The sequence below is a fragment of the Oryx dammah genome, unplaced genomic scaffold, assembly GCF_014754425.2.
Source record: "Oryx dammah isolate SB20612 unplaced genomic scaffold, SCBI_Odam_1.1 HiC_scaffold_5, whole genome shotgun sequence".
NCBI lineage: Eukaryota > Metazoa > Chordata > Mammalia > Artiodactyla > Bovidae > Oryx > Oryx dammah.
Genome location: NW_024070189.1, coordinates 47,981,777 through 48,123,997, shown reverse-complemented (window position 1 = coordinate 48,123,997; position 142,221 = coordinate 47,981,777). Strand labels below are relative to the sequence as shown.

Sequence of the window (142,221 nt, the reverse complement as noted above, 5' to 3'; positions counted from 1 at the left end):
ACATAATCCTGCCATTTGCACATGGATGGACCTAGAGATTATAGCTAGTGATATAAGTCAGACAGGAAATGACAAATATCACTTAGATGCAAAATACAAAACATTGGTGCAAATGAACTTATTCACAAACAAGAAACAGAATCACAGATATAGAAAACAAACCTATAATCACCAGAGGGGAAAGTGAGAGGTGTCCGGGGCAGATAAATTAGGAGACTGGAATCAACATACACACACTACTCTATGTATAATAGATAATAAGGCCCTACCATACAGCGCAAGGGAACTCCTATTCAGTATTCTGCTTTAACCCCATGTGAAAAAGATCTTAAACAGGGTGGATATAAGTATATGTATAACAGATGTACTTTAATGAATGCCAGAAAGTAATCCAACATTGAACACCAGCTATACTCTAGTAAAAAGTAGGAAATAATGTGAAATATTTCAGATTTAATGAAAGAGGTGAAACAAATACTTCTACCCTGAAAACTCTAAAAAATTGCTTAAAGAGGACCTAAATACATGGAAAACAATCCATGTTTAAAGATTAAAACACTTAATATTGTTCAAATAACAATACTATCTAGAACAATATACAGATTCAATTCAATCTCTATTCAATCTCAAAGTCTCCTTTTTTCTTGATGTTTTTTGAATTGGGAAAAATTCTAATATTCAAACGAATTTCCAAGAGATGCTGAATGGTGGAAATAATCTTACAAAAGTGTATCACTGCATTAGCATAGACATACAGACCATAAGACAGACTTGGAACCTAGAAACAAACCCTCAAGCGAAGCAAAGAATTACAGACAGAAATACAGATGCACATTTCCATGACCTTGATTTTAGTTATGGTTCCTAAAATATGATGCAAAAGGCATAGAAAACAATGAAAGTTAGAGGCACTGGACCTCAAAAAAAATGAAAAACTTTCATGCATCACAGGATATTCTCACAGAAGTGAAAAGACAAGTTAGAGAATGGCAGAAAACATTTGCAAACCATAGGCCTGCTTTGGGTTTAAAGTCCAGAATATGTAAAGGATGCCAATGAAACAATTCAAAAATGGTCCAAGGGGCTTCTCAAGTGGTACCAGTGGTAAAGAACCCACTAGCCAATGCAAAGCTGGTCCAAGGCTTCCCAGTGGTAAAGAATCTGTTTGTTGGTGCAAAAGACACAGGTTCAATTCCTGATCTAGGAAGATCCCACGTGCTGCAGGTCAACTAAGCCTGAGGGCCACAACTGATGAGCCTGTGCTCTCCAGTCGGGGAAGTACAACTACCTGGACCCAGATGTCACAACTACTGAAGCCCACTTGCCCTAGAACCTGCGCTTAGCAACCAGAGAAGCCACTGCAGTGAGAAGGCCACGTGCCACAACTAGAGAGTAGCCAGCCCCTGATGGTCACAACAAGAGAAAACCTACCGCATCAACAAAGACCTAGCACAGCGAAAAAATAAGTTAATTAAAAAAGAATTTTTTAATGATACACAAACCTGAGCAGACATTTCTAAGAAGACATACACATGGCCAACAGCACATGAAAAGATGTTCAACATCACTAATGATCAGGAAAATGGAAATCAGAACTACAATGAGATGTCAAGTTACATAGGTTAGCATGGGCTTCATCAAAAATAAAACTACAAAGAATCAGCGCTAAAGAGGATGTGGAGAAAATGGAACTCTCCTATACTATTGGTGGGCATATAAATGGGTACAACCACGGTGGAGAAGCATACGGAGGTTCCTTAAAAAACTGTATGTAGAACTACCAAATACAGGAATAGACTTGAGAACCCAGAAACAAACCCTCACTTCTATTTTCACTGGATTGCTGATAGAAGTGCCAAGACTGGTCACTGGGCCAAGAACAGACCCAACAAATGGCATTGCAGAAGCCTGACCTCATGTGCAAAACCTTGAGGGTGGACCTGACCTCATATCAGGCACAGAAGGTAATGCAAGATGAATCAAGGCCTAATTTTTGGATCTAAGCTGTAGAGGTATAGAAGAAAAAACAGCTGCACATCTCCATGACCTGAATTTGGTTTTGTTTCCTTAAATATGAGACCAGAGGCACAAAAACAATGAAAAATAGATACAGTAGCCTTCAGAAAAAAAAAGAAAAATTTCCAGTCATCACAGAACATTCTTAAGAGAGTGAAAAAATAAACTAGAGAAGAACAGAAAATGTTTGCATACCATAGGCCTGCTGTGGGTTTAATATGCAGAATATGTAAAAGATATCAACAACAGAATTCAAACATGGACCAAAAACCTAAACAGATGGCCAATGGCACATGAAAAGATGCTCAATATCACTCATTATTAGAGAAATGGAAATTAGAACTACAATGAGGTATCACATCATACAGGTCAGAATGACCATCATAAAAAATCTACAAAATATAAATCCTGGAAAGGGTGTGAAGAGGGAACTCTCCTACATTATTAGTGGGAATATAAATGTGCACAACCATGATGAAGAAGAATATGGAGATTCCTTTAAAAAAACTGTATACAGAACTACCATATGATCCCACAAACCCACTCCAAGGCATGCATCTGTAAAAACCAGTATTCAAAAAGATACATTCACCCCAGGGTTCACTGCAGAAGAGTTTACAATAGCTAAGGTAGGGGTCGCAAAGAGTCATACACGAATGAGTGACTGAAATGAACTGAACTGAACTGAAGGCAGGGAAGCCACCTAAATGTCCATCAACAGAGGACTGGATAAAGAAAATCTGATATATCTATACAGTTGAATACTTCTTGGCCATTGAAAAGAAGGAAATAATGCAATTTGCAGCAAAATGGACGAACCTAGAGTTTTGCATACTGAGTGAAGGAAGTCAGAGAAGGAGAAATCTCATATGACCTTCCCTGTATGTGCAATCTCAAAAGAAAGGATACAAGTAAACTTATTTACAACACAGAAAACAGACTTAGAGAATGAACTTATGGTTGCCAGGGGCAAAGGACAGGGAGAAGAGATAGTCAGGGAGGTTGGGATCAACATGTACACACTACTATATTTAAAATGGATAACCAGCAAGGTCCTCCTGTATAGCAGAGGGAACTCTGCTCAATGTTATGTGGTAGCCTGGATGGGAGGGGAGTTTGGGAGAGATGGATACATGTATATGTATGAATGAGTCCCTTTGCTGTCCACCTGAAACTATGACAATATTGTTAATCAACTATGCTCCAATATAAAATAAAAAGGTTAAAAGTAAATACAAATGAATAAATCACTGAAATGCTATTCGCCGTAAATGGATGGGCTAGAGATTCTCATACAAAGGAATGTTAAGTCAGATAAAAAGAGAATCATTTGATATCTCTTATGTGAAGAATCTAAAAAGATGATTCCAATGAACTTCTTGAGAAAATATAGTTACTAAAGGGGAAAGTGAGAGGGTGGCGGAGAGGAATAAATTAGGAGGTTAGGATCAACATATATATACTACTATACATATAATAGATAACTAATAAGGACTTAGCTTGCAGCCCAGAGAACTCTACTCAATATTCTGTATTAACCTATATGGGAAAAGATCCAAAACAGAGTAGATCTATGTATATGTATTGCTCAGTGGGTGAAGAATCTGCCTGCAGTGCAGGAGACACAAGAGACACCGGTTCCATCCCTGGGTCAGGAAGATCCCCTGGAGGAGGGCACGGCAACCCACTCCAGTATTCTTGCCTGGAGAATCCCATGGACAGAGGAGCCTGGTGGGGCTATAGTCCGTAGGGGTGCAAAGAGTCAGACATGACTGAAGTGACTAAACACATAACTGATTCACTTATCAGTGCTTGTTCACTGATTCTCTTCAGGTGCTATATACCAACTGATATAACATTGTCAATCAACTATTCTCCAGAAAAATTAAAAAATAATACAAGGGCACCTCTCTGGTGGTGCAGTGGGTAAGAATCTGCCTGCCAATGTAGGGGACACGGGTTAGACCCCTGGTCCAGGAAGATTCCACAGGCCGTGGAGCAATTAATCCTGTGCTGCGCAATTACTGAGCCCATGTACGACAACTGCTGGAGCCGTGAGCCTAGAGCCTGGGCCCTGCAACAAGAGAAGCCCCTCAAAGAGAAGCCTGCTCACCACAGCGAAGGGCAGCCCTCCTTGCTGCAACAAGAGGAAGCCTGCCCAGAAGCAAAGACCTAGTGCAACCATAAAAAAATGAAGAGTTTACACATCATGTGCAGCATTTCAGAATTCAGTCAAGGAGGTGAAAGGCTTCTACCCTGAAAACTGTAAATTGTTGCTTAAAGAGGACCTAAATAAATGGAAAACAGTCCATATTTGAAGATTAGAACACTAAACAGTGTTCAAATAACAATAGTACCAAGAAAAATACAGAGATTCAGTTCAATCCTGGAGTTTCCTACTTTGTTGACCAACCTAGACAGCATATTAAAAAGCAGAGACATTACTTTGCCAACAAAGGTCCATCTAGTGAAGGCTATGGTTTTTCCAATAGTCACACATGGATGTGAGAGTTGGACTACAAAGAAAGCTGAGCGCCGAAAAATTGATGCTTTTGAACTATGATGTTGGAGAAGACACTTGAGAATCCCTTGGACTGCAAGGAGATCCAACCAGTCCATCCTAAAGGAAATCAGTCCTGGGTATTCATTGGAAGGACTGATGTTGAAGCTGAAACTCCAATATTTTGGCCACCTGATGCAAAGAGCTGACTCATTGGAAAAGACTGATGTTGGGAAAGATTGAAGGCAGGAGGAGAAGGGGACGACAGAGGATGAGATGGTTAGATGGCATCACCAACTCAATGGACATGAGTTTGGGTGGACTCCGGGAGTTGGTGATGGACAGGGAGGCCTGGCGTGCTGCAGTTCACGGGATCGCAAAGAGTTGGACACAACTGAGTGACTGAACTGAACTGAGAGAGTGGCAGGGAGGAATAAACTAGGAGATTGGAATCAACATATATACACTGCTGCTGCTAATAAGGACCTACTATACAGCACAGGGGCCTCTATTCAATATTTGGTATTAACCTATATTGGAAAAGAATCTAAAACAGAGTGGATGCATGTATATGTATAACTGATTCACTTATCACTCCTTATACACTCACTTCAGGTGCTGTACACATGAAACTGATACAATGTTGTTAATCAACTACACTCCAATAATAATTTTAAAATAATTTTTAAAATCTCAGAATTCAATCACAGAAGTGAAAGGCTTCTACCCTGAAAACTCTAAAACACTACCTAAAGAGGACCTAAATAAATGAAAAACAACCCATGTTTAAAGATTAGAACACTTCAGTTCAGTTCAGTCACTCAGTCGTGTCCGACTCCTTGTGACCCCATGAATCGCAGCACGCCAGGCCTCCCTGTCCATCACCAACTCCCAGAGTTCACTCAAACTCACGTCCATTGAGTCAGTGATGCCATCCAGCCATCTCATGCTCTGTCGTCCCCTTCTCCTCCTGCCCCCAATCCCTCCCAGCATCAGAGTCTTTTCCAATGAGTCAACTCTTCTCATGAGGTGGCCAAAGTACTAGAGTTTCAGCTTTAGCATCATTCCTTCCAAAGAAATCCCAGGGCTGATCTCCTTTAGGATGGACTGATTAGATCTCTTTGCAGTCCAAGGGACTCTCAAGAGTCTGCTCCAACACCACAGTTCAAAAGCATCAGTTCTTTGGCGCTCAGCCTTCTTCACAGTTCAACTCTCACATCCATACATGACCACAGGAAAAACCATAGCCTTGACTAGATGGACCTTAGTCGGCAAAGTAATGTCTCTGATTTTGAATATGCTATCTAGGTTGGTCATAACTTTTCTTCCAAGGAGTAAGCGTCTTTTAATTTCATGGCTGCAATCACCATCTGCAGTGATTTTGGAGCCCACCAAAATAAAGTCTGACACTGTTTCCCCATCTATTAGCAGTGTTCAAATAACAATACTATACAGAACAATGCACAGATTCAGTTTGATCCCTATTCAATTCAGAGTTTTACTTTGTTGTTTTTTGAGTTGAGAAAAAAAAATCTAATATTCATATGAAACTTCAAGAGATGCTGAACAGACAATCTTGCAAAAGTGTGTTACTGCATTAGCATAGATATACAGACCATGGAACAGACTTGGAACCCAGAAACAAATGCTCAAGCTAAGAACTACAAACAAAACCAGACGCACATATCCATGACCTTGGCTTTGCTTATGATTCCTTAAATATGACATCAAAGGCATAGAAAAAAATGAAAATTAGATACACTGGTCCACAGAAAAATGAAAAACTTCCATGGGTCACAGGACATTCTCTGAAGAGTGAAAAGACAACCTAGAGAATGGCAGAAAATGTTTGCAAACCATAGGCCTGCTGTGGGTTTAAGATCTGCAATATGTAAAAGATGCCAAGAACACCATTCAAAAGTGGTCCAAAAACCTGAACAGACATTTCTCCTAAGAAGACATACAAATGGCCAATGGCACATGACAACATGCTCAACATTATTCATTATTAAAAGTGAAATGTTAGCCCCTTCAGTTCAGTTCAGTCTCTCAGTTGTGTCCGACTCCTTGTGACCCCATGAATCACAGCACGCCAGGTCTCCCTGTCCAACACCAACTCCCTGAGTTCACTCAAATTCATGTCCATCGAGTCGGTGATGCCATCCAGCCATCTCATGCTCTGTCGTCCCCCTCTCCTCCTGCCCCCAATCCCTCTCAGCATCAGAGTCTTTTCCAATGAATCAACTCTTCACATGAGGTGGCCAAAGTATTGGAGTTTCAGCTTCAGCATCAGTCCTTCCAATGAAAACCCAGGATTGGTCTCCTTTAGGATGGACTGGCTGGATCTCCTTGCAGTCCAAGGGACTCTCAAGAGTCTTTTCCAACACCACAGTTCAAAAGCATCAATTCTTTGGTGCTCAGCTTTCTTCACAGTCCAACTCTCACATCCATACATGACCACTGGAAAAACCATAGCCTTGACTAGATGGATCTTTGTTGGCAAACTAATGTATCTTCTTTTCAATATGCTATCTAGGTTGGTCATAACTTTTCTTCCAAGGAGTAAGCATCTTTTAATTCCATGGCTGCAATCACCATCTGCAGTGATTTTGGAGCCCCCCAAAATAAAGTCTAACACCGTTTCCACTGTTTCCCCATCTATTTCCCATGAAGTGATGGGACCAGATGCCATGATCTTTGTTTTCTGAATGTTGAGCTTTAAGCCAACTTTTTCACTCTCCACTTTCACTTTCATCAAGAGGCTTTTTAGTTCCTCTTCACTTTCTGCCATAAGGGTGGTGTCATCTGCATATCTGAGGTTACTGATATTTCTCCCAGCAATCTTGATTCCAGCTTGTGCTTCTTCCAGCCCAACATTTCTCATGATGTACTCTGCATTTAAGTTAAATAAGCAGGGTGACAATACACAGCCTTGACGTACTCCTTTTCCTATTTGAAACCAGTCTGTTGTTCCATGTTCAGTTCTAACTGTTGCTTCCTGACCCACACATAGGTTTCTCAAGAGGCAGGTCAGGTGGTCTGGTATTCCCATCCCTTTCAGAATTTTCCACGGTTTATTGTGATCTACACAGTCAAAGGCTTTGGCATAGTCAATAAAGCAGAAATAGGTGTTTTTCTGGAACTCTCTTGCTTTTTCCATGATCCAGCGGATGTTGGCAATTTGATCTCTGGTTCCTCTGCCTTTTCTAAAACCATTTTGAACATCTGGAAGTTCGCAGTTCACATATTGCTGAAGCCTGGCTTGGAGAATTTTGGGCATTACTTTACTAGCGTGTGAGATGAGTGCAGTTGTGCGGTAGTTTGAGCATTCTTTGGCATTGCCTTTCTTTGGGACTGGAATGAAAACTGACTTTTGCCAGTCCTGTAGCCACTGCTGAGTTTTCCAAATTTGCTGGCATATTGAGTGCAGCACTTTCACAGCATCATCTTTCAGGATTTGAAATAGTTCAACTGGAATTCAATCATCTCCACTAGCTTTGTTCGTAGTGATGCTTTCTAAGGCCCACTTGACTTCACATTCCAGGATGTCTGGCTCTAGGTGAGTGATCACACCACCATGATTATCTTGGTTGTGAAGCTCTTTTTTGAACAGTTCTTCTGTGTATTCTTGCCACCACGTCTTAATATCTTCTGCTTCTGTTAGTCCATACCATTTCTGTCCTTTATCGAGCCCATCTTTGCATGAAATGTTCCCTTGTTATCTCTCAGTTTCTTGAAGAGATCTCTAGTCTTTAGCCCCTTAGTTGTGTCCAACTCTTTGCGACCACATGGACTATAGCCCACCAGGCTCCTCTGCCCATGGAATTTTCCAAGCAAGAATACTGGAATGGGTTGCTATTCCTTTCTCCAGAGGATCTTCCCAATCCAGGGATGAAACCCAGGTCTCCCATATCACAGGCAGAGTCTTTACTATCTGAGCCACCAGCAAAGCCCTGATGGGTACAAGCATGATGGATAAAATATGGAGGGTCTTTAAAAAACTATATATAGAATTACCATGTGAGCTAGCAAACCCACTCCAAATCATATATCTGGAAAAACCCATTATTCCAAAAGATACACGCATGCCGGGTTTCACTGCAGCACTGTTTATAATAGCCAAGACAGAGAAGCCACCAAAGTCTACTGATAGACAAATGGGTAAAGAAGAATTGGTACATATATACTAATGGAATGTTTTCCAGCCATAAAAATTAACAAAATACTGCCATTTGCAGCAAAATGAATGGACCTACAGATTCTCATAGCAAGTGATATAAGTCAGACAGAAAATGACAAATATCCTATGATATTGCTTATATGCAAAATCTAAAAAGTTGGTACAAATGAACTTATTTACAAAACTGAAATACAGTCAGAGATATAGAAAACAAATCTATAGTTACCAGACAGTAAAATTAGGGGTGGCCTGGAAGGATAAATTAGAAGACTGGCATCAACATATACACAGTACTATATATATAATAGATTAACTAGTAAGGGCCTACTATATAGCACAAGCAACCCTATTAAGTATTATGCATTAACCCCTATGTGAAAAGACTCTAAAGCAGAGTGGTTACATATATACATCTATGTATATGACTAATCTAATGGTTCATGACCATCACCAGGGCAGATGTTTCCCTTTAATAACCTAGCAGTTAGAGCCACCAGCCTGAAGATTGGAAGAATCACTAGCTGGGGTTGGGGGTGGCGGGCACAAGAGCAGGAGAACAGCCACCTTGAGTGGCTTGACCATACACTCCGCCCCTCTTTACCACGCACAACCTTTACCATCGTAGTCTGCCCCTCTTGTGCTCTGTCCCTGAGCTCAGGTGTGTAGAGGGGCACTGCAACCAAACAACACACATGTAATATAGGCAACTGCAGACAGAGAGTGTCTAGTGTTCAAGAGGTGGGCAAACTTTGGAGCCAGGCACTTATCAGGTCAGTTTTTCTTGGAATTTGAGGACAACAATGGCATCTCAGTGCAGACCCAACAATGAAACTCATTTCACAGTGAGGCCTCCATTGTCCCCCAGGCCCCAAACAGATTCCCCCCTCATTGGACTACTGACTGTAACCAACTGAGCAGGACCAATGGAGCCTTCCTGGCACAGAGATTTCTCCGTGTCTACTTCCTATCTCTTTGTAGAAAAACTTGAGCCTCCAAGGCCTTCCTGAGTTCCAAAGAATAAATTTAACCTGAGAAGATGCAGAAACCGAAACAGTCAAGTAGGACAAAATAATAATTCAACCATTAAACAAAATCAAGGGCCTTTAGCTCATCCTCAAGGGTTATAGATAATATTCTGAACCAAATCCTTTGTTTGCAGATATTGAAACGGATGAAACGTAAGATGTTTAAGAGGTACAATACAGGGAAGGTCATGACCATTAAGCAAAATACAAATAGTAAGAGCATTCTGAGATAACAGCACCCCTGCCTGGGGTTTTGTCCTAGCCTGCGGTACCACACCCTCTGTCCACTCTTCCCACAGCCAGTGCCCAGTACTGGAGAGGCAGTATAATAACAGACAATGGGTTAATATAATGTGAAAGTGTTAGCCGCTCAGTAGTATCCAACTCTTTGGGACCCCATGGACTGTAGCCCATCAGCCTCCTCTGAACACAGAATTTTCCAGGCAAGAATACTGGAGTGAGTAGCCCTTCCCTTCTCCAGGGGATCTACTTGACCAAGGGATCAAACCCAGGTCTCCTGCAAAGCAGGCAGATTCTTTACCATTTGAGCCACCAGGAAAGCCTAAAATATAATTTAATATAATATAAAGAAAGCTGAGCACTGAAGAATTGATGCATTTAAACTGTGGTGTTGGAGAAGACTCTTGAGAGTCCCTTGGATTGCAAGGAGATCAAACTACACCATCCTAAAGGAAATTGATCTTGAATATTCATTGGAAGGACTGATGCTGAAGCTGAAAATCCAATATTTGGGCCATCTGATGTAAGGAACTGACTCATTGGAAAAGACCCTGATGCTGGGAAAGATTGAAGGTAGGAAGAGAAGGGGATAACAGAGGATGACATGGTTGGATGGCATCACTGACTCGATGGACATGAGTTTGAGTCAGCTCTGGGAGTTGGTGAAGGACAGGGAAGCCTGGTGTGCTGCAGCCTATGGGGTCGCAAAGAGTGGAATGTGACTGAGTGACTGAACTGAACTGACTGAATATAATATAATAAATATAATATAATATGTTTTTCTCCAGAGGGGGGCCCAGATTAGTTACTTTGGTAGTCTTAGGTGGGGCCAGGTAGAAGACAGGTGAAATCTGTAAGTCCCTTTCTAATCCTATTCCCCATGAGGTAGCAAACTCAAACCACCAGTAACCTGCAAGTTCCAAGGCCATTTTACAGTGTGTTCCCTTGGGGAAGTGAGTTATTGTCCTGATGAATAGTTGGTAGTGGTCCTCTGGTGATCAAGAGTTGAACTTGGATTGTGTTGACTAGTTGCTGCTTGGTAACAGGGCAGAAGAACTGGGATGTGTCCATGAGTTGAGAAAGCAAGTTTCCTGTCTCTGTAGTTGTTAAAGTCCATTCAGAGCCCAGCAGCAGTGAAACTGCCGTTTGTATCAGCCCGTTCTTAAACTTCATGGTTGGTAAAATGAGTCCCTTGGTTACTACCGATTTCCACGGAGGCCTTATGTCACGCACAGCTGTTCTAGACCCTGAATAGCGGGCTTTTCCCATTTTTCAACTTTTGTAGCATTGTCGATCACATGTGGCTACTCCTTCATCACACTATATCATTGCTCTGCCCCTTTTCTTAGCTGGGACCAGAAGACCAAGCGTACTCATATCATTTTTGCACTGCCACTGACTGCATCCAAATAGTTCCAGGTAACCAATACACAATCCTGTCCCTGAGTTAATATCCCTAAGACTTATGTCTGTAACTACTTAATAGTGTCAGAGGTCTCCTTGTCTTTTTGACCAGTTAACATTCAAGTATTTGATAGATAATCCAGGTCCTTACATTTTGTCTATACCCACTCGCTGTCCTCATGCAGTCAGATGAGCCATCAGCTGCTACTTTTAAACTGAAAAGGCTCTGAGGTTAACAGGATAGCATCAGCTTTACGGAAGAGAAAGACAGTTTTGTGGTAGTCAGCTGCACAGGGCTCCATTCAAGTGGCGGTCACCCTGACTCCCACAGTTTTCCATCCCCTGGCCTTATTTCCTGACATCTCAGTGCTCCCAGGAGTTTCTTGGGCTGGCTTGTCAACTGTTGGGCTGTACCCCAACAAGTGTTGTAGTTGCCCAGCCTCAAGACTAAAGAAAGGCTCTGGAAGTAGTGACAGAGACATCAGTGGTTTATTGGACAGGGGATTTAACACGTCCAAAACAAATGGGTCCGGAGCAACACCCTCATTGTGAGTGGCAGCCGGCAGGCAGGACATGGCAAGTAACCTGAGCTACTATGAGGAAATGGAGGTCACCATTTACAGGGGGAGTTGACGTCAGGTTGGTTCCTCAGTTACCATGGAAACCAGGAGCTGGGGCACCTCAGGTTCATGACCATCACAAGGGCAGATGTTTCCCTTTAATAACCCAGCAGTTGGAGACACTCTAGCCTGAGGATTAGAACAGTCACTAGCTGGGGCAGGGGACAGCAGGCTCATGTGAGTAGGGGTAGGAGATGCAGGGCTGGTGGAGCAGCAGATGTACAGTAACAGAACAGCCAGCTTGAGTGGCCTGACCATAGAAGCAGACACACAAAAGGCCAAACATTGTATGATTCCTCCAAACATCTAGAATGGGAAAATTCACAGGTAAAGTAAACTAGAGGTTATCAGAGGTTGAAAGAAGAGGGAATGGGGAGTTTAATGGTCCAGGGTTCCTGCTTGGGGTGACAGAAAATATTAGAAACAGAGAGATGTTTGCACAACACTGGGAAGGTAATTAATGCTTAAAAGTGGTTAGAATGGAGACTTCCCTGGTAGTCCAGTGGTTAGGACTTCATGCTTCCACTGCAGGGGGCATGGGTTCCATCCCTGGTCAGGGAACTAAAATCTTAAGTGGTTACAATTGCAAATTTTATGCTATATATTTTTTAGCACAATTAAAATACATACATGGCATTAAAGGGAACTCTAAAAAAATGAGATTAAAATTTACATTCCATAAAATAATGCTTTAAAGTATACAACCAGTGGGTTTTAGTATATTCACAAAAATATACTAAATTGGTGTATTTTCAGTCATCACCACTCTAATTCTAGAACATTTAATCACCTCAAAAAAAAAAAATGAAAAGGTTTATATCCATTAGCAGCTGTTCCTCGTTCTTCCTTCTTCCCAGTCTCTGGCACACACTCAATTACTTTGTTTCTCTGGGTCACTTATTCTGAAGATTTCACATAAACAGAATCCTACAATATATGGCCTTTTGTGTCTGGTTTGTTTCACTAAAACATAATGTTTCAAAGTTCATCCACATTGAAGCATGAATCAGTACTTCAAACTGTTTTCCACAGTGACCAAACCAGTTTGCATTCCTGCCAGCAATGTACAAGGGTTCCAGGTTTTCCACATCCTTGCCAAAACTTATTATTTTCCATTTAAAAAAATTGTATCTATCTGAGTGGGTGCAAAGTGGCTTTTGATTTGCGTTTCTCTGATAATTAATGATCTTGAGCATCTTTTCATGCGTTTGTTGGCCATTTGCATGTCTTTGGGGAAATGTCTATTCAAGACTTTTTGCTCATTAAAAAAAAATGTTTTAAAATTTATTATTTATCTTTGTACTTGGCTGCGCTGGTTCTTCATTGCTGCTTGAGGACTTTTTCTGGTTGTGGTGAGCAGGGCCCACTCTCTAGTTGCAGTGCTCAGATTTCACATTGCGGTGACCTCTCTTGTTGTGGAGCACTGGCTCGAGGGCACATGGGCCTCGGTAGTTGCAGCAGAAAGGCCCAGTACTTGCAGCTCTTGGGCTCCAGGGCACAGGCTCAATAACTGGTGCAACAGGCCCAGCCACTCCACAGCAAGTGGATCTTCCAGACCAAGCATTGAACCCATGTCTCCTGTATTGGCGGGTGGATTTTTAACCACTTGACCACCAGGGAAGTCCTGTTCATGTTTGAATTGTCTTTTTTTTTTTCTTGAGTTTTAAGAGTTCTTGATACATTCTGGATAAATGGACCCTTCTCAGATAGGTCATTTAGGTCTTTGACCCATTTTGAGTTGATCTTTGTGTACTGTGTGCAGCTGGGGTCCAGCTTCATTCCTTTGCGTGAGGCTAGCCAGGCACAGAGGAGGATTAAGACTCATGAGTGTCACCCGCACCACGTTCTCTCCACAGACACTGAGAACTCTGAGCCAGCGGTTCCCAAACACCCACCTGTGCCAGTCACAGACACTTATGGCCTCAGAATCAATTGGGCAACTTCCAAAATTCAAATATTCAAACGCCCCAAATTCTGATTCAAGAACTCTAGGAAGGGCCCAAGAATCTGTGTTTTCCAGGTTCCCCAGGGATTCTGTTGTGCATCCAGGTCTGGGGGCTGCTGCGGCTGGCAAGTCTTGATCACTGTAACGCAGTGTGCTTTCTTCCTGACCTCTGCTGTACCAGGCTGTGTGCTTCTAGGGTGGCGTACAGACATGGATCCCTGTCCCAGATGACCCATCCCAAAAGACCCGTAAAATCCCCTCTCTTTCAAGTCTCTTTCCTTCATCTCTTCCCTCCTTTCCTCTGCCTGTCATATTTACAGCCCTTAAATCTCTTTTCTTATAGGTAATCTTCCTGGCTAGCCTCTACATACTCTTTGATCACAGATATTCATAGTCATTTTGAAATTATAGAAAGAGAATTTCTATAAATTATAAAAGGTATGATACAGGACTTCCCTGGTGGTACAGTGGGTGAGAATCTGTCTGCCAATGCAGGGGACAAGGGTTCGATCCCTGGTTCTGGAAGATTCCACATGCCATGGAGCAACCAGGCCCGTGCCCCACAACTACTGAGCCCACACTCTAGAGCCGTGCGCTGCAACCACTGATGCCCCAGAGCGTGTGCTCTGCAACAGGAGAAGCCTCTGCAGTGGAAAGCCTGCACACCTCAGTGAAGAGCAGCCACCACTCCTCACAACCAGAGGAAGACTGTGGTGCGTAGCAACGAAGACCCAGTGCAGCCAAAAACATAAAAATAAAAAATGTTAAAAACCACTTTTATAAAAAACAGTATGATACTATAATTTATAATGAATGGGTTACATTAGAGGTAATATTGTTATAGCATATGTTTATATTATCGTATACATATTTTTTTTTATCATATTACAGACTTTTAATTGCAGGTATTTAGTCCCAGTGCATAGGTGTATGAGTTAAGCATGATGTGGTAGAGCTGAGAAGGCCCATCTAGTCTCTTAGTTCCTCTCTTCTCCATTTTTCAGAAGGGGAAATTGAGGCCAAGGGGCATAGATAATAGGGCTCAAATGACTTTAAGGACCCTTGGTCCCCACACCCCTTGCTCACTTGGCTGTAAGCTCACCCAGGACTCACCCACCCAGTTCTCTAACTGCCTGACTCATAGCAGCCTGTGGCCTAAGTAGGGGAGGCTGAGGCCAGTCCTCAGCGGTCTGCCCAGCCCCCATCCAGCTTCCAGCCTTTACATGAGGGCCAGGGCCATCTACACAGCTGGAGTCAGTTATCCAGATGTTTATGGGTCTTTGCCTCTGGTGTTTATAGTTCCGCCTTTGGGTCTGTTTTGCATCCCACTCTAATTAGAACAATACCTCAGAAGGCAGTATGAGGGGGGAACCACTGGATGGGGAGCCGTGGGCTGGACCTGCGCCCTGGCTTCTGCCTAGCATCCATTTAACAAGGTCTTCGGGCCTCTTTCAAGGACGCAGGAAGGACAGCAAGATGGCGCCAATTAAAAGTGGATGAGAAAACAAGCACACAGAGGAGGAGAAAGGAGAGGCAAGAAAAAGGCTAAAGATGCAGGCTATCATGACTCCGGCACTTCACACAGGCAAAGCCTTGGGCCAAATCTTTCAATAAAATATATTTTTTAATCACAGAAGTTATAGATGTCCATTCTGGAAAACTGAGAACATATAGACAAATCAGAAAAAAACAAAGCTGTCTATACCTATGATTCTGGAATAATCACTGTTAATATTTTAGGACTTTTCCTTTCTGTTGTATAAATTCATTTTGTAGAAATGAGAATATACCAACATTCTATTTTGCTTTTCAATCATAATAAATTGTCAATATCTTTTTGTTGTTGTTTAGTCTCTCAGTTGTGTCCAACTCTTTGCTACCCCATGGACTGTAGCCTGCTAGGCTTTACTGTCCATGGGATTTCCCAGGCAAAAATACTGGAATGGGTTGCCATTCTCTTTTTTAGAGGATCTTCCCAGACTCAGGGATTGAACCCATGTCTCCTGCTTTGACAGGTGAATTCTTTACCACTGAGCCATCAGGAAAACCTCATCAACATCTTTACATGTTATTAAATATTTTCCTACTATTAACATATCAAATTGTCTTATTTCCATTTTAATCAAGATACATGATTGTTGGCGAAAGAATAGCAGTCATCAGTGAAGTGCACAAAATCTAAAGCATAAGAGTCTCTCTTTTCTGGGTCCCTGGGCTAACACTTCTAACTCTTTGGTGGGCTTCCTTCACAAGCTCTCCTATGCACATTATAGAGCTGTATTATAGTTTATTTGAATGATCCCCTTGCGTTGAACACTGAGGTTAGGCACCCGGCTGTGGCTTGAAGCCCATGGGCAGCCAGTATGGTCAGGGAATCTTCCTAGGGCCAAAAGCAAATGAGTTTCTCTCAGAAAATCCCATCAGTGTATCATAATGAATAATGTCCTCAGCACCATACTGGCAGGAACCACAGAAACGAGTTCCGCTGCTCTGTTTCCTTGGGAATTTATGTTTGCTTTTATTTTTCAAATTAATGTAAGTAATACACATTCAATTGCAGGGGAAAAAATGTAAATACAAGCACGCAAACCTAAGAAAACTGAAATGACTCATAATGCACTTTGTTGTCTGTAATCATAAAAGCTAGTGTTTATTGGATGCTTGCTCTGTGCTCGTCACACTGTGCTAAGGGCCTGCACACGTCACAGAGGCGGGATCATTCATCTTGCCGAGCATGCAGCTTGGCTTTGAGGTTTGGTGCCTTGTCCATCATCTCCTGGCTACAGGGTGGCAGTGTCTGCCTTTGGGCCAGGCCTTGTATCTTCCGAATCTACACTCTTACACCATACCTCCTGCTTCCTCTATGTGTCTGCCTGAAGGTTTTCTTCTGCTACCTTTTCTGACCATCTCCTGTATCATTAAATATTCTTGGAATTCAGTTTTTTGTGAATGTCTCACTCTTTAACTGGTGACTGTGTTAAGTCTTTAGTATCATAAACAAAGCCACTTGAACATTTTTGCAGCTTAACCCTTGAGCACATCTGCAGTTATGTCCACAGAGCTGTTTTCTCCAGCTGCCCTCGCTGACCAATCACAGCAACGGGCATGGGGGTGAGGGGGAGGGGGGACACTAGTGAGATGTGAGCACCAGCTGTTGGCTCTGTCAGCTCACCTGGAGGGAGACGTCCTACTCTACGGAGCAGACGAAAGGGGCAGCTCTCCTTAAAACTGTCCTCCAGAAGTGGGTTCTCAGCAGAGCTCAGAGAACCACTGAAAGGCTAAGAGCTAGAAATGACTCCCCTGTAGCCACGTCAATACAGCCCCCTCAGTTCCCCAGATGGCTGAGTCAGAAGAGGAACAGAGAAAACCCATCTAAGGGAGTGGGTGGGCATCTTCAACAGAGGGGAAAGGAAGCTCTCGTTTCTCTGGGGAGACTGATTCGGAGTTTGGAGCCCAGCCCATAGAACAGCTCACAAGGCTCCAGGGCTCTGCTCCCAACCCTCTGGAAAGTGAGGAGGGTGTGTCCCAGAGCCCAGTGGGGCAGATGGGGCATCTGGTCTACCTGGGTGCTTGGCTGAGTCTTGAAGGACTGGTCAACCTGGGTGGAAAAGGAGAGGTTCCAGGCAGGTGAAAACAGGAACGAAGACTGGAGGAGAAGGACAGAGGGCCAAGGGCTGCTGAGGAGCTGAAGGCCTTAGTCTGGAGAGTGGGAGTGGGGGCGGGGGTGAGGGAAGAGGAGTGATGGAGCTGGAGACTTTTGGCAGTTAGGTCCTTGGGGCCTCATCCAAGGTATAAGGAGTCTGCACTTTATCCCGATGGTGGCAGCACTGCCACCCTGGTTTGGTAGAAAGACACAAGGTTTGTGCCTCCCCCTGATACTTCCCCCTCCCCTCTGTTGTCAAATGCCCAGGAGCTGCTCCACCGTGCCAGGTGCTGAGAGAGGGGTGGGGAGGAGGACCTGGGTCCTGGAGCCTCTAGACAGGGCCAGAGACCCTCAGGGAAGGCGCTCTCAGCTCCCATGGCAGGTCATCCCATGCCAGCCGCCCTGTGGCAGGTGGTGTGGCAGCAGGAGCCTGGTCCCTGGAGCCTCGCATCCAGCTCTGCCTCTCCCAGCGGCATGGCTGCAGCCCGGCTGTTTTCCTTTCTGAATGAGTTTTGCTGCATGTAAAATGGAAACATTAATAGGAGGAGGAGGAGAATCAAGTAAGATGCTGCATGTAAGGCACAGAGCGCAGCGCCCAGAAAGTGCTCAATGTGTGTTAGTCGTTCAGTTGTGTCCAACTCTTTGCAACCCTGTCCATGGCTCCACTGTCCATGGGATTCTCCAGGCAAGAATACTGCAATGGGTTGCCATTTCCTTCTCCAGGGGATCTTCCCGACCCAGGGATCGAACCCAGGTCTCCTGCATTGCCAGCAGATTCTCTATCATCTGAGCCACCTGGGAAGCACTACGATCATTATTCCCATCCTGTGCCATAGAGGAGGGAGGCCGGCCACCCCCTGCTTGCCTGCCTCCTTCATGAAGCCGAGGTCTGCTTCTCTAGCTCGCTTGGTGAGGCCTTTTCAAGTGTGAGGGGAGCGGATGGAACCATAGAGGTGGCTGTAGCCCTCCCCTGTTCACAAGGAAAGTCATGATGGAGACCAGTCCCCTTGCTCCAAGCCGGGGCCCTTTCCCTTCCTCATTAAATTGAGTATGTGACTCCCTTGGTCCCCTGACAGGCTGGACTCTAGGAGCAAAGTGCACACCCTGTTCCAGGCCCTTTCTCCATGCTAAGCTCCATCTCACTGAAACCCCTGCAGGCCCGGGAAGGGACTCTGTTACTCCCCTCTACATGGAGGGTGGCTCCCGGCCCAGAGAGCTTCTGTGCATTGCTCAGACTGAGCCTGTGGGTGGCAGGGCCAGGACGCCTCCCTTCTCTGTCTGACCACAGGCCCTGTCTCTTAACAGAGGTACAGCCGGTCCCCCCAGCCCAACCCCCGCCCCGAGGTCCCCTCACACGCCTCCCTCCCCGAGGCTGCCCACCTGGCCTGGCCTGAGCGGAGGTGAGCCCTGCCGGGCTCTCACAAGGCGCCATTCATCCAGGCAGGCTGCTGATGGAAACCATGTGTGGTGCGGCCGGCCAAGGTGGCGGCAGCTCCGGAAGCCGGGCCTGGCCGGGGGCCTGGGGGCCCTGGGAGGGTTGGGGGAGGAGGTCCAGCTGACCCACAGGCTGTCGGGCTGCGGGGAGCTCCTGGCGAGACTGACCTCCCCCTCCTAGGCACACACCAAGGGGACCCTGAGCTGGGGTCCTGACTCCCGCACCCCAACTGGACACGTGGGGGGCAGAGAGGCCCCCTCCAGGTACAGATAGGGAGCACCTTGGGGCCCTTCTAACTGGGCAGGGTTCTGTTACTGAGGATGGTGTGCTCGTGTGTGGCTGTGTGTGTGCTGACACCTAAGGAGGGTGTCCTGAGCCCTCGGGCTCACGAGCACATCAGGCTTTCCATATGCACATTGGTGCAGTGGTTAAGACCATGGGCTCTGAAAGCTCACAGGCCTGGGTCTGAATTCCACCTCTGCTGCTTACTGGCTGTGTGACCGGAGACAAGCTGCCCAGCCTCTCTGATCTCTCCTCTTCATTCGCCAAAGGAGGCCTGGGGGCTGGTCAGAGGGCCGGAGCAAAGACACACTGAGTGGGGCTTGGGGTTGGTTCTGGGCCCTAGCCCCCAGCCTAGGGCTCCTGAAATCATTTTAGCCCTGACCCCTGACCTAACCTGTCTGGGAACTGGGAGGGTGCTAAGTGTGGCTGTCTGGGTCTCTTCTGAGGCCCAAGGTGCCACATAGTGGGGGTGAGTGGGGAGCATTGGATCGCCAGCTGATGTGAAGTGTGGCTGAACTAGCCACCCCCTCCTGGGCCAAGAACAGAGCTGGGCATTGTTCACAGGGCCTCCTCCTTGGCACTGAGGCCCCCACAGGAAGGGGTGGGAGGGCCAGGCCATGGCCAGTGCTGACCGCAGGCTTGGCTGAGCCGGGACCCTTCAGGGCCTTGGTGTCCCAGAAGGCACCCTGGTTTCGCAAGGAATGCACGTTCCACGGGGCGCCTCAGGCCTCGCCCCATCTGAGGTGGGGGGAGACAGACACTTTGAGGGCACTTGGTCCTGGCTGAGCGTCTCTCATGGATACCCTTGAGACATCCCCAAGGATTAGACTTGGCCTGGAATACAGCACCCAGAGATAGGGGTCCCCAGACCCCACCCTCTCCTCCAAAGACAAACCTGGAAGGCCCTGTCCCCACTGACGCAGGAAAATGCTGAGGCCAGGGAGGAGGGGCATCCGTGTCACATGCGCTCAGGGGTGGACGCCCAGCATTTTCCTTTGGGGTGGGGGCTGCGGTGAGGGGGAGTGAGCAGATGGCTGTTGTGAGGAGGAGGACCTGAGCTGATATGGAACATCCTTCCACTTCCTAGCTGAGAGTCTGGCGCAGCCACATACCCTCCTTAAAGCTCCAGTTGCTTCTATAGCAGAGAACAGGATCCACCACACAGGGTTGTACGAGTGCTTTGCTGATGCAGAAGCTGAGAGTGGTGGGACCACGTGCTGGAGGGAGCCTGGGTTCAAGCTCCCAGCTCCTCCTTCCCAGCTGTGTGAGCTTGGGCAAGTCATTTTCTTCTAGAATAAAAGAGTTTGAAAAATCTTCCAAATGGTTTTATTAGAGAAGCAAACTAGCTGACTTGGACTTGGCATTACATCTGGCCCTGGTGGTCAGCTTTATGTGTCAACTAGGCTGGCTGCAGCCCCCTGTTATTCCAGAAGGGTATCTTGTAAATGCAATTAAAGTACATTATCAGTTGAGTTTAAGTAAGGGAGATCAGGGGGTTTCCCAGGTGGCATTAGTGATAAAGAACCCACCTGGCAATGCAGGAGACATAAGAGACGTGGGTTTGATCCCTGGGTCAGAAAGATTTCCTGGAGGAGGGCATGGCAACCCACTCCAGTATTCGTGCTTGGAGAATGCATGGACAGAGGAGCTTGGTGGGCTACAGGGCATAGGGTTGCAAAGAGTTGGACTGAAGCAATTTAGCATGCAGGCAAGGGAGATTATTTTAGATAATCTGGGTGGTCCTGACTGGATCAGTTGGTAAGCCTTAGCAGAGCTAAGGCTTCCTTGAAGAATATATTCTACTTGTGCCTGAGAATTCTAGCTTGCCCTTCCTGACAGACAACCTGTATTACAAAGGGTTCTCCAGAGAAACAGAGCCAATAGAATGTATACATATGGATACCCACAAGTAGTGTTGGTACACTCAGGAGAGGTGATGGTATAGTTCCAGCTTGAGTCTAAAAGCCTGAGAACCAGGAGAGCCAATGTTTCCGTTTGAGCCCAAAGGCAGGAAAAAGCTAACATCTTAGTTCAAAGACTGTCAAGCAGAAAGAATTCTCCCTTACTCACGAGAGCATCAGTCTTTTTAGTCAGACTTTCAACTGATTAGATGAAGCCCACCCACATTAGGGAGGGCCGTCTGCTTGACTTGGCATACTGATAAAAATATCAACTTCATCCAAAACCATCCTCAGAGAAATGCTCAGAATAATGTTTGGCAAAATATCTAGACACCAGATCAAGCTGACATGAAATTAACCATCACCTATGGATGTCATGCTTGCCTAGCCAGCTTCTACAGTTGTGTAAGCCAGTTCCTTGCAATAAATCTCTTTATATGTCCCTCCTACTGGTTCTGTTTCTCTGGTTGAACCCTGACTCTAGCAAATAGGAAATTAAAATAAGAATAGTAGTCATTATCATCAACATCTTTGAGAATTCCCTAGCCATGGGTCTGCATAGTGTAGGCTCTTGGCAAATGCCATGGAGCCCAGTCTTAAAGGAAACATAAGACATGTCAGTTTCTTTCATGGCTCGAAAGGACCCCAAGCACAAAGGACAAGTCCCTTCCCAATCCCCCAGCAATGAGCAGCTTCACAGCCCCATTCCGTAACCGAGCTGGCATCTCTGGGTGCCAACGCCACATACATAGCTCCACCAGGACCTCTACTAAACACTTCACTTATTAACTAATTTAATCCTCATAACAGCCCGGTGAAGCAGCCACTGTAATTCTCCCCATGTTACAGAAGGGAAAACTAAGTCACAGGGAAGCTCATGGTGTACACAAGATCCCAAAGCCAGGAAGTAAAGGATCAGAGGCCCAACCTAAATCACCCTCTTCCCCCGCTGCTTTTATGACAGCGCAGGACCTGCCACCTCTAGAAACTGAAAGAGGTTTTGGAGTGACAGTGTCAGGCTACTTGTATGTCTTCCCTCTTTAAAGATGCTAACATGGGTCTGCTTGAACTTTGACCTCAGTTTCAATCCTAGCTTTGACCCTTCAATGCCTGATTCATCTTTGGATCCTGAGTATTTGACGCAAGAAAATGGCAACCCACTCAAGTATTCTTGCCTAGGAAAGTCTATGGACAGAGGAGCCTGGTGGGCTACAGTCCATGGGGTCACAAAGAGTTGGACACAACTTGAAGCAATGTAGCATGCATATACAGGTGTCCAGTAAATATTAATTATTACTTCTTTTTTCTGGATCTCAGTTTTCTCAGTTATACAGTGAGGTTCCTGATATATTCCTTGAGCTTTTAGGTGTCCGGCTGATTTCCCTCTTTCTCATTTTACATTTGTCACTTACTTATACCACATTATACCACCTGATGTGAAAAGCCAACTCACTGGGAAAGACTGAAGGCAAAAGAAGGGGGTGGCAGAGGATGAGATGGTTAGACGGCATTACCAACTCAACGGACGTGAATGTAAGCAAACTCCAGGACATGAATTTAAGTGAAGGACGGGGAAGCTTGGCATGCTGCAGTCCATGGGGCCACAAAGAGTCAGACACAACTGAGCAACTAAACAAGAACAGCCACCTACTTACACATACATCTCCTGGTACACCTACCCTCACCGCTGATTGGTGGGGGTCGGGGAACAGAGGGAAAGTCAGCCTGAAAAGGAAGGCGAGATGCGGCATACAGAGAAGAGAGGGGTCAAGGCCGGGACGTCTGCTCTGGCCTCTTCTCTCAGCACTGTACTGGAGATTCTGACAGGACAGCCACACAAGAAAGAAATCAAAGGCATCCAGACTGGGGAAGGAAGATGTAAAACATGTCATGCAAATGACACGATCTTGTATCTAGCCTAGCCCCAAGAATCTACTAAAAAACCATTAGAGCTAATGAAAGAGTTCAGCAAGTTTGCAGGACACAAGTCAATCTACCAAAATCAACTGTACTTCTACACATTTGCAATGAAAAATCTGAAAATGAAATTAAGAAAACAATTCCATTCACAATAGCATCTAAAAGAATAAATTTAACAAAAGAAATGTAAAATTTATGTCTGAAATAAAACATTGCTGAAATAAACCCAAGATTTCAAGAAATCGAAAAACATCACATATTTATGGGTTGGGAGATTCCATTAACATTATTAAGATGGCAATACTGGGACTTCCCTTGTGGTCCAGTGGCTAAGACTCTGTGCTCCCAACACAGGGGGCTTGGGTTTGATCCCTCGTCAGGTAACTAGATCCCACATGCTGTAACTAAGACCTAGCTCAGGCAAATATATAAATAAAAATACTTTTAAGAAGATGGCAATACTCCTCAAATTCATCTACAGATTTAATGCAATGCCTATCAGAATCCCAGCTGACTTCTTTGCATGAATTAATAAGTTGATGCTAAAGTTCAAGGGATCCAGAATAACCAAAACAACCCTGAAAAAAAAGAATAAAGCAGGAGGACTCACACTTCCAGATTTCAAAGCTTACTACAGAGCAGTGCTAATCTAGATGGTATGGTATCGGCCCAAGGCTAGACACTCAAAGCAGTGGAATAGAAGTCAGAGTCTCCTCTAGAAATAAATCCATATGTCTAAGTTTAACCGATTTTGACAGGGGTGCCCAAGACCATTCAATGAGGAAAGAGTAGTGTTTTCAAGACTACTTGAAAGAACAAGAAAAGAAAAGGCTTGGTTTGGAGATCAGGCAGCCTCCGCCATTGTCTTACTGTGTGACTGAGCAAGTGAGTTAATCTCTCGGAGCCTGAGTTTTTTCATCTGTTAACATGAAGATAATGAGAAAGTGCCCTTCTCATAGCTACAAACATGCGAGATAACCTTATGTGAAGTGCGTAGCTTAGATCTGGCTCCTTGAGCAAACCCATGGACAGGGTGGAGGACCCAGGGTGAGACAAGCTGGTGAGGGTTAGGGTCTGGCACTTCTCCTAGGCCCCCCTGGGGAACCTCTTTCCCCAGGAAAAGGCAGGGCTGGTGAGGTCTGAATGTGCAGACTGTGCTTGGCAGAGCTCTGCGGGTTGGTAATAAATGGACAGGAAAGGAGATTCCATTACGCAGGAATGTCTGGGGAGGGGGTGGGGAAGGAGCCGGCTCCCTTCCCAGCATCAGCCAGCCCTGCAGCCTTGATTGATGTGCCTTGCATCACAGCAGCGATGGGGCCTGGCGGAAGGAGGCCCCTCCACCACTCACCCCTCCTGGAGCAAGGCCAGCAGCCAGATGTTCCTGGACTTTGGGGAGCTGGGATGGGGGCAGGGAAGGCCGGCCAGGGGGCAGCCACCCAGATGTCGAGCTTCTGCCTCCTTCTCTTTGGCACTTGGACGCAGGTGGTGTTGGCTCTGCTGTTGACCTTTGGCCAATGGCCACATCTCCTCGGGACCTGACTGTTCAGAATTGGGGATGGTGGTCCTCCCCTGCCCTGTTCTTCTGGGAGAGGCACATAACCACCTAGGAAAGGGCTTTAAGCTCCGAAGAGGAAAATGTCCCAAGAGCCTGCCCAAAGCTTTTGTGTTACTCTGCCCAGAGCCACAGAGAGAGGTGTGACTGGGGCCTGAGCCCTCCATGAGGTTGGGGGATCCCAGTGAGGGCCCTGAATTTGTGATTTAGTGAATGGGTCTCAAGGCATATTCTGGGCAAAAAGGTGGTTCCACCAGCACTAAGATAAGACCCAAGACTTATTGCCTCGTGCTCCTCCTGTCAAGCCCTGTGACTGTAGCTAAGACTTACACAGCATCATTTCCAATCTGCTAATGATTCGTAGTATTAAAAATATGATAATTAGAGGAGAACAGGAAAAAACATAAGGAACAACAACAAAAAAAGAGAATGTCACTCCAAGATTCACCATGCAGGATAATTAACTGCTAACATGTTCATATAAATTCTTCTTTTACTTATATTCTAGACCTACTGATATGAATATTTAGTTAGGTATGCACATTTAGGGGCTTCCCTGGTGGTTTAGACTGTAAAGAATCTGCCTGCAGTGCAGGAGACCTGGGTTCGATCCCTGGGTCAGGAAGATCCCCTGGAGCAGGGAATGACAACCCACTCCAGTATTCTTGCCTGGAGAATTCCATGGACAGAGGAGTCTGGTGGGCTACAGTCCATGGGGTCACAAAGAGTCAGACACGACTGAGCGACTGTCCCTTTCACTCTGCACATTTTTCCAAAAAGTGGGATCATCATATACATCAGCTTTGTAACCTGCCTTCCTTCCCAGCAGCATGTGGTGACCACCTGCCCTCTTCCAGGACTGGAGATCCCCATAGCCTTGTTGATGCCTTTCCCTTGTGTAGATACCCCATGTTCTTGGCTCTTGGGTGATATCCAAAATCTCCCCAATCTGGACAATGCAGCCCTGAATCGCTTTGTACCAGTACCTTTGTACACACATGGATGACTTCCTTAGGATAAATTCCAAGAAGTAAAATTGGTCAGTTGAAGAGTACATGATACATGGGGTTTGGGGGACACACCTGATGAAACTGACTTCCTGAAGCTTGAGTCACTCTCACTCGCACACACAGGTCCTGGTTCCCCCAACTTGGCTCACCTGCTTGTTCCCACACCTGCCCTCCATGTCCACTGAGCATGGCCCCCCAACTTTGCAGGAAGGTGGTGGGCAGGGCCCACAGTGGCCAGCCAGGCTCTGTCTGTGGGCCCAGAAACACATCCTTCCCTGTTGTTCTCAGGAAGGCAGCAGGGGTTGGGGAGTCCCAGGTGGGAACTGAGGGGACCTTGGATAAGTCCTGTCTGGTCCTCACTTTGCCTATCTGCAGACTGGAGGAGCTAGTGTCACCGTTCTCTTCCAGCTCACAGGGCCTGTGAACCCACAACATCACTGCAATGCTGCCCAGCTGGCAGGGATGTCTGTGACTCAGGCGGGGGCGGTGGCAGCCACAAGGGCAGGACATTGTCTCCTGAGCACCCAGCCCAGGCCTGGGCCTGTGTGGTGACAGGCCTGCTCGCCCCTGACAGACACGAAGACCAGGCTGGGTGAGCAGCCCAGCCCTCAGGTAAGCCGCCAAGGGAGGCCCCGCTGTCTCTCGGGGTCCTCAGGGAGAGGAGTATATGCCAACTCAGAGGAGCCGTGACCTCTCAGAGAAGCACCAGATGAGGGGGTGGCCTTGGAGGTGACTTCTCCAGGCGTCCTGGAACCCAAGCATCCCATGAACGGCGTGGAACCTGTACCTTTCATGACATACCCATGCACATTCAACATCAATTACTTCTGACAGGATTCCAAGTTTCCTTCATATGTGTACATGAGAGCGAGAATACACCTGTGCACTGAGGCCCACACTCTCATTGTTCCCCACACTCTTGCTCGTGGCTTAGACGTACATTAATGATAATAATATACAGTAACGTTTTTACTAACACAGTGATTGAGCATTGACTATGTGCCAGGCACTTCCCAGGCACTGTCTGATCACCCTTAGAGCAGGCACCACCACTAGTTCCTTTGCATGGCTGAGGTGAATTCACCTGCCTGAGGTCCCAGAGCTGGTAGGCAGAGGAACCCTGCCCTTGGCACGTACACATGCGCATACCTACACACGCGCACACACATGCACACACACACACGGCCCCTCTCCACCAGCTTAGACACACCCAGCCCACTCCTGCTCCCTGCCTGCTGTCTTCCTGCCCAGGCTGGGTCCTGGCCACACAAACCTTTCCGCAAAGCCTCTCCCAGCGCTTGGTACACAGTGAACAGACTCGGTTTGTTCGGATTCAGGCAGCTGGAGGTGCAGTAAATCCAGGCCCTAACCCCCTTCTTGGCATCCTGTGTTTCCCCAGCCCTGAGCTGCGGAACTGGAAAAAGGCCGCACCGCCCCGGCCCAACAGGCCCCTGAGCCCTTTACCTTGCCGCTCCCTGCTCCCCGCTTCTCCTTTTCCCTCCTTCCCTCCTCTCCCCTCTTTTCCCCTCCTCTGCTCTCTCAGGCCAGTCTTGGGGACCTGCTTCCTGTGTGCCTGGCAGTGGGGCTGGGCTGCAGTGGGGAGGGGAGCCCAGGTTCCCCTCCTCAAGGGACTGACAGCTCCTGCAGTCATGAGGCCCAGAGGATGGGCTTGCCCAGGGTCACACAAGGAGGGAGCGGCGGTGGGGCGGAGTGGCGGTGGGGTCAGGCTCGGGCTATTGCAGAGACACAGCCTCTCCCACCAGGAGATCTGAAGGGTGTGTGAGCCCTGCGGGAGATCAGAGCAGCGCAACACTGACTGTAGCTCCAGTGTGTTGGGTGCTGCCGGGCGGCCATTCTTTTTTATGCCTTCTCTACTCCCCTAAAAACCCACCACAGTGGAAACTAACATTACCATCTTGCCCCCATCTTACAGATAAGAAAAGCAAGGCTTACAGCCAGACAGGACTCACACCTAGCAGTGTTGCTCCAGTCTCCAGGTTCTCACTAGGCTGCACTCACAGGCTTGAATGAGGAAGAGACCAGGGCATCAACCAGGTGAAAGCTTTGGGAAGCTGGGATTTGAGCGGCTTTTCAGAGGATAGGAGAAAGGATGGGAGGGGAGAGGGGCGCATTCTAGGAAGTGAGTGTGGCTTGAACCAAACCATGGGGATGGAATGTCCCCGTGAGCCCCGCACCAACGAGGGGACAGATCAGCCCGAGGGGGGCTCGTGGCTAAGGGAGACACACACGGACTTCTGTCATCCCTTGCTTGAAAGAGGGGTGACAGGCAAGCCTGGCCCTGGCATCCTATCTGGAGTGCTCTTGGGGACCCTGCCAGGGTTGGCCTTGAGCTGGGCAGAGGTGTCCCTGGTGTCACTAACCAGGACTCACAGAGGGAGGACCCAGGAGGCCCCTCGTGACTCTGCCACCCCCAGAGAGGGATGCTACCAGGCAGCGCAGGGACCGGGTCCTGAAGTTCCTTGGGACACATCAGCATCAAGCCCCTGGCACAGACCAGTGTTTCAGGCAACACAGCTGAGTGCCAGGCAGAGGCTGGAGATGGAGGAGGGAAAAGGCGAATGGCACCTTGCCAGTTGCTTCCATGTGAACCCTGCAGGAGATCAGGGTGCTGCCCCTAGGGCGGCCCAGCTGAGCCCAGCCCTGTGATGTGCTCAGCCAGATCCCCAAGTCACAGGGGTCAGAGTGGATCACACTGCAGAAGCAGGGAATGATTCAGGCAGAAATCCCCTCAACCCCAGCCTGTGGGGTCACACTCTACTCCTGTTTCCCGTCTCCTAGTTAGCACCTCCTCCTCTTTCAGGCCTCAGCTCAAGCGACCTCTCCTGGGGGAGGCCTGCCTGATACCTGCCTCCAAACCCCACCACACACTGGAGTGCAGCCAAATTCCTTCAGAATAGCACTTACAGAACTGGGGCTTCTCCCAGAATGGTAGGTAATTAAACTCTCATCTGTGGGATTATTTGGTTGATATTGTATTCCTTCTAGCTGCAAGCTCTGGGAGGGCAGGAGATGTGTCTGTTGTGTTCACTGGTGTACCCACCAGCCCTGGAAAATAGTAAAAACCTATATTTGTTGAGTGAATGGGTGGGTGGAGGGGTAGATGAATGTCTGTATGTTTATATGGATGGATGGGTAGATGGGTGGATGGATGGATGGTTGGAGGGATAGATGGATGGATGGGTAGATAGATGGCTGGATAGGTGGATGAATGTGTCCTGGATTGGAAGGTAGATGAATTGGTAGGTGGACAGAAGCACGAGCAGAAAGATGTTTGGGTAGAACTATAAAACTCTAGACTGCTAAACTCAGATGCTTTTTATTTATTATTTCATTAGAATAAAACAGCTCAGCATCATAATTAGAAGGTGCAATTACAGAACTCAATCTCCTCTTACAAGAGATGGACAGGTTCAGAAAGGTGAAGTTTTGTCCGAGATCACCCAGCAAATCTGGTGACCCTAAGTTCGTTTTCTATCATACAAAAACAGCCTCCAAAAATAGGATTAAAACCACTTGTTTCAGTCCTGTCTCTTCTCTGGGTTCTGTGTGATCTAAGACAAGTCACTGGGCCTCCATTTTTCCCTTTAAAAGAAGAGGTTGCAAAATCTAGGGTTTCCTTTGCATTCTTGGGAAGGCCGGTCTTACCACTGGGTTTTGTCAGGCCTGGTACCGATGCCCTCCCACACCTTCCTCAAAGCCTGGTGGGGCTGTCAGGGTGGACTCCAAGGCCCTGGGAGTGTGGTGCATGAGGCCCCAGGTCTGGGGTTGGAGGACCAGCCAGCCTCTCCCTCTTGAGTCGGCCTGGCCATCAGCCGTGTCTCAGCGTACGATTTTCTACTCAGGTGTGCCCCCAGGGGGCTGCAGGTTGTGGAAGGCACCCACCCCTCCATGAGTTTCTGGCTCCACATATCCTGCCTGGAACTTCCTCATGTTCACGGACACCTGCACTCGCAGCCCTAAAGCTGGGGAGCGGGGAGTGTGTTTTGTGGAGGCGAATATCCCTAGAGCCAGCCTTGGGCTGCCTGGCCCAGGCGCAGGCCAAGGTACAGCCCTGGGAAATAGTACAACTGAATGTTTAGTAAAAAATAAACTTTTCTTCTCTGCCTCCAGTTCCCTCCCTAGAAGGCAACGAAGGGGCCTTTTGGACTCAGAGGCACCAAACACAGGACTGTAGGAATAAGGAGGATGGGAGTGTGTGTGTGTGTGCGCGCATGTGTGTGTGTGTGCATGCATGTGCGTGTGTGCGTGTGTGTGCATGTGTCCCTAGACACAGGACATAGGAGTAAGGAGGAGGGGAGTGTGTGTGTGTGCACACGTGCATGCGTGTGTGTGTGCGTGCATGTGTGTGTGTGCATATGTGCATGTGTGTGCATGTGTCCCTAGACACTGGACTGTAAGAGTAAGGGGAGGAGGGGATCGTGTGTGTGTGTGCATGTGTGTGTGCATGCATGTGTGTGCATGTGTGTGTGCGTGTGTGTGCATGTGTCCCTAGACACAGGACTGTAGGAGTAAGGAGGAGGGGAGTGTGTGTACACGTGCATGTGTGTGTGTGCGTGCATGTGCATATGTGCGTGTGTGTGCATGTGTCCCTAGACACAGGACTGTAGGAGTAAGGAGGAGGGGAGTGTGTGTGTGTGTGCACACGTGCATGCATGCATGTGTGTGTGTGCGTGTGTGTGTGTGTGTGTGCCTGTGTCCCCAGATAGGACTATAGGAGTAAGGGGAGGAGGGGATCGTGTGTGTGTGTGTGTGTGTGTGTGTGTGTGTGAGAGAGAGAGAAAGAGGAGACAGCCACATGCCTTGTGGCAGAGGTGTGGGGTGGGATGCAGAGCTGAAAGGGTCTGAGGAGAGAACAGGGGGCTGGAGCGGCTGTCACAGGGGCTCCCGGGGCCATAAAGTCAGGTTGAGGCCTTTGGACTTTATCCCCTAGAGTAAGGAATAATTTTTTTTTAAAGGCTTTCATGTGTTTTTTTGACACTAAAAAAGTTTAAGTTGCACATTCATTGTTAAAAAAAAAGCAAATAGTACAATTAAATGTTAAGTAAAAAATAAAAAATTAAATTAAATTTCTCTTCTCTGACACCAGTTCTCTCCCTAGAAGGCACCCTTACTGCCAGGTCTTTCATATCCTTGAAGAGAGATTCTACGTGACATATGTCCAATGTATCCATCTCTCCTTTTTACACAGTGGAAACCTATCCTACCCATTCTGCTGGGTTGTATGTTTTATACATCATTTCTTAATACAGATCTGAGCACCACGTGCCATCTGGCTACACAGACACTCTGTACTTCGGTAGCTAGTCCCTACTGATGGACAGTGACATGTTGTCTAACCTTTCACTTACACAAATAGTCCCGCAATGAATATATCCTTGTGCCTCCCCCTTTGAGCACATGGGCTGGTTTATGTTGGATGAATTCCTAGCCATGGTACTACTGGGTCAAAGGATACACGCATTCAACACTCAGGACACATCCCCAAGCTGTCTGCTTGAAAGGTCTCAAGAGGGATGACAGCCCTCCACGGTCTGGTCAGTTGCTCCTGACACATTTGACAGGGATGAAAAACGCAAGGTATTGGATTATGAGCCACACAATCTCGAGGTCTGAGGTGGGCTAAAGGATCATCAAATGAGGGTCCACTTGTGAGCTCCCAGCTCTCTGCTATCTGCCGTGCCTTCTGGAGGCTGAGAGAAAGGGGCCCCTGATGACATGTCCCTTTGCTGTAAGGAGGCTTCCAGCCCGGAGGTCGTACACAGGATCCACACCTCCCCCCCCCACCCCGTGGGATGGCTGCAAACAGCCTAGCGTGGAGAGGACAGGCTGCCGGCAGCTGTGAGGGGCGCGAGTTCAGCCAAAGCCCGAGCAGAGGGCTGCCAAAAGCCTTTTCTTTTCATTTTTCCAAGCCTGCACTTTGGGCTGGGCACGCTGTCATCCTCATGTTTCCTATTACTTTACAAGGCTCCGCATCAAAGCGCCAGCGGCGCAGGCCCTTTGATGTCTGGGCCCAGCCTGCCTCCGCCTTTGGGAGAAGCATCTCTGCTGAGGATCAAGAGGGGAGTCAAGCTGAGATGGTCCCCGGCCCTCCCTGGCCAATATGGTCCCCTGGATCCACGGACACTGAGACCGAAGGCTCCTGGGGGAGGGTAGAGGGACCATCACAGCCTGACTGAGGCCCCTGTCATTGAGTCCAGAGGGGACCCAGAGGCCCAGAGAGAGCAAGGGGCTACCCCAGGCCACATAGCCATTTGGTGAAGGTGGATCAGATGCTGGTGGAGGGGATTCCTATTGGATCAGGGGAGCCAGGCAGCCCCTTGGTTGTTGGTCTCTCAATTTCCCACTTTGCTTCCTAGACACTTTCTGGTACTGATACTCTGCAGTTGAGGGAGGTAGCTCAGTGAAGGTGTCTATAGTCACCCTGCCTTGGTTCAAATCCTGGGCTCATTCCTTTCTGCTCTGTTACCTTGGTCAAGTTACTTAACTCCTCTGAGCCTCAACTTTCTCTTCTGTAAAGTGGGATAAAGACGTTTCCTATCTCAGAGGGTCCTTGTGAGGGTGAAATGAGAAGATTTATGAAAGTACTTAGCTCAAATGCCTGACACAGAGTCTCCAAAACATACACACACACACAAAACCTCTTATCACTTGATGAGAAAAAGATCGGGGAAGGGTTTTCTAAGGAGAGGGGGCTAGTGTGAAGCTGACTTGCTAATCCAGGTCCCCAGTCCTGCCCAGTTGTGCTCTGAGGAAGAGCTGGGGCCATCAGTGACATCCAGGGAATTAAGTCCTTCCACACTCCTCTCCCAACTCCCCAGCTCCAACTCAAGGCTCTCTTCCGAGCCTCAGCTAGGGGTGTGGAGGATGGATGGGGACAGGGTGCCAGGCCCAGGGTGGGAGGTCTGGGGAAGGGGTATGTGGGAGGACACAGCCCTACAGCCCCTACTCCCAGCCCCAACTCCAAGAGACAGCCAGAGTGGGGAAGGAGGGGTAGTTTCCTGGCATAGCTGAAAAGGTTTGGATTTGACTTGGAAACACATTGAGAGGTCTCTGGAGGCTGCCTCCACAGAAACAGCCTCTCTGAAGTGGAGCCCGGACTGGGGAGGCTGTTTTGTATAAAGGGGCTCCGGGGACCTCAGTGATGGAAGATGGGCTGAAACCTCTACCCCAGAATTTCGACACAGGCAGACCAAACCTCTGCACTTCCCAAGGGCCTGCCTGGGGGTGGGAGAATTCCATCCTCAAGCCTGTGCCAACAGGGGACCGAGGACTGAGCCCAGGAAGGAGGGTCCCTGCCCCTGGGAGCCCGCAGATGGGGGAGGAGGGAAGACCCTTCTCAGGCAGCCCCAGGACTTATCCCTGAGCTGCCACCTTCCTGGTTTTGGCCATATCTAAGTTTAGCCTGCGATTTTACTTATACAACTTTTTCCCTTTAAATTGACTCACCTTTAAAAAACTTGAATGTATTTCTTTTAAAAAGAACTTCATGTATGCTACCATAAGTGGAAGACCTGTATCACTTGTCATACACAATAACCATATAAATAGAGTACAATAAACAATGTTAAATTTTAGGTAGTGCCTGAGACTTGTTCTTTCTTTGATTAAAAAATAAAAGGGAAGATTAACAAGTATGAGAACTGTGTTAAAAATGGGCTAACGCCCAACAAAGACGTTTTCCTAGATTAGCACTGCCAGATAAAATGCAAGATGCCCAGTTCCATTTAAATTTCAGACAATCACTAGTATTTTTAGTATATCTTAAATATTTTATAGGTCACACTTAGACTAAAAAAATTATTTGCTATTTAACTGCAATTCACATTCAACTGGGCATTATGTATTTTTATTTGCTAAATCTGGCAACCCTATCCTCAATGAACGTAAGATATTCTTTTAAAAGAATAACTTTCTCAATGCTAAGAGATTACATGTTTGTACATGGTGTCCCTATGCCACCAAAAATAATCTTGAGAAGAACTGTTCTGATTCAAGGTGGAATTGGAGTGACAAAACATACTAGTGTGGGAACTTGGAGGTGGGGAAGAGAGTTGCAGCTGGGAGAAATTCTGAAAGGCTCCCAGAGGAGAGGGAGGCATTTGGGCAGTACTCTAGGGGCCAGCAAGGGCATGGCAGCGATCTCGGGGTTCTGAGCACCGCCCCCCCCACACTGGCCCAGGGCTTGAGCGACAGAGGACACTCAGGAATAAAGCCTTGACTCTGCTCTCAGAGGACAGAGGGGCTTGTGTTGGTGTGACTGTGGCTTGTGAGTATGAGTGACTGTGTGTGTTTGCCCAAATCACACCCTCTTGGGGCACAAAAGGTCTTTTGAGGGCCTCTCCTCTCATACCACCCCTAACCCCCACCCAGCCTATGTGGAAATCTGAAACTTGCTTGCATTTCTCCAGTGATGGGGCGCTCGCTACCTCGTAAGGAATCTCTCATCATTGGGCAGGGTTGACTGCAAGAAAGCTCTTCCTTAGCCCAAACAGCAATCTGCCTTCCTGTAGACTCCCTCTGTCCTGTGACAGTCCTTCAGAGGTTTGTCATCCATGATGACAGCCGCTGGAGTCTGAACAGACCCATTTCTTTGACCTGCACCCCTTACGGCTTGGTTTCTGACTTCCTCATTTGCAGGGAAACAGGCTTAGGGCCTGGGACTGGAGACACTGCCTGGACAAGGAGAAGTAAAGAGGTTGTGTGTGGGCAATGCTAGGAACTGAGGCAAGGACACACCAGCACATGGACGGGAATTCCTTTTCTGCAGATTCTCAGCCTTCGGGAGCTGCCCGAGAGCACTGGGCTTTGTGCCCTGTTCAGCCCCCGATTTGCTGTGTGCCTTCAGGCAAGTGTCCTCTCCTTTCTGGGCCTTAGATCTCTGCTTCATGCCCTGTGAATGCACTGTTCTTACAGGTGAAAATATCTGTGTCTGCTCTGATTGACTGGTGCTGTGCTGGCTTGGATTTCTGAGATAAGAAAGATTCTGAGGTAGTGTCTGGGGCCAGAGGGAAATCAAGCCATGCACAGACAGTGCAATGGTGGCCCAGGAGCTGCATATGGCCAGTGGCGGCCTTGAGGGGGCTGCCAGCTCCTGCAGGGCACGACTTGGAAATGACGAAGCAGGACAAGCCGAGGTGCTCGGTGAACTCAGGTATGGGGCAGGGGCTGACCCCGGGGGGAGCAGGGAGGAACCCTGCACAGTTTTGCTGGCCTTGGCCCTGTCTTTGCCCAGCCTACTGTGGACTCTCACACGTGTGCTGGCCCACACCCTGCCACCCAGAGGATCGGAGGACAGAGTTGCTCTGTGGAATCCTGTGAGCGGGCCAAGACTCGTGGCTGGAGGGCCGTGTGGAAGGCGGCAGGGGAGGCTGGCAGGGTGGGGCTCGGGGAGTGCAGATGAGGCTTCTCTGCCTGCGGCAGCTCTTTAGGGAACAGAAACAGGGGTCAGAGCTGGGGCTTGGTTTCTACACAAAGGGGCTTTCTGCCCATCCCTGCCCTGCAGGGCCGGGAGGCTGGAAGAGGGCAAAGCCCAGACTCTGAGTATCTCAGAGGGCTCAAATTGAATTTCCAAGCTGGGTAAAATCTCTTTTTTGTTCTTCAATTGCCAAGTCATGGTCTGACTCTTCATGACCCTATGGACTACAGCACTCCAGGCTTCCCTGTTCCTCACCATCTCCTGGAGTTTGCCCAATGAGTGCAACTGTCTGGTGGGCAAAATCTCTACAGATCAACAAGTCCTCACTCCAGTCTATGAACAGGCTTTCTGGACAGACGGCAACTCTTACTCCAAAGGTGGTAGAAGAAGGGGGTTCCTCCATCTCCCTGTCTCTCTCCTCTTGCCCCTGGTTCATGACAACTTTGTCAAGTTTCTCCCCATTTCTCTGGGCCTGGCTTCCCCCAGTTGTATGAGAAAGGAGGGATGGTCTTTAAAAGGCCTGCCAGGTCTCACATTTACAGACTCCAATTTCTCAGGAATGATGATGATGGTGATGAAGAGCTCTTAGGGTTTACAGAGCACTCCCTCCTTCCCATTTAGTTTCCCTCCTAACAGTGAGGTGGTTAGTGCAGTGAGCATGGTAAGTATTAGTCCCCTAACTTTTTTAAGATGACAAAACTGAGGCTCAGAGAGGGCAAAAGGGTCTTCCAGGGACTTCTCTGGTGGTCCAAAGGATAAGACACCACGCTCCCAATGCAGGGGACCTGGGGTCAATCCCTGGTCAGGCAGCTAGATCCCACATGTCACAACAAAGATCGGGCACAGCCAAATAAATAAAGAAAATAAATAACTAAGGGCCTTCCAAGTTCATACAACAATGTGGTGGCCGAACCAGGACTTCCCTGGCCGTGTCCAGACCTTGATCCATTTGTAACACTGGTTTGCAGGCTCCCCGAGTGGGACAGATGGGGCCTGGGCCAGAAAAGCCACGGTGGCTTCACCTGTCTGTTTTCCATGTAGGAAATATTTTGAGGAGCAAATATTTGTGTCTAAAAAGAAATGAAAGCCTTTTGCTCTTCTGGGATTTCTCAGGTAGGAGCTGGGAAGGACCCACTTCTCAGCTGCACAGACTCTGGGTTGGGTAGCTTCGTCTGGGGTTTAGCTGAGAGCTTCATGTGTCTAATGGAACTGAAAGGGATCTGCACAGTTTTTAGTGTGTGATGGCGTTTGGGTGAAAGCCGGATGTTTTCACAACATAGAGAACCCCGCGGTATGAAAATGTCAGTATCACAAAGTGTTAAAGCTGGAAGGATCTTTAGAACACATCTGGCTCATGCATCCCTCCCCACCCTTTACTGAGGGGAAACTGAGGCCCAAAGAAGGAAAGGGGTTTGGCCCAGGTCACACAGCATCAGAGACAGAGACAGGACGTGGGTACCCTGACTGCCCAGAGATTTTCGGCACAGACCACTTTCTGGGGCAGGGGAAGGGGAAGAAGCCGAGGGGGCTGCAGCCCTGGGACGGTCAGACGAGAGGTATGTGGGACCCAGCCGCCTGCTGATAAGAGAGCCACAATGCCTTTCCAAAGGGATATTTTATCAAGATGTAATTTTTCTCGCCGCAGACACTATTTTCTTTTTTGCAGACCACGCTGGCCTTCGCGATAAGGCGCCCAGACATGTTCACACTGAGGCAGCCAAAACATGAGGCAGGAGGAAAAAAATTCCCTTCTTAATCTACCCCACCCCCCGCCACTGTAGCCCAATACCCCCCCCATTTCCTCTCATTCTCTCCAAGTTCTCGTGCCCGCCGTCCCCAACTCGCCACCCGCACCCCCACGGCTGGCTGGCCTCTTCCTGCCTTCCAGTAAGTCAGCCCGAAGGAGCCAGGAAGGTAAGTGGCCTGAGGAGGTCAAAGGAGAGACAAGGAGGGGTCTCCCCTGGGACAGGAGGCCCAGACCACAGGCTCTCTGGCCGTGTGCAGGGGTGGGTGGTGCGGGGAGGGCTTGCCCTGGAGCCTCTGCCTGCCCTAATCCCCACAGATGCAACACAGAGCTCTCCCTGGTTTGGGGGTTTGAGCTGGAGGTGATCCCCAGATGCTTTACCTCCTGACCCCTACTTCTGACCTAACTCAAGGGTTGATGGGAATTTCTGGGGAAGGGGCCACCCTGCCTACTTCTATGCAAAAGCCCCCAGATTTAGGAGATCTGGGACCCACCAGTCATGGCTGAACCAGTCCCTTCTGTTCTCTAAGCTCTCAAGGCCTCAGTTTCCCCAACTGCTGGCTACAGGAGGCTGGATTCAGATGGCCCTGAAATTCTCCTTCTGAACTTTTCAGAAGATGGAGTTGTATCCCAGGCCTCCCGGGCGCTTGGCAAGTTGGCTGCATGCCCCTGTGTATCAGTACCCCGCCTCTGCTTTGCTCAGGAAGTCCACCCCGCCCTCCACATCTGGATGGAATTTACCCCCCAAAGCAACTCAATTACCGGTGATCTGATCAGGACGGATCATGTGTCAGAGGGGGCCCTGGTGAATGCTGCCAGAGATGAGGGTTCCTAGGCCTGTGATCTACCCCTCAAACAGCCCAAGGGCCCTTCCTGGGGCCCCGAAGACACTGGGCCAGGTGGGCAGTGTTCTGCTGAACAGGAGACTCAGAAGGGGCTGCCACTCCCTTCTCTGTCCTAGGCCCCCTATTCAGTTAAGACCAAATCAGTGCATAAAAGCTTAAAGGGGAAGGAAGGAGCTGTATGAATTTTACATTTTTGATTCAGCCAAGTGTCCACTCAGTGGTGTTTGTGAGGGTAGCAAACCTCGAGCCTTCTCTTTACACTCTGATCCCTAACAGGGCGCCCTGGAAGGTAAAGGATGCCTGCAGCTCACATGCAGAGCTGCAGCAGCAAGGCCTGGGAACCCAGTCCTGGGTCTCGGCATAGCCTGTTTGGGAGAGCCCACTGTATAGCACAGGGGACTCGATGCTCTGTGATAACCTAAATGGGAAAAAAATCTAAAAAAAAGAGGGGATACGTATGTACGTATAGCTGATTCACTTTGCTGTGCAACAGAGAGTACCACAATATTGTAAAGCAACGATACTCAAATATAAAAAAAGCAGGGATTTCCCTGGTGGTCCAGCATCCAGTCGTTAAGAATCCACCTTCTGATGCAAGGGAAGCGGGTTCACTCCCTAGTAGGGGAACTAAGATCCCACATGGCATGTGCTGCAATTAGAAAAAGCCTGCAAACCATGATGAAGAATCCTTGTCGCAACGAGGACCCAGCGCAGCCCAAATAAAATAAAAAATAAAACTTCTGGCTTGAGCAACCAGAAAAAAACGGAAAAGACAATCCCTGCTGTCTTCCTGTGGCTTCTGCTAAATGGGTGAATGAGGGGCAGTGGACTTGGAGGTTTCCTATTGCTTCAGGTTTGCCTTCAAAACCCCTTATTCTGAGCTCAAGAAATGTTTTCCTGGACATGAGGGCTCCCAGCCCCTCAGTGTCCACATGCGAAGCGGGGTTAGTGAGCCCTCCTGTGCCCCAGGCACTAGTGCTCTGTGCCCATCTGTGTCGTGACTTCCCGGGGGCAGGGAGCACCAGGTTGAACAGGCCTGGGTTGAACAGTCCAGTGGGTCAAGACCCTCATGCTCAGCAGCCCCAGGATCACATGTGAGTGCCCACTGCCTTCCAGGTGGCATGGCCCCACCACTCTCCGTGTGGGCTGGGCAGGCCTCGCCAGGCCGGAGAAGCACAGACACGCCACCTTCTTCCATCAGAAAATCAACAGCATCAGCCCAGCCAGTTGAATCACACTGGTTAAGAGCAAAGCACTGAGCTCAATGCTAATGCAGGGAGGCTGAAGAGTCTGAGGCCAAATCTCACTCCTCTGGAGGCCCACAGTATCAGTGGGATGGAAAACACTGACCCAAAGGCAGTGAGGAGCCCAGGCCGGCGCCAGCAGGCCCTGCATGAGTACGACTATGCCCCATGCAGGCAGAGGGCTTCAGGCCAACAGGTTAGCCTCCCTACCTTCCTCTTGCCATTGTTAGGGTGTGAGGAGCGAGCAGATAATGCGTCTGAAACACTAGCGAGTACCTGGCACAGAGTAAGTTCCCCATGAAATACAAGGGCTATTTTATTGTCCATCTTATGACATAACGAGCATCGAGGCAACCACCTCTCACTTGCCTGGAAACCTTCCTACCTAAAAGAACACAGCCAAGAACTCGTTGGAAACTCCCCTTCTAAAAACACCTCTGAGCTGTCACCAATAAAGAGTACCCAGCTTGTGCCCTGAAGTTCATGGACCTTCACATCAGTAAACTGATGTTAGAAGCGGGAGTGATGAGCAGGTGATGGGGGTGCTGATTACTTGGAGAAGGGAAAGCTTTCTGGAGGCCCAAGGATGCCAAGCTGATGTGGGTAGAGTGTCTGGGTTGGGAAGGAGAAGGGAGGCTCAGATTCGGACCAGGTTCCTAAAGGTTATGATTGCCCCTTTAACTCATTGACTGCTGTGGGGTCACTGTGGGGGTGACAAGATGAAGGGGCTTCTTCAGGAAGCTGATTCTGGGGGCTGATGTGGGTTCCAGCAAGGGGTACCTACTGGTAAGGAGGCCAGTCGGGGCATGTTGGAACCTAGACAGGACTGAATGCCAGGATCCATCCATGATGTAAAATTCCAGACAGGGAAATCACCATGTGCATGGTAAATCCCCTCTCACATCCTTTATATCACATGATCTTCATGATTCATCTTCCCTCCTACTTTACAGAGGAGAGAAACTGTGTCCTTAGCGATGGGACCTCACACAGCTATTGGTGGCAGGGCAAGGCCAGGAACCTAGTGCTCCAGCTCCTGCATCAATGCTCCTCTTCTATGGAAGTTCTGGGGGTGCTCTGCCTGCCTGCTCTTATTACCTATACAGATATTTAATAATAACACAGTGATGGACAGTCTTGGGACCAGGACACGGCAAGTGATGAGTGAGCCCCTAGAGGGTAACAAGCATTGATTCTGGAGTCAGGAAATCCTGGTTGGAGGCCCAGCCCCATTACCTACCACCAGCGTGGCCTGGGGAAGCATCTGAACCTCACTGAGTCTCACTTTCTCCCAACGGGGGAGAAGATGTCTGTAAAGGAGGCTCTTTCTCTTCCACAAGCCCTGGGAGGGTGTGGGCTTGTCTCTTGTGCCTGGCATGGGGCTTGGGGCAGGGTAGAAATGCAGCCAATACCATCCTAATAAATTGTTCACTTTTACCACGGGAATTTTTTTCCTGTGTCAAGCATTACATTAATTACTCAAGTAAATGGATGGTTAGATAGTTGGTAAGAAGAGATTGGACTCTAAGAAGAATGGTGGGGGCTAGGGGGTGAATACACATCAGTGGGGGAAAGTGCAGACCAGGAGGAAGGAGCCCTGTCTGGAGGGAGCTGAGGACAGAGTTTGAAGACACAGGTTCAATTTCTCACTCGGTCGTCATCTTGCTGTGTGACCTTGGTCAGGGACTGACCCTCTCTGGGCCTTTGTTTTTTTTTTTTTCTCAAAGGGGACAGATGGAAGGCACAAGGGAGCTGGGAGCCAAGCTGTCAGGGAGGGAGGCTCCCTCACCTGAGGTCTCCAGGCCTGTTGGGATCTGCCAGCCTGAAGGGGATTTCCTGGGGCCGGCCCAGTTTCCAGCCCAACTGACGTCTCCCCTGGATGGGTGCCCAGAACAGCTCTCTAGTGGAAAAGGCAGGCGGGCATTCTCCCAGCCCACACCTCAGCCCTCCCTCTGGGGTCTCCCCACCCCCCAGCCCGACGTGGGGAAGTGGGGGATCCCTCCTGATGAAAGAAGAAGGCACTGCCCCTTGGCTCAAGCTTCTGATTTGCTGTGTGACCTCAGGCAAGTCCCTGCCCTTTTCTGGGGGCCATGAGGAGGGCAAAGATTTCAAAGCTCTGTGGGGACTCTGACACTCTGGGATCCTGCTGGGGGCTGGTGGGGCAGGCTGGGAAAGAGACTTGAGATGGGAGCTGGACCCCAGGGCCTTGCTCTTCTTGCTGCAGAGTGGACGGTGGAAGGAGGGAGTGGGAGGCCCCCAGGTGACTGTGAGAGGGGGCAAGGCGAGCCTGGGGTTTGGGAAACATATTTACTTTTAAGTGTCTGGTGTCACCGGGGGTTTTTTCTTTGGGTTTTGAAATGCTCCAGAAGTCAGCGCTCTTCTTGTGCGTGTTTGCCGAGCAGAATATGGGCTGTATTTATTCATCCTTTAGCCCGAGCCCTTAAAAATATAGACGGCTAATGTCTTCAGTATGTATGAAATATCCCATATGCTCGGAAACAAAAGGGGCTCTGTTATTAAAGTTTCATTTCCACACGCCCCCTCCCCTACCTCCCCCCCCCCCCCCTGACACCCTGTCCTCCTCCCATCCCGCTCAGCCTGCTTGAGACAGAGCGGGAGTGAGGAGGCAGGCGGGCAGCCGTGGCTGGAGCCTGGGCACAGCGGTCCCCACGAGAGAGGGTGCGGATTCGGCTCCAGGTGAGGTGGAGACCATGGAGGACGAGAGCAGGGTCTTCCTGGGGCGAGGGGCCTCTGGGGCTGCTGGGATGGCCAGCGGAGGGATGGGGGCCAAGGTGGCCCCTCTTGTGGGCGCCCTTGGGGCCAGGGCCTGGCAGGGCCCTGATGTCTGGGACGGAAATGCCCGCTCTGCTGCTAACTGAAACCACATGTGTCTCCCAGGCAGCGGGACAGAGAAGCCGCCAGGCCTAGGGCTGGGGACTGGGGGGAGGAGAGATGCAAGCTGGCCCCCACTGTGTGCCCAGGGATGCATGGGGGTCGGGAGGTTTGGGGTCATTTGCATGTGTACAAGAGTGTGCGCGATGCATGAGTTGTGTGTATGTTCACGTTGCATGGGTGGGTGGGCGGTGTGTGTGTGTGTGTGTGTGTGTAAGCATGTCTGCAGGTTGGTGGGGTGTCTGCTCGCAGGACCAAATGAGTCTCCCCCGTGGCCTCCTGTGGCCTGAGTCCTGGGCAGACTCCTACCTAACACTCAGCACCTGGGACCCTGTTGGCTGCCCCCTAGGAGGGTCCTCAGGGGATGAGGAGACACCCTGGCCAAGCTGGTGGTGGTCCTTCTCCACTGTACTCTGTAGCCACCATCCTCCTTCCTTTTGCCTCCAGCCCAGCTCAGTCCCCTCACACCTGTACCATCTCTGCCCATTTCCCAGGGAGAAAGGCTGAGGCATAGAGCAAGGGGCTGACAACAGTCTCTTCTCCCTCGTCCACCTTCATCTTTTTCAGAGTGCTTGCCTCCAGGAACTTGACATCTTCACTGTAGCCCTGGGAAGTGAGGAAACCAAGCCCAAGATAGGGAGAGCTTGCTCATGGCACCAGGAGGACAGAATGGGGCTGCCCCAACCTGCAGGGGTCAGGGGATAACTGGGACAAGGGTTCCTTGGAGAACGGCTGCACCCAGATTCTGTGGCAAATAGGGGCAACCCCCTGCTGGGGGCCCTGTGACCTGAATCTTCTCTTCCAAAAGAGCAAGCCTTGGTGGGAGCTGGGCTCTGGGTTCTGGGGGTGACCCTTGCTCTGAATGTTACATGGGCTTCCTCCTAACTCTGGGCTTCAGTTTCCCCATCCCCCCAGTAGCAAGTGTAGACCAAAATAGTATTTCCCAGAGTGTGGTGTGCTCAGCATTGGCCACTTGGAGATGGTGCCATGGGGACTGCCAGTTTTCATGTTAACAAAGGTTGTGTGTTATTTATGCCCACCCCCCACACACACACACATTAGGGGAAAATATATAAAATCCAAACCAGGGAGTGGATTTAAAGAAAAATATAAACCACCCAAATGAATGAAGACTGAGGATTGCTGGGAGATCCCTGGGGTCCTGTCCATTTTGGCAATAGGCTCTCTTTATGTTTCTACCATTTTTAACATTCATGAGAGTGTGGGTTCTGGTTATCCAGGATCTAAAATGTGATCTGCCAAGTAGATCATTTTTTGGCCTCCACAAATTAGCAGCCCTGAAATTCTGTGATTGGAGTAAAGAGCTCAGGTGTCACCTTGGGGGGCGGTGGCAGGGTGGGGAGGAGAGAGAGTGTGTGTGTGTCGTGTTGTGTTGTGTAGAAAGGGACTGCAAATGGAATTGGAAGATCTAGAGAAAAGATCAGCCCATCTGAGGTTGAGGCTGTGTGCCCAAGGTCAGAGGCAGGGAGTTGGGGAAAGAGATTGTTCCCTGACTGACATTTTCAAGTGCTTTGTCTGGCCTCAGCCTTGCCTTGAATCGTCAGGATGGGTGGGTAGGCAAGGGGCCGCCCTAGCTTCAGCCTTTCCTGCCATTCAGCCCCAGCTCCCCGGCCATTTGGCTGCATTTTATGTGGCAACCCAGGGCTGGCCCAGGAGAGGTGCCCTGGGAGGGTGTGGGGGTGTGGGCAGCCCCTTCCATGGCAGGGCACCACCACCTCTCCAGGCTGGGCTGGCTGGAGCTGGTATCACTGAGGATGTACTCCCTCATCTCCACCCCCAGCCCCCGGAAGGCTCCCTGTTGCTGCTATTGTTACTCATGATGATGCCTCCCTTTCCATGGATTTCCACTGGTGATTTGTCTCATCATAGCCCTCTAGGCTAGCACACAATGCCCTGGTGCAGGAAGCTCACCTCCCCAGACTGCCTGTTGTGTGTCATCCTGCAGTGGGAGGAAGGCATTCAGAGGGCTCGCGGATGTGGACGGCATCCTTGTGGGGATGAATGCATGGCCTCTTCTTGGGGAGGCAGCAGGTGCGGAGGAAGGAGCCCAGGGCAAGCGCCCTGACCATCTGGGGCCTTAGTGTTCCTACTGACCTCAAGAGGCTGAAGTAATTTTCTAGTTCTGCCCAGGGATGGACCAACACCCATCTACCTCTAGAGGGTTCTTGCTCCTCTGCGTGCATGCCTGCATGTGTACGTGCTCAGGCACTTCAGGAACGTCTGACTCTCTGCAACCGCGTGGGCTATAGCCCACCAGGTTCCTCTGTCCATGGGATTTTCTTAGGCAAGAATACTGGAGTGGGTTACCATGCCCTCTTCCAGGGGATCTTCCCAACCCAGGGCCTGAAGCCACATCTCCTGGGTCTCCTGCAAGCAGGTGGATTCTTTACTGCTAAGCCACTGAAGAAGCCTTCTTGTTCCTCTACAAAAGTGCTTTCCCAGGGAAGGTGGGGGACAAACCATGTGAGTTAAGGGAGGAGCTCCCTGAGCAAGGATGGACCACATGTAGTCATCCACACTCCTTGGGCCCAGGTTCCCTTGGGGGCTGGACTAGCTATCTCAAACCCTGGGGAAGCAGCTGGCCGGGGTCATGGCCAAAGTTCCTGCTTGCAGACCTTATCACATTCTAAGTGACTTTCAGTGGCCTTGAGAATGACCAGCAGCTACACCCAAGACCAAGGGCAAACGGAAACCTGGACAGTTTTATGGGCATCATTACAGAGAGATCAACTCGGCCTGGGAGTGGGAGGTGGCCCTGATTAGCAGGGAGGACATGGGCTTAAAGAGCAACTTCTTCCTAAGGAAACATTCTCATCTGGAAAATGAAACTGTTCATATGACCACTGTGTGCTTAGACATATTCCCATGGTGGACTCAGCCATGGATTCAGATGGAGGGAGAGGATTGTAGTTAAACTTGTTGTAGCTTATCTACCCATAGGGATGCCGGAGAGCTCTGCTTCCTTAGATTTCATCTTGTTTTTCCTGGGTTTCCTGCACACAGGGTATGAAGCAGTGACAAAGCAGTCAAACCCAGATCTACTGATAATATTGACAGGAGGCAAAAGAAAGCTGAAATTTGTTCTTGGGTTAGGAAAAAAAGAAAGGGATCAGGTGACCCTGAGCTCTTCTTCGACCACAGCAGTGGGACCTTGCCAGGTCCCTGTATCTCTCTCAGCTCAACTTTCCTGATCTGTAAAATGGGCTGTCAAGAAGAGTCAGGAGGTGATGGCACAGAAGGCCTGGCACACACTGTATCCAGCACTCAATAAATAGCATCTCCAAGGTATCAGGTCTGACCTAGAGAGGGCGTGGCACTGCCACTTCACAGAGGGCAGGGGACATGGGGCGCGAGCAGTGAGACGAGGGAAGAGCATGGGCTCCCCCAGGCCTGGCTCCCTGGCTCTGCACCTTCCAGCACCTTCCTTCACTCTCTATAAAACTGGGCCAGGGATAACACCTACCAACCTCGTGGGACAGCTGTGGCGATTAAACAGGCCAACCTAGAACTCCTAGTGAGTAGCAGGTGCCCAGAGAGCACTGCTCTAGCTGAGTAGGCGCCTGGAGGCCTGAGGCCAGGTCCTGGGCTGACCCCAGGGGTCAGGCCCCTCAAAATCTTCACTTCAAATTGTCCCACTCATGCCTGGTCAGGGCCAAGGCGCCGGGAGTAGGAAGGCCAGGTAGACAGAGGCCCCACAGCCCAGGGAGGGCATCCCCCCAGACTGGTTTCAGAACCTGCCACATACACCACCTCCTGGAGCTCTGACCCGTCCCCAGGAGGAGGGTGGGCAGCAACAGGGCTCCTGTCCCTGCCAGCAGGCCTGTGGGGCAGGCTTCCTACCTGAAGGGTCTCGAGAGAAAGGAGGAAATGGAAAAGTGAGGCTTCGAGAGGGAAAGGGGCCTGTGTGGGGTCCAAGTGGGGCCAAGGCAGGGACCGGAGGGGTGGAGGCGAGAGGGTGGAAACCCTGCGGGGAGAGGGAGGTGGGGAGGCCCCGTGCCGACCCTGCCAGGGCCTCCTTCCAGCTCTGCTCCCTGGAAGCGGGAACCAGTTGAAGGAGAACCGGAAAGGAGAGAAAGAAAGCAAACAGACTCAGAGAAAAGCCTGGAGCTCCGAGAGCGCTGGGGTTGTTTGGTCTGGCGGAGCCACCTCCCGGGCCACTCCCAGCCGTTCTGCAGACAGACTCCAACAACCCCCGCCACACAGGGTGTGTGCACACCCACGCACAAACACACACATACACAGATACAGATATCCAGGCATATAGACACACACATACACACACGTTTGTATGTACAGACACACACACACACTCACACGCACACATACAGACACAGTCACACACACATATTCACAAACACACACACATAGACCCAAGCACAGATACAGGGCACAGAAGGTCCGAGGGTGAGGGTGGGTGCTGGGGACAGAGGGTTTCCATAGCATCTTCCAGCTTAACCACCTCGCTCCTCTCACCCCACAACACACACAGCTCAGCCCCTCGATGCAATTACAGTAACACCTCCCATGCACTTACCCTGAGCTCTAAGCTCCTTACTTGGATAAACTTGTTTAAGCCTCACAGCCAATCCACAAGGCGGGCACTGTAATTAGCCCTGGTGTGCAGATGGGAAAGTGGTCTCGGAGCAGCAGGGCCTGGAACATGGTGCTCCTCACTGACTCTGAGGGCACTAAAGCCCTGGCTCTGTGCCAGGCCCTGAGACCAGCACTCTCACCCCCACGGTCCACACCACGTGACTGGCAACATGCTGCTGCCCTTTTCTCAGGCCCCAGGAAGAGAGGGCACAGGAGAGTGGAGGCTCAGGGCTGGATGTCTGTGTGTGCTGAGCAAGGGTTAGTGGAGAGGAGAGGCAGGGAGTCGGGGCAACACAGACTCTCACACTACACTCAGGCTCCATGCCCTCAGGCCTCTTCTTCCAGCATCTCTGCCACAGCTCCTTCCAGTCACATGCCTGACCCCTGAGACTCAATCTGCTCCTAGACCTTACCATCCCACGTCTCTCACCCTCACATGGTTCAGCCAGCCAGCCACTGCCTCAACAAGTGTGTCCTGAGCTTCTTAATGATAGCTCTAGATGCCTGTTGACAAAACATGTTTCCCTTCCATTATTTTATTTCATTTTTCGTGTGTGTGTGTGTGTGTGTGTGTGTGTGTGTGTGTGTGTGATGGGGGGCTTATTATTTTCTTTCACCTTGGTTCCACCACTGAGAATTCTTTCAGTCGAGAATCAAACTAAAATATATGTATATATATATCAGAGTCCTCCACTGGGCTCAAAATGCCAACTGCACAGGTCCAGGGTACGGGAGATGTGGCAGAAAAATAGCAGCAGCATAGTGATGTCTTTGTGAACCGTATAGACAATATAATCCAGCAGAGATATAGCTGTTGAAGGGGGGAAGTTAATCTGATGTTGTTTGGTTGCCAAGTTATGTCTGGCTCTGCGACCCTATGAACTATAGCCTGCCAGGCTCCTCTGTCCTTCAGTATCTCTTGGAGTTTGCTCAAATTCATGTCCATAGAGTCAGTGATGCTCTCTAACCATCTCATTCTCTACCGTTCCTTTCTCCTGTTAGGCATTAATAAAGATAAAATGCCCAGAATGAAGGAGGTAATGGTCTTGCCATAATCTGTGCTGGTTTGATTTTCCTGGTTTATCATGTTAGTTCTGGGAATCTGACAAATAGGCTGACAGTAGAGGAGGGTCAACAGGATGGAAGGGGTGAGAAATTCTTTCCTGTATGAAATAGTTGAAGGGACTGAAGTTTAGCCTGAGGGAGAGAATAGAAAATATTCAGAGGATGGGGTTAAGCTCAGTAGGATAGAGTGTGGGGAGATTTCACCTCTCTGGAAAAGGGACACTAAAGATGGAATGAATGAGCTGCCCCTCTAGAAAGTGAGGCCTCTGACACTGAAGATGTACAGGCCAAAGCTGGAGGCCTGAGTGAGAGAGGCCAGGATCAGCGTCTCCTGACTCCAGCTCTTTCAGTAGGTTGTGCTGAAGGGAAGGGGTCCCCAGGGAGTCCTGAGCACACCCGCTCCCTTGGTCTCTCCAGGGCCTCAACTCCTGCCCCCGCTCCATGGCCCACCAGGACGAGGACAGAGTCTCAGACAGGGTAATCCACAGGGAGGGAGGAACCCCTGGGCAGCATCCTTTAAGGAGGGGTGGTTGAATGGAGGCAACGGAGGAGAAAGGGTTTGCCCGAAGTCAGTGGCTTGGACAAGGCAGCAGATCATAACCCCAGCTTGAACCCAGACCTCCAGCCCTGGTTCCTGCCTCCCCAGCCTGCGAGGTCATTGGTGAACCGACAGTCTGGTTCTCCCCAGGGAAGGCTCCCAAGCAGAACCAGTCCACTCTTTCCCTCACTCCACAGTGCCTCTCATTTGAGGTCTGCTTAACATGCATTTATTGAGCACCCCCTAGGTGCAGGCATTACACTGGCACCTAGGCGTGCGATAGCAGCTGCACTAGAGCAGGGGTGAACTTCCTCCCTCTGTCATCTACAGATCACTTCTCGTTTTTGAAAATACTTGGTTTATTTATTCATCTGATGGCTTACTGTCTGTCTTCCCTGTGCCACCCTGCCCTGCTCTCAACCTATCCAAGCCCCCACCGTACTCCCAGATTTAACAGCAGTCCAGGCTCATAGGGTGTGTTTAAAAACTGCTTGCCAGGGGCTTCCTTGTCAGTCCCAGTGCTTAGGACTCTGCAGTTCTACTTCAAGGGGAGCGAGTTCAATCCCTGGTCAGGGAACTAGGATTCCCTATGCCTTATGGAGCAGCCAATTAAAAAACAAAAAACCCTGCTTGCTGAATAAATGAATAGGGAGCAAAACTCACACGATGCCAGCCCCTGTGGAGCCAGAGTAACAACCAACACTTCCCGAGCCTGTCCATGTGCCAGGCACAGGGAAAAGTGCTTCTCCTGCATCATCTCATTTCATCCTTACAACAGTGCCTAGAAGGTCGTGCTACCATTGGTCCCATTTTACAGATAGGGAAACTGAGGCTCAGGGAGATTGAGGCCCTCATGACCCTTGTCACCTGCCACCTTGTATTATAGCTGCTCACTTCCCCATCTCATGCCCTTCTGCCCACGCTAGACTCCTGAGTGGCAGGAACCACATTTACTCTCCCTCTGATATCCCCAGTGTCCTGCACAGGGCTGGCTTTTCATGGCACATAAAAGCATTTAGTACATTCAGTTGGGTTGAGTGAAGATTTGTGAAAGGAAAGGAAGACATAGTGAGTAAGAGAGGGTGAACAGAGAGCATCAAGCAAGGGGCATGAGTGTGCGCTCAGTCACCTCCAACTCTTTGCGACTCTGTAGCCTGCCAGGCTCCTTTGTCCGTGAGATTTCGCAGGCAAGGATACTGCAGTGGGTTGCCATTTCCTCCTCCAGGGAAGCAAGGGGCAGACAGCAGCATAATTCAGTGTCAATGCTGGGAATCATCTTCATAGATCTTTTCACCAGTGTCTCTCCTATCCACATTCAGCTTGGGGACTCCATCAAGAGCAGCCTGCCAAGGAGTTTCCAGGCTCTGCTTGTTTACCACCAGTGACAGGGAGCTCAGCACCTATGAGGTAAGAGATGACCCAAGGGTATCACTTAGCCCAGGGTCAGGTAGTCCTCTGACAGCTCATTTCTACTGAGTACTTTCTCTGTGTCAGGCACATTAAATCCACAAGAGGTGGGTACTATTATTATCCTAGTTTGACAGATGGGGAAACCGAGGCATAGAGAGTTGTATAACTTGCCCAAGTTCTCACAGTTGGTAAGTGGTGGAACACAGAATATAATTCAAAGCCCAGGAGTGTGGTCCTAGAGAGCCTGCCCTCCCAACCTGATAGCAGTGCTGTCCATTGAAATAAATGCAAGCACACACGTAATGTTACATTTTCTAAAAGCCACACTAAAAAAGTAAAAAGAAATAGGTGGGGAAAAAGGAACCTGAGAAATTTATCTTAATAATACACCCACTTGAATCCAAAATAGTATCATTTTGACATGTAATAAATCTAAAAAAGTCATCCATGAGATACTTTATGTTCTTCTTTGGGTTCTAAGTCTTGCAAATTTGGTGAATACTAGAGTACAGCTTAATTTAAACTCATCACATTTCAAAAGCTAAGCAGCCCTTGTGGCTAGTGGCCACCATATTGGACCTCACAGTTGAATACTAGACTGCCTTTCAAGGTGCTTGCTGTGCTATATCCTAGAGCACAGGAAGCAGCCAATAAATGTCAGGCACTATGATGATTATTTTTATCATTGGTTGTTGTTGGTGATGGTCCAGGGGGAAGCTGGGGTGAGGCCCCAAGCCCTTGGCATAAGCACTGATGTTTCTATTCTTAATGTGAGTCCTTCCAGCCAGCAGCTTTATGTCTCCCAGGCTATGCCAAGCTGTGTGAGCCCTTGGCCTGTAGGTCGAGAAGAACAAGCCTCATTCACTCTAGGATGGGAGGGAAGATCCAGGCTGAGGTCTCCATCTCCCCAGCTGAGAACCACATGAAGTGAGGCTTCCTTGGGGTTTGTAAGCCTGTGGTCCCTCTGCTGTGGTGTGTGGGGTGGCCAGGCTCACATCTGAAAGGGAGAGTGCGAAGGCCCCTCCTTCTGGGGTCCTTGGAAGGACCACACCTGCTGTAGCACCTCCTGTGTGTCTTAGGCAGACTAGGCCTCTACACAGAACAAACAAACAAATCCCCACCATTTTTAAATTTTTTTTCCATGAGACCCCGTGAGTTAAATGGAACAAGGATAAGGGGTCAGCATGGTCCCCACTCCTCTGAGGTCCCTGGATAGTTGCTGAGTACTGGCAGAGTGGTTCCCAAACCTAAATTTCAAAACATACCAAGCCTCAAAGGTTATCATCAAATTGGCCTAGGGTGTGGCCAGGGCTCTGGGATGTGTAAAAGATCCTATCTGTCTGATCTATCAGGCAGACAAGTTTGGAAACTGTGCTAACCCTTTGGGGCACAAGCTCATCTAATTCTCGCAGTAGCTAGGGTGCAGGTGTGGTTAGAGTTCCCACTTTACAGGTGGAAAGAGGCTCACAGAGGTAAAATAACCAGCCCAAGTTCAGACAGCCAGCAAACAGGCATGAGTAGGGGTTTACTAGCAATGGTCTTAGCCAGCGGTGTGCAGTTAAATGTTTAACAAAATTATGTGGACAGTGACTGCAGCCACGAAACTAAAAGACACTTGCCTCCTTGAAAGAAAAGTTATGGCAAACCTAGACAGTGTATTAAAAAGCAGAGACATTACTTTGCTTACAAAGGTCTGTATAGTCAAAACTATGATTTTTCCAGTAGTCATGTATGGATGTGAGAGTTGGACCATAAAGAAGGCTGAGTGCTGAAAAACTGATGCTTTTGAACTATGGTGTTGGAAGAGACTCTTGAGAGTCTCTTGGACAGCAAAGAGATCAATCCAGTCAATCCTAAGGGAAATTAACCCTGAATACTCATTGGAAGGACTGATGCTGAAGCTCCAATACTTTGGCCACCTGATGTGAAGAGCCAACTTGCTGGAAAAGACCCTGATGCTGGGAAAGATGGAGGGCAGCAGGAGAAGGGGCGACAGAGGATGAGATGGTTGGATGGCATCACCACCCCAACGGGCATGAGTTTGATCAAACTCAGGGAGATGGTGAAGGACAAGGAAGCCGGGCGTGCTGCAGTCCACGGTGTCTAAGTCCATGGGACACAACTTAGAGACTGAACAACAGCTACTCTGGAGGGAAAAAGCCCTGATTCGTAGCATTTGCCTACATCCACGGTGTAATGACTCCCACCACAGCTCACCTCAAGCTACCGAAGTGATGTCACTGAGCACAGAGCTGGGAAATGCTTCACACAACTGACCTCTGTGTGCCCAGGTGCATGGTGAAACGGGAGTCCTGCTGAGTGGGAGGTAGATATGGTAGTAATTTGCTGAATTTTTAGTCATGGAACACTTCCTCAAATGAAACATTTGAAAGCCCCAATATTTCTAACACATAAAAAGCATATGTTATCAAAAGTAGAGATTTATTTTATGAACTTAAATGATAATATCTTGCTCTTGTTAAACTAGATGAGCCCCAGGGCAGGGTGAGGACTTGTGATCCTGGGCAGAGTAGAAGGTGTAAAGAGCAGCTTCTTTTCAGAATCAGGAGCCTTGTGGGCCAGGCCCACTGCTGACCTCACTGTCCGTGTGGCCATGGGCATGTCCTTGCCCCTCTGGGCCTCCATCTTCTTGTGTGTCCGGGAGGAGTCTGGACGGCCCACAGGACCCCTGGGGTGTGGCTTTCCAGGCTGGCATCGGCTCTGCCGCACCCCCTGCCCAACCCCAGCCAGCCTTGCCCTGTATTTATAGCCATGACTTCAGGCTCTCCAGTTCCACTGAAGCTAGTTCCCAGGCCACATATTTAGAAACTCAGCAGGGCAGAAATAGATGTGACACACAGAGAACTTGGCTGACTTGGTGAGCAGGCTGGATTTGGTGTGTCCGATGGAATGGACTCAAGCCCCCAGTATCCTGGGTACCAGGACGCACGGGCAATTCAGAGCTGGAAGGGCACTTGGAGACACCATGCCCAGCCCTGTGTGTGTGTGGCTGGGGGTCACTGAAACCCAGGAGTGTGTCCAGGGGTACAGAGGGCATGGCAGAACCAGGCCCATTATGAAGAGATTTTTGCTTTGTGCAAAATGGCTCTCCTCGAACCCAGGGGGACCTTCCCCCATCAATGACCATACCAGGTAACTTTCAGGTGCCAGCTTGTTTTTTTTCCTGCTCTGGGACCATGAAAAGAGATTATCCTCTCTCAGCCTCTGTTCCCCCATCTGTTAAATGGGAATAGTAGTAGGTACCTATTTTATAAAGTTGTTGTGGGAAATAAACAAGAGCATACTTGATATCACATACCTGGATGGTGCCCAGCACACAGTGTTCAGTTAAATATGGCCCTTCTTCTAATTATATCCTCAGTCACCCCTTAACAAACTTAACAATTATAATGACAGCAGCTGCCTCTTCAAAAGCATCTACTCATGTTAACTTATTCAGTCCTCACCACAGCCATAAGATATCCTGATTATTATCCTCAAAATCATGGAATAACATGTGTTTCACATACAGGAGACCCTCTATCCACTTAATGAACTTGGGAAAGAATTTTCTCAAAGATATAAAGCTAATATGTAAAATGGCATTTTTATATACTGAGTCCTAAATGGTAGACAGGTTCTTAGCAGGACATGAAGGTTCTAAAGTGGTGAATGATTGAATAATCAGAATGTTAGCATAAGACATATCTCAGGGGCTTGTAGGATTTGTGTTCCTGAGTTTTCCATCTAATATGGATTTTATATATTTTTAATTGCATGTGAGAATTCAACATAATAGAGAACTTGAGGGACTTCCCTGGCAGTCCGGTTCAAAACAAAGTAAACTTGAAATACATATGCCATATAAACAGAAGACAGCACTACACGTGTTTGTGTGTGTGTATATACATATTATGATAGCACTACCTATATATGTTTTTGCCACACTGCCACAGTATGTGGGATCTTAGTTTCCCAACTAGGGATCGAAGCCATGCACTCTGCAATGGAACCACAGAGTCTTGACCACTGGGCCGCCAGGGACATTCCAAGATAGCATCATATTAATGCCACTGTTTTTTCTGTCCTAATGATACACACACTCTCCAGTTCCCTTTTCTGCTTAATTATTTTTCCATCACACTTATCACCTTCTGACATATTTATTTATTTTTCGTGAATCCCAACTAACATGTGAGCTTCGCATGGGCAGGGTGTTTCTCTCTCTCTCTCTCTCTCTCTCTCTTGCTCACTGTGTGCTGCCAGGACTTAAAATAGTGGATGGCGCAGAGCAGGCGTTCAGTAAATATGTGTCAAAAGAATGAATGAGTAAGCGACTGTGTGCATCTCCATCCTACAAGAGGGCAACTGGAATTCAGTTCCAGTTCAGAGTGGCTGGCCCCCAGTTACCCAGCTACCATGAAGCTTCACTGGGGCCTGGCTGACACTCCTCTCTCCTGAAACCAGCCAGTGCATCCAGCTCAGGAGTTCTTCCCAGCCCCTCACAGCCACCTCTTGTTAAGGGACGGTTTCCTGATGCTTCTGGAGCTCTCCCACAGGATGCTCACCCAACACTGACTCCTCATGTCCCAGGAGTAGGAGGGGAACCTGGGGAGGAGGGAAATGGGGAGGAAGGAAGAGCAGTCAGAGCAGGCTGGGCAGCCAGAGTGGTGAGGGCTGCAGGTCAAGACAGGAAGAAAGGAGGCCGTGATTGGTCAGTCTGTCCCACAGGTCTGGAGGGACGGGTCAGTAACGTGGAGTCACATTTGCACATCTCTTGGGGACTGACTCTGCCCACTGGAAGAAGCCTGGAGAGCGCACACCCAGTGAGGATTTGGGGACACCTTCAACCTTGCATACTACCATCCCCACCAACCACTCTGCCTTTTTCTGTTGGGAAAACTGAGGCTCATTGAGAGGAAGTTACCCTTCCAGAACACAGAGCAAGATAACTTCAATTTGCGGGCTTCCTCAACCTCACCAGTTCTGGAGGTTGGAGGGGTTTAAGATTCTCCCTTTGGAGTCAGTGGGGAAGAGACTCCACTCCAACCTTGGCTCCCACCCCCTCCTGGAGACAGAAGCACTAAGGCAGGAACATACTCTCAGCTCAGACACCTGCGTCCCACAACAGCTCTCTTCCTAGTGGCAGAGAGAACTCAGCTCTGGACACTCCAGACAGTAACTCCCACCTCAGCCCTAACGTGAGGTGCTGCCAGATGGGCGGGGCAGGTAGCTGCACCCTGAGCCGTCTGGATCAGTACTGGATTAACCCTTTCCCCAGGGTGACTCCATTTTCATCCCTAGGCTGTACAGTTAGTACCTCAGTCACACTCATTACCACACTTGATAAATGTTTATTGAGTGATTCCTGTGTACCAGGCTATGTACCAGGCATTAGAGATAGTCTTTCCCTTCTCCCCCTTCCATCCTCCCATCCTTCCTTCTCATTCATCCATTTGTTTAGTAATTACTTTAACCATTAGAGCAGCACATTCTATGGATATGAGTGATATTTGGAGCTAGACTTTCAGGATATGACCCCTGACTCAGTCACTCACTAGCTGCGTGAGCTTGGCCAGTCACGTAAGTTCAATTTCCTTATCTGCAAAATGGGGATAATAATAGCATCTTCCTTACAGGGCTGTGATGAGGGTAACATGAGTTAACGCACACTAAGTGTCTGGAATAGCACCTGACGTAGTAAACACTTCATAAACTGCAGCTATCATCCTTGTCATTGTTATTATGTGCCTGGCCCTGTGCCAGGTAGAGGAAGTTCTTCCAAAATGCTGCTCTCACAGGGATGCCTGCACGCCAGCTCTAGTTCCAGCCTCCACCTTCTGCTCTGGCCTTGCAGCCTCCAGTTCCACCCCCAGAACAGGGCCTTGCACTGGCTCCCCCAGCCCGACAGGGCTACCGTCTCCATCACCTCTCAAAACAGCAGGAAAGAGTCCAGGCAACTGAAGTCTATCACAGTTTGACCATGTTCTCTCACCTCTCTTGGCCCTGCCACACATGCCTTAGCCTCTACCTATCCAGGCCCTTGCAGTTCTCCAGGTTCATCCTCAAATGGTCCTGCTTTCTGGCCTTCACTGGGTCTTGATGGATGGAGTACTCTCCACTCATCAGAACGCCAAGCACTTCCTGCCAAAGTCCATCAAATTCAACTGAAACATCATCCTTCATCCCCAGGAAGCCCTCCTTCCTTCCCCTCAGCCAAGAATCATGAGATCTGCCTTTGAATCTGCATTTCCCTTTGCTTGCAACTTTTCTTTATCCCATGATCAATGGGGAGCCACAGAAGGTTCCTGAGCGGGTGAGCAGCACACTCAGAGATGCACTTTAGAAGAATGGACCAGATCCTACAAAGGATGGATGGAGACAGGGAGAGTTTGCAGATGGGGAGGCCAGGGATGGTCTTTCAGAGGAATAAGAGTTTAATCTTCCTAGACTCCTTCTCCCCTTTCTGCCTACTCTAGTCTCTTCCTTACAAAACCAGATCCTGTGATTTCCCCAGCATTGACTCAGTAAGTCAGAGGAAAAGCCAAAAGTAGAACCCCAGGCCCGAGCCTGCAATGCATCCACTTAAGCCTTGACCCTCTGCATCCCCTCACTCCGTTTACTTCCTCTGCAGCTGCAAAAGCAGGCTGGGGGCCCTGCAGATGATGGAGAGTCAGAAGAGGCCAGACTGGGCTTTCCATTCACCTAGCCTGTAGCCAAGTATCCCTAGAGCCCCACAGGTGAGCAGCACACAGCCCTGGTCCCTCATCCACTGCCGAGTGAAGAAGGAGCCTGTATTTCCCTCAACAACCCTGGGAGGCTGGCTGTGTTTTAATCTGTTTTACAGAAGGGGAAACCAAAGCTCACAAAGAGTGGGGCAGCCAACAAATGGAGGAGACAGAATTCAAACCCAGATCTGATTCCAAAGCCAGCGCCCTTCCCCCACAACACAAGGAACAGCAGAAGGGACTATGAGGCTCCAAGGCCATGTTCCCTGGGCTCACTCATGGCAGAAGCCATCCACAGAAGGAGCCCGGGGAGATCCCAGCAGCAGACCCTCTACAGCCTCGGACAGGGGCTGTAGAGATCTGATGCTCAGCTAGGCTTCCGGTCCTGGGGGCCCTGCTTGCACTCATGGGAGGTCAGGGGAAGGAGGATGGGACCACTCAGGAGGCAGCAGGGGTTATGTGAGGGGCTGAAAGCAGGTGACTTGACACGGGCTCTAGCACCAAGCCTGCATCTAAACTTTCTCTACGACCTGGGTGATCCCTTCCCTATTCTGGGCTCAGAGCCCCCCTCTCCGAGGTAAGCACTGTGGGTATGCTGGACTGTCGGCTCCATGCTAAGGCTGGATGGCCTAGAACCTCGGCCTGCATCCAGAGCAGGGCTGTGGCTTTTAGGGAAGCTGATATTAGAGGACCTCCTCTTGTGTCTGCTGAGACTGGAGCGGGCTCTCTCCTGCCCATGGTGGAGCCCATACCGACGGTGTACTATGTCTGAGCTCAGCCTCAGGGGCCCTGTGGGGTGTTGCAAATGAGTCGGAATATGTGAGTAAGAAAACAGGGGCCCAGCAGCTCTGCCACTCACTGCCCTGTGACTCTGGATGCTGAAGGTACCTCTACGTGCCTCAGTTTCCCCCTCTGTAGACAGCACTCACGCGGCTGACCCACAGGAGCGTCAGGTCAAAGCCCTGGCCGAGCACCAGCAGATGCTCAGTAAGTGGCGGCTGCCATTATTGTTCTGGGTCCCGACACCCTGCCTTGGCCCCAGGCTCCCGAGTAGGGTGGGGGTTCCAGGGCTTGGGCCCACATGGGGCCTGCCCAGACCCCCCAGCTGGGTTGGGAGTCTTCCCTCCTTGGGAGGGAGACTTGAATTGGAGCGCTCCTGCCAACTCCTCCCCTCCAGCTTGGCAGTGTGAAGACAACGCCGGCCAAAAATATTTGTGTGGGTGGCGGAAAGTTAACTTTTCCGCCTCTCTTTTCTTTCCTGGAAACCGTGGCCACCGTCAAATAGAGCAAAACAGAAGCAGGCATAGAGTGAGGCGAGGCCCCGTGGGGCGTCAGAGGGAGCCCTGCCCCCCCACACCCACTCCCGCCTCCTGCCATCTGGCTCTCTCTCTGGTGGGGTGGTGGCAGTGCTGGTGGGGAGAGCCAAAGGCTTAGAATCATGGCATCCCACGATGCCGGGGTTGGATGGACTCTCCAGCATCATCTGGCTTAAGCCTGCCATGGTGCCTTTGGGCAAAATGACTCCAGAGGACAGAAAGCACCTGCCCAAGGTCACACAGCCAGTTAAGTCTCAGAATTCTCCTGGCCCTGCATGAGATTCTAGATTCTTTGAAACTGTAGTAGCATAAATCTGGCAGCAGCTGGTGAGTGAGAAGGAATTTGGAAATGAATGAGACTCTGGAGCCTCTATTCTCTGGGTCCATCACAGTCAAGGTGCCAGATCTAGGTTCAGAGATCAGCCTTACCAGTTGCTAGCTGTGTGACTTAGGCTGGAAGTCACTTGGCCTCTCTGATCCTCAATTTCCTCACCTCTGAAATGGGATAATAAAAACAGTACCTCCTTCACAGGGTGGCTCTGAGGATCTCTTTCGATAACCTAAGTGAATAACCCAGCGTAGGATAGGGGTTTAATATCATGAGTGCCCATTCTCCTCCAAGCAGAAGGCTGGCTTCTCTGTACTGATTTCCTTGCCACTGAGGCTGCTCTAACAGGTGTCTCTTATCTTTCTGACTGAGGTGCCTGTTGGCCTCCCCCTGGTTGGCACTGATGTGCCGTGGCGCCTGGGAACATGCTTATCTTTCCTCTGGTCTACCACACTCTGCCAGCACAGCTCCAGCCAGAAGCCAAGGCCTTGACCCAGCCTGCTGAGGTGGAGGGTGCCTGGCCCTGCCTGTGGACAAAGGTGTGGCCTCCAGGTCAGCCCAGGCTCTGAGGTTGCCAATGTCCATGGTCTTTCACGATTCTCAGGATTCTCACCATCCATGGGGCTGCAAGGATTCTCCCCTCCCTGTTTTGCAGTAGGATAAGAGAGTTATAGAGAGTTCAGGTTCTCCCAAGTTCACACAGCTAAGCAGTAGTGGAATACGAGATCTGGTAGCCAATATCTGTAAACTTCAAGGTTTCCTCCCAATGCAGCTGGTCATCAACCCTGTCGTAAGCTCTAACTGCCTGTCCTGGGCCATCCGGCCCATCCCTGCCCGGGGCCTTCACAAGTGATTTTCAAATTCTTGTCTCCAAACTGGAACTATCCCCAGCCCTTCAGGCCTCTGTGTGGAGCTGACCGTGTGCATCGCCCCCGGAAATCCCAAACTGAATTCCCTGCTCCCCTGAACACCTGCTCCTTCCCATTTATTCCTGATCTCTATTAACGAAATCACGCTGTCACCAGAGTGACGAACTGGGCTGCATCCTAGCCTCCTCCCTCTTCCTCCACACCCACTCTCCATCTGCCTCCCAGCCCAGCCAATTCTTCCGCCCAAGTTTCTCTCCCATCTCTCCTCCTTGCATCCCTATAGGAAGCCTCCATCCCCTCTCTCCTGGATTATTCTCATTTTTAACATTTCTAAATGATCATACTGTTATTATTATTGGCCCTGTTTGTCATCCACAGCTCCCCCATCCACAGCTTCATGAGTCAGAGTACCATATCTTCTTTATCCCCATTGGGTCGCCAGGACTTTTTATGGTGTCTAAAATGTAAATAGGAGCTCAAATTTTTGTGTGTGTGGAATGAAAAGAATAGTTGATATGTATTAAGTTATGACTCTGAAACAGTCTTAAACCCTCTGCAACACATTTTCCCACTTAATCCTCATTGCAACACTGAGATGGAAATATGACAGTTCCTGTTTTACAGATGGGGATGCTGAGGGTCACAAGGTCATGTGGCTTGTTGCCCACCACACAGGTGGGATTCTAGCTCAAAGCCTGGGCACCACATCCTTGGTGCAGAGCCTCCTCAGGGGGTTGTGCCCCTTGTTTGTACCCTCTGCACCAGCATTCCTGTGATTCCTGTGGCACAGGTACATTTGGGCCACATGAGAGAATTTTTTGTAGGAGGTGCCCACATAAATATTTTTGAATAACTAGATATTTACTTAATGCGTATTAAGGGGGGGAAATGACTTAGCACAACATAATTGTGGTTTTCTGCAATTACTGCTTAAGATAAGTCTAAAATAATACAAGTTATTTAAAGCTGATTTATGGGAAGATAAAAAGCAAATAAAGTGTCAGGTGGCATAAGGGTATAGCAGAAATTGGGGATGTCGAATGACTAAAGCTTGGGACTTTCCTGCAGACACGTGAGACCCAAATCCCAGTCAGTTCTCAGGGTCCCCCTAAAGTGGACTCAGAAATTCTGCCTGTAACACCCAGTGAACCATCTCACGCAGTTTCTTTTCTCCCTTTGCAGATAGATCGTCTTGAAGGGGAGGCCTCACAGACAAGAGACAGGTTAAGAAGGAAGCCCTGGGGGTCCACCACCACCACCCCCCCCCAGCCAGGAAGGCTTCCAATTGGACTCCCTTCCAGCTGTGTGAATTGGCTGAGGAAGGAAGGGCAGCCAAGAGCCAGAGAAGGCCCCAAGAAGAGCAGAGACCAACAATCACTCAAGCGTCTCTGGCCCCAGCCCCAGTGCGGGCGCCAGCTTCTTTGTGTCCGTGAAGAGAGGCTGAACCATGCTGGGCCCCCACCTCCCATCCCTACCACCGGCACCCAGCGAAGGCAGGTCTACCCCCTGCACCTTTGGGATCCCTGATGGCAGCTACAGGTGTCTGGCCTTGGAGGCCGAGGAGAGTGGCGGTGAGGAGGGCCTGCAGGGAGAGGCAGGGCTCACAGACTTGGAGGAAGACCGAGTGGCCAGCAGGAGTGGGGACAAGGCCTGCAGAGCCACCCAAGGGCCATCACAGCTTCCCAGAGCCCTGGGCACCCGGCCACCCAGTTGCTCCAGGGAGGCACGAGGAGTTTCCCAGCTTGACAACAGAGCCAATCAGGCTGGGGACACCATGAAGGTCCGGCAGGTGATGACAGCCAGCCTTAGCCCCAGCCCGGGGCCCAGGGTTGCCCAGAAACCAGGTAAGCTCATGGCCCTTTTCCCCTGAACTGCCAGAGTCATGGAGGACCCCACAGGGGCTCAACATGTACAAACACCTCTGGCCATATTTTTCCATGGTACACAAGAGTCCGTCTGAGTCCCATGGGCCTGCACAGACTAACAGTCGTGGAGACACAGGGGAGGCTGTGCCATCTGTGTCATTCCAGCTGGACCACATCTAAGTGCACTCTTGGCTCTGCCAAAGACGGCACATGAGAAGGCAGCGAGAGAAAGCCACGTTATCATGCTTAGTTAAAAAAAGCCCATCGCTCACTCTTGTCTGCCTGTTAATCGTTTCTGGTAACAAATGACCTTGGGGTGGGAACAACTGATGGGGTGGGACCATCTCGCTGAATGCACTGAGTGCAGCTAGTTGAGGTGCTGGGGACTCAGTACTAGGCCACACAGGTGTGGTCCCTGCCCTGATGGAGCTTTTGAAGTAGAGACTGAGCCTCTGATCTAAACAGACCTCCTGATTTTACAGGTGGGAAACTGAGGCCCAAAGTGAGGAAGAGACAGCTCCTGGTCAGCCTGTGGGTGGTTGACGTGAGCCCATATTCCTCATCCGGGCCTCCGTTTTACATCTGTTAGAGGTGACAGAGGCACGTCACTGGGACTGCAGTGAGGACCCAATGACAGTGTGTAGGGTAGAGCTTGGTGAACGTGGCATGAAGGAAGGAAGGAAGGATGATCAGTTTCCTGTGGTGGCAGGAGACAGCTGAGCAGGGCGGGACAGGGAAACCCACACTGAATCACCTCCACTGCCAGGCCCATGGAAACGCTGAAGTGGGTCCAGATGGGGAGGAAGTGAGCCGGACCACGCTCACTCAGGCGTGAGATGCTGCCAGCAGATCCCGGGGCACAGGGCATGTGGGGGACCCAGGCCTGGGAGGGCTCGTGCGTCAGGAAACTGAAGGAGCACTTCACTTCTGTGCAGGCGTTGCTGATATCCAACCTGGCATCTCACCAGCCTCCCGCCCACTCTCTTTTCTGAAATAATTCTCTCCAGGGTCTGACCAACCCCCATGGCCACCGTTTCCTATTCCCTTACAACAGGGAGCAGGGAGGAGGGGACGTACAACCAAGGAGGAGACTTTGATGCACCTAGCTCAGGAAGGGCGGAGGGTCCCAGGAGGATCCAGCAGCCTTGAACTTGGAGACAGACCTCCAGGTCCCCTAGAGCTGGGAGCCCCAGGATCTGCTCCCTCCCCTCTCATAGACTATGGCTAGGGTCAGGAGACATGGGTGGTCATTCTGGATCCCCTCAAATCCTTTCCCAGTTTCTTCATCCATGAAAATAAGAACATGAGCCCTATCTACCTCACAGAACTATCATGAGTTTGCAGGCTAATTTAGATAAGCATGTAAGGGATGCTGATAGCAACTAAAACAATCATCATCAGCTCAACAATAGCTATTATTTGTTGAGTCCTACGTGCCAATTCCACTGTGCTAAGAGCTTCACACATATCATTTCATTTAATCACAAAACAATTCCCTCAGGGACATACTGTTACCATCTCCATTATACAGATGAGAAGACAGGCCCAGAGACTATAAGTAACTCGTCCAAGACTCCCAGCTAGCAAGCTCCAAGGCCATAATTCAGTCACAGTGTTTGCATGTGGGCTTTGCTCTTGGCTACCACTGTATTCTGGATCTATATGAGAGAGTGCTGGGGAGAGAGTTGTCTGCTGACACCTTGGAGGGGAAGAGACCGTGTATGCAGAGACAACCATTAATGGGTCCTGTTGGCTTCTCACATGGAGCTGGTCCATTTCATGGTATCTCATTCTTGTTGATCTTACTCTGGCCTTTCAAGGTAGGTTTTATTATCCCCATTGTACAGGTGAGGTAATTGAGGCTCAGAGACTTAAGCCCAAGGTCCTAGTCAGCACTGGAGCTGAGACTATGATCTTTTTCTTCTTGCTCACAATCTGGTTCATTCTTCTCTTTAACATCTAGCCAGATGGTTATCTAGTTCTGTCCTGAACATTTCCTAGGACAGAAGAGGCAGGAGTGACCTCAGGAGGATGGAGTAGGCAGGGAAGACTTCTCAGAAGTAGAGACAGAAAGGAAGCTGGGTCTTGCAAGAGAGCAGAAACCCGGGTGGTCTTGGGTCGCAGCCTACACTAGCCTTTCTGCTCCCTTGGGAAAGGGAGTGGCCACAGTCCCTTCTCTCTGCCTGGAGATCCAGAGGGAAGAGGCCTGTGGAGCTGCCAGGTTATTAGTGGATTAGGGCTTCCTTTTAAAGCTTCCTCCCATTACCGCCAAAGGATTATAAGCATCTTCAGACAATTACATCCATCCTTCCACAATTATACCTGCCTCTCTTGAGTGCTCCCTGAAAGTTTTAAGCATGGGCCAAGGCATCTTCTGCATTGGGCATCCAGCACTTGGGGTAGGTGGGATCCAGTGCCATTTCTCTAAGGCCTGGGTACCAACTGAGCAGGGTAGAATGGGGTCCTTAGCAGGCTGGAGGGTCAGGGGATGCAAAGAGATGAAGTGGGCAGTAGACTGCAGCTCAACTTTCTTGCCATCAACTGCTGCCAACCTGAGAGAAGAAACGTGGGAAGGAAAGTTACCTAGGGCTCCTCATCAGCGCTAGTTGGTCTATAGCTCACCAGAGAGCCCCCCGCTGTCCTTTCCACAGAGTCTCAGCTGATCATAACTGGCAGGGCTTACTGAAATTATCCTATAGTTAATCTCATGGAGATTCTAAAGTCCAGAGATGGCAAGTAGCTTGTCCAAGGTCACACAGTAAGCTGGTGGCAAAGCCAGAGCTGGAACCCAGGGTTTCTACCTCCCAGTTCAGCTGCCAGGCCCTGGACTCAATGCTTTGTGTGGGCTATTTCTTCTCATCCTCTAAACAACCCTAAGAAGTGCACGCTTTTCTTAACTGTTTCACAGATGAGGAAACTAAGGCATGTCAAGTTTAAGTGACAAGTCAAAGTCTTAGGCTGGTGGGTGGAGGAGCTGACATTTGAACCCCAGGAGGTCTGGCCCATGCTTTCAACCACTCTCTGTGCTGCGTTGTCTCCATGGAGACAAGGCAGCAGGCTGTGTTTTCCACCCACGGGGCTGAGGAAGGTTGGGCTCTGAGGGATGGTGGGGGATTCTGCCAAGCCATATCCTCTCCTCCCAGGGAGACCAGGGATCCACTGCCAGTCCAACCCCTTCTCTGCCCAGAGCTTTGGGAGACCCACCTTCCGTCCTCTCCAGGCCATTGTTTTTGGGGGCCTGGGGTATCGGGAGGATTTGGAGACCCTTCCAACTCTACTGGACACAGCTCCGAGCCTCTGGGGGGGAGATGGGAGTATGGATCTGGGTTGTCAGGGTAGCCCTGCCCCTGGCCACATCTATCCTGTTGAGGTAGAGGAGTCAGTGTCCATGGTGAGAGCTGACGGTGGTCACTGGGCCAGGGACAAGGCCCCTGCTCCTCAGGCCCGTGGAAGAGAAGCCAGAGGCAAGGGCCCACCTATTCCCCTTCCCTCCCTTCACCAAGGTGACCATAATAGGGGGTGATGGTATAGAGGCAGGGCTCACAGGTTCACATATACTTCACACATGTACCCACACATACATGCTCACACACCCTGCAAACATAGGTACAAGCAAATGATGTCTACACACCATGAAAGTGAAAGTGAAGTTGCTCAGTCGTGTCCGACTCTTTGCGACGCCATGGACTGTAGCCTACCAGGCTCCTCTGTCCATGGGATTTTCCAGGCAATAGTACTGGAGTGGATTGCCATTTCCTTCTCCAAGGGATCTTCCTGATCCAGGGATCAAACCCAGGTCTCCCACATTGTAGACAGACGTTTTATTGTCTGAGCCACATCATGTTCTTGCGCAAGTACTCATGGGTATATATTCACATCTGCACACATGTGCATACACGTACATGCTCTCAGACACCAACACACCCGTGCATAGGGTACGCATTGGCACATACCCTCCCACAGACCTCTGCCTCACTCATGCAGGTCTAACTTTCACCTGTGGGCACATTCATCAAATTTGTATACATAGCAGTCCCATCAGTAAACATACAACCACACACATTCCTTCCCTTAGATACAGGTTCAAAGCATGTTCTTCTCTCCATTTTCCTGTGCGCACACACCTACCCTGTGCAATCTCTCTTGCAGGCACACAAGTTTTTTCTGCAGGCATATCCACTCTGCACACCCACTGTCACACGCCCACATACAGACCGAACCACTTTCTGTCCTTCCTTTTCTCCATCTTTTTCACTTTCATACCCACCCACGCAGTAATCCTAGCCTCCCTCCCTCTCTCTCTCTGTCTCCCACTCAGTTTGTTTCCTGGTTTCTCACAGGCTGGGCTATAGCGTATGCACTCACAGAGCAGGCAATATCCTGCCTGATGCCAATCCCCCAACCCCTTCAGTGCCCGCTCCCCCACCATGCCAACTGGGGCAGCCTTGGGTCAGAGGAACTCTCTGTGGCCAAGAAGCCAAGCAGAGGGTCAGGAGAAGATGGGGAGGGCTTGTCCTGTCTGTCAGCTGACCCCATGCACTCTAAGTCCATCCGCTGAGGAAAGGGGACATCTCAAACCAGGTCACTTGCGGCTCTGCCTTTCACAGAACCTCAGGTGGGTGGGCTTACGTCAGCACATTTCCAACTTCCTCTAGCAGAAATCGAAACACAGAACTCTGATAGAAAAACCATGCAAGTGGAATCATCCTGGTTAGGGGGGTGGGGTACTTGGAACCCAGGGAAACTTTGGTGAAAACCCAGGACAGCGTTTTTCCAAGTGTGGTTTTGTTTCAGAATTGCTGGGGGAATGAAGAGTGCTTATTATTCCAAGCCCACTGCCAGCCCTTCCACCGCTGGGAGGAGGCACCTGACGGTGGAAATCTCAACCTTCCACAGCATCCCTATTTGATTCTGATGCTCAGCGACCCCTGCCATGGGCCTCTGAGCATCACTGCCTCTTGTTGCTGGCCCACCAGTTAAGTCAGGGGACGGCCCCAAACAGCCTGGGAGGTGACAACCTTCCTCACCCCCCCTTTGCCTAAGTCCTTCTTGCGCAGTCCTGCCTGCCCAAGTCCTGAACGGTTATTCTAGTTACTGCTGCTGAGGAGGGAGGGGATGGGCCTGAGAGGGTAGGCATCTGAGGAAACGGGCTGGTGAGATTGGAGGTGCTGTCAGTTATGGGGGACAGGATCACAAAGACAGATTTAAAATGGGGTTAATGGGAAGGACAGAGGAAAGTGGGTGGGGGTGAATAGATGCGAGAGACAAGAAGAAACTGAGTGAAAAAGCGGCAGAATTTAGGGACCGACCAAGAGAGAGAGAAAGTGAGGAAACAGAGACACTCAAGCAACAGAGAGTGAGGCCAGGGAGAGGAAAGAGAGGAGGAGACCCGCGGGGAGGCTGCAGGCTGAGCCCCAGAGGGAGGGAATCTCACCTCCGAGGGCTGGGCGGGGCGCGCGGGGCGGCGCTAGGGCCCCGGGGAGCGGGCGGCTGGAGCTCGGCTCGCCAGCCCGCCCAGCCCTCCCGGCTCCGGGTCCCGCAGCCCGCTAGGCGGTGGTGGAGGGGGCTGTGGCGGAGGCTCCGAGGGGCCAACCGGCGTGGGGTGGGGGCGGCGGCGGGGGGTCTCGCTCAGGGTGGGGCGCGCTGATGGACGCGGCCAGGTGCGCGGAGGTGGCGGCGCTGGTGAGATCTGGGACCAGGAGCCGAGGCTGGAGGTGAGTGAGGGGCGCCGGCCGGGCAGGGGTGTCGGCGCCCAGCAAGCCTCTCCCCTTCCCACCTGTGTCAGTCCGGGCGCCGCCCAGGTGGAGGTGCAATCTGGGCTCCAGTTCCCACAGGCAGGGTGACCTTGGCCAAGTGGCTGCTACACGCTGGGCCTCAGTTTCCCCACCTGTACAGTGGGGCGGCAGAGGAGGGGGGCTGGGGAAATCTTGAAGCCTCGAAGCAGCTCAGCGGTGGAGGAGGGGGTCGCGGGGGAACACCCCCGACGCCTTGCACCTACTCCCCGAGGCTGCGTGGGAGATCCAGCCCTTGAGCCCCAACCCACAAGCAGATCACGGCTGGGACAGCCCCGGGCTCGCAGGTGGGCGACAGCCGGAGGTGTGCGCACCCATACCAGTTCTGGGGAAGGGGTAACGGCTGGACTCGCGAAAGCTGAAAGCGGCGGGTTGGGTTGGGCTCCTTGCTGGGTTGACCAACATGGGCGCCTGTGGGGCAGAGGGAACGGCGTGTGCTGGGCCCGCGCCCCCCCCCCACCCTTCCCGCGGGCAGGGCGCCCACCGCGCTGTGCTGGCTAGGCACGCAGGATCTGGGCCCCGCAAACCGCGCGGGGGGGGCGGAAGGGGGGGGACCTGAGCAAGCCCCACCTGGGGAAATCCAGGCCTCTCCTGAGTGCCTATGGGGCGAGGTGGAACTGCCCTCCAGGCTCTACATCACATTCTCACAGTTCGCCCTGTGTGCCAAGGTGATTGCTGAGGCCGGACAGCTGAAGGGTGGGGCTCCTATCTAACTTAACCACTGCACCACTGCTCCGTCCAGAGCCCTGACAGGACCTTTCTGAGAACTCAGAGGAGAACTTCTCCCTCCTCCCCACCTCCACTCCAGGTTATAAGCTAATTCTGGACGGGTACAGGACTTCCTGTGTTCCCTGGGTCTGGGTTGTTCACAAAGGACAAGAGCCAGTGGGGAAGCATCATGAGAACCGGTCCCCACCCTACCCCGAGTGGCAGGTGGCACAGGAATACAGCATTTTGCTCTCTGATCTTGGGGCAAGCACCCTGCCCTCTCTGACTTCCAGTGAGAGGGTGGGCGGGTGGCCTCTGAGGGGCTACCTGCATTGAAGACAACAGCCACTGGTAGAGGCTTTAGGGGCAGTCAGAGGTTACCCCACCCTTGTCATGGTGCAAGGATTAGGATGAGATAGGATGCTGCTCAGAGGGACTAGGGTAGGCTAGGTAAGGGATTGGAAGCCTTGCAGGTGCCAGCCTGCCTGTCCCCAACCCCAGGCCTGGGCCCCATCCTGTCTTGGGGAACAGCACCACAGACAGACTGATGCCCTCTTCCTCCTCCCAGACCTGTTGTGTTATGTCAGACAGTGGGGTGGCACCTTGAGGGAGATGAAAACACTGTGTCTTCGTGGGGCGGGAACCCCTGCCTCTGTCTCCCAGTGGGATCTTGCACTGGTTCCTCCTCTCTTCCTTATCTGTACAATGAGGGCAATGGACTCAGATCACCCTAGATATTCAGAGAACTTCCCCAAAGTGAATTGTTTGCTGCTGTGTCAACCTTGGCTCCCAATCGCCACTTTGCAGGCTGGCCCTTGGGACCACCCCTTCCCTCCAGTCTAGTACCTAAATGAAACTGTGGTTGAAATCAGGATTTACATGGTTAAAATAAGGCCTTTAACTCCTTCCTTCCCTTGTTATCTGTTACTTTTCCCCTAAGGTGAAAAAAAAAAAAACCTAAATAAATAAAGACAAAAAACCCTGTGGCATTTCTAGCCTGGCCTAATCCCAACTAATCCCTAGTCTCTTCAGTCAGCATTTTATCTAATCTCTCCATTTTAGAGCTGGGGAGACTGAGACCAGGGAGCGGAAGAGACTGGCTCGGGGGGTTCTGTGAGGAGAAGGCAGCAGAGCCCCCTTTCCTTGGGACAGAGTAGCTCCTTGACAAGCAGGAGGGCCAGTGTGGCCAAGGAGCCTCTGGAGAGATGGGAGAAGTGCAAGAAGAGCCCCCTCCACGTCTCCTCTCCAGCCCTAGTCATGCCTCATCTCCCTGGGTGACACTCATCTCCCTGAGCCCACCCCACATCCCTGGGGACTGGGCTGGGCAGGGGTCAGCCCACTTTCTCCACCTGCCAGGACAGCCATGGGCCAGGCTGAACACACCTCCCGGCCTAGGGGCCTGGCCTGGGAGGCACCTTCTCCTTCAGGGCAGCTCCCAGGCTCCCAGACATGAGCTCATCGGAGCTGCTGGTGCCAGGAAGGGAGGGACTGAGGGGAAGCAGGCCACACTGCCCAGACTGGGGCACTGAAGGCCCCAGGGGCAGTGGAGAGGCACAGCGGTCCAGGCCTGGCAGGCTCTGGCCCCACTGTAGTGTGAAGGCAAGGAAAAGACAGGTCAGCAGAGGGTTAGCTGGGGTGGGGATGGGGGCGGGCTTCGTGCTGCGGGGGGCCCAGTGCAGAGGTGCAGGTGCTAGGCTGACCTCTGCCACTTGCCTGCCACATGACCTTGGGTGAATCCCTGTATGGACCTCAGGGTCCCTGTCTAATTAGGGGGTGCAGTGTCCTTAGGCACTGGGGTTACAAGACTGCCCTCAAATTGCATTTTAACTGGAGAGAGAGAGAGAAGAAAAAGGAAAGCAAAGAAATCAGCAGGACAGTTTTAGATAGATAAAAGTAATATGAAAAACAACAAAAAGCTATGCTGCAAATTTGGCGAGCACTTAGAGGGGCTTCTTCGTGCTGGTGGGTAGGGAAGGCCTCTCACCGGAGGTGACACCTGATCGGAAACCTGAATGGTATTTGAAGGTGTGGTCATGGCAGGCTTTGTGGAGTTGGCTTGTCCAGATCTTGGGTCTAGAAGAATGGTAAGAATTTGGTTGGGAGGAAAGGTGTTTCAGAGGATGGTAAATACTCTAAACTAAGAGCTGGGGGTACAGAGTTGGGTGGGCATGGGCTATGGGTTATGAAAATGCCTTCCTCCCTCAGCTCTTCGGGCTGTGAACCCAAAGGAACCCAGGCCCGTGAGGGTCATGAGGTGGCTGGTCTCTGCTGAGTTAGGCCTGTGAGTGTGAGCTCAGAGTCTTTTGTGAACTGTCATTGGACACTGTGGCTCAATTGCTACCCAGTGCGGCCAGAGGAGGAGTCAGTATAGGGACAGCCTCCAAGCCCTGTAACTCCAGAGGTGCACAAAATCCCTCTCTCCGGAATGAAATCTTCACCAACTGGCCGCTGCTTGAAATTCCACCATCCTAGCTTCATCTTTTCCACTCAGTGAGGCAGTATAGTATAGGGGTGTGTTGACCCAACCCTACCCTACCCAGCCCCCTAGGGCTGCTGCAGGTGAAGCAAAATTCTGTCTACTCCTGTGCTAGCCACTTTCTGCATGCCTGATATACAGACCCTGGGGTTGGACCCCTGGACTCACTCTCTGGCTTTCTGGGAGATCTTGAGCGTGTTACATAACCTCTCTCGGCTTATGTTTCCTTGTCTATAAAACAGAAACAATAGCAGACCCTATCCTGTACTGTTGTTCTAAAAATTTAATGTGAAGATAAAAATAACCATTACCTCTTAAATAGTATTATCATGTTTTGATCTCTGTTAAAATAGCAAGCCCTGGAGAAGACGGACACTCGCTCAAGACTCGTATCTCAGTGTATGTTACTTTTTGACATTTAACCAGGAACAGGTTTTGATAGTGGGAGGATGGGCACAGTATAGTGGATAGGGCCTGGATTGAGCTTCAGGAATAGATACTTGAACCCCCTGCCTCAGCTAACAGGCTGGTGGTCTTGGACAAATCATTTGCTCCCTCGGGGGCTCAGGCTTTGGTTCTGAGCTACTATGGAATGGACTAGGAAGGATGGAAGGGGATTGTGAGTGGGAAAGAGCTCGACAGACAGGAAAACCACTGGGCTGGCGGGGGGGGCAGCCACCAGGGTGAGGGAGGAGGGGGCAGGCTAGATGCGCCCCAGAGATAGGAGAGGGGGCTGACGTGAGACTGCATTATGTGAGACTGCATGTAATCCTCTGGAATAAAATCTCTTGGAGACTAAGTGTTTGACAGATAAAAGCCAAAGTTCTTGGGAAATAGTTATCTTTTAGGGTTACTGTGTGCCAGAGTGTTTTAAGTTCTTTACATGTCAGCAACTCTATGAAGTAAGTACTATTATAAGTACTATTATTATCAACAGTTTACAGATGTGAAACAAAGGCACAGAGAGGTTAAGTGAGCTTCCCAAGGTCACACAGCTGGTGACCGGCCACGTTCAAACCCAGGCCTTTGGCCCCAAAGCCTGTGTGTTTAACTCCTGTACAGCATGTTCTCTCCTGCCTTATGGAGTGCCAGAGGCTCAGAGGGGCCAAGCCATGTGCTTGAGAACATACCTCATTCCCCTCTGACCCTCATCATCCCTGCCCCCTAGGTGCTGGAAGGAGGAGCCTCCCTGGGTCTGGGGTTCTGAGGTGCACCCTAGAGCCAACTCAGCCTCTTGTCTTCCCCTCTCTCCCCTCCTCTGGGAGCAGGTTGGGGAGGATCAAGTGCACTGGGAGTGCTGTGGACACGGGAGGCTCTGCCAGGGCCTGATGAGCGGGCGTCCTTAGTGTCGGTCGTGACACCTGAGTGGATCCCAAAGCTGGAGCTGTAATACACGCCCCCCCACGGAGTCTGGTATGACTCCCATCACTGGATGGATGGCAGAAACTGAGGTCAGAGAGTCTAGGGACAGGCCCAAGGCCCCAGGCCCCAGGCCTGAGTCTCCTCTCATGCTTTCCAGGCTGCTCAGGACTCATGGGCTTCATGAGGATGTGGGACTTGGGGACCCTCCCACCGAAGGCCAAGGTAGCCCCTGGTCTCAGCCAGGATGTGATTCCTGACATGGCACCTTTGAGGACGGCACATGAAGTTGGGGGATGGCGAGGGTGCTGATTAAAAAATAGACTGTCACGCGCATGAGGAACAGGACTGCCACCGCCCAGCTCTCCCAGTTGGCTCCCAATGCCCAGCTGCCAGGCCCCACTCAGGGCTCCTCCAGGAGGCCCCGCCTACCCCAGCACTGGCTCTGGGCCTGAGGCTGGATGCTCCTCGCCTCTCCTCCTCCACCCCTGCCCCACCTCCAAGCGGATGGTGCCCTCACTGGGCCTGGGTGGGCCTGTTGGCTTTAAGCTGTGCAGGGGGTATGGGGGTGGGAGTCTGGCATCCCCACACACTGGCTGTGTGGCCTCGAATGCGGCCCTTTGCCACTCTGGCCTCAAACATGGAGGAGCAGTGTTACCAGCTAAAGCTCTTTCCTGCTTCCAGAGCCTTTTCTCAGATTCCCCTGCTCATTTAGACCTGACCACCAGCACTCCTCATTTAGAGAGGTGATGTGCCCTGTGAAGCCCACTCAGCTGGAGTGTAGCAGCGCAGAGGGTTAGAACCACATCATCTTCCAAGTCCTAGTCCCTTACAGCTTCTCCAGGGTAAGAAAAGGCGTTGAGAACCACGGAGGTAGATGTGAGCAGTTTTTATTCATTTATTCCCTCATTCAGTCAGCAAATGTTTATTCAGCCCAACTATGGCCTAGGCCATAAGACTGGAAAAGGTCGATTTTCATTCCAATCTCAAAAAGGCAATGCCAAAGAATATTCAAACTACTGTACAATTGCACTCATTTCACATGCTAGCAAGGTAATGCTCAAAATCCCTCAAGCTAGGCTTCAGCAGTACGTGATCCAAGAACTTCCAGATGTACAAGCTGGATTTAGAAGAGGCAGAAGAACTAGAGACCAAATTGCCAGCATCCACTGGATCATAGAAAAAGCCATATAATTCCAAAAAATATACCTACTTCTGTTTCATTGACTATGTTAAAGCCTTTGACTGTGTGGATCACAACAAACTGTGGAAAATTCTTAAAGAGATGGGAATGCCAGACCACCTTACCTACCTCCTGAGAAACCTGTGTGTGGGTCAAGAACAACAGTTAGAACCAGACGTGGAACAATGGACCGGCTTAAAATTGGGAAAGGAGCACGTCAAGACTGTATGTTGTCACCCTGTTTATTTAACTTATATGCAGAGTACATCATGCAAAATGTTGGACTGGATGACGCACAAGCTGGAATCAAGATTGCTGGAAGAAACATTAATTACTTCAGATATGCAGATGATACCACTCTAATAGCAGAAAGCAAAGAGGAATTAAAGAGACTCTTCATGAGGGTAAAAGAAGAGAGTGAAAAAGCTGGTTTAAAACTCAACATTCAAAAGCTAATATCATGGTATCTGGTCCCATCACTGCATGGCAAATAGACGGAGGGAAAGAGGAAACAGTGACAGATTTTATCTTCTTGGGCTCCAAAATCACTGTAGACGGTGACTGCAGCCATGAAATTAAGAGACATTTGCTCCTTGGAAGAAAAGCAATGACAAACCTAGACAGCATATTAAAAAGCAGAGACATCACTTTGCCAACCAAAGTCCACATAATCAAAGCTATGGTTTTTTCAGTAGTCACATACAGATGTGAGAGTTGTACGTAAAGAAGGCTGAGCACTGAAGAACTGATGCTTTCAAACTGTGGTGCTGAAGAAGACTCTTGAGAGTCCCTTGGACAGCAAGGAGATCAAACCAGTTAATCCTAAAGGAAATCAACCCTGAATATTTACTGGTAGGACTGATGCTGAAGCTCCAATACTTTGGCCACCTGATGCAATGAGCTGACTCACTGGAAAAGACCCTGATGCTGGGAAGGATTGAGGGCAGGAGGAGAAGGGGGTGACAGAGGATGAGTTGGTTGGATGGCATCACCAACTCCATGGACATGAGTTTGAGCAAACTCTGGGCGATAGGTTAGGGAAGGTCAAGGAAGCCTGGCGTGCTGCAGTCCATGGGGTCACAAAGAGTGGAACACGACTTAGTGACTAAATAACAACAAAAAATGGCCTAGGCGTGGGGGCAGGGATACAGCAGAGAAATGACAGTCGAGGCCCCTGCCCTGAAGGGGCTCCTGACCATGGGGCAGGACAAACTGACCTTAAAACAAATATTGATGGAATTACAAATCTCATGAGAATTTGGAGGAGAGGTAGAAGGTGCTGTGGGAGGAATGTGACCTCCCAGGGCAGGTGCATCCTCCCTGAGACCTGTCAACAGACCTCAAGGAGAGGTATAACCAGAAAAGGACAACTGAGAGGCATTGGGAGAAAGGGTTCTAGGGAGGAGTGGCAGCCAGTGCAAAGGCCCCGAGGTGCAAAGTGCTTGATACCTGTCTGAGTCCTTGAAGGAAGGCCAGCATGGCTGGAGCGTTGGGAGGGCAGACACCATGAGGGGAGCTGCAGTGCAGCCTGGAGGGGCAGTGAGGCTCGTCTTGCGGGGCCTGGAGCCTGCAAAGGGGCTTCAGGCCCAGCCTAGAAGGGAGGAGCTGTTCCTAGTGCTGGTCTTAGAGGCTGGTCTTGCCTCCTTTCTTTTCTGTTTTCCCTCCCATTCCCATCCTGACTGCGCAGCAGACCCCACCCCCCCACGCTCCCCCAACCACTTCACAGGATGACAAGGCAGAGTGCTCACACCTGACCTTCCTCTGCCTGGATCTTGTTTGCATTCTAATAGCCCGCAGTTTCATCCTGCCTCCCAGGAGGGTTCCAGTCCCTGAGGCCTTGAATGCAAGCTGATGAGGGCCAGATCTTGGGCTGGAGGCTACTGTCACTTTAGCTGAATGCCTCTGTTCAGGTGGGAGCCTGTGGACCAGGAGGTTCAGCTTTTGGCTGAATGAAGGCCTGTCCCTGGACCGAAGCCCACTGCCTGAAACTGTGGCCTGTCCCCCATTCCACTCCAGGCACGTCCATTCAACCCCAAAGCCCCGCTAAACCCCAGCCCTAGGAGGAGTTAGGAGGCCTGCATTGTGAGCTAAGCTCTGCTGTATGCTTTTGGGCATATCTGTATTCATTTCTGGACCTTGGTTTCTCCATATATTTTATAGGGAAATAACTTGAGTTTCCTGCACTCATTGTATGGCCATCATGGATGCAATATCAGCACCACCCAGAAGCTTCTTAGAAATGCAGACTCTGAGGCCGCACTCCAGACCTCGTGAATTAGAATCTGCAATTTAACCACATCCCTGAGTAATTACTATGCACATTAAAGTATGAGAATCACTGTTCTAAGTCAGTCATTTTTAAACTTAAAAAATGTTTTAATTAAAAGCTATAGGATCTTCCTCCCTCTCCAAAGTCTTATAGATGAAATACATAAGACGGGAACCACCCACTCTGTACTTATTCATCACATGAATGAGGGGGGGATCGTGGGGGCTTAGGCCTGGGGCACGGGCTTTATTGAGAGGGCATCGGAAGGGAGGAGGAAGAGAAGCAATTCTGGTGGGAGAGGGTGGGTGGTGCCTGACTGCCCAGGCCACTCATGACCAGGTGCCCCTAGGAGCTCTTTCAGCTCTGACCTCCAGGGTCTTCAGACTTATCGGTTTGGATAAGTGGGCTTGAAGAAAGGACGCTTGACAGTTCACAGTCTAGCAATGCCTTCTCCGCTTGTCCCCATCTTGGTGTCCTACTCTGTTCCCTGAGAAATCCCTGAAAGGGTAGCTGGTGCTATTCTTAGCGTGACAGGATGGTGAGGAGAGAACATGCTGGTGCATTGTTTATGCCTCTGAGTCAACAGGATTGCATTCAGGTCTCCCAGAACACGGCCCTCCCAGCAGCCTTCATCACTGCCTTCCCAGGACCCAGGCCCCTCCCACTCTGGCCCTGACCATCCCTGCTCCATGCCTCCAGCTCCCATATTGGGCAGTGGGTCATGAAAGACAATGGCGAGCTGGGAATCAGAAAGAAGTTCGTGATATCATCTCATTTCTCACCCACTCAGCACATATTAACCGAGCATACGGCACGTGGTAGGCGTGGGTTCCTGCCTTCCAGGAGCTCACACTTAGCCTGCGAGTTAATTGTGCTTTGTCATCGCAAGAGCCTGTGTGCCAGGCCAGATGCTGCAAACTTCGCATGGAAGAACTTACCCTCCCAATCATCCGGCAGGATAGGAATTAGGAGACCCCTACACCGAGGAGGAAATTGAGGCTTAGCATATACCAACTAGTGGTTGCTCAGCTGGGATCTGAACTCAGGTTGGCTGGAGCAGAAACACCATTCCAGATCAAATGGTAGCATGGAGCATTAGGGCTTTGGGAAACCCCTGCACTACCTGGTGAGAAGGGTGTTTCAGCTGGAAGGAGATTAACTGGCTGAGGTTGTCCCATTGTCAGTGAATCCTGAGTGACTGGAGAAGCACCTGGGGTGGAAGGACTGTGTTTGCTGTGTACACAACGCCCACTGTGGGCTGGAATGCAACGCCTTATGGGATGAGATGACAAGGCCCCAAGGTGGCACATCTCAGAGAAGCTAAGCCAAGGACCCTGGCTGGGAGCCAAAGACCTGTGTTCTGTGAGATTCCAAACTTTCTCTGCCTCAGTTTTCTGGTCTGTAAAATAGCATCACAATCTCTGCTCTACTTCTTTCTCTGCTGATGTGAAGCTGCTAGGAAAGCTATAAAAGTGTGTGCAGGTTAAACGATAATTACTACATAGAATTATTTATATAAATATATTTTCTTAAGTGTATTTTCTGTTGACATGGGGTCTATTTGCCAGACTCTGTTCCAAGCATTTTCCTATTTGTTAATTTACTTATAAACATGTTTATAAAATCATGAGCTCTAGGGACTTCCCTGGTGGTCCAGTGATTAAGACTTCGTACTTCCACTGAAGGGGGTTTGGGTTCAGTCCCTGGTTGGGGAATTAAGATCCCTCATGCCACAGCCAAAATGTTTCTTTAATTAAAAAATAAGATAAAATCATTAGCTCTAAAGCCCATTGAGTCCCCAACCTGGCAGTACTTCAGAACCCCTCAGGGAGACTGTTGGCATGAATAGTCTGTAGTCCTGGCTCTGGGGCACAGCCCAGGAATCAGCATTTTGGACACATACACCCCCACCCCAAGAAATTCTGCAGCACATGTAGGTTTCTGATCTGAACCAGAGAGGTGAAGGGACTTGCCTGAGGCTTTACAGTGAGTTGGAGACCAGATTGAGACTAAAACTGAGGCCTGAAGTTCCTGGTCTGGCCCTTTCCTCCTACTCATCAGCTGCCCCTGAGCACCTTAAAGGTATGAAGCCAGGGATGCAGATGACTTTGATGAGCAATGATGCCAGAGCTGCTGGTACCGTTTACAGTGCTGTGCTAGGCATTTTACATGGCTTTTCCATTTAATTGCTGAAGGGATAGAAAGGGGGACATTTTCCACAGCAACACGATCCCTTAGGACATTTGAACATCATGTGGCCGATTTTAATGTTGACCTGGAAATGGGAAACCGTGACTGAGGTGCAGAGATGCAGAGAAGGGAATTTGAAACCACACATCAGGTCATGTGCCCTCCAGGCAAGGGTGGTCTGGTGACTTGGTTACCTGGAGACAGGGCAGGCTGGCAAGAGGGAGACACGTGTGTCCGCCCACAAGGTGTGTACCTGTTGTGTCTGTGTCTCCTGAGTGCCTGTGTGTCTCCACGTGCATGCGTGTGGTTGTTCTGTGTGCACACACTGGTGTGTAGGTTCTGCCACCTCTGTGGGTGCATGCGTGTGTGTGGAGGAGGATATGCTGTTGCCGGCTAGGCTCTCGCCAGCATTAAGGAGGTACTGAAAACGTGAGTGTTGCGGGGTGTGTGTGTGCACACAAATAGTTGCAATGCAGGGGGGTCCCCGAGACCCTGCAGGGCAGAAGTAGAAAGGCCACTTGAGAAAATGTTTTCCTTATTCATGTTCTACCTCCACATTTCGTGCACCATCCTCAAACCTGCAGGGTGTGAGCCTGCCTCTGGACCTTGGCCCAACAGTTCCCTCTGCCTGGTCTCCCCCGCCATGCACAAGCTTCATTCCCTCTCCTTCTTCACTACTTCGCTCAGACGTGACTTCCAGTGACGTCTACTTCGATTACCTTATATACCTTTGCAAACCACTCTCCACCCCATGCCATCTGTGTATCTCCCTCCCCTGCTTTATTCTTCTCTATAGAATTTAACATGTGACTTAGTTGTACAGTTACTCATACGTTTATTATTTGGCTCCCCTGCTAGAATGCAAGCAGGGATTTGTCTGTTTCTCTTCATAGCTATGAACAGTGCCTGACCCTTAGCTGGTGAGCAATAAATATCAGTTGAATGAATGAGTTCATGCACCACCTGTACTTACTTGTTTCCTTTAAGTTGTCTAACTTTTGTTACTGAGATATCCACTTTTACCTCCCCCTAAGCAGTAATATACCTTTGATGTGTTTATTATACTCCTTTTCCAATATACGTGTGAAAATTTGCATAACTAGTAAGATGTTGAGTATCAGGGTACCACTTAAATTCTTTTGCTCCCACTCAAGGTATGGAGGTGTCAGACTCTGGGGATCACTGCTTTCCCAGTGAAGGGGGTAACTTCACTTGGAATCAGAGAAGTCTGATGTCTTCTCTGAAATGCATGAACAAAATGAAGCTCAAAGAGGATCAGGAACTAGTCCAACATCTCATCCATACTGTGACGGAATAGACACTAGAACCAAAATTTCTGATCTCCAGTCTGCTTTCCTTTTGCAGTGTGAGGGACAAGGGGAGGGTGGGGCTGGATGGTTCAGCCTCTCCTCTGGCTGGAGGGGAGCCGGGTACGCCCAGTAACTGGCGAATGGCATGGGAGGCATTGGTGGCCTTCTGCCCACTCAGGGCTGCAGGACTACATACTGAGTGGTGGGAGCCTCGGCCACACCTTCCCTCCCAGGAATCTTGGGTCTGGGGGGCCACTCCCAGGGGGCCTGGGCACCCAAATCCAGCAAGAAACAGACCTGGGATTCAAACCTGATTCTCCCCTGCCACAGCATGTTAGCTAGAGGTTGACACTAGAGCACCCTTGCTGAGAGGATGCTGGAGTGGGAGGGGTGTCAGGGGGAGGGAAAGCTTGCACTGTGCCTGATTGTGAACAGAAGAGGGAGACCAGACCCAGAGATAGCCGGAAGGGGGAAGGAGACACACGACAGCCTAGCCTGGGAGAATTATACAGAGGTAGGTTTGTGCAAAGGCTGAATTTAGATCCCCCTCAGGGACGGGGGAGCCTGGTGGGCTGCCGTCTATGGGGTCGCACAAAGTTGGACACGACTGAAGCGACTTAGCAGCAGCAACAGCAGGTTTGTACAAAGGCTGAATTTAAATCCCCCTCGGGTGTGTACAGTGTTTTTATGCTATAGAAATAATTTCTGCATTTCATTTGCTCAGCAGTGACTCTGCAAAGCAAATATAATCAGCTCTAGTTTCCTGATAAGGAAGCTGAGACTCAGAGGTGAAGTGACGTACTAAAGGCAACCCTCACAGGATGCTCTGTTGAGCAGGACATGGGAAGGGAACAGGCTGCACCTCTGGTTGGATTTAGTAAAGGAGGGCTGTCTAAGGGAGGGCGGGCAGGCTGGATAGATACAGCAGTGAGAGGGTAGACCACTTAAGATTCCTAGCACCTTCCTCAGCAGATATGAGTGAATCTGAGACCAAAGTGAGTTGACAGGGCTAGGGGAGCTGCAGGCAGGTGAGCTGTCTATCCCAGAGCCTGCAGTGAGGATGCCTCCTAGGGAGAAGCAGCAGCGTGCCCACCCTCATCCCCAGGATGGGCTCTGCTCTACAGGGCGGGCAGGGCAGCGAGCTGGGACTGCTGCGTGCTGGGGCCGTCATTATCATTCCTCCAGAGTTTTTTCTTCTCGTTATTTATTTTTCTGTGAGGAAGGAATGTGGGGAATTTACCACAGGGCGCTGGCCTTGCTTTCGGCAATGCGGTGGCCTCCTGTATGAGAGGGAAGCAGCACAGACAGATGGCTGGGGAGGTGGAGGCGGAGGAGGGTCCCAGCTGAATCTGTGGCCCCAGCAGTGGGGCGGTTATGTAACCCACCCGGAGGCCCAGGGAAGATACCACGGTGCTGCTGGGCTCTGAGCATGAGCCTGCTCATGTACATAGCTCCCTGGAACTCAACCTGGGCCATCCCAGTCACCATCAGCCTCTGGGCAAGCCTAATGAGTGGGGTGTATCCCCTTGTCAGAGGTGCTTTCCTCTCCAGCTGTCTTGACTGGGGTTATGAGTAGAGGTGGGGTAGGGAAGTCAGGTGGGGATTGTCTTGAGCTTTCCAGCCTCCATGAGGCTGCCCCATTGCTTGGAATGCTTCCACAACTCAATCTTTTCAGAAATAGGGCATATGCCACCTCCTCCCGGAAGACTTCCCAGATTGCTTCATCCTCATTCATCTTTTAGACTCTATATTCTCCTGGCACTCAATGGAATATTTTGCCTCTTGGATCTAACACTGCCATTTGAGTTTCATCTCCCTTTTCACCCACAGGCTTGTTAGTACCTCCCTCTTTCCTTTCCCTGTTTCCTCCAGAAACCACTCTCTAGATCTGGGATCTAGGATCTCAAGGAATCTGAGTCCTAGACAAATCTAGAATTCATCTCCTGGGATGCCTGGTGGAGTAAAATGTGAGGTGGATTTGGATTGTGGGAGCCCTCCTGGGTGATGACCTCTGCTGAGTCTGGAGAGGATGGGAACAGCTCTGGCCACAGGCTGCCACAGAACCAAGAGGAAAGGCTATATCTGGGCTTTCCAGGTGGCATAAGGGGTAAAGAACCCTCCTGCCAATGCAGGCAGATGCAAGAGATGTGGGTTCGATCCCTGGGTTGGGAAGATCCCTTGAAAGAGGGCATGGCAACCCACTCCAGTATTCTTGCCTGGAGAATCCATGGACGAAGGAGCCTGGAGGGCTCCAGTCCATGGGGTCACACAGAGTTGGACACACTGAAGCAACTTGGTACACCAGGGCTGGGGACCCTGAGATAGACTAGACCCCGCTCTACTCGTGGGAGAGGCGCAGGTTGGGGGAAGTTCTCTCTCCTCTGCCCTCGCTCACCACTTTTTTTTCTCCTGGATCAAATGTTTTCTCTGGAAGGGTAGGGTGCGGTAGTCCTTTCTGTACACTCAAGGCTCCCTGAGCTGGGAAGATGGAGACTGCTGCAAGGAGAGGGCTTGGGGGTGGGGGCAGGCCTGGCTCAGCAGGGCTCGACTGGGAGGGGCAGCCTGGGTCTGAGCTTGGCCCCCTGGGAACCCACCCTTTCCAGTTTGCTGTGCATCTGGGGCTGAACTTGCCTCTACTAGCTGGAAGAGTAGGTGGAGGAAGGTGGTGGCTCCTGGCCTTCAGCAGAGGAGGACCACACAGTATCAGCCAGCAGTGATCAGTGCCTGTGGCCTACCAGGTTAGCTGCTTACCAAGGCCCATGCCAATCTGACCTGGGGGCCCTCGACTTGGCCCACTCATCCTGTGCTGCCTGATCCCAACCCCCTGCCAGCAGGAGATACAGGAGTTGGACCAGTCCCAGCCTCTTTCTCTTTGGGCCTTGGTTCCTTGGCTTTCTCAGTCTGTTTGTTTCCTCTAAACCCCCTTCTCTTGGAGGCCCCTGGGCCAGGTGGAGCAGGGCAGGAGTGTTGATCTAGGAGTCTGGATGGATTGATGGGAACTTCCTGGAGGAAGCAGCAATTGGGCTGGGCCTAAGACAGTAGGTGGGGAGAGTGTGCTTTGTGGGCAGAGCTCTTCAGAAGGAGGGGCCTGGGTGTGGAATCAGTCAGACTCCCGGCTCCAGCTCCACTCTGCCTGTCCCTGGCTGGATGGGAGACCTGGGGTGAGTTTGCTGATTCTCTGGTCTTGTTTTTCTCATCCCTAAAACAGCTGTAAGGGGGCCTCCTTTATGAGTTGCCGTGAGGATTCAATGAGAGCACACATGCTACACCTTTGGCTTGGCAGCGTTTGGAGCAACTCACTTGGCTATGGCATCCTCATCAACTTCATCATTTCTGCAAGCCCCCAGGAAATGTGCGAGGGACAAGGCAGAAGCAGCTGAGACCCTTTCCCCTAGGCTCTTGCTCTCTCTGGGGGAAATCAGACCCAGACCCTGACTGCTGCAAAGCAAGACATTGGGAGGAGGCAGCATGGTCCATGTGATGGGTCCTGGGCTGGGTGCTGGGCAACCCTAGGTTCGAATCCCACCTCTGCCTCTGACTAGCAAGTCACTTCACCCCTCTGAGTCCATTTCTTCTCTATGCAGAGCTGAGGGGACCACTGTCCTCCTGGCTGCTGTAAATGAAGCAAAGGCCTGGCATGGGGCATGTGGTGAGCATGCCCTGGAGAACTCTCACTCAAATGAATAATATGCAAAGTGATGAGGTTGTTAAGTGGTGCAGATAAAACCTGGATGATCCGAGGACTGAACCTATAGAAAGGACAGGAGACAGAGCAGTGTTCTGGGTGGGGGGGGGTCTGTGCAGACCCATAGCAGAGGCTGGAACTCACAGGGCAGGTGAGGGAAACACACGCCTTTGGACCCCCTCTGACCCTTGCTGAGGACGCAGGGAGCAATGAGCAAGCTCTGGGGCAAGCCCTGACTGCCGGGATGAGGCCTGGGTGCTTGATGCCCCATGTCCTGGAGAGGAGGAGAGAGGCCCGACACAGTGGAGTCAGGAGGGAGAAAGATGAATCCGGCTGCACGGGGTGGGTAGATTGGCGGGGGAGAGACTGGAGGCGGAGAGGCCATTTAAAAGGCTGTTGCAAAATCGGTTTTCCTGATAAAGAGCTAGGCTGAGTCATCTGTGGAGGAGAGAAGTCAGATCCAGCTCCTCTGCGTTGCCGTCAATGTAGGATTTTCCTCTTTGTCAGCTAGTCGATGGGCTGCCTTTCCAGGAGGCTTTCAGAATCGAGGCCGGCTCGGCATCCAGTGGGGCGCAGGGCAGCAGGGAGGACCCTGCCAGAGTGAGTACAGCGAGCCTCGGTGGTTTGGGGTGTGTGACTCAGGGCATAGGGCATCCTTCTCTGGTCTCAGGTCGCCCCCGGGGCATTAAGGGAGAGGCATGCAAAGACTTCTGCCAGCCTGTTGATGGCAAGGCTGGAGCTAGGTCTGGGGCTCTCCACTTTCATTCCGATCATCTCCCGTTCTGGCAGTCCTGCTCACCTTAGTATGAATTATTCGCCTCTGAGAGGAGACCTGGCAGTCTGCCGGGACTCAGTCAGGTTATGCTCACCAGGACTTTGGCGTGGATGGAGAACTCCCCAGGGAAAGGAGCCTGTGTCATTTCCTCCTTTCCATAGGGAGGATGTGGGGCAGGGGCTGGCAAGGTAGCCAGGCCATTACTCAGTCTCAGTTCATCTTCCTGCCCCCAGCTGAGGCTGAAGTTCTGCAGCGGCCAGCCATTGGTTCCTTCCTGACCCCACATGGGGGCAGTTTACCCAGCCTGTTTACCTGTCCCATTGCCAAGACTTCCAGGCAGCCACAATGGGCTGTCTCCAGCCAGTCTCTCTTCCTACCTCTGGCTCCCCGACCCTCTCCACCCTGCTCGGGGCCCAGGCACTCCCATTGATGGAAGCCGTGTGAAGAAGCATTTCCTTGAATTCTCTCCCTGTCCTGACCTTCTGCTCTGGCCTCCGTTCCCCTGCCCCGCCTCCCTCCTTTGGATCCTCGGTCAAGAGGCCTGATGGTCAGCAGAACAGACAGCTGCCAACAGAAGTGATGGGGTGAGAGAAAGGGCTTATCGCCGTCTGGGCACAACTCGAGTTCAGGTCTCCTGACTGCCCACAGTGCTCTTTCCACTCCACTAGGTTTTTATGTCCTAGCAGTCATTTTCCCCTTAGTAACAATGAGTTTCTCAGCTCTTCTGCTGAGAGGAAGAAGGGGAAGAAAGCATCAGCCGCTCTAGGCAGCTGCATATGCAGAGGAGAGAACACCATGGTGGGTGCTGATTACCAGTTGTGGGAACAGAGGGGCCCGCAGATCAGCACTGGGGAGCACTCGAGTCTCTATCCATACTCCTCCCACCAGAGTCAGGGTCCGGAAGGCAAGGTGGTTAGGAAATGAGATTCAGCAACCAGGCTTGGGAGTTTTGAATCCCAGCTCTGCTGTTTACAAGTCATATGACCCTGGGCAGGTTTCTCTGAGCTCTAGTTTCATTTGCAAACTGGGAAGAATAATAGTACTTATTCCTCGGGATTGTTGGGAGGATCGAATGAGATGATGGGTATAAAGTGCCTGGTGCAGCACATTATAGTGGGCCATTGACGGCTCAGCAATTATAGCAGCCACTGCGATCGTCACTCTACGGGGTGTACTCAGGGCTTCTCTTTCCCCTTCCCCACTTAGGGATTCAACCCTGTCTGACCCAGATCTCCAGACCCCAGGGCAACTCTTCCTTGAGTCTGCCCTCATCCCTTCATCTCCTAAAGGTCTGTCTTCAGAACCCTCTTATCCATTGTCCAGGGTGGGCCTTTCAAGGACCACCACTGAAGAGGCTGGGAGAAGAGGGGGGGGTGTTACGACTTTTACGGGTGCAGGAAGACTGGGGGCTCAGCAAGGGGGCTGCCCCCTGTGGGCCACAGCCATCTCTTGTGTCTCTGACACTGGGGACCACAATCTTGAACCCAGCTGGCTGGGGCATCACCAGGGGTGGCAGTTCCCTAGTCTGGGGAATTTGGGGTGGAGCTGCCACCCCTGATGCCCTGCACTAGGGGTACCTGAGGTGCTTATAGTTGGCCCAGCCCCCCATTCTCTCAGCCTTGTTTGTGCAGGGTGGCAAAAGTCGTCTGGATTGCTGGCTGGGTCTGGTCCAAACCTCCTGCCAAATTCCTTTTCCATGGAGTCACTGTGGGCTGGGATGGGGGTACGGGAGCTCCCTCGGAGGCAGGGCTGTCTCACCCCATGGCCTTTTCTGCTGGGTTCCTCTGGTCTGGGAACAGTAGTGTGGGGGAGGGTCCCAGGCTGGCTGGAGGTCAGCAGACCAGGTCCTGGCCCATGGCCTTCTCTTTGACCCTCTCCCTCTCTAAAGCCTCCCAGGCCAGCTTATCCCTGAGAGCCCTTCATGCTCTGACACTGGAACATTTTCTAGCCCTGTGACCCTGAGAACCAGCCCTGGGATAGGACTGAAACAGAGAAGCGAAGAGAAAAACAAAACAGAAGCACAGAGACTTTGGAAGATCTGAATTATATGCACACTGAGGCCCTGTCTAGGAGCTTGGCACTGTGGAAGCTGCTGGCTGGAAAGAGTGGTGCCCCCTGGAGTCCTGAAGAGCCGGGGTGAGCCCGCCCCGCCCCTGCTTTCTGGCTCTGTGACTTTGGGCATTACCTCTTAGCCTTGGTTTTCTCATCACTAAAAAGTGAATCATAGGGCTTCCCTGGTGGCTCAGTGGTAAAGAATCCGCCTGCCAGTGTGGGAGACACAGGTTTGATCCCTGATCTGGGAAGATCCCACCTGCCGAGGAGCTACATATGCTACCACCACCGAGTCTGTGCTCTAGAGCCTGGGAGCCGCAGCTGCTGAGCCCGAATGCCACAGCGAGAGAGTAGCCCCCACTCCCCACAGCTAGAGAAAAGCTCACACAGCAACAAAGATCCAGCACAGCCAAAAGTAAATAAATAAAATGTTTTGTTTAAGTGAATGATAGTAATTTGTGCTTCATAGACTCGTTTTGGGAATTAAATAGGATAGTATGTGTGAAGTCCATGTCTGGGTACACAGTAAGAGCCCAATCAGTGTGCGCTCTGATGGCTGCAGCTGTGTCATAAGAGCCGCTGGTGGGCCCAGGGATGTTTATCCTTACCGTGCCCTGTGGGATGGGACTTGGGGCTGAAGTCTTTGCAGGGCTGTAAGTTGGAAAGAGAAAGCTCTTTATCTGTATGGCGGTGGGGGGCAAAGTCATGTCAAGAGGTGGGAGTTAATATAAGGAGTGACTTTAGAGCTGAAGAATGTTAATTAGTAGAAGGCGCATCCTTAGGGTAGTGAGCACCCTGTCAGTTGAGTGTGTAAGGCTTAGACACTCAGGGATGTGGTTGCAGGGGTGCAGGAATTGTGTGGGGCACTGGACACGGTGACAGCCATCCCTGAGATTCTGAGGTTCTGTGACTTGGGGCAGTGATCCGTGCCTGCCGATCACTCTGGAATCCCCTGCTGTGTGACCACTAGAGAGTCATATCCCCTCAGGACTATGATCTGTGGAATGAATCTCCTTTGCTAGAAGCAGCTCTGACCCCTTCCAGGGAGTCACGTGGGGTCACCAACTGCCAGCTCCATTCCAGGGAAGCATGAGGCCTCTGTCCTGTCTACTTGGGCTGAAAGACAATGACCCCCCCCGGCATCTGTGACCTCATTGTAGCCTCCAAACCCTAATGTTAGTGCTTTTATTGCCTTCTTCTCAATTAAGAAAACCGGCTCCGAGAGGAGCAGTCACTTGCTAAGGTCACACAGCTAGCAAATAGCAGAGCCTGGGTTTGGCCCAGGAGGTCTGGTTTCTAAGCAGAGCAGAGGAGAGGGACATCGAGTGAGCTGAGCAACTCCTCCTGTGTGGCTGGCCTGCCCCTACCTAAGTTCCCCGCCGGGAAGCAGCCTGGCTCAACCTTCAAAGCTGTCACCTTTTATCGATGGGGTGATCCAGGCAGGAGAGGAGCCCTACCATGAGCAAAACAGGGATCAGGGGCACACGGGGCAGGCTGTGTTGTAGCTGTTCTGCACAGATGGGCACAGGTGTGTGCGGTGGGGAACCAGGTGGTGATGGGAGGAGGGGAGGAGGAGGTTGGGGTCAGAGAGCCTGTGGCCCCTTGAACTGGCTGTTGGCAGTCACTGTGCTCTGTGTGGGCCTCCCCTGTGTGAGCTCCACCTTGAGTCATCTCCAGACCTTGATTTCTTCATCTATAAAATGGGGATGATAGTGAAAAAGCTCCTTTGTAAGGGCCCTTCCAGCTCTGAGAATCCATGAATTCAGAGCCTTGCTGGCAAGATGCCTAGGAAAACTGGCCTGGGAGACCCACTCAGCATGTCACGGCCAGTGCTAATGAGGGCAAGGTAGGAGGGAGGGCAAGGTCAGATTCCTCAAGAACTAATTAGCTTCCTCGGTGGGGAGGGGTGACAAAGGGGAGCAATTTTCCCAGCCACCGACTGAGCTGCTAGCCCTGGCCACAGCCTGTGCCATCCATCTGTGCACAGGTCCATTTGTTCATGTGTCCATTTCTTCATTCCTTACTCAATAAACACAGAGTGAACACTGACCGCGTGCCAGCTGGGCACTGGCGATAGAAAGAGGAATGGTGGCCTGTGGTGAATTCACAGATTAATAGGGTCTGACCCCACCTGATCCCTGACCTCAGGCCCCAGACTGAACCCTGACTTCCACCAACTCTCTCCCCTGTAATTTCCAAAAGGGGCGTCTGGGACAAGCAGGCAGCTTGAGCATGTGCTGTGGCCCACATAGAACTGGTTCTGACTCCAGCCTGGCCACCCTTTGCTGTGTGCTCTTGGGTGAGTTACTTACAAGTCTCTGGACCTCATTTTCCATTTCTGTAAAATAGGGGTTTCTAGGGTTCTTGCGAGGATAAGATGAGGTAATATGCTGTTCTAGTATAGTCACTGATGAAATTAGCTCAATTTATTACTTTTATAACATTAAAGTGTGAAATTTTAAAATGATTGTTTAAATGAAAATGGGAAGAAAATTTTCAAGGACTTATAAGAAACCATTAACGGTTGCTACCTGATTTGTGATGTGGAGCACTTGGAGGTAGAGGAACTTTTATCACCCTATACTTTTTAATGTTTTAAATTTTTTTTAGTCCATGTAAATGCATCACCTATTCTAAAAAGGGAAAGCATTAGTATTAACAGATGACTATACTCTGAGTTTGAATGTATAAAGGGCCCTAAGAGATGCAGAGAAGATGTCCTGCCAGTTCATTCATGAAGATAGTAATGCTTACTGATTATTCACTTTTTGCCAGACACTATTCTAGGGGCCAGTGTTAGGGGATAAGAAGTCAAGAAAGGTCATTTCCCGCTTAGAGCTTATGTTCTAGGCAGGGAGATGGATAATAGACAAGGAAACTTATAAAGAAGATAATACTGAATTGTGTTGGTTGCTATGAAGAAAACAAAGAGATGGGTTAGGAAAGGGTAGGGCTGATTATAGAGGAAGACCCCCCCCACACCCAGAGAGGTGAGTCCTGAGTGATAAGAAGGAACATGGCATGCCCTCTGGGAAAAGATCATTCCAAGTAGAGGGAACTGCAAGTGCAAAGGCTCTGGGGCAGGAACAAACCTGTCATTTTCAAGGACCAGATCGTCAACCTGGGCAGAGCCCAATGAGAGAGAAGGGTGGCTATAAGACGCGTCCAGGATGTAGTAGGGCCTTGACTGCTGGGGTGAGGCGTTCTTGCTGAGTCTGGGAAAGTGCCTTGTCAACAACCTTCAGGGGGAATCCAAGCAAGGGGTCAGTGCATACTGAAAGGGTAATCCAGGAAGGTTTTACACGGTGGTGGCATTTGAGTTGGGCCATGGTGGTTGGGTCAGGAATCTTTATGAGGAGAGGAGGTTCTAGGAAACGGTGAGTAAAGATCAAATGCCAGAGGGAAAGGTCACCTGTAGCTGGGGAGCACGGGTGCCCATCTGTCTGTCTGTGTACCACTGTGGCTCCGCAACCCCACGTGCTAACTGGCCCTCTGTCTCTCCCGCAGCGCTGGGCCGGAGTACTAGCTTCACCGAGAAGGATCTAAAAGAGGCCAAGGCAAGGAGCCAGCAGATCGCAGCCCAGCTGACCACCCCTCCCAGCTCCAACTCCCGCGGAGTCCAGCTCTTCAACAGGCGCCGGCAGAGGGTGAATGAGTTCACCTTGGAGAGCCACGGCCAGAGGGGGCCGAAGTCTAGCCAGGAGCCCCTCAGAGTGCCCCCCGCCAGCCCCACAGGCCATGCCCCAGGGCTCCGCCTGAGTCCCACGTCGCTCCCTGAGCCAGACCCTCCGAGAAACCCCGCCTGCCAGAGCGCTGACACAGGGGTCCCCAGTCATAGCATGGAGGGCTGCTCGGAGGAAGCCGGCCTGCTCCGGCACCTGGAGAAGATGGCCAGCGAGGAGGAAGAGGTACCACTGGTGGTTTATCTAAAGGAGAATGCAGCCCTGCTGACGGCCAACGGGCTCCACCTGTCCCAGAACAGAGAAGCCCAGCAGAGTCCCCCAACCCCACCTCCAGAGGAGGTCCACAGCCCGGCTGCAGATGCCAACCAAAACCTTCCCTCAGCCGGCACCACGCTTGTCATGCCAGCTTCTAACGGCAACCACAACCTGCCAGCCACAGATGTCAATCAGAACCTATCGGCAGCTATCACCCCACAGAGCCTGCCGCTCTCCAGCGTCCAACAGAATTCTTCCGAGGTGCAGCTCCCTGCGAATGATGCGGTGCCGGATTTCAAACCCAGCACCCCGTGTGCTGGTGGGCAACTACAGGAGCCAGCCGCGGAGGTGAGATCCAGCACGCTCCTAATTGATAAGGTATCAGCTCCACCCACCACCACCAGCACCTTCTCTAGAGAAGTTACTCCCATCTCCAGCTCCAGGCCCCTGGGCCCAGATTTCATGTCCAGCTCTCTGCTCATTGATGTCCAGCTTGGAGCCCCAGTGGTGTCCACAGAGCAAGAGATGTCCGGGCGCACAACCACCACCACGCCCACCAAACTGTACAGTGAAGTCCACCTCACACTGGCCAAGCCTCCATCCGTGGTCAATAGGACGGCCAGGCCCTTTGGGATCCAGGCGCCGGGCAGCACCGGTCAGATGGAGCGAAGCCCCATGGTAGAGAGACGACATCGTGGGGAGAAGGCCCCCGTCCCCCAGCCCTCCAGTGTGGCAGACAGGAGCCCCCGGCCACAGAGACACGTAATGTCCCACAGCCCCATGCTGGAGAGGAGGCCCGTGGCTCAGCGAAGCCCCGCCTTGGAGAGACGCCCCCTGGGAAACTTCACCCCACCACCGACCTATGCTGAGACCTTGTCCACAGCCCCCCTGACTTCCGGGGTTAGGTCTCCCCCATCTTATTCTGCCCTGTACCCCAGCTCTGACCCCAAGCCTTCTCATCTAAAGGGCCAGGCAGTCCCTGCCAGCAAGACGGGCATTTTGGAGGAATCGATGGCCCGCAGGGGCAGCCGGAAATCCATGTTCACCTTCGTGGAGAAGCCCAAGGTGACCCCGAATCCAGATCTGCTGGACCTGGTACAGACGGCTGATGAGAAGCGCAGGCAGAGGGACCAGGGGGAGGCGGGCCTGGAGGAGGAGCCCTTCGCCCTTGGGGCTGAGGCCTCCAACTTCCAGCAGGAGCCCACTCCCCGGGACAGAGCCAGCCACGCCGACGCTGAGGAGACCGTCCCCGAGTGGGCCTCCTGCCTCAAGTCACCACGCATCCAGGCCAAGCCGAAGCCCAAACCCAACCAGAACCTCTCGGAGGCCTCGGGGAAGGGGGCTGAGCTCTACGCCCGCCGCCAGTCCCGGATGGAGAAGTACGTCATCGAGTCTTCGGGCCACGCTGAGCTAGCCCGCTGCCCGTCACCCACCATGTCCCTGCCTTCATCCTGGAAGTACTCCACCAATGCGCCTGGCGGCACCTTCCGTGTGGCCTCCCGGAGCCCGGCTCGGACCCCACCTGCCTCCCTCTTCCATGGATACCTGCCTGAGAATGGGGTCTTGCGTCCAGAGCCCACCAAGCAGCCGCCCTACCAACTGCGGCCCTCCCTTTTTGTCCTCTCACCCATCAAAGAACCTGCCAAGGCCTCGCCTAGAGCCGCCTCGCCCGCCAAGCCCAGCTCCCTGGACCTGGTGCCCAGCCTGCCCAAGGCGGCTCTCCCACCGTCACCTGCCCTGCCTCGGCCCTCCCGCTCCTACACCACCACTGGCCAGGACGGCCTCCAGCCCGCCACAGTGAGCCCCACCTACAGCAGTGATATCTCGCCTGTGTCACCCTCCAGGGCATGGTCTCCCCGAGCCAAGCAAGCCCCCAGGCCCTCCTTCTCCACCCGGAATGTGGGGATCGAGGCTCAGGTGTGGAAGCCATCCTTCTGCTTCAAGTAATGGACCCTGCAGGGATCCCACTGCCTGTCCAAGCCCCTGTCCGGGGACCGGACAGAGAGCAGGAAGTGGCACAGGGCTGAGTCAGGAATACGGGGACTCAGGGCTGACGCTGCTACCAGCTAGGTTTGTGCCGTTTGGGCAAGTCACCTCCCCTCTCCGAGCTATCACTGCCCCTTCCCTCCCGCGAGGTGGCTGGACTCCACGTCTGAGAGATCTGAAGTCTGCTACCAGTGGGGAGAAGGGTCACAGAGAGAGGACCACTTGGCCGGCCCTAGTGAGACCGGGGGCTTCTTCACCTGGCCTTTGTGAGCTGTAGGGCTGCCAGCGTCTTGCTGAGGAAAGGCCTACAGGGGCCCTAACAGGGGCTTCTGCAGCACACAGAGCTTGCCCTTGCGGTGGGACTGTCCAGCCCAGGGCCTGCCGCCCCACGGGGCTGTCCTCACCGTGGGCCTGGCTCTGGCCTCTTTTTGCCTGTTGCTGGATTCTCACCTGCACGGGTCTGTTTCTTCCACCTCTGCCTTCTGGACACTGTTTGCTCTCCACTGCTTCAGAGACCTCTGCCTCGGCCTCCACACTATCTCCTCTCCTGGGTTCTGCTGGATGAGGACTCAGCCCACCACTGCTGGCTGACGCTTTTCTTCCTGCCCCTCTGCTCAGCTGCCTTCACGCCCTTTTCGAACATCTGGCTCTGCTTTCTAGACAGCTTATGCAGTTCATCCCAGACCTCAGTCCTGGTTCCACCTGGCTTGCCCTCACTGTTCTGGGGTGTGGGGGGGTCCCTGGAGATACCTGAGAGAGAGCCCAGGAGAAGGCTTTGCAGAGGTGGGTGTGCAGCTGGGAGAGAGGTTCCTAGAAATAGATCCATTGGCTGTTTTGGTTTCACCCTCAGCCCAGATCTGCACGGCTGAAAGAAACCATCTACGTGCCACAGAAAGGGGCCCCAAGGAGAGAGGCATCTCAGCCCCCCATTTGCTGTGTGACTTTGGTTAAATCACTTTCCCTTCCTGGGCCTCAGCTTTCTCATAAACACAATGAGGGCCCTCCTAGCTGTGACAGTCTGTGAGGAATGAGAGGACAGGACAGGCTGGTACTTTGGGAGAAAGGTCCTGTAAGTGACAAGAGAGTCCCCTGGGAAGAGAGGGGAAGGAAATGAGGACAAAGGTGTCCTAGGACAGATGGGAAGTAGATGTCTGTAAGGGCGTCTGAGGAAGGTGTGGCTGGGGAGGCCAGGAAATCAGAAGTTTAGGCTCAGGGTAAGGATTGCCTGGAGACAGACCGTGGGAGCACAGCAAGGCCTGGGGCAGGAGCACGGCAGCCCAGGGAGGGGACAGAGGAGACCTTGAAGTCTAGAAGAAAAGGCTGGGACTTAGGAGATCTGGATTCTAAAATATGGCCTCCATGTGTATCTTTGGGTCTTGGTTTCCCCCTTCATACTGTGAGGGTTTTGAGTCAGGTAGCCTGAGATCCTTCCCATCTCTGACACCTCTGATGTGCTGCGGCCCCCCAAAACCACATTTTGTGGGGGCGAGAGAATATAGACGCAAGAAGCAGAATTCAGATGGAAGCCTCCCAAGACCGGGGGCTGAGCACCACCCACCCTCTCTTTCCTAGCCCTATTTCTGGGCTCCCCAGCGGATCAAGGGGTGGTGGAGGCGGTGCCTGTGCTGGGCTGAGCCTGCAGTTTTCGTGAGCGCTCGGCTCGTCTCCATGGGAACCGGGGGTGCCTTCCCAGTGAGTTCATTCTGCCCGGAACATGGGGGCATGAGTGGGGGAGTCAGGAGTGAGCTCAGCTCCTTCATTCCAAGCCCCTCCCAGGACAGAGTGAAGGCCATGCTCCAGACCCCTGCTCCCTTCGACCCCCGAGGGCCAGCAATGGAAGAGCCCACCCTCCATCCTGCAGTTCCTTCGGCCAGGCTGTCTGAGTTCTGCCCGCGACTTTGTTTTCTCTCCTATTCTCAATACACTCTGCCTCAAATCTGTCTCGCTTCTTCTTTTTTTCCACGCTCACTGGCTAGTGGTCTGGGCCCTCTCCTTCCTCCCCGATTCTGGCCTGGGAAGTGGGGTGGGACTGTCCAGTTACTGTGTGTGAGCCTGTGGTGAGAGTCCACGTGCTGCCTGCGTCTACTGAGTGTCTGGATCTGCTGTGGGTACAGATGTGTGCTGGCGTGGAAGTAAGGGCTGCCTTCTCTCTTCTCCAGGTCAGCACTCAGGGAACCAGAATCCCTTGGGAGACATGTTCTGTTTTCTCCTTCCTTTGGAGTTTGGCCAAAAAGTCTGTAGATGGGAAAAACCCACGCCCCTTATGGTCCAGATTTATTTGAATTCTTTATAAGTGCCTTTAGCCAGAGCATATACACTTTTTTCCCCCCTTAGTTTCCCTCAGCATCCCACTCTCCCATTATCTAAATCTGGGAGCTTCCCAGTCATCCCTGCATACAATAAGTTTCTTCCCCTCATGGAGCCAAACAAACTGCCATCGGGAGCCAGAAAAAATGGGTTCCAGCCTCAGATCTGCACCTGACTCCTTGTGTGACCCCCTAGGCCCCAGGCTCCCCTTCCACACAAGGAGAGGATTACAGAAGCTGTGGGCTAGCTGGCTGTCTTTGGTTTCTGATAGTCCTCTTTGCTCCACTCATGCCCACCTCACACACACGCCCTGCTTGGGGGCTGGTGCTGGGTTAAGTGGGTGCTCCTTTCTGAATTTTCACCCATGTGCATTTCCAGGAAGCTCTGAGGTATATGATGAATTGAGATCTTTTTCAGAAAGTGAATAATTCTGATTCCCTGCAGCATTTTTGTATTATGCACTCCCCCCACCCAGGGTGCACATGCACACGGGGACGGACACACACACACACACACACACGCACACACAGAATCAGTACCCAGACAGGGCAGTGCTGATGAGGTCAGGCTTTGGCCCAATGCCAAAAGATGAGAAGTTGCTCGCCACTGCCCCCAACATTCCAACCCACACATTCTGAGAAGTTCGTTCTGTTACTCCTTCCACTTACTGGCCCTAGCCTTTCCCTTGAAGCCACCAAAGGCAAAGGCAGTCCTTAGAGATGTCAGACAGTTATCATAGCTCCTCCTGTCTCAGCCTGCTCTTCTCCTGGCTGAAAGCCCTGGTTCCTCTGCCTTAGTGCTTGTTGATAGGCTTGGATCATGAACTCTTGGCCCCACTTCCCACAACCCAGCTGATTGAAAGATTCCTGAGATGGCTCACAGACAGCAGCTCGCTCTGTTTCTGGCTCATATATACACAACTGTGACCCTGGAGTAAAAGGGGTGGAGCCCATGCTGAGCTTTAACTTTCCTACTTGATGATTGGCGCCTTGGACGACCCCAGGAGGTCCCTAATGTTACCAATCTCCTGAAAACTCCTTAGACTGTGATACATTCCTTTTTAGGTTAAAAGTCTCCATTTCTGAGTCTGGGCCCATCTAGTAGCTGCTGCATTGTTTGGAGAAGACAAATAATTTATCACTTCTTTTTGATTGAGAGAAATGAGATTCTGACTAGATGAGAGGTTGACTGGTTAGGCTGTGAAAGTTTACTGATTGGATGAGAGAATGGTCTTATGAGTGGTTCTAGATTTTGATTGGGTAGGAGACCCTGAACAGACCAGCTAGTTCTAGACTCAGAGATGACTGCTGGTTAATTTGGATTCGATTGCAGACTGATTGGACTGACTTTTGCTGGAATCTGATTTGCTAAACGGATGGATGGTTTAGTACAGTAGTCCTCAACCTTTTTGATACCAAGGACTGGTTTTGTGGTTGACAATTTTTCCACCAGGTGGGAAGGGGTGGGAGTGGGATATGGCTTTGTGATGATTCAAGGGCAGTAGGGTTCATGCTCTTATGAGAATCTAATGCTTCTGCTGATCTGACAGGAGGCAGATCTCAGGGGGTAATGCAAGCAGTGGGGGGCGGGGGGTGACTGTAAATACAGATGAGGCTGGCTCGCTGGCCACTCATCTGCTGTGTGGCCTAGTTCCTAACAGGCCACAGACCAGTACCAGTCCATGACTCGGAGGTCAGGGACCCCTAATTTAGCAGATACATGCTGGACATGGGTCCCCAAGATCTGTACTTTCAAACTACTTAAGCCTGCCTGCAGCCTTTGAGCAGCAGTCAGTCACACACACATTTCCTGGTGGGGCAGAACATACCAGATAGCTATTTACACCTCTGAACTTCATTTTCATCGCTGTAAAATGGCTTGTGATAACACTGGCTACCTCACCAGGCTGTTGTGAGGATCTGATGAGAGAGGAAGGATGAGAACAAACTTTGTAGACTGGAAAGTCCCTAAGGAGGTAGGAAGCAGGGATGATTGTGCAGAGCAGACCAGCGCTTTATAACTTCAAAGAGGGCCACCAACTTGGCCTCACCAAATCCACTCTCCCCTACCCCATGCTGGCAAGAGGTCCAGGGAAGGGAGCAAAGACCCAACTTCCTTTTATGTTTCATCTGTCAGCAGGAACGTACATGATCAAGGATCCAAGGAGCTACTAGGTGGTGACTATGCCAACACAACAGGGGGATTGGGACTGAAAAGGCCTTTCCCTAAGTCCAGTCTTAGTAATAATGATCAATATATATACTTTTAATAGTATATCCATATGGTTCAAAACCTTAAACTTATATAAAAAGTAATACATTAAAAGTCTTATTCCCACCCCTGTGGCTGTGTACCCTGCCCAGTTCACCCTACTTCCCAACAGAGACCCACTCTGGTTAGTTTCATGTATATCCTTTCAGTGTGTCTTTACGGTAACTAACATCTGTTGCACACTTAACCTCTTCTAGCAAATCTTCTCATACTGTGATATTCTTTTACATAAGTTATCTCATTTACTGCTCACAACAACCCTCTAGGGTACAGGCTGACATTATACTCCCATTTCACAGATGAGGAAACTGAAGCCCAGAGGCATCCAGTTGCTTCTGTTGCTGAAGCAATTTGACGAAATTCATTCATTAAACAAAGGGGTCTATCTCCAAAGTGAGCGATCTTAAACCACCTGGCTCTCTGTGACGCACAGGGGCAAGCAGCAAGGGCTCTTTCAAGCATCTGAAAGATGAAAGTTGAGGCACCTGCATTTTACTGCAGGCACTACTAACTTCGGTCCAGAACCCTGGTATAGAGGAGCCCAGCACTAACACCTGCCCCCAACCTCTCTGCTCTCTCCTCAGGACCGCCGGGAGAGCCTGCCCACCTCCCCGCCCTGGACGCCCGGCGCATCCCGGCCGCCCAGCAGTCTGGATGGCTGGGTGAGCCCGGGGCCCTGGGAGCCAGGCCGTGCGAGCAGCATGAGCAGCCCCCCGCCGCTGCCACCGCCGCCACCCATGTCCCCCTCGTGGAGCGAGCGCTCCGTATCCCCGCTGCGATCTGAGACGGAAGTGCGGCCCCCCAGCCGCCAGCTGCAGGCGCTTCTGGCTCGAAACATCATCAACGCGGCCCGGCGCAAGAGCGCCTCCCCGCGGCCAGCGGGCGCCGAGAGCTTCCGGCCCTTCTCCCCACCGAGGGCACCACCGCCGCCGCCGCCGCCGCCGCCGCCGCCGCCGCCACCACGCATGCGCTCGCCGCAGCCTGCCCGTGCGGGTCCAGCCGCGGCCCCCGGGGCCACGTTCGCCCCCATCCCCCGGAGCCCGTTGCCTGCACCACCTAGGCCCTTCCCCTACCGCCGCTCGCCCACGGACTCCGATGTGTCCCTCGACTCCGAGGACTCCGGGGCTAAATCACCCGGCATCCTCGGCTACAACATCTGTCCCCGCGGGTGGAACGGCAGCCTGAGGCTCAAGCGTGGCAGCCTCCCCACCGAGGCCTCCTGCACCACCTAAGCCTTCCCCGCCCGCACCCCATCCCTGCCCTGGGAGGGCCGAGCGGGAAAAAGTGTCATCGGGCTTGGGAGATCCCGGCACCATGTCCCCAAGGGGTCTGGCTCCTTTGACAGCCCCAGAGATCAGGGGTCAGCGGGAGAGAGCTCTGGGCTTGGGGGTGGGGTGATGATCCAAGTTTGGGTTCTAGCCCTTGCACTATCATTCAGTCATTGTGGAAAGACCTTTCCAATGCTCCTCAGCTTTCCCATCTGTTTAACAGAGCTTCGGCCAAGGCAATCTCAAACCTCTAAATTCCCCCTTCTATTAGTACACACAAGGCAGGGCATTGTATGTATGGCCCCCTAAACTTGCTGCACTGCAGGATTCCATACTCTGCTCCCACCTTTCTGGCTCTGATCTCTAGAGTCTGGCAAATGAGGGGGTGTGTTCCGAGGATCCTATGCCTGAGTTGCCTGTCCAAGTCCTGGCTTGACCATCCGCCTCCCTGGCACCAAGTCCCAGGGAACAGCTGTTTTCCATCTCTTCCCAGACAGGCTCTATTTTTACCATGATGACCTTTAAAGAGGGTCTCCCAGGCCAGCTCAAGGTGTCCGGCTGGCCTCTCTGGAGAGAAGCAGCAGGAAGATTCCTCCTCTCAGATCCCTCTCATGTTTTCTCCATCCCAGTTCAGACTGCCTGGGACATCTGTAGCCAGAGAAGAGAGTTGTAAGGCGATATTTCCCCCAGGCCCAGGACTTGGGCCTCCAGGAATGCTATAGGTGTCTGCAACTCATCTGTCCTTTCTGGGCCCTTTCATGGCAGACTCTGGGCTCAGAGCTGAGCTAGAGAGAAAACAGTTTGACCTGGAGCTATCTGTTATCCTCTGGCTTTACTTGATAGCCCTGAGTTTGAAGTTGCCCACTTGGAAAGAGGGAGGCAAAGAGTTATGGGCAGTATGCAAGCCATGGCAAAGATGCATAGAGGAGATTCTAGTAGGGAATGAATTGGCTCAGACGACCTCTGAGGGCTCTTCCAGTCCTGAAATGCTTTCCATAGTATTAGGAAGGAAGGGAAAGTAAGTAGTACTGGAGGACTGGCTGGGCAGATGAGTTTGGGTAGATGAGTGAGGAGTTAGACCAGAGTCTGCCTGTGCTTCTGGTTCCTTAGGAATTACCCCCACTCTTCAGTGTCAGGCTCAGCATCTGTATTTGCCCAGATGAGTAGGCACTGTTCTGCCTCATCTCTTTCCTATCACACTCTGGGCTAGCCAATGTCTGGTGCCCAGTAACACTGGGGAGCCTGGCTGCAGGCCCTAGCCTGTCCCTTAAGCTGCAGTGACTCTGGTTGGGAAGCCCAGAAGGGACACAGGGAGGAATGTGCCTCAGTCCTATAGTTTCTAGAGCTGGCTGGTGGTGCCCTCTAGAGGTTTAAAATATCAGTTTCAGGATCCTAAGGGTGGGGGTGGGGGTGGGGTTGGAACTGGCTGAGGATCAGAGGTATGTATGTAAGTGAAAGGATACCAGGATGTTGCTAAAGGTGAGGGACAGAGGGTGATTTGGGGGGCTAGGGGTAGACTTACCCCACCTCTCAGGTTGATAGTAGACCTGGAACCCCGTACTGAGCCTAGGGCAATCTGGGGTCAGGATGGGAGAGAGAATCAGGGTGAGGTGCTTTGGAATAAAGGACTGATCCCAGAGGATTCCTCAGGCCTAAAGACTGGGAACATAGGCTCTGGTGGTAGGAAGTTGAGAGGGCGCTCCAGCTTGTCAGTGATGAGTGATCATATTACTGAAGTCCCCTCCTGCTTCAGGGACCCTTGTAGCATGGGAGGCTGGGGCTAAGGGCCTTTTTCAGAGAAAAGACACCATCAGGTTACCTACGGTTAATGCAATGGCACAGAAAAAGCCACTTCTACCTGCATTTCCCACAAAGAGTCAGCAGGAGGCAACCTCGGGAAGCTGCAGTTCTGTCTGGCTGTTCTCTCCCTGTCACCGCCTTCTCCCCTAGTTCTCTTCTCTAATCCACTAGAAATTGCCTGGTCCTGCCTTTTGCCTCCTGTAGAATTCAGCTCTGGCCCTTAATAAATGCTTCTTGCATTCTTCTGTCCCTTGTGTCATTTTCAGCTATGTCTAAAGCTCTTCTCTTTCCCCAACCATGGAATAGCCCATGGGCTGTGGGGGGGATGAGAATGTTTGATACCCAAGGGATGGGCGCTTGGAAAGTAGCAACCCTGAGGAGAGATGGGGAACAAAGATAACACTCTGGGCCACAGATGAAGTCCCTGGGTTGAAGTTCTGGTCTTATCACCTACTAGCTGGGTGACCCTGGGTAAACCCACTCCTTCTCCAGGCCCCAGCATCCCTATCTGTATAATGAATGAATGGGGTGAGGGGATGTCTCAAGGTGGTATTGCCTGGTCTCTGACCACAAGACACTGTCACTACAGTGGTCAGGGCCAGGCTGCATCAGGGCCCAGCACTCTAGGGCTGCTTCCTGATGACGGGCTTCAGGCAGGAGGAGGAGCTCCTACAAGAGGTAACATCAGAGTCCAGGCGACCCTAGAGAGCTCAGGACCCACACCACTTGCAGTGCTCCTCTTCTGATGGGGGTGTCCTTTGCCCAGAGAAGGGGATCATGGCTGTACTCACAGGTGAGGCCAAGCCTGCCCTAGAACATCCCTCATCTTCCTCTAGCAGAGACAGAGCAAAGGACTCTGAGGGTCAGGAAGCTGAGTTCAGGTGATCCACAGCAGAGTCCAGGCTTCTTAAAAGAGATGCCCTTGGACAATCTATCTGGCACACAGTTACAGGAGATCACTTCCCTGGACCCAGCACAAACCTGCCCATCCCACCTTTCCCTGCAGTGGTTAATGCACCTCTGACACAATCTTTATCTTCAGCAGAAGCCTCTCCTGAGCACAGTGTCCCCCTGTCTACTGGTGATGCTGGTGCCCGGACACCTCAGACCAATTTCATTCCAAACCAATTTCATTCCAAAGTATCTGCCCCCCCACCACCACTGTTTTCCTTGAACAACTCAAGCCAGAAATGGGAGTGGCTCTTTCCTCATCTCCTGCAGTCAGTCTCTCACCACAACCTGGTAATTCCCCAAACCCCTCAAGCCCCTCTCCTCCTCTCCATGCCCTTTGTCACCGCCCCGATCCAGCCACCCGCTGGCTCTCGCTTGACCACAGTGAAATCTTCCTGCCTCCAGTCTTGCTCCCGCCAACCCACTTTCCACAGGGCAGCCAGATATATCTTTGGAAAATGCCATCTGACTACTCCATTCCATTGCTTTAAACTCCAACAGCCCTTTACAAAACTTTGCTTTTGAAAAGCCTGCTGTGATCCAGCCCCTGCCCACCTGTCTGGCCTCATCTCTCAGCACCACCCCAGCCCCCAGTCCTAGCTGGCCCCTAATATTCTTATACGTGACGCAGCCTCGGCCTGCAATTACCCGTGCCCCTCTCTGCCCCGTGAACTCCCACTCATGCCTCGAGGCCCAGCTCAAATGTCTCCTCCTCTGGGAGGCCTTCCCCACCCCCAGGCTGAGCGGGTGGCACCCTCCCCTGGGGCCTTCCCAGAGCATTTCCCATGATGCGCTGCAGAAGCTGTTTACGGGGCTGACACGGGCCTGGCTGAGCTCCTTGAGGACAGAGCGCTGCCTTATTTATTTTCAGTCCATAGAGAGAAGCTCAGAGAATGTGAGAAAGTAGAGGGAGAGAGAGAAGGGAAGAAGGAAGCAGAAGGAAGAAAGGAAGGCAGGAAAGAAGGAAAGGAAAGAACAAGCCAAGCAAAGAAATTGGGGGATAATTCATTCATTCACCTACCCACCCATTCCATCACTCATTCAACAAATATCCACCCAGTTCCTAGCAGGCCCCACTCCAGGCACTGAGGATACCGTTAGCAAGCTCAGGAGACGGTGAGCACTCCCAGCATTTCCAGGTGACTTGGTGTGTGCATATGTATGTGTGTTGAACATGTGCGTGCAAGGCCTTCTGTGTGCGAGGGCTTGCTGCCGGGGCACCTGTCTTCTCTGGGGCCTGGTGCTTTTAGCATCTGTCCCTGGATCCTATTGCAGCCCGAAATAAGGCTGTGAGCCACCACAAGGCAGGGGCGACTCTCGTCAGCTGAGGCCGGAGCTGGCTGCAAGGCACACCCAGCTCGCCGACTGCCTGCACAGACACTGACCACTCGACTCTCAGCTTCCCGACAGAGGTGTTAATCTGAGGGTCTGACACCCCTTCCTGCCCACTGTGCTTCCATCTCTCAGGTACCAGGATCCAAGGGGAGCTTGAGGGCTGTAGGGAGTGGGCAGTGGAGAGGAGTAATTCCAGAGCCCCTTCCCCCCACGGCAGAACAAGGACCCTGCAGAAGGGCCGGGAGTGTGGGGCCTTGTGGAAGCCTGGATCCTGAAATGGGAAGGAAGGGATCCTAAGCTCTGGGTTAAATGGGGAGGGGTGGCTAGGATTCCAGCTGGAGGGTAGGTTATGACTCTGCTCAGACGTCAAGATCTTTCAGCAACAGAGGGAACAGGGTCCCTGTCTGTAAAATGAGGGGTCCTTCCCGATGTCTATAAATTTCTGTAAGGAGAGTATTTGTCAAGAAACAGATCTAGGAATGGTGGAATCCTAAGTGGTCATAGCGGAGCATGCTTCACAAGCTCATGGGCCTCACCCCAATGCGTGCACGTGTGCTCCTGTTTGCATGCAGCTCTAGGTGGCACAGAGAAACACGGAGCTGGAGCGCCGCTCGCTCACACTTACCGAGGGGGTCAGAGGGACCGATTAGAATCCAGGTTGCCAAGCTCAGCACCCAGTGACCTGGGGCCGGGTATGGGTATGGGAGGGGAGATAATGGATGGAGGCAGATTGTTTTTCTAAAAGAAGGAATATAGAAAAACCTGGCAGCAAGGCAGAGGGGCATAGAAGTGGGTAAGGCTGTCAGGAAGCTCAAGGGCTCTGCCTTCTCTCCTGAGGGCAAGATAGGGACCCTAGACTTGGGGCCTGCAGGGCTTCTCTGCGGCTTTGAACCTTATTTTAAATCACCTCCAAGATTCCTGGGACACACCAAAGATGCAAATGGGGGACTGGTGGAGGAGGGAGAGAAACAGCACCATGAAAGTGAGCCGAAGGATGTGGGCTATGAAGGGGCTGATGGCTCTTTCAGCTTCCTTGCACTAGCCTGTACCCTCAAGCTTCAGAGCTGAATACTGGGGACATGAGGGGCACACCTTGCAGACCCCAGTGCAGCCCCAGCCTAACCGGCCATGCTCCTCTCGCCCAGACTTCAACCTTCAACCTCTTTAAGCCTCTGAGTAACGCTCACCCGAGTCAGTGGACAACAACAGTCAGACACCCCCACCTCCCCTCCTAACATCCCAGAAACTACTCTGAGCCTGTGCTTCCTTAGCAAACTGGAAGCAGGCCTGCATGACCTTGAGCATCTCCCTTGCCCTCCATGGACCTCAGCCTCCTCTTTCCCACTTGGACAGCCCTTGCTTGAGACTGGGGTGAGCTATGGCTATGTGGGGCTGAGGCTGGGGACCAAGGGCTGGGAGGAACGGAGGCAGCTGGACCCATCTGTAGGGGTGTCTTCTCCACAGGATGATCCCCAAGGAGCAGAAGGGACCAGTGATGACTACCACAGGGGACCTCACTGAACCAGGTAAGGCTGACCCAGCCCCTGGGTATTCCTCAGATCCCATCCTTTCTTGGTCCCAGGCTATAGCCACTCAGCCTGCTGGCCCCAGGCCTGGGCAAACAGGTGTGAGTTCCAGGCCAGCCTGTGGAATCTGCAGCCTGAGCTGGGAAGTTTCCTGAAGCATTGGGAGGGGCCTGGCCCTGATTTCGGGGCACACGAGAGTTGAGGTTGAGTGCCATAGACTGGGCCCTGGCCCCACCTGAGTCATTCCCTCAGCTCCCAATTGAACTCTGAGGGTCCCAGATTGAACCCTACCAATGGCCCAACCTTCCCACATAATTGCCTGTGTTTTAACTGGGGGTCCCACTGAGCAGCCACAGCACGAGACAAGGGGTCAGGGAGAATGGGGCAGCGGGGCAAGAGCAGGCTGCCCAATCTGAATCAAACCATTTCACGTAAAAGCTGATTCAGCCAATGGATAAATCATCTAGAATACATATTTATCAACTTTATAAGACCTCTTCCAGAACTTTTGGCAAAATTTTAGAGTCTTTATTTGGCCTACTTTAGAGCATTTTATGTATTTTAAAAACAAATTCAGCTAAGTCTCAGAAGTCTCACACTTTTCTGTGAATCATAGTGACATGGCGCTGTTGCTTAAAAGTACTGATTACTGAGGGAGCACACAGTTACTGAGGGAGTCAGGGGGCCGATCAGAATCCAGGTTGCCCAGCTCAGTATCCACTGACCTGGGGCCAGGTATGGGAGGTACAGATGGAAGCAGGTTATTTATCTAAAAGAAGGACTATAGAGAAACCTGGCAGCAAAGCAGAGGGGCATGGCAGTGGGTAAGGCTGTCAGGAGGCTCATCCCAATATCCCTACCCAGGAGTTCTGATCCAGGGGACCTAGGGCGGAGGCCAAGCATTAGCCACTTAAACAAGTACCCGGATGGTTCCCACACAGGAGAGCAGTGAACCAAGCTCTGATAAATCCCTGCCTAAGGACTCTGCTGCAGTTTTGCCTCCTTCGGTGTTCTAAGAAGTGTTTCATCATGTGTACAGCTTTATTTGTGAGGCATACTTTTAATCCGTTTTGTGTGTTCTTGCCTCCTTTTGTTGGTTTCATTTTTTTTCATTCCATGATTTTCATGCTGAAATATGTAAGCCTTGGGAGATATCGACACTCTAAATAGAAGAACCAGGCAATGAATTTTCTTTTCTCTTGTCTAATTAGTTACAGACCCCCCAATGTTGATGCACATCATTTATGCCAGACTGGAAATAAGTTTTGTTGTTGTTGTTCTTGTTGATTATTGCTAGAATATTAAGTAAGGACAATTTTGAAACTAAAGAAAAGTAAAAAGGTAAAAAAATCGCATGAGCTCATCACCAAAAGACAGCCTTTGTAAAGTAATAATAAAACACTGTTCTTGTGCGCTTACTATGTCTCAGATACGGTGCTAAGAGCATTTGAACTTTTTGTTATATATATAACCCTCACAACGACTCTGTAAATTAGATATGATTATACCCATTTTTTAGATGAGAAAACAGAGACTCAGGAAAGCCAGGAAATCACATCCTCAGTAGGTGCAGAACAGATTTGACCCCAGATCTTTTTGTCTCCAAAACTGCTCCTTCACCACATGGTTACATAAATAAAACATTCATTTTATAAAATATTCAGACAAAACAGATATGAATGACTGTGAAAGCGAAAGTTCCTCATAATGAAACCATCTGGAGATAACCATTGTTAACAGATTTGTGTAAATCTTTCTTCTGTTCATATATAAACATTTATATAAGCCCATATACACGTGGGCTGAATACTATACACTGTGTTCATCATCTTAAATTTTTTTTCACTTTGCAGCACACCACATCGTAAATTTTTTTCACTCAGCTACATACCACATCTTAAATTTTTTTTACTTAGCAGCATACCACAGACTTCTTCCCATCTTAGTATAATTTATCTCACTCCTCCCCTCCCCTCACTCCCCCAGCATATAAGATATTATATATATTTATACACCCTCCCCCGACAAGGAGGCCATGAAGGCTTGACTAAGGTTAGGGGTAGAGCCTGAGGATTCCTGAACAAGTGACTTGTTGAGATTGCACTCCTAGGAGAAGGGAAGTGACAAAAACAGGACTGAGCAGAGGAAATTGCTAAGTAAGGAAGTGGGTTCCAGAGCATAAATTAATTGCCCTATAGAAATCATCTCAGCTTTAGCAGGGGGGCTGTTGCAGCCTCTACTCACCGGGGCAGTTCTCTGCAGAGGTGGCCGTTGTGAGCTGTTAGTCACTGATAAAGGGTGTCCAGGCAGCATCCCCCATAAGACTGATTCCCCGTTTTCATAATCTGACAGCTCACTGCAGCAAACATCCTTGTACGTATATCCTTGGAAGTATTTATTCAACTTTTCTGCCCAAGGATGAATGCCTAGAATTAGAATTGCTTAGTCAAAATAGGTTTCATCTATAGCTTTTTTTTTTTTTGTCTTTAAATATTGAGCTCAGTTCATCTGAACAGCACTTGAGAATATATGCCAGGGGACCTTTATTACATATTTAGGTATAAATGGTCTTTCATCTGTTTAAGACAGAATGCATTGTCTCATTTGAAAAAAAAAACAAAAACAGTGCGAACAATCTCCAGCCCTCCTCCTTTGTATATCCCATAGTCACTGCTCATATTTGGCATGTCTCCTTGCAGACTCAATACGTGCATAAGCATATACTTATTTTTTTAAACGTATGAGCGGGATCTTAGAATACAAATTCTTCAGAAATTTGCTTTTTTCCTCCCTCTTAATCTACAGTGGATTTCTTTCTGATTCTAATATGTAGAAGTTTCTTTCTCTATATTTGCTAAAAGAATGAAAAAACCATCAGCCTCCTTTTTTAAAAGGCCATTTAGGATTCTGCTGAGTGGGATGAAGCACCGCTGTTGCACGGCCCTCAGTGCTGACTGGCGACCACATCCGTCTCCCTGCCCCAGTCACTCTCTCTGCTGTTCTCTGGGACAGTTTCAGCAACCGCTCTTCTCAAACCTAAAGTACCTCCTCCCCAACTTCCATTCTCAGCTAGTGAGCTTGCTTCTTATTTCACTGAGAAAAGAAGCCAAGAGAGACTTCTGCAGGCTCCCACCTCCACATCTGTCTGCTTGTCTGCCCCCGTGTTCTCGGTTTTCCCTCCTAGCGTGCTAGATGACCTCTCCGTGCACCTGTCCGAAGCCAGTGCTTCTCGCTGGGCGCCAGACACCCTCCCTCCCCTCTCCCCTGCTCTAGGACATTCCTTCAGTAATTCTCCTCTTTAAAAACAAGCAAGCAAACAAACAAATCCCTCTGGTTTCCATAGCTGCCTCCAGCCGTGGTCCTTCAGAGCACAGCTCCTCAAAGCTGCTGTCTTCACTTCCCTCCTCTCTCTCTTTTTAACATTTTATTTAACCAAGTTACACACACCAAAGTAGAGAGTTCAAACCCCCAAGGTCCCCCTTTTATTCCTGGAGTCCAGAACAAATCCCAAGAAACAAGTCATTCCACGCCACCCCTTGCCTCCGCCCCAAACACTTTACAACACATCAAAAGTAATAAAAAGCACATTTCCTTACAGGTAAAGGTATTGACACACTGAACAAAATGAGCAATACTGATTTAATACTATCTAATAACCAGTCCTGTAGTCAACTTTCTCCAATTTTCTAGTTTGTTCACGGGTATCTAAATAAGAGCCACTTTGGATTCTAACATTATCTAGTTGCATGTGTACAACATTATATTTCTACTTCTGTACACATTAGAGTCTGAAAAGTGAAAGTGTTAGTCCTGTCCAGCTATTTGAGACCCTGTGGGCTGTAGCCCACCAGGCTCCTCTGTCCACAGAATTCTCCAGGCGAGAATACTGAAGTTGGTAGCCATTCCCATCTCCAAGGGATCACCCCAACCCACAAATCAAACTCTGGTCTCCCGTATTGCAGGCAGATTCTTTACCATCTAAGCCACCAGGGAAGCCCATACGTTATAGCATGCTCACCACCAAAAGTATAGTCTCTGCCCTTCACCACAGTTGACCCTCTACTCATCTCGCTCTCCCTCTTGGCCCCATTCCCGTCTAGTAACCTCCACTCTGTTCTCTGTATCTGCATGTTTGTTGATGTTTGGTTTGGTCATTCATGTTGGCTTTTGTTTATGTTTGTTTTTATATTCTGCCTGTGAGTGAAATAATACAGCATTTGTCTTTATCTGACTTGTTTCACTTAGCACAGCACCTTCAAGGGCCCTTGTTTTTATTTGGTAGCTATGTCTCTTAAATCCCCTTTAATCTAAATCATCGTCACCCCCTCCTTTTTTTTCCATGTCATTCATTCCTTTGAAGAAACTGGGCCAGATGCTCTGTACAAGTCCCACATCCTGGATTTGGCTCATTGCTTCCACGCAGTATGGTTAAACTGTTCCTCTGTCCCTTTTCTCTTGAACCTTTTCCAGTAAGGCTTTCACACCCAAGTACACCACAGGGACTGCTTTTGTGGAGATTACCAATAATAACCCCGTGTTACTAAATATAATGGTCAATTTTCAGGCCTCCTCTGACTCGACATGTCGGCAACATTTGACTCTGTTGATCAGTTCATTGTCCCTGAAACACTTTCATCCTCTGGTCCTAGGACACCACAGTCTTTAGATTCCTCCTGCTTCTCCCCAGGCCCAGGCTATTTTTTCATCTCCTTGATCTAAACGTTGGAGGCTCCGGGGCTCAGTGTGTAGATCTCTTACGCATCCTCATAACCTTGGTGATCTCAACCAGCCTCCAGGCTCAGAATGTCATTTAGAGAGCTGGAACATGAACCCACTTGGATCTGATTTTAGAGATGACAAACAACTCTGCCTGTGCTGACCATACGTATCCCTCTCCTGCCAGTGTCCTCATCACCTTTGACACTTCTATCTTCCGAAAGTCTCCCTTTGTTGGGCCAGCGTGAAATGTGCATTTTGCTGGTGGGGAAAGCACAAAGGATATGGATAGGCCCCCAAACTACTGACAGTCATCATCAGAAATCAACAGAAAACTTTTCACTAAAAAACAACGATAGCAAATACCATTTGTATACTCCCAATGTCCCAGTTTTTACATTCAAGTCAGTTTTCTCCCACAAACATTAGACTCATATATCCAGCTCCCTCCTCAGCATCTCCACTGGGATGCCTACAAGACTCTTCAAACCTTATTCTCAGTTTTGGAGACCATTAGGGGAGTTTGAATATGGGTTAGGCATTGCATTGATATAAAACAAAAATTCATTCACTTGGAAAGGAAGAGAGCTTTGAATAAAAGCAAGTTACAAAGAAGCTATGCTATGATTTCATTTTGGTTAAAAAGTCACATGAATATATGGTCAATTAAGAAGACAGGGGGGCTTCCCTTGTGGCTCAGTTGGTAAAGATCCACCCGCAATGCGGGAGACCTGGGTTCGATCCCTAGGTAGGGAAGATCCCCTGAAGAAGGGAAAGGCTCCCCACTCCAGTATTCTGGCCTGGAGAATCCCATGGACAGAGGAACCTAGCAGGCTACAGTCCTGCTAGGACTATACTCTGGACTGTATAGTCCATGGGGTCGCAGAGTCGGACACAACTGAGTGACCTTCACTTCACTTCACGAAGACAGGAAAGGCATATACACTAGCGGGTTAGGAGTGGTAATCTCTGGATGGTAGAAAACGGTGTTCTTCTTTCCTTTTTCTCTTATGTCTATATTTTCTAACTCTCTTCAATGTACACATATGCTGTTTTGGTGGCACTAATGGTAAAGAACCCACCTACCAGTGCAGGAGACGTAAGAATTCGATCCCTGGGTGGGGAAGATCCCCTGGAGGAGGGCATGGCAACCCACTCTAGTATCCTTGCCCGGAGAATCCCATGGACAGAGGAGCCTAGCAGGCTACAGTCCATACAGTTGCAAAGAGTTGGACACCACTGAGCAACTTAGCATGCACACACAGCACATGATGATAAAAGGCTATTTTAAAATGAAAAGAAGACATGTCTAGACCTGAATGCTTGGTCTTCCCCACACCTCCTCCTCCAGCCTTCCCATCTCAGAGAGCGGGCCGCTGCATCCTCCCAGCGGCTCAGGCCAGAAACCCTGCCATCACCTCCACTCCTCTGTCTGTCTCTCACATCCCACCCCAAGGGCCTTCCTTCAGAAGATATCTAGAATCTGATAATTTCTCATCACCTCCACCACTATGGGCACAGAGCTGCACAGGAGATTCGGGGACTAAATACAACTGGCCAAAGAGTATCTGAAATGATGCTTGATTTCAACATCAACCACAGGCAATCACACTCAGAGGAGTCATCTCAGCCCATTGGCTGGGGAAAGAGTCCACAGAATGACACCCAGTGTCAGCAAGCACAGGGAGAAACTGACATTCTTGTACATAACGGACGGTGCTGTGAAGAGGTCCCCTTCGAGTCAGCAGCCGGAGTACCCTGAAGGTTTGGTGGTAAGAGCTCTCTCTGTCCTCTCCCGCAGTTCCTTTGCTGGACCTGGGCAAGAAACTGAGCGTGCCCCAGGATTTGATGATGGAGGAGCTATCGCTGCGTAACAACAGAGGGTCCCTCCTCTTCCAGAAGAGACAGCGGCGCGTGCAGAAATTCACCTTTGAGTTTGCAGCCGGCCCTCGTGCTGTGAGTAAGCTCCCACTGTGCTCACAGGGAAACTGAGGCCCAGTCATCAGCCTAGAGCCAAACAATGAGCCAAGTGAGAACGTCTGGCCCCTACGGGGGCCCCTCAAGTCCAACGAGGGGATGACTGTGGCGTCGCCATCAGACTGACGCCTGCCCTGCTCTGCAATCTTAGAAAAGAGTGAGCTCTTCAGGCATTTCTCCCCAGACACGAAACACAAAGTGGGTTGGACAGGGTGAGCCATGCAGTGAAGGGACCCTGGCTCCTATGAAAAGTGCCGAAGGACAGTCAGGTGCTCTGGGCTGAATGTGCAGCAAGCAGGATTTAGATTAGACTTGAGCTTGATCTAAGATGGAAAATACAGAACACCTCTCTCTTCTTCCCACTGGAAGAAGGTAAAGTCATCTAAAGAATGGGGCTTCCCTGGTGGCTCAGTGGTAAAGAGCCCGCCTGCCCACGTAGGTGACGGTTTGATCTCTGGGTCAGGAAGATCCATTGGAGAGGGAAGTGGCAACCCACTCCAGTATTCTTGCCTGGGAAACTGCATGGACAGAGGAACCTGGCGGGCTACAGTCCATGGCTCGCAAGAGTCAAGACATGACTTAGTGACTAAACAGCAAAGAAAGGAAACAAGAATGACCTGCCTGTGGACTTCAGAGAGGCGGCAAGCGATCTCAAGTACTTCTGATGAACTCAGGGCCTGCCATCCTGCTCCACTCAATTTCTGGATGACACAGGAGATGACAAGAGGGCACCATGTGGCAGAATAATAAAAATGACAAAACATCTCCCTTTGCTATGTGTTTATGACAGTGCTAGCTAAGCAGTTTGCATGTGTTGTCTCATTTAATGATCAGAGAGTGATAGTATTATCATCACGTCCACTTTACAGAGAAGAAAACTGAGGCTCAGGGAGGTTAACAAAAGTCCAGGGGCAATACAACAATAGCCACTAACATATATAAGAGCACTTTTCTGTTCCAGGGTCTAGTGCTCTACATTATGAACTCATCCCCCCAACATCCTTGGGAGGTGGGCTCTAGGATTATGCCCCTCCCCACCCCCTGCCTATTTTAGTGGAGGCAGAACCCTGGTAAGCCTACCTGTGGTTTACTTGCCACCCGCCCCCCAACCCCACAGGTCGTGGCAGGAAGTGCAAAGGAGAAGGTGACTGGAACAGCAGAACCTGGGATGGTGAGTGTGGACAGAGACCCCTCCCCCTACAAGGAGGGAAAGCCCGGGGGAAGGGGCCAGGCAGCTCAGATTCTCTGAGCTTTCACTCCTGTGCCCAGGTTGCCAACAGCCATGAGGGGCAGAACTACCGCTCTGAGCTCCACATCTATCCCGCCTCACACGGGGGCCCTGGGGATGCTGAGTCCATGGCCTCCCGGCCGGTGAGCACCCACAACCCCAGCGCCCTGGCACCAGGTAAGTGGCCTCCCCACATCCCAGGGCCAGGGCTGGAGGACCAGAACATGGGTGTGTTCCCTGATGGGGCAGGAATAGCACCCAGAGAGTATCTAGTCCATCTCCTTACACAGGCACACCCATCTCTGCAGATACAGCACAAGCCCAGAGAGCTGCAGCTGTGTCAGGCCACAGAGCGCGCTAGCGATGAGCCAAGACTAGAGTTTCTGCCCCTACTTGCACTTCCCCTGCTCCATCCTCCCTGTTTCCAGGGATGAGGAAGCAAAGTCGCTCTTTGCTGGAGCGACTTTGGCATTACATTCCACTCCCTGCCTTGACTTCCCTTTCCTAGGTCCTTCCTTCCCATCCCCAAACAGTGTCCATGGGATGGGTGTGGGGACGAAAGGAGAAGGGAACCCAGGCAGCCCGCGTGCCTGCCTGCCACGTGCCATACTCCACCCCTAGGTTATGCTGAGCCACTGAAGGGCATCCCACCCGAGAAGTTCAACCACACAGCCATCCCCAAGGGCTACCGCTGCCCGTGGCAGGAGTTCATCAGCTACCGGGACTACCTGGGCGAGGGCGGAAGTCACACCCCCAGCCTGGCGGAGTATCGAAATTTCAACAAGTAAGACAAGGTGGGGCTGCTCAGGGAGAGATCTGGAAGGAGGATGCCCTGGAGCCAGTCACAGCCACGGCAGCAGCTGCATTTCCTGAGCACTTTCTACATGCCAGGCTCTACCCCAATGCCTTGTATACATTTACTGAGTTCCTGCTAAAAAACAATAGAACTCTTGCCCCCTAGCACATAGTAGGTGCTCAGTAAATGCACAGGGAATGAATGGGTGTGTGTGGCACACATCTTGTTGGATCCTGCTTCACAACAGGGTTGGGCAGGTGCTACAATTTTTCCCATTCTGCTGGAGAAGAGAATTATCAACAATCTGTCCAAAGTCACACGGCAAGAAAGCAATGGCAGGGCTGGGCTCCACATCTGGGTTTGTTGGACTCCAGAGTCCAGTTTCTTGTTCTTCGTCACTGCTGTGTGCCACCTCCTTGATGGATGTGGAAGTGTGAGTCCTTCCCTGGGTGGGGGCCCCAGATCTCACCAGTCCTGGGCCAGTCCAGCCTTTCCCTTCCATCAGTGGTCTGGAGGAGGCCTAGAAAGTGACCTTGGCAGTGAAATGTTGGACACCAGAGGTGAGAACAGACAAGTGGCTCGTAGTGTTTAGAGCGTGGGCTTCATCAAGGGCTTAATGCAATCTCTACCCCTGGCTGTGTGACCTTGGGCAAATGGCTTAACCTCTCTGGGTCTCCCATTCCTACTTGTAAAAGGAGACTCTTATAGTATTAATACCTACTTCATAAAATGGTTGTGAGGATTGCATGAGAGGCCAGAGGCAAAGTTTCTGGCAAGTGAGAATCTCTCAAAAAATGGTAGCCTCTATTATTACTATTTACAGGTTCTTATTATTTTCAGGGGAGAACTTGAAAGGGATACATTTAATGTTCCACTCTAGGGGCCTGAAAACAAATCACAGCAGGCAGGACAGGAGCCTGGCACTGGAGGGAGGCACGGGGCTGGGGGATGCATTTCAACTGCATTGGCTTCCTTAGTCTGCTGCTATTTATGAGAAATTCTCTGCTGGCTTGGGCTGCATTAAGTGAGAAAGTGGAGGGGCCACAGAGAGGAGGCCACAGCCCAGCTCTTCTGGCACCTTCTCAGACCACATGTGGAGACTATCTGCCTGGCTTGGCCTGGAGACCAGGCCCCCTAAGGAAGGGTTGAAGGAGCCAGGGTGATGGGCCTTGAGAAGAGAGTGCTCTGGAGGGATGTGACTGCCCTCAAACTGCTGAGAGCATGGGAGGACCATGATGGGAAGAACAGGGTCCAACAGGCATCGTGTGAACCACGAGCCATTGGCAGAGGATTGGGGGTTTCCTGCCAGAAGGACTGGGCTGCCTCTTCTCCCGGGGCCCTCCAGCCCTGCCTGTCTAGCTATTTAAAACCCTCAGCAGACATCAGTGCTAGCAGGCAGCTTCCAGGCTGGCCAGAGCAGGCTGTGGCCCCACTGATCTCATGCTATGATGGGCTGAGGCATGTTCCCACCAAAAGAAGGGGGGTTCTTAAGTAGCCTCAAGGCCAGACCCTTCTTGGCACAGAAGAGGCAACTGAGGTAGAGAGGGAAGGAACAGCAGTGTTGGCAGTCAAGCTGTGCTCAGCATCCATGGCCCGACCGTGAGCTCTGCGCAACTTGGAAGCGGCCTGGCCTGCTCCTGTGGGGCCCGGCTGTTGCCACCACCGCTGGGGTGGTCCAGGCAGAAACACTGGAACCTGGCTCCTGGCTCAGAAATGGTCCCAAGCTGCAGGGAAAACACTACATGAGTAATGCTATTTGTACTCTTAAAAGTAAAAAATAGTTTGAAAATAATGTATTTGTATTATCTTAAAAAAAAAAAAACAAAAACACAACCCTGCTGCTGCTGCTGCTGCTAAGTCGCTTCAGTCATGTCCGACTCTGTGCGACCCCATAGACAGCAGCCCACCAGGCTCCCCCGTCCCTGGGATTCTCCCGTCAAGAACACTGGAGTGGGTTGCCATTTCCTTCTCCAGTGCATGAAAGTGAAAAGTGAAAGTGAAGTCGCTCAGTCGTGTCTGACTCTTAGCGACCTCATGGACTGCAGCCTACCAGGCTCCTCCGTCCATGGGATTTTCCAGGCAAGAGTACTGGAGTGGGGTGCCATTGCCTTCTCACACACAACCCTAGGCAACTACAAATAAAAGTAGGGCCCCTTTGTTCCCTATCCTCCAATCCCAGGTCTCTTCCCAAAAGTAACCCTGTTGTCGGGTTGGTGTGTGTTCTCAGAGCATTTTCTACAAGCAGCTACGTATCTATGGGGATGTAGCGTTGTTTGGTTTGCATGTGTATGTGTGTTTTTTGATATTTTGAATCTCATCCTATAACTTGCTTTTTTCACTCAACATTATGCTTTTGAAATCTCTTAATATCTATAGCTCTGTTCACTCCTTTTAAGCTGTTATATAGTACTCTGCCATGAATATATTGATCTCATCCATTGTTCTGCCAGTGGGCATATGGCTTGTCTCTGGCTGGTCACTAATCACTGCTCATATCTGCTTCCTTGTGCATATGTGCATGCACTTCCTAAGCCATATACTTACAGGTAGAGTTGCTGGTTGACAGAATTTGCACATTCTCAGGTTTAAAGGATCCTGCTAAATTGCCCTGCAAGGTAGCAGCACCAGTTTACCCTCCAGCCAGCAGTATATGAGTGAGAATCTTTCCACCATTCACTAACTTTGGCCCATTACCAAATCATTTATTCTTGTCAGTATTGTGGGTGAGAAATGGCATGTCTTGGTTGTAATCTGTATTCTCTGATTCTGAATGTTCTTTCTAACTCTCCTTTCTCTCTCCAGTTTGTGACATATTTTTGTAAGGGGAGATGTCAAGAGGAAGGAAAAACCAGATTCCAATTCTTCCCCCTTCTGGACTTTATTTAAGGGGAGCTGAGAGTTTTGCCAGGACAGGCCAATTTTCACTCTGAAAACATCATTCTTATTAATATTTCCAAATAATGAGCCATCCTGACTAGGGGCAGATTTGGGACTGGGGAAAGCTGGAGAAACCTGTTAAAGATAGTACAAAATCTTTGCTGAGTGACAGAGAAACGGAGGCCCAGAGAGGTGGGGAGGGGGCCACACGCAGTGACCCCTATGTCTGTTCTGCCACCCCGCTCCCACCCAGCCCGCCTCTCCTGCCGCTCTTCTCTCCCCAGGACCCCGGTGCCCTTTGGAGGAACCCTGGTGGGAGAAACCCTTCCGAGGGCAGGCACCCACTTCGTTCCGGAGCTCACCAGTGGCTTGGAACTCCTTCGCCTCAGGCCCAGCTTCAACAGAGTGGCCCAGGGCTGGGTCCGCAACCTCCCAGAGTCTGAGGAGCTGTAGCTCCAGCACCTTCACTTCCCTCATCTCAGAGTTCAAATGACACCTGGAGCCAAGATTTGTGGCCAGCACTTCACAGTTTATAAAGGGCCATTGCACACAAAACCTTACTGCAAATGGCCTCAAAGTCACAGAGTTCAGCAGTTCCCAATGTGGCAAGCTTCAAAATCACCTGGGGGTATTTTCCTACAGGTTTCTGACCTGCCCAAACCTGCAGCATCAGAATCCCCTGAGCAGAGGATCTCTATTAGTAACTCGCACTCTGAGCTGATTCTAAGAAAACTTGTCCCTGGTTTGTGTCTTTAGGAATCCAAGCCTCCAATGACTTCACGTCCAGCCTCCACTCATGCTCCTGTACTCTAGCTGTCTCCCCCAGTGACAGGGAGCCCACTAGCTACCTATTTACCTGTGAAGCACTCTGATAATTAGTTTTTCCTTTTACTGAGACACAGATGGTCTTTATCTATTCACGCCACTAACATTTACTAAGCACCAACTGTGTGTTAGCTGCTGTGCCAGCCATAAGGAGAAGGTGGGGAATAAGCCCAGGCCCTAGCCTAGAAAGAGGGAGGAAAAGACAGTAGGGAAGACAGGTTTGTAAAGCGGTAGATCACCTTAATGCTCCCTAAAGCATGTTGACGACTGAGGAACCATGGGAAGCAGAGGGGGGTCTCTAACCCTGGGTGTGCGGTGGGGACCCTGGGAGGTGTCCCAGAGGAATTGAGCAGGGCCTTGGAGGACTGAAGGGAAGGGGTGTGACAAGGAGGTTGTGGAGATGAAGGCATTTCTGGCAAGTGGGTGGTGAGTGCAAGGGTGCAGAATTGTCACGGGTGCCAGTGTGAAGAAGGGGGACGGCAGTGTCAGAGAAGGCGGTGAGTCCTCAGCGGGGCAGAGTGGGGTGGGCTGCACTAAGGAGATGGGGAAGTTCTTAAGCTGGGGAGTGAGGGGTCTCGCTGGTTGCTGTGTGGGGCACAGACTGGAGAGGAGCAAGGCCAGATGCTGGGAACCCTTCAAGGAACGAGGCCTGGACTAGGGAGGCAGCCATGGGGTCAACGGAAGGAGCACCCCTCGGCACCCTCCAGGGCAGGTGCAGAGTGGGGTGCTTCCAAGGACGACTCCCTTCCACCCGCTTCCACTCACCATTTGGAGCAGACCCCGGGCTAGATCTCGTTCTAGTGCCCACCGGGCGTAGTTTGGCCCCTACGCAGGCTCCTTGGAAAGATGGGAAGGGAGCGCCTCCCTGCAGGTGTGGGTGGTGCTGCTGATGGTGGCTGCTTTTTATTGGGTGCCTCGGTGCTTGCGCTGGTAGCAGGTGTTCTACATCGCCCATTTCTGATGTTCAGTACAACCTTGAGACAAAGGCATGGGCCCGCCTTACAGATGTGGCTATCCAGGCCTACGAAGGGGAAGTGACTTGTCTGGGGACAAAGCCAAAGTGGGGACCTGTCCAATTCCAGTGAATATTTCTTATCACTCTGCTGGGTGGCCAAGTCAGTGCCCGTTGAGTCTGGAATCACCTAATCCTGGTGTCATGCTTTTAGGGCTTTAGAGTGCAGTGGGGGTCAGACTGGATGGGGTGGGTTCTAGTGCCACCGCTAGCCATGGGAACGAGCAAGTCATTTCTCACCGTGGGCCTCTGTTTCTCCACTTGTGACATGAGGACAAGAGTTCAAGACCCTGCATGGGGTTTTGTGAGCACAGTGACGGACACACAGGTAATAAGCAGTCAGATTTTAGGCAACTACTGCTCTTGGCTGGATAAGATGTTCCTGCAGTGAATGCACCTTGAGAAGTAGGCTCATGGAATTGTCACTGGGGGTCAGTTAGGCTGAAACCTGAAGGAGAGCCTCCGATGGCCATAGGGCTCCCTTTGGACATGACTTACTCCTTCCCCGCTGCCTCCCTCTGCCTCCTCCCTGACTCGCTCTCCTGGGGAGAGGAGAAGGCCACAAATCTAGCTGATTCCCAGGTGTGCATGCTGGAAATCTAGCTGGTTTCCAGAAATAGAAAGAAAATGGCTGCATCTTCCTTTTGCTCCGGAGGAGTTTCGCTGTGCCCCACCCAGCCTTAAGGGGCCAACAGCTGATTTAGATTTACTTGCAGTTGATGGGCTGTCTTGAATGTGGGGGCTGCCATTTAAAGCTGCGTTTCTATGAACTGAAAACCAACTGTGAAAGTGTCTGAAACAAGGAAGAGAGGATATGGACTGTCTTGGGTTGGCTCTGCTATGCTCTGAGGGTAATGTTAGCCAGTGGGTATGGAAGAGAAGCTAGCTGCACCCCAGAGTAAATCCTCATTCCTTCTTTTTTCTGAGGTGACTTTTACTGATGGTGTTAAAAAAAAAAAAAAGGAATGCTTATTGTAAAAGTAAATAAATAAATGAAGTAGTAAAATGTGAAGGTATCGGTCCACAGAGCTCCTCCCATACACATACGGAGCCCTTCCCTCCTTCCTGCACTCTGCCCCATTCCCATACATACACCAGAGGTAACCACTGCTAATTGTTTGGTCCCCCTAGGATTCTAGACTTAATTGAATAAAGATGTACATGTATATAGATGCATAAGTACAGAGACATGTCTTTCTTTTAATGTGATCATACAGTATTTGTTGTTCTGTATTTTGCTTCTTTATTCAACAAGTACAATTTGGATCCTGAAAAAGCAGGCCATAAACCTTTCATGTAGTTTGGGAGCCTAGTATGCCCTTCCTATAAATTCTGTACTTTTGCCTGCTTTTGTTCTTTACATGAATGAAATCATACAGTGATATGGAACTGACAGGGGCTGAGAATAACCCAAACACTGGGACAACGGACAGTGGGCAAGGCAGCAGTGGCCTCGAATGAACCACAGTGACACACAACACGGAGGTGTCCTAGGAACAAAACTGTGAGCAAAGGCAGGCAGGCGCACAAAACACGCTTACTGACGCAAGGAGGTGTTTAATATGCAATCAGGACTTTGGAGGAAAGAAAGGTTTGTGATTGTGAAGGGACATAACGCCCCTTCTGGGGAAAGCTGGACAGTTTCTATTTCCAGATATATGTGATTGTTATACAGATATCCACTTAAAATATTTAATTTAGTTGTGCATCTGTTGTTTACGCACCTTTTTGGTACATGAGTTACATTTTACCAAAACGATCCCTCCTTTTAAAAAAGTTAGTGGACACAGGAATTCCCTGGTGGTCCAGTGTTAGGACTCAGCGCTGTCACTGCTGAGGGCCCAGGTTCCCTCCCTGGTCAGAGGACTAAGACCCCACAACTGTGGAGTGTGGCCAAAATAAATAAATGATAAAATAAATTAAAAAGTTAATGGGTAGATTGATTGTGCAGCATTACTAACAAGAGTTCCAAGAGTTTTGAATGACTTGGGATTCTTTGGAGTTGATCAGAGACATAAACTCACATAATCTTCACTCTGTCATGAGAAAGATAAACTAAAGCCACACTTAGGAACCATGGCAGTGAACACTCACAGAACCCCAAAATCACAAAGATACTTTGGAGGCTCCAGACAAAAAAGGTCACCTGACAGCAATAATGGAAAAACATCTTCAAGAAGCGAGAGCTGAGACTTCCCTGGTGGTTCAGTGGTTAGGACTCTGCGCTTCCACTGCGGGGGTGAGGGTTTGATCCCTGGTGGGGAACTAAGATCCTGCAAGCTGCATGCCACAGCAAAAAAAAAAAAAAAAAAGTTAACTTTCAGACAAATAAATAGGAAGAGAGTTTTCATTAATCTCCAAGATAACTATAAAATAACATTTTGGGGCAAGATCAATAGAGAAAGCATAGAATGTAAGGAGCAATGATGAGCAGAGAAATCAATTCAATAGACAGCAGGGAGAGTTAAAAAGAAAGCAAAGGCACATAAAGTGGTATAAATACATTTAAACATATCAGTTATCACAATAAATGCACATGGATAAGACTCACCAGTTTAAAGACAGAAACTCACAAACTGGATAAAAAGTAATTCTAGCTCTATGCTGTTCACAAAGCAGCACTCCTGAAAATATGACACAGAAATACCCTTATATAATACACTAAACCCATAATCACAGTGGAAGGTTTAACACATTTCTTTCAATTGCTGACTGCTTAGCAGACAAATAATGGATATGGATATAAAAATTTTGAACAATAAAATGAAAGTGTAGAATTCTGCCTCATCAAATTAGACAATACTCATTACTTTCAACTACCTATGAAACACTTTAAAAAGTGAATACACAAAATTAAAACTTTTGTGCATCAAAAAAAAAAAAAAGAAAAAAAAAAAAAGAAAAAAACAAAAAAAATAAAAAAAACACACACACAAAAAACATAAAACAAAACTTTTGTGCATCAAAAAACAGTCAAGAGAGTGAAGACAACCCATAGGAGATTATAACTGAAAGAATAAAATAAATATTCATGAATTCAGTGATATAATTAAGTGACTGAATAAACAAATACATGAGGGGAAAGGACAGATCTTCCTTCCCTACAAAAGACTTACAAATAATATATATAAATAATACATGTAGGTACCACCCCTTCCAGGAGGTGGAACTTATTTTCCCTCCTACTCATTACAGACTGGACTTACTGACTTGATTCCAAAAGGCATAGGAAAGAAAAATGGTAACTTTACAGACACCACTTTAACCAAGTGATCAAGGTTAACATCATCAGTGATGTTCAACTTCCTGATGTAAACGGATGAGAAGGGCACCCCCACCTTATGATATTTCCCCCAAATTCATAAGCCCAATCTGAACAAATACAAACTGAGAGACATTCTACAAAATACCTTACCAGTTAGTCCTCTTTAAATCTACCAAGATCATGAAAAACAAGGAAAGACTGAGAAATTGCCACTGCATTCTCTATTCAGGAGAAGGCATCTTTCCACCCAGTTGACTAAACCAGACACTTAACAGGTTAGTGGTGAGGGAAGAAGGGTCACCCTAGACTCCTCTGATTTCACCTCCATTTACTTCAGGTCCCCATGTACCTTTGATTTGGCTTTCCAACATTCACTCTTTGCCCCATGGGCCATTACTGCCTTTGTCCAGCTGTCATGAGGCTATACCTTCTGAGCCTTCTCCAAAAGGGGAGGAGCTCAAAATACTACAGGCAGTGAGAATGGTTAGGAGGTAAGGCATTATGACAACTAGACAGAGGTCAAGTAGTATTCGAGCTGGGAGTGCTGAAGTGAGGATTTGAACTCAGGTAATCTGGCTCCAGAATCTGTTTAAATCACCATTACTCTCACCCAGGTACTAACCAGGTCTTACCCTACTTAGCTTCCAAGATAAGATGAGATCTGATGCGTTCAGGTGACATGGCTGTAGCAAGGTGGCAGGATACAAGATTAACATATAGCAATCAGTTGCATTTCTTTACACTTACAATGAAATATCAGAAAGGGAATATAAAAAGAATACCTTTTAAAACTGCACCAAATGAAATACTTAGGAATAAATCTGACCAAGGAGGCAAAAGAGTTATATGCTGCGGACTTGCTTTTGAATTGGAAGAAGACTCTTGAGAGTCCTGTGATCTGCAAGGAGATCAAACCAGTCAATCCTAAGGAAATCAACCCTGAATAGTCATTGGAAGGACTGATGCCAAAGCTCCAATACTTTGACCACCTGATGCAAAGAGCTAACTCAGTGGAAAAGACCCTGAAGCTGGGAAAGACTGAAGGCAAAAGGAAAAGGGGGCTGCAGAGGATGAGATGGTTAGATAGGATCACTGACTCAGTGGACATGAATTTGGGCAAATTCTGTGAGATAGTGAAGGACAGGGGAGCCTTGCTTGCTGCAGTCTGTGGGGTCACAAAAGTGGGATATGACTTAGTGACTGAGCAACAACAACAAATAAAATGTTAATAAAAGACATTAAAGAAGATTCAAACAAACGGAAAGACATCCCACGGTCTTGGATTAGAAGAATATTGTTGAATGGCCATACTCCCTGTAATGATCTACAGTTATGTGATCTGTATCAACTCACCCATGACATTTTTCACAGAACTAGAACAAATAATCCTAAAATTTATATGGAAACATAAAAGACTCAGAATTGTCTAGGCAATCCTGAGGAAAAAGAACAAAGCAGGAGGTATAACCCTCCCAGAATTCAGACAATACTACAAAGCTACAGTAATCAAAACTGTGGTATTGGTACAAAAACAGACACACAGATCAACAGGACAGAATAGAGAACCCAGGAATAAACCCATACACCTACGAACAATTAACCTTCAACAAAGGAGGCAAGATATAAAATGGGAAAAAGGTCTCTTCAACAAGTGGTGCTGGGAAAATTGGACAGTTCAATGTAAATCAATGAAGTTAGAATACCTTCTCACACAATGCACAAAAATAAGCTCAAAATGGCTTAATAACTTACAAGCTTTGCACAGCAAAGGAAACCATAAAAACAAACAAAATGAAAAGACAACCTACAGAATAGGGGAAAATATTTGCAAATGATGGGGCTGATAAGGGCTCAATTTCCAAAACAATGTTGAGCCCATACAACTCGACAACAAACAAATCCAATTGAAAAATGGGTAGAAGACCTAAATAGACCTTTCTCCAAAGAGGACATACAGATGGCCGATAGGCACATAAAAAGATGCTCAATATCACTAATTATTAGAGAAGTGCACATCAAAACTGCCATGGGGTACCACCTCACATCCGTCACAACGGCCATCACTAAAAAGTCTGCAAATAACAAATGCCGGGGAGGGTGTGGAGAAAAGAGAACTCTCATACTGTCAGTGGGCACGTAAGTTGGTGCAGCCACTATTGGAAACAGTATGGAGGTTCCTCAGAAAACTAGAATTACCATTTGATCCAGCAATCCCACTCCTGCGCACATATCTGAACAAAACTGTAATTCAAAAATACACATGCGCCCCAATGCTAATAGCAGCCAAGACATGGAAACAACCCAAATGATATCAACAGATAAAAGGATAAAGATGTGGTACATATATACAATGGACTACTATTCACCCACAAAACAGAATGGAACAATGCCGTCTGTAGCAACATGAATGCCACTAGAGGTCATTATACCAAGTGAAGTAAGTCAGAAAGACAAATATCACATATCACTTATATGTGGAATCTAAAATACGGCAGAAAATCAACCTATCTACGAAAAAGACTCACAGACATAAAGAACAGACTGTGGTTACCAAATGGAGGGAGAGGGATAGACTGGGAGTCTGGGATTGGTAGACGTAAACTATCACATACAGACTGGATAACAAGGTCCTACTGTATAGCACAGGGAAACAGTCAACATCCTGGGATAAACCATAATGGAAAAGAATATTAAAAAGTATGTATGCTGCTGCTGCTGCTAAGTCACTTCAGTTGGGTCCAACTCTGTGCGACCCCATAGATGGCAGCCCACCAGGCTCCCCCGTCCCTGGGATTCTCCAGGCAAGAACACTGGAGTGGGTTGCCATTTCCTTCTCCAATGCATGAAAGTGAAAAGTGAAAGTGAAGTCGCTCAGTCGTATCCGACCCTTTAGCGACCCCATGGACTGCAGCCCACCAGGCTCCTCCATCCATGGGATTTCCCAGGCAGGAGTACTGGAGTGGAGTAGTTATACAGGTGTGTAACTGAGTCACTTTGCTGTACATTAGAAATTAACACACTGTAAATCAACTATGCTTCAATTTTGAAAAAAGCAAAAATCTCCATTACTCAGTGTAAATAAAAAAATGAGTTTCTTATTTTTTTGTGATCAGATCTGACATCTTTTATGAGAATAACACTAGCTGCTGTTACAGATAGATTCTCAGGACTCAATGGCTTACTGTTAACAAAAATTCCTCATCATAATGCTCTCCTTTTAGCAGTGATAGAGGAACCCAGCCTCCTTCCATTGTGTGAGTGCCATCTTCCAGAGATCCTCCTCCTGTGCATTCAGCAAGCAAATGGGAAAGAGTTCATAGCTCTGAGTGGGTGAGATGTTTCTACAGCCGAGGTCTGGGATTGGCAGTTTACTTTTTGCCAAGTGAACCCCTGGCTATGTTCCCTAGAGGAAAAAGAAACAGAGTTTGGTAAGCACCTCTGAGTTTTTGCCAAAATCTAATTGCTCATAATTCTGATTTACTTAAGGCTAATCAAGTACTTACTTTATACTTTGTTTGCTTATACTTTTTAAAAAACACTTATCCACAGCCAGCTAGTAAACATTTAGAATGTTCTCAAAAAGGCAGGAATACAAAATTGGATAGTCAAGATTACATATGTATATATACATATACAGATATAGTTGAATTCAGAGATAAAAAACACTGCTTCACATTACCAGGCTGGCTAAAAAATCTCTTACATGCTCAACAGTAACCTTCCCTCCACCATCACAAAAAATCCTACCAGAAGGGTGTCAGAATATTTGGAAGTATCCCTACATTGCTTCACATCTGATACTACTAGAATTAAATTGTCTAAGTGCTTCTAGATTAATTTTAAATCTTAAAAAAAAAAAGGCAAGATAAAGTTCTCTAGAGGAAAACAACAAAAATTCTTGAGCTAAAACGGGGTAAAAAGAGGTATATTCATTCTATAAGTAGATACTTTTGAGATAAAAGTGACATGGGAATTGGCTTCTAGAAAAATGGGCTTGTAGATCAATTTTTCCTGATTCCTTTTAAAACGACTTACATAATACTAAGATGACATTTTAAAGCTACCATGTATCCACAGCCACATGGCAGGTTCTGTGTTGAGTGCCTTCTGTGTATTATCTTATTTCAACCGCACAAGTAATCTTTGACATAAGTACTAAAAGGGCCTCGGTCTTTTAGACTAGATAAAGATCAGAATCAAAACAAAAACATATCTAAATCAAAAACATATCTTTATATATAACTTGTTTCTAACTCCCACTGACCTCAACTTCAGCTACCAAGGATAAAGAAAACAGAAATAAACCTATGACAACATTTGGAAAATTGACCCGTTTTAATTTTTTAAAACAAAAATACAACACAACATCAATTTTTCTGTTGTTTTTTTTTTGCCATCTACAATTCAATTATTTCCAAATATTCTAAGACCAAACAGAATCCCCTGCCCAGAGCAGGGAATTAAAATGAGACGCTGAAGTCACACAAAGGTGAATGCTGAAGATCGACATTCCAGCCGTAGGCCACAAGTCTTCCATTTAAACACACTCTTAATTCTTTTCCTTTCACAGTTTGTTAAAGTGTTTTACAGAAGTTCTTTAAAATAATTTCATCTCAAATACCAGGTTTCTTCAATGATACACAGCTCCATGAAATCTGTGTCTCCATCTGATTGACAGGAATGAAAAGTAATTTGTCTTTTTGGTAGCGTGAAGTAAAACTATCAGCCAGATTCCTTTAGTAATAAATCAGGAGAGATAAGATCTGGGTTGTGCTGGGTGCTGTTTCTACTTGTCTTTCAAGAGTGTGACTTTAGAAGCATTAAATCACACTCTTGCCACTACAATGATTAGTACTAGTAATCTTTTTTAGATGATAAAAAGGAAAATATCCAATGGACATAAAAATGGTCAAAAATTGTTTGCTTGTTTTTCTTACTGCAGGTCACTTCCCACCCCCCACCCGCCAAAAGAAGATACAAAATGAACATATGGTTGGGATGGTAACTCCGCTGGACATTCCAATTCACCCAGTTGCTTGTTCCCCACACAGATGAGGGGAAGAGGCATTAAGTTTTATTAGTAATGTTATAGCAGTAACCAGATGTGTTAATGGCAGCTTATTTCAGGTCCATCAATCCTTTGAGAACACATAGAGGAAATCATGGCTGTTGTTCTCCAACTGCCCACATCTGAATACATTCCACTACCATGGGAACTACAAAGGAAGGAAAAATATGTTTATTCCGGGATTCATTTACTAGGATCTTTAAGCGCCCTCTCTTCTGTAGAGCCCTAGAGCGGTGATGAGTGCTAGGGGCTGCTGTGTTTCCCGGCATGTGCTCCCATCCTCTGAGGGTCCTGAGAAGGATAGTGGATTGGTCCTGGAGCCCTCATGAAAGGAGGGGGTGGTCCCATGGGGTGGAACATGTGTGGCCCAAAACCTACAGATGGGAGAGAACAAATCTGTTAGGTGTGCAATTCTCTTGACAACCTTTCAAACTATGAATCTTTCTAAGGTCCAAACCAGCTACATATAAATCAAACTGACATGGTGCTTCAGAAAATGCTGGCTCACAAGAGTTGCTCAGGAATGTCTACCTGCATGACTTCTTTGGTTTTAGAAACCTTTCCCCGCAGGACGGCTAAAAACAACTCCATAGGTCTCAAGGTATTGCTAGTATGTCACCTGAGTCTTCGCTATCTCTCAAACATGCCAATCCTACCGGATAGGATTTGATCAGAATTTGGGAGGTGAGGGAGACATCAGGCAAGACCCTGTCATCGTTAATCTCAATGCTTTATACTAGAATGAAGGTTGTTCAGAAACCAGCACTTATTCCAGCGAGTATGGGAACTCTGCCCAGGCGAAACAGTTACTTGTGATTTACTTACACAGTTCACGCTGGCACTGACAGTGCTGTACACAGTGCTGATCCCTGAACTGTTTATTACTTGTCACGAACAAGATAAAGAGCTAGAGTCAAACTGTAACTTCATTACACAATTAAGCACACTGTTTAGTTCATCTAACAATTTTTTTGTTAACACGACTTCCTTAGGAGCTTCCCTGGTGGTTTAGTGGCTAAGACTCCACACTCCCAATGCAGGGGGCCCAGGTTCCATCTTTGGTCAGGGAACTAGATCCCGCATGCCACAACTAAGAGTTCCATGCCACAGCTACAGATCCTGCAAGCCACAAGTAAAGATCCCTCATACTGCAACAAAAACCCAAGATTCTGCATGCGGCAACTAAGACCTGGTGCAGCCAAATAAATAAATAAAAAGATTAAGGAAAAAAAAAAAGACTTCCTTAATGAATTTACATTCTGGTGCAAAATCCTTACCTTGCTGCAAGCAGCTGACACACAGCCTACCTTTTAAGCAATGATGCTCTAGGGCATCAGCTAGGATACAGAACAAACTCATGATGTGAAGTTGCTTTACAACTTAAGTTCAAGTTTAAACTTAAGTTTGTCCAACTCTTTGTTATGCTATGGACTGTACCCTGCCGCCTCTTCTGTCCATGGGATTTCCCAGGCAACAATACTGGAGTGGGTTGCCATTTCCTCCTCCAGGGGATTTTCCTGACCCAGGGATCCTCTTTATGTCTCTTGCATTGGCAGGCAGGTTCTTTACCACTAGTGCTACCTGGGAAGTCTTAAACTGATGATAGATCGTTGTAATCACAGTAACTCCCATTCTGATGATACATATACTTAGATCTTTAGAAAACTGGTGACTTCCTTCTTAGCAAGCCAGTAAAAAATGAAAATACTCGGAATGACAACAATCACGTTTACTTGCAGACTTCTATGGAGCAGACCGAAGGCTTAGATATGTTAGACATGACGGTACAGGGTCTGGACAGAATTCAGGAGGAGTTCCCTGAGTTAAGCCTAACCCATTTCCCTACTTCCTAAGAAGTTACCTGGGGGTGGGGGCGGGGCAATACCAGGTGGGGGTGGCAGGGCAATGTTCACCACAGCTGGAGGACCACTCGGGGGCAGGTTGAAGTAGTTGGCGGAGGCTTCTTCTTCTGCGGCAGGAGGAGGAGGAAGAGCTAGAGAAGAGAAGACAGCTAGTCAGAGCAGAAGACCACAGTGCAGCAGTGTTTCCACTTCCCTGAAATCCTGAGAGGTCCTGGTGGAGAACACAGCTGCTGGGAGCAGAGGCCGGTCTCCTCCAACATTCCAGGACGGTCAGGGCAGTATGAGTATCTGAAGGTGGCAAGCTACTGGGTAGGCAGAATCTGCACTCACCCCCTGGGAGCCCTGGAACGGGCTCGAGCTTGATTCCGGAGTCTGTGGTTCCGTCCTTCTCCTTTTCTTTCCCTCTGGCTGCCTGGGACCTGGGAGACACAGACAGCCACGCTATCAGCACTTGGTTCCACCTTCTCTTGCACCTCTGTTTCTCACCTTTCCTGGTCCAACAGAGCTCCTTCACTCCTGCCTCCTCTTTAGCACTCACTTTTTCCTCATAAATGCCACAGGGCACAGTGGATAGGAGCAAAGGTTCTGAAGACAGAAAGACTTGGTTTCAAAATCTGCTAGAATCGCTTTAGGGGATGCAGGAGGCAGCAACACTGTGTTGAGCCTAGTGTTCAGGAAGCACTCTATGAGGCCTGCTGCTGCTCTGAGAGGTCTCCCTGGTTCCAAGCCAAAAACTTGTTCCACTTTTGAACGTTCAGGGCATTTTACCTGTCTCTCTCTTATGCAATAAACACTTTCAGGCTTAAATTAGCTGTTCTTCTTTACTAAACAATTGGCCTTTAAGGACAGAATCCAGGTCTATTTAATTCATGTGTAAACTCGCATGCCCTAGTATTATCCTTGGCCTATAATATCTGGCCACAAAACACATGAACCTTCAAAGCATCAGATTACTACATGAAAACCTTGAATAAATTTCCAAAGTAATATCTTCCTGATATCCACAGGAACGAGCATCAGACATAATGAAAAATTCTTTTTAAATGTCCTACTGATTTAAGGCTGTTCACCAAAAGCTTACTAGCCCCCAGATAGTGAAAAGGTTTCTTGAAAATCTCAATAATGCTTTTTCTTTTTTGGTGTGCCATGCAGCATATGGGATCTTAGTTCCCTGACCAGGGATTGAACCCACACCACCTGCAGTGAAAGCACAGAGTCTTAACCACTGGCCGGCCAGGGAAGTCCCAATGCTATTTTAATATAGTCTCATGCTCACCTTCCCCATTTCACGTTGAGCCTACGGCCATTGACAATCAACTTATTAAAAGACTTCTCGGCAGCCACTTCTGCAGCCTGTCTTGTAGCAAACTGGATGAAAGCACACTGCTGTCTTTGCACAACAGTGATGGTCCGGATCTCTCCAAACTGGTAGAAGTGATTCCTGAAGGGATACAGGTAGAGAAAAATGAGAGCTGACAACACAGACATTCCCAGGAGATTGAATATGGATTATAAACTCTTTCACTGATTCACCACGAGGCAAGTAGCTTCACGGTGATCTGCCTAATTACCTGTAGGTGGTCTCCCCTATGCCTACTGTGGTTGCCCCTACTATGGGCACTGTGTACTGAGGAAGGAAAAGAAAAAAAATGAGTAAAGGCTATCAAACATCTCAGGGCTTTTCCTATGGAGGAAAGGGGGTTCCAGTAGGTTCCCTAAGGATGTTAAATCCTAGATAAGAGGTTAGCAAAGTATTGTGCCCAGGGCTGATGAGCCAAGAATGTTTAAATAAAAAATGTTTTATGGTTGCAAAAAAGAAGAGAAAGAGGAGGTGGAAGAAAGTCTGCTATCCCTGGGGAACTGTCTAGCTTACTTAGGTTTAATGTAGATAGGCTAACAAGGGCAGGTTCTACACCTGGAAGAGTTTCTTCTCCACACTCTTTGCAAGAAGTAATTTCCACCACTATCTGCCCAGATGTCTTATCTAACCAAGCAAAATACAAGAATAACACAAAATTACCAGGTACCAACCTCTTTAAAAGAAATCAACAAGTTAAACCATCTATTTTTTTTTTATAACTGCAAATCTTTCTCCTATGTAATTAATCATTCCTGGTTGTGTGCCATCTTTAGAAATTCTAATGGTTATTAGGTCAAATAGAATCTCATGTAATTATTATCCTAAGCAAGCATGGAATAAGCACTGTTGAAGACTATTACCTGTCATAATAAAGAACTTTATAAAAATTCCAGTCAGCATGATAGTATACAGCAACTAAAAAAAATGTACTTGGTACAGAATTATCATGTTTTCTCAAGCTTTTGCCAAAAAATATTATTCCAGGGCAGGTGAAAGTAAAGATAACTCATAAAATTATATTCACAAACCTTAGATCGGTCTCAGTAATGGTATCCCCCAGACCACCAACATACAGCGTGGTGATAGTCTTGTCCTCTGGTGGGTCTAGACGTGGCATTGTTGAAGCCCGCTTCAAGAGTTTATCTGCCACAGGGTCATTGATTCCATAATATCGGTCTTTAATGTTCTGATCAGCAAGGGGGTCATCCGGATCTGTTGGTTTTTCATGTCTACGGTTCAAGAAAGAACAATGCATAAAGATGATACAAAGGAAAAAATTTTACAGGTACCAAACAACAGCAGCTATATAAAGACCCCTGAAATGTTTTTTGAATGAGATACCATGGCCATACCAAAACATAATTATTAAAACAGAGCTAATATCAAGGAACAATATCAAGGAACTTACTGTATCACACAAGGACGTGCTAGCCTCCTAAAAGTCACTTAAATGGCCATAGGGTGGAAGTTTCCTTATAAACAAATGCTTTTTGGCCTTCTCTGGTGGTACAGTGGATGGGAGTCTGCCTGCCAATGTAGGGGACACAGGTTCAATCCCCGGTAGGGCAAGACTTCACATGCCATGTAGCAACTAAGCTGGTGCACCACAACTACTGGAGCTCGCATGCTCTAGGGCCCTTGAGCCACAATGAATGAGCCTGTGTGCTACAACTACTGCAGCCCAAATACCTAGAGCCTGTGCTCTGCAACAAGAGAAGCCACCACAATGAGAAGCCTGTGCACCATAACAAAGAGTAGCCCCCACTCACTCCAAGTAGAGAAAAGTTCACACACAGCAACAAAGACCCAGAGCAAGCAACAAATAAATAAATGTGAAAGAAATGCTTCTCGCACAATTCACTTCAAAATCAAAGGTAACCACAACATGGTTACCCCTCTCTAGGGCAACAGTTCTTAATATATCTGAGGTCTTTCATTCCACTCCAGAGTCTGATTAATCTATGGACCCAACCCCAGAAATAGGGAGAGCTAATTTTTTGTCAGGGGTGGGGTTTACCATCTCCAAGGTAAAAACTCCTAATCCAGATGCCTGGCAGTCTTGACTCAAACATACTCACATTTTAGAAGTCTGGCTTTAATCTGATTTCAACTATACACTGAGATCCAAGCCAGTCGCACCATGAGAGCCAAGACTGACAGCGTAGGTAGGAACCTGAGGTCAACACTGCTATTTTACGGCAGAGCAATTTAGTCTCCCAAGGCTTGGTTATAGGTAAAAGTTCCATTATAGGTAAAAACAACAATTCAATCAATCTCTGCTCCTAAGATATAAGATACATGACACTAGCTGTATAAACTTTAACATTTTGAAGCATAAATAATTTAGTCTAGCACCTCCCCTTTCACAGATAACTAGTCATCTGAAAGCAAACACTGAAAAAGCACTTCAGCTCTTGCCTGTATGGACACTCCTCTCCTCTCTTACATTCTCCTTTCACCCAGAAGGAGCAAATGTGCGGTCGATTCCTTTTGTAGTAGGGTGTGGTCCGGGCCAGTTTGAGCAGCATGTCACTGGTGGATGTGGCTTTCCCCAACATGCCAACTGGCCGCGTTCCATCAGAGTTGGAAATCTACAGAGGAATGACACATTCCGAAGATAAATTACCCAGACTATGTCAATCCTGTAGGATTCTTTCATCAAATATAAAACTATATCAAGCAAGTGGCAGCACACCTCTCTCTCCATATTCTGTGTGTAGTACTCTTTGTTGACGTCGGACTTTGGCATGTCATCCTTAAAAGACAATCCTGCATCACGAACCTGGATGGGCAGACCTAGAACAAAGGAAAGGAAGAAAAAACTCAAGATAACATTTAAAACCATATCCAAACTGAGTATGTAGACAGAATAATATAACATCATTCTTCCTTTCTCCACTTTATTTGGTAATAGAAGCTTTATTTTAATTCAGAATCTGTAGCACTGTCAAGCTAATACTACTACAGAGCATTCTAAGAAATTATCCAAATTCCTAAGTTTTCATGAAATGAATGTTTAAATATTTTATTGTAGATGGGCAAGCTCTTACTGTAGTCAGATCTGACCTGCAGTTAATAACGCATCTAGCTTTTACTACATCATGATTTAAAACAAATGTAAAAAGTGTATTATTTTTAGCCCTGTCCCGCAGATCCTCTGAATAGTCATAGTCATGTAAGGATCACTGTACTGCAGAACTAGAACACTCCCTTAACAAACATACAAATAATATTAAGCAGTGTGTGACCAGGATTCTGATTAGCAGAGTTAACTTTCTGAACTTAACATAAATAAACTTAAATTTTCCTTTTTCATTTTATTGTATAGTAGAAACTTGCTGAAAGGATGTTTTTCTGAAAAACAGAAAGTCACCTGCAGTTAAAAAGTCATTCCCAAAAGCAGTTACTCTGAAACAGTAGCAATACAGTGTATCAGTCCTAACAACACAGTTGATACAAAAACCCAAAGCAAATTAGCCTGAACTTTGGTAGGGATTGTGGAAAAAATGTTCTGGATCTAGACAGGAGTCCAAGGCAAAGAAATTACCTGTCATAGCAACAATGCTTCTAACTTACCTTGGCTACAAAGGTATACAGAAGGCCTTAAACCTCCCTTCTGTATAATATAGTATTTAGTATAGTTGTGTTGATTAATTACCGACCTTTCCTAAAATCACTATTGTTGTTCAGAACTCTAGAATAACCTAGTATGGTTCTTTCCTTCTTGGGAAAAGCAGAGCACCACAGACATTTCAAAGTGGGTCAGAACCAGAGACAGGGTGAGAAGAGGGAGACAGGAAGATTGCTCTGCTGTTTAGAGCAGTGGCACACTTTCAGAACTATGGGACAAGTCAAACACACCATATTCTAGGTCTAAGAGGCAGGTCTGACAGACATTCTTCAATTTACTGCAGGTCTGGCACACTTCAGTCTTCTTGAAACGCATGCGGACCCCAGGGCACCAGCGAAACACTGTGAATGGCCTGGCACAGATCTGGAACACAAGATAAAGCCGCAGAGTGTTAACGGTCCTGATCTGGACAATTAATCCAGGAGATTTAGTAACATCAGGGGATTCAAAGAAAGGATCCCCAAATCTAGGGTTTAGAGATCTTAGCAATCATCTAGTCTAAACAGGATCTGATGTTTCAATCCTTTACAACACTCTTCTTCAGTAGTTTAAATATTCAATCAAAGTCCTCCCACTCTAGAGGTCACCAGCATTAACAATGTAACTCTTAATCTTTTATGAGGTGAGTAGGGAGTGTCCTATGCTTCTTTAAAAATCTTATATCTATGACCTTCCCCCTCAGCTTAAAAATGTTCATAGGCATAATCACAGAACATTTGGTATATGCAATCCCAGGGGGTTCAAAGACCAACCACAGACATCAAGTTAAGAATCCGTGCATTAAATGGCTCATTTTCTTACCCCTACCCTAAGTAGTTAACAGCCAAAGAGTACATAAATGATACATGAATGCACCTGTCACACTCACTTCTATAAAGAACTTCCAACCTCAGGGAGTCGAAGAAAAAAGGAAAATAAAACTAAATCATTACTCTTTAACACACTTACTTTGCATTCCTTCCCATACTTTTCTTTGGTCTGAAATAGAAAAAATAGAGGAGTTACAGACACAGGGGAAAAAAGCTGATGCCTGCTCCTTCTCTACATCAGTTGAGTTCAGTTCAGTTCAGTCGCTCAGTTGTGTCCAACTCTTTGCGACCCCATGAATCGCAGCACGCCAGGCCTCCTGTCCATCACCAATTCCCGGAGTTCACTCAAACTCATGTCCATCGAGTCGGTGATGCCATCCAGCCATCTCATCCTCTGTCGTCCTCTTTTCCTCCTGCCCCCAATCCCTCCCAGCATCAGAGTCTTTTCCACATAGGATCCAAGAAAAGTATCTGGAAATCCCTGGCATCTTAAGGGGTAGGATAGGGAAACAGGACCCTACCCTTTTTGGGGAGGAGGGCAAGGAAGGGGCTGGGATATAATCTAATCACATACAAACTATGACCTCTTAAGAATTTTGTGGATCTAACATGGAGTAAATATGTACCTTTCCACAACCACAATTCTTAGATTCACCTCTGGCTCCCAAGTTTTCTCCCAAGAACAATTTCCTAATGGTTTCCACAGTCCCTAAAGCACAGAGGATGCAGCCAGGGCCGGTCCATTTTCCAAAGTTTAGTCAGAGCTAACTACTATAGACTCATCCTGTGATGGTCCTCTGTATATAGTAAATCAATATCTCTGAGATTGATCACAACACAGCCCCAATTATTAAATATAAACTGCTGCTAATTTTACTCTTATTTATAAGGAGAGAAAGTACCTTACGCTAAACACATTATAAGGTGTGGAGGCCAAAAGGTACTTGAGTTCAGTCCCGGTTCTCCTTCTAATTTGCTGAGGTCCCTGGAGTCAGAATATCTGAACTTAAATCCCAGCTCCACACCTTACTTGCTGTATTGAAAAGAAATAAACTTTCTTTGCCTCTGGTTAACAGACCTGCTGCTGCTGCTGCTAAGTCGCATCAGTCATGTCCGACTCTGTGCGACCCCATAGACGGCAGCCCACCAGGCTCCTCTGTCCCTGGAAGTCTCCAGGCAAGAATACTGGAGTGGGTTGCCATTTCCTTCTCCAATGCATGAAAGTGAAAAGTGAAAGTGAAGTCACTCGACTCTTAACGACCCCATGGACTGTAGCCCACCAGGCTCCTCCATCCATGGGATTCTCCAGGCAAGAGTACTGGAGTGGGGTGCCATTGCCTTCTCCGATTAACTATTATTATGACTCCTAGATCACAGACCGTCGCCGAGTTCCAAAGTGAGAGAACATGACAGTCCTTTGCAAATTCTTCCTACACTTCGGGTTAGTAAAGAAGCATCATTACTTCTTCGTGGCTAAGAGAAATACACGACCGACAGTGTGCGAGTACCACAACATTGACAGAATATATACAGTAGATCCCGTTTTACACTCAATCACTCACCATTCGGATATATGGGTTTTCTCCAAGACACGTCTGGCACAGAATAGGGAAGTCCTGGTGAAAATGGGAAAGCTGGTTGAACGCCAAGCTCCAAAGGCCTTGCCGTCTCAGCCACTGTCGTGCGGCGCGGGGGAGGGGGCGAGGAGCGAGGCTGGGGAACAGGGGGAACCCGTGGTCCAGCACGGGCCGGGTCGCGGGAATGGGCGCTGTATGCACTTCCGGGAGGCGGCGGGAGTAAAGACCCGCTAGAAAAGAGTGGAGGGAGTAGGCACAGAAAGGGAGCTGGTCCCAGACCCTGGCTAAACCCCCTCCATCCAAGCTCTCAGGAGGGCCGCCCTCCAGCCTTCAGCCGTAGCTGAGTTAGGCCGCGGTGCTGGCTTCTTCTTAGAATTCCCTCGGCCGCACCGCAGCCACGTCCCTGCCCGCCCGCTGGAGGCCTGACTTCGCTGCCTCTTTCTGTTCTCCTCCGGCAGGCTCACTCACCGCATCCTCCCAATTCTGCCTGTTGTAGGTGTTGGAACCTAGAGAAGTCGCCATCTTGAGAGCGTCTGGAGGCAGCCGCAGCTTCCGAGTTGGGACCGCCACAATCCCGTCAGGCCCCGCGGCTGCCTCTCGGCACGTCGACGTCTTATTTACGCGTCTTGCGCGCCCTTGAGGGCGACACCTTGTGTAATGGCATCGGTCGCTTGGAATTTCTTAACAATTGGTCTCTAGTTACTTCCTTCCAGTGGTGACAGCCAGGAATGAAGAGTCACAAGTTCAACTGATTTATTTAAAAATTGAGTGAAAGAATAAAGGAACTATAATGAACGAGGGCCTGGAATTAAAACAGCGTCGACCCCAATGAGCGCTTATTATGCCCCAAAGTGGGGGGAACGTCTTGCGGTGACTGTCTCAGTTAATTCCCACAGTAAGCACGCTATAGGGTTGCCAGATGTAGCACAAACAGAACGTCTAGTAAAATTTGAATTTCAGATAAACAACGAAAGTTATTTTAGTATAAATTTGTTCCAAACATGCTTACACTAAATAATGACTCATTTTTCTGAAAGTGAAATTTAGGAGGATGTCCTGTACTTTTCTGGCAACCACTGCCCTCTAGGCAAGTGTGACTGTACCTCGTTTATAGAAGGAAATCGAGGTTTAGAGAGATTAACTTCCTTCTGGTCGTGTAGCTAAAAAATGGTGAAGCCACAAATCCAAAGACAATAGTACTTTTTTCCAACTTCTTAAATGAAAAGCCTTATGGATCAACACGTGTATTGTTAAATCATTTTTGGAACTATTATTTTGGGTTTGACTTCTCTTGCAGATGGTGATTGCAGCCATGAAATTAAAAGACGCTTACTCCTTGGAAGGAAATTTATGACCAACCTAGACAGCATATTAAAAAGCAGAGACATTACTTTGTCAACAAAGTTCTGTCTAGTCAAGGCTATGGTTTTTCCAGTAGTCATGTATGGATGTAGAGTTGGACAATAAAGCAAGCTGAGCGCAGAACTGATGCTTTTGAACTGTAGTGTTGGAGAAGACTCTTGAGAGTTCCCTGGACTGCAAGGAGATCCAACCAGTCCATCCTAAAGGAGATCAGTCCTGAGTGTTCACTGGAAGGACTGATGTTGAAGCTGAAACTCCAATACTTTGGTGACCTGATGCGAAGAGCTGACTCATTTGAAAAGACCCTGATGCTGGGAAAGATTGAGGGCAGGAGGAGAAGGGGATGACAGAGGATGAGATGGTTGGATGGCATCACCGACTCAACGGACATGGGTTTGGGTGAACTCCGGGAGTTGGTGATGGACAGGGAGGCCTGGCATGCTGCGGTTCATGGGTTGCAGAGTCGTACATGACTAACTGAACTGAACTTGGCATATTGTATTTGAAATTCATCCATATTGTTACATATACCAGTAATTTGTACCTTTTTATTGCCGAGAATTTCACTGTATGGATGTATTTGGGGTTAAAACACACACACATTTGCCAATTAATGAACATCTGAGTTATCCAGATTTCAGTGAATACAAATAAAGGCATTATAAACATTGACATACAGGTTGTTGAATAGACATAGGTTTTCATTTTGCATGTGGATTGGGATTGCTTGATCATAAGGTCTATTTTTTCCTGTATAGGAAAGTACTTGGGTTTACCTGAGCTTCACACATTTGTGATTTGTTGTCCTTCATTGTATTTTTAAAATTCTTAACAGTTATTTCTTTAAATATTCTGCTCAGTTTTTTCTCCGTCTGGGACTCCAATGACATATTAGGCTATATGATATCATCCCATAGACCTTGAGGGCTTCCCTGGTAGCTCAGATAGTAAAGAATCTGCCTGTAATGCAGGGGACCCAGGTTCAATCCCTGTATTGGAGAGATGCCCTGGAGAAGGGAATGATAACCCCCTCCAGTATTGTTGCCAGATAATTTCATGAATAGAGGAGCCTGGCGGGCTATGGTCCATGGGCTCACAAACAGTCAGGCACAACTGAGCAACTACTATATACTATTATTCATAGACCTTGAGTACTGTTTTCTTTTTGGGAGTTTCAGTTTGGATAATCTCTGTTGACCTGTTTCCAAGTTTCCTGATTATTTCCTCAGGTATGATAAGGTGTTCTGATGAGCCCAGAGAAGATATTCCTCATCTCTGATCTTGTGGTTTTCATTTGTTTGTCCCTTTCTTATAGTTTCTGTTTGCTGAAATCTGCTCATGTATATTATCCCAATTTTCAACTAGATCTTCAACATGTTAATCAGAGTTAAGTCCCTGACCAACAGTTCCAATATCTAGGTCATATGTGAATATAGTCTTATTGTTTTGTCTATCACAAATGGGTTGGTTTTTTTTTCTTGCTTGTGCATCTCAAAATTTTTATTGAATGCCAGTTGTTACTTATATATCAGTAGAGGTTGAATTCAATGGTATTAATGTCTGGAAATAAGCAAGTCTCTTTTTCTGCCAGGCCATTGCCAGGTTTGGTCAATCTAGACAGGAACTGGGCTAGGTTTGCACTTTGTTGTTGCTATGCTTGCCTTTAGTGTACCACAGATTTCATATCAGTAATGTTATTTTGTCTTTTGGTTGGGACTGTAGTATTTTTCTCAAGTGTTCATACTTCATCCTTAGCTTTCAGCTGTTGTGCATACCTGCACCATAACGACAGGTCACTATGCCCTTTGCCCATGCCCCCAGCAACTGCTTGCTGGGTTGGTAGAGAGAAGTCAGGGTTCTTTGTTCTAATTCAGCCTCAGTCTTTAGTAAGTCCTTTGTGCCCAGACCTTGGGAATGAGTCTCTTTTCAGCATTCTTGTCCCTCCTTTCTGTGGCAGCCAAACCCCGACTTGTATATGTGGTTGGTCTTGAGGGGGAGTTTCCTGCCCCTCTTGCATTTGCAGGAGGCCTTTAATGGTATTGGTATAAAATCCTGGGGCTCAGGATTGAATCCTGTCCCTTTCAAGAGCAGAGGTTTTTTCTTACCTTGGCCCAGCAGCAATGAGTCTTTACCTGTGCCCTGTGTAGACAGGGTTTTCTGCTCCCTGCTCTCCCCAGTGGCTTAGGCCTTTTTGCTCTTACTGAGGGAAGGACCTAGGCAGGGAAAAGCAAGGTTTCATGACTTTCCTATGCCTCCTTCCTTTGCATGCCTCCAAACCCAGTGGGGCTCTACAGAGGTCCAGCACCCCTACCCCTCCCAAGTCTTTCTCACGAACATGGGGTGGTTTTTGGAAACAGCTGGTCCATGCATGCATGGTCCCTCTATATCTCAGGCTCCCAGGGGTTTTATACGGTCATGTTAGCTTCAGTTTGGCCTTTAGCAATTCTTTAATATTTTAGTCGATTTTCTCTTATCTGCGTATATGGTGGTCAACACTTCTCCCTGCTCTGCTACAGGTGAGCAAGTCTATGTCCTGTCTCTCCTTGGAGGGGTTTGTCCATCCTTGAAATTCAGGCTAGTTGACTGCCGTGCCACATCGGCCATCTGACAGACCCAATAAAATGCATGATTTTGTCATCTATCCAGTTTTCTGTTTGAGTCAGGGTGATACACTTTCCAGATATCTACATCACAGGCCTAAGTGGAACTTCTGAGTCTCCTTTTACTTAATATATTTTAAGAGGAACGCTTTTAAAATCACTTCGGTAATGTTAAATTCTATCACATGTGTAGACATAGCCTTAAGAACAAATACAATGAAAATGAAACAGTATTTTTCAGTAAGCTACTGTTGTCTGTCAAAGGCTGAGCCAGAAGCCTTTTTTTTTTTTTTTTAAAGAAAGTGTTACATAGGACTTCCCAGGGGGTGCAGTGGATAAGAATCTGCAAACCAATGTAGAGAACATGGGTTCCATCCCTTGTCCGGGAAGATTCGACATGCTGTGGAGCTGTGTGCCACAACTCCTGAAATCTGTGTGCTCTAGGGACCTCAACAAAGAGTAGCCCCCACTCTCCAAAACTAGAGAAAGCCCTGGAGCACCAATCAAGACTCAGCACAGCCATGAATAAATATGTGTGTGTGTATATATATATATTTATATATATGTGTGTGTGTGTGTTACATAAAAAAACTGATACTTTACCTTTGATGTAACAGAAAGATGGGTGGGAGGGGAGCAAGGCATGAAAATGAAACAACTTTTTGACTGTTTTAGTCCATGTTGTTTAATGTTACTTTTGCTTCACTGTCTTGTGTAGGCAGTTTATATTGTGAAATAAATTTCATTTTAGATGTCCCTGACCACTAGAAAATGGGGATAAGTAAAGGCTGACCCTTGAACAACACAGGTTTGAAGTGCATGGGTCCACTCACACACACTCCCTGCCCCCTGTCCAATAAACACATACTACAGTACTACACAATCTGCAACTTGGTTAAATCCGTGGATACAGAACCTTGGCTACAGAGGTCAACTATAAACTTACACACAGGTTTTTACCCCAGTGTCAGTGCCCTTAACCCCTGCACTGTGCACTATTCAAGGATCAACTGTATTGCAACTAAGCAAGTGACTTAGCTCTTGAGTTTTTTAATTTACTCCAGATTACCCTTTGACTGGAATATACTGGGTTGGTCCAAAAGTTCGTTTGAGTTTTTCCTTAACAACTTATGGAAAAACCCTAACAAACTTTTTGGCCAATCCAGTAGAAGAAACATTACAAAAGGGCCTGGATTTGGCTCTGTAGGGGTGTGCAATACAGCAAAGGGGTGATACGCATACAAAACCCAGTATAAGGACGCGGTAAATGCCCTGGAAAGGTTAGGTACTAAAGATTAAGACCACATCCAAACGAGACAAAGAGAGAGGTGAGAGCAGGAAATTAACTCTGGAGAAGGCACAGAGAGGAAAAAGTATCCTAGGCAGAGATGACACCAGCACAAGAGAAGTCAAAGCAAGTAAGATATTTGGCTTATGACCAAAAAAAAAGCATATGATACATATTATATATATATATGATACGTATTACATATATATTTTCAAGATAAAAGGTCAACAGCTATATGCTGGGAGCCAGCGTGAGGAATCCCGCCCCTGGCAAAGGTCATGAGGAAGGAAGCCTGACATACACAAAGACGTGATCTGGCTTCAGGGGTTCCCCTTGATTTTCCTGAACGTTTACCCCCCAAAACCAGGGTCTGCCTGCCTTATTGTACTGTGCTTTCCACTCTTCTGACATTAACAGGGGCTGTCCCCCACCACCTTTCTCTGGAAAAAGTTAACTTAGAGCTCCAATTGTTCAATTGTCCAAACTGGTTCCAAATAGGAAAAGAAGTACATCAAGGCTGTATATTGTCACCCTGCTTATTTAACTTACATGCAGAGTACATCATGAGAAATGTTGGGCTGGAAGAAGCACAAGCTGGAATCAAGATTGCTGGGAGAAATATCAATAACCTCAGATATGCATATGACACCACTCTTACGGCAGAAAGTGAAGAGGAACTAAAAAGCCTCTTGATGAAAGTGAAAGAGGAGAGTGAAAAAGTTGGCTTAAAGCTCAACATTCAGAAAACGAAGATCATGGCATCCAGTCCCATCACTCTATGGGAAACAGATGGAGAAACAGTGGAAACAGTGTCAGACTTTATTTTTGGGGGGCTCGAAAATCACTGCAGATGGTGACTGCAGCCATGAAATTAAAAGACACTTACTCCTTGGAAGAAAAGTTATGACCAACCTAGACAGCATATTCAAAAGCAGAGACATTACTTTGCAGACTAAGGTCAGTCTAGTCAAGGCTATGGTTTTTCCTGTGGTCATGTATGGATGTGAGAGTTGGACTGTGAAGAAGGCTGAGCACCGAAGAATTGATGCTTTTGAACTGTGGTGTTGGAGAAGACTCTTGAGAGTCCCTTGGACTGCAAGGAGATCCAACCAGTCCATTCTGAAGGAGATCAACGCTGGGATTTCTTTGGAAGGAATGATGCTAAAGCTGAAACTCCAGTACTTTGGCCACCTCATGCCAAGAGTTGAATCACTGGAAAAGACTTTGATGCTGGGAGGGATTGGGGGCAGGAGGAGAAGGGGACGACCGAGGATGAGATGGCTGGATGGCATCACTGACTCGATGGACGCGAGTCTGTGTGAACTCCAGGAGTTGGTGATGGACAGGGAGGCCTGGCATGCTGTGATTCATGCGGTCGCAAGGAGTCGGACACGACTGAGCGACTGAACTGAACTGAACTGAGAGCTCCAATTAGTCTCCTGCATATGAAAAGAATGTTTCAGCTCAAATCCCTCTGATGGCTAACTTGCCTGACAGTTGGAGACTTTTACAACTTGTGATTGTTTACAGCCCCCCAATCGCGAGAGGCATGAAGCTTAAAGCATCTTAAAGATACAGAGCCTTTTCTAAAAAGCTAAAAATTATATTGGTGATGGGTTTCACTGTCGAGTCAATGACTGCTGCCAGGCCTCCATATTCTTTATCTTTTAGGCACCTGGGAGGATATTAATCAAAGTAATTGGAATATAGAAAAAGGAATATAGTAGTTTTGATGTTAGCAACACTAGACTTTTGAGTTAATGAATTTTCTCTGTTATAAATCACTGTACTCCTCTTTCTTTGTTATTAATTGTTGTGTCCTTGCTATGTAAGAATGTAACTTTATTTAGTGCTTTCTGAGAGGGGCACCAGACTTTGGGAAGAACAACACTATTAAGACAAATAAGTTCTCTGGTTGACAGACCCTTATCAGAAAAGGGCCATAAAGTGTTAATTGGCCTTCTGGCCAGAAGATGATGTAAATCACCTAAGATTTGTGTATACAGCTAGGTATGCAGAGAGAAAGCCTGGTCTCGATAAGAGTCAGGGCTGCTAATGCTGCATAATTTTGTATTATCCATTGATCTCTATGTACAATGAAAAGTATAAAAGGCTTTTCTGGACAATAAAGGATGTACCAGTCACTGGAAAGATTGGTTCCCCCCGTGTCTTCTTTACTCTATTTTCTGGCTGAATTCCCATCTGGGGCGTGGAGGCTCACCATGTCTACTTACTTGCCCTGGCTTCTAAGACCCACGCGAGAGGGAGCCCAAGGCGGGACACCCTCTGCTATTCAAGCGGGTGCCGGTGGCCTAACGTAGATGGTGCAAACCTCATCTTGAGGTTTTATTAGCTCTCTGTGTAAACCAAGGTATTCAGCCTCTTTCTCTCCTCTATTCTCTTAACTGCAAACTCTTTCCTTATCTCTCTCTAAATCTATATATCTCTCTCGCCACACTGTGCCTGCTTCGAATTACCCTGGATCCACTGGGGCTGGACCCCGGCAGCTATATAAACAAGAAAAAGGTAGATGGTATTATTTAACAAATACTAGTTGCCTGCTACTTGCCAGGCATTGCTCTATGCTCTGCAGATCTATCAGTTAAAAAAAAAGAAACACTATGGAGCTTATGTTCTAGTGCAATGAATCAATAAAGTATATAGTGCTGGATGGTGATTAGTGCTATTGGGCAAAAAAAGCAGCAAAGAAGGGGGATATGTCTATTAGCAGAGGGCAGTTTACATGATTACCTAGAGAGAATATGGAAAGCCCAAGGAAGAAGCAATCAAACACAGATCCGACTGGCAGGGGTTTGGGTCGTACAGAAGTCTAGGAGAAGAGTTCTCCAGGTAGAGGGAACAGCCAGTGCAAAGACCCTTAGAGGGTGCCTCCTGGGGTGACTCAGGAACAGGAGACCCCTGTGGCTGGGATGCACTGAACACAGGGATGTACTTGATGAATTCAGGGAAATGGGGAGGCAGTGGGGTTCAGTTCCTATAGGTCCTCCTAAGTTATTCTAAGGACTTTGTTTTGCTCTTGAGCAAGCTAAGAAGCCTAAGAATTTTAAGCAGCAAAATGATTCTGGCTGCTATGCTGAGAACTGACTAAAGAGTGGGACAGGGACCAGGATGGCTTCAAGATCAATTTAGACCTTACTGGATTAGTCATCTAGGTATCTATGTAGATGACTCTGACTTAGCCCAGGATAGTAACACTGCAGAGGCTATGCAGTGGTCACAGTTTGAAGACAGAACTGAAAGGGGTTGTTGCTGACTTACCAGATGTGGCATGTAAGAGGAGTCACTGGTGATGTGCGATATTGTGAGCAACTGAAGGTATACAACTGCCACCTGCTCATTCGCTTCAGTCATGTCTGACTCTTTGTGACCCCATGGATGGTAGCTTGCCAGTCTCCTCTGTCCATGGGATTTTCCTGGCAAGAATACTGGCGTGGGTTGCCATTTCCTCCTCCAGGGGATCTTCCCCACCCAGGGATTGAATTGGTGTCTCCTGCATTGCAGGCAGATTCTTTACCACTGAGCCACCTACTAGAAAACATCTAGTTAGGGATAAATCTGCTGGAGAGGCAGATGCGGCGACAGAACATCCAGACTGTGGTTCTGGACTGTGGACCAGGGCTGGTATGTAAACTTGGGAATGGCTTGGAAAATGGGTGAGGTCACTCACAGTGAGTATATGCTCCAAGGTTAGGAAGATGGGACACAACTAGCAAAGGGCACAGAAGCAAAGCTGCCAGAAGGGCACAAGGAAAACCGGGAGAGCTGTGTTCCAGAAACCAAGAGAACTAATTCTTTAAAGCAGGGAAGCATCCACTGGTAGATGCTACCCAAGTGCTAAAGAGGTAAGAACTGAGAACTGACCATTGTATTTAAAGGTCTGGACTGCTGGGGACCTTCACAAGGACTGTTTTGGTGATGTGGTGGTGGTGGCAGCCTAAGTGGAATAGGCTCGGATGAAAATGGGAGGAGGAAGTGGAAGGTAAAGCTGGCAGCTTTGCTGAAAAGGGAACAGAAAAATGAAGTGGTGGTTGAAGAGGGGTGTTAGTCAATTTTTTTAAAGATACATCACAGCATGCCAATGGAAATGATGCAAGAGAGGGAGGGGGAGAAACTGCTAAAGTGCATTCCTTGAATAGGTAAGAAGGTGAGACTGAGCGCAGTAAGTGGTGGCACTGGCTTTAGACAAGAGGAACATGAAC

General features: G+C 49.2%; 3 protein-coding genes across 10 annotated transcripts; 2 read left to right on the top strand and 1 right to left on the bottom strand.

The window, feature by feature from the left end:
• Nucleotides 1-60,106: 60,106 nt before the first annotated feature.
• Nucleotides 60,107-98,185, top strand: SYNPO (synaptopodin). 3 transcript variants are annotated; one of them, XM_040239589.1, is made up of 3 exons: nucleotides 66,104-66,281; nucleotides 87,874-90,221; nucleotides 95,453-98,185. In XM_040239589.1, exons 2-3 carry the CDS (start codon nucleotides 88,206-88,208, stop codon nucleotides 96,098-96,100), a joined length of 2,664 nt encoding a protein of 887 aa, XP_040095523.1. In that variant the 5' UTR covers nucleotides 66,104-66,281; nucleotides 87,874-88,205; the 3' UTR covers nucleotides 96,101-98,185. The 3 variants fall into 3 exon arrangements, with proteins under 3 accessions (XP_040095525.1, XP_040095523.1, XP_040095524.1); XM_040239590.1 differs by lacking the exon at nucleotides 66,104-66,281 and adding an exon at nucleotides 81,517-82,139; XM_040239591.1 differs by lacking the exons at nucleotides 66,104-66,281; nucleotides 95,453-98,185 and adding an exon at nucleotides 60,107-60,546 and having other exon boundaries at nucleotides 87,874-92,230.
• Nucleotides 98,186-99,578: 1,393 nt separating this feature from the next.
• On the top strand, nucleotides 99,579-117,110 carry MYOZ3 (myozenin 3). Of its 4 annotated transcripts, none has more exons than XM_040239606.1 (8): nucleotides 99,579-100,026; nucleotides 101,368-101,593; nucleotides 101,687-101,748; nucleotides 108,266-108,420; nucleotides 109,559-109,612; nucleotides 109,711-109,846; nucleotides 110,291-110,453; nucleotides 113,627-117,110. In XM_040239606.1, exons 2-8 carry the CDS (start codon nucleotides 101,514-101,516, stop codon nucleotides 113,793-113,795), a joined length of 819 nt encoding a protein of 272 aa, XP_040095540.1. In that variant the 5' UTR covers nucleotides 99,579-100,026; nucleotides 101,368-101,513; the 3' UTR covers nucleotides 113,796-117,110. The 4 variants fall into 4 exon arrangements, with proteins under 4 accessions (XP_040095540.1, XP_040095542.1, XP_040095541.1 ...); XM_040239607.1 differs by lacking the exon at nucleotides 99,579-100,026 and adding an exon at nucleotides 100,064-100,354; XM_040239608.1 differs by lacking the exon at nucleotides 101,368-101,593 and having other exon boundaries at nucleotides 99,593-100,026.
• A 4,407-nt stretch (nucleotides 117,111-121,517) lies between these two features.
• On the bottom strand, nucleotides 121,518-133,343 carry RBM22 (RNA binding motif protein 22). Of its 3 annotated transcripts, XR_005720985.1 has the most exons (12): nucleotides 133,220-133,343; nucleotides 132,737-132,790; nucleotides 131,314-131,343; nucleotides 130,596-130,728; nucleotides 129,430-129,530; nucleotides 129,153-129,325; nucleotides 127,763-127,963; nucleotides 126,651-126,815; nucleotides 125,705-125,793; nucleotides 125,374-125,505; nucleotides 123,704-123,886; nucleotides 121,518-121,847 (listed from the first exon to the last, which is right to left on the bottom strand). XR_005720985.1 is itself a non-coding variant. In XM_040239604.1 (11 exons), exons 1-11 carry the CDS (start codon nucleotides 133,271-133,273, stop codon nucleotides 123,756-123,758), a joined length of 1,263 nt encoding a protein of 420 aa, XP_040095538.1. In that variant the 5' UTR covers nucleotides 133,274-133,343; the 3' UTR covers nucleotides 121,518-123,755. The 3 variants fall into 3 exon arrangements, 2 of the variants coding, with proteins under 2 accessions (XP_040095538.1, XP_040095539.1); XM_040239604.1 differs by having other exon boundaries at nucleotides 121,518-123,886; XM_040239605.1 differs by having other exon boundaries at nucleotides 121,518-123,886; nucleotides 125,398-125,505.
• Nucleotides 133,344-142,221: the final 8,878 nt, after the last annotated feature.

Bases quoted from the DNA above. Each gene is read 5' to 3' on its own strand.
- SYNPO (XM_040239591.1), top strand. From the start codon at position 60,150: ATGCTGGGCCCCCACCTCCCATCCCTACCACCGGCACCCAGCGAAGGC. The intron at 60,547-87,873 runs GTAAGCTCATGG...TCTCTCCCGCAG, and splicing joins CAGGGTTGCCCAGAAACCAG to CGCTGGGCCGGAGTACTAGC.
- MYOZ3 (XM_040239606.1), top strand. From the start codon at position 101,514: ATGACCTTGAGCATCTCCCTTGCCCTCCATGGACCTCAGCCTCCTCTT. The intron at 101,594-101,686 runs GTGAGCTATGGC...TCTTCTCCACAG, and splicing joins AGCCCTTGCTTGAGACTGGG to GATGATCCCCAAGGAGCAGA. The intron at 101,749-108,265 runs GTAAGGCTGACC...CCTCTCCCGCAG, and splicing joins AGGGGACCTCACTGAACCAG to TTCCTTTGCTGGACCTGGGC.
- RBM22 (XM_040239604.1), bottom strand. From the start codon at position 133,273: ATGGCGACTTCTCTAGGTTCCAACACCTACAACAGGCAGAATTGGGAG. The intron at 129,326-129,429 runs GTGTGCTGCCAC...ATTCCTCTGTAG, and splicing joins CACAGAATATGGAGAGAGAG to ATTTCCAACTCTGATGGAAC. The intron at 126,816-127,762 runs GTTTGTGAATAT...GTATCCCTTCAG, and splicing joins ATTACTGAGACCGATCTAAG to GAATCACTTCTACCAGTTTG.